At 42.4% G+C, this 116,188-nt stretch overlaps 7 protein-coding genes, 4 non-coding genes and 3 pseudogenes across 12 annotated transcripts; 11 read left to right on the forward strand and 3 right to left on the reverse strand.

The window, feature by feature from the left end:
• Positions 1–4,836: 4,836 nt before the first annotated feature.
• Positions 4,837–5,497, reverse strand: LOC145499524 (uncharacterized). Its single transcript, XM_081479041.1, has one exon. It carries the CDS (start codon positions 5,495–5,497, stop codon positions 4,838–4,840), a length of 660 nt encoding a protein of 219 aa, XP_081335167.1. The 3' UTR covers position 4,837.
• Positions 5,498–13,156: 7,659 nt separating this feature from the next.
• On the reverse strand, positions 13,157–14,253 carry LOC145499907 (uncharacterized). The gene has a single exon (XM_081479425.1). It carries the CDS (start codon positions 14,075–14,077, stop codon positions 13,256–13,258), a length of 822 nt encoding a protein of 273 aa, XP_081335551.1. The 5' UTR covers positions 14,078–14,253; the 3' UTR covers positions 13,157–13,255.
• A 1,441-nt stretch (positions 14,254–15,694) lies between these two features.
• On the forward strand, positions 15,695–15,766 carry Trnam-cau (transfer RNA methionine (anticodon CAU)). The gene has a single exon. It is a non-coding gene; the product is annotated as a tRNA-Met (tRNA).
• Positions 15,767–16,224: 458 nt separating this feature from the next.
• Trnah-gug (transfer RNA histidin (anticodon GUG)) lies at positions 16,225–16,296 on the forward strand. The gene has a single exon. It is a non-coding gene; the product is annotated as a tRNA-His (tRNA).
• A 1,837-nt stretch (positions 16,297–18,133) lies between these two features.
• LOC145499711 (uncharacterized) lies at positions 18,134–27,557 on the reverse strand (annotated as a pseudogene).
• Positions 27,558–33,958: 6,401 nt separating this feature from the next.
• On the forward strand, positions 33,959–34,031 carry Trnam-cau (transfer RNA methionine (anticodon CAU)). Its single transcript has one exon. It is a non-coding gene; the product is annotated as a tRNA-Met (tRNA).
• Positions 34,032–38,135: 4,104 nt separating this feature from the next.
• On the forward strand, positions 38,136–39,678 carry LOC145499796 (uncharacterized protein F54H12.2-like). Its single transcript, XM_081479319.1, has one exon. The coding sequence runs from the start codon at positions 38,594–38,596 to the stop codon at positions 39,326–39,328; it is 735 nt and encodes a 244-aa protein (XP_081335445.1). The 5' UTR covers positions 38,136–38,593; the 3' UTR covers positions 39,329–39,678.
• Positions 39,679–39,931: 253 nt separating this feature from the next.
• On the forward strand, positions 39,932–40,711 carry LOC145499892 (uncharacterized; annotated as a pseudogene).
• A 6,792-nt stretch (positions 40,712–47,503) lies between these two features.
• On the forward strand, positions 47,504–47,575 carry Trnah-gug (transfer RNA histidin (anticodon GUG)). Its single transcript has one exon. It is a non-coding gene; the product is annotated as a tRNA-His (tRNA).
• A 1,777-nt stretch (positions 47,576–49,352) lies between these two features.
• Positions 49,353–55,333, forward strand: LOC145500972 (uncharacterized). The gene has a single exon (XM_081480547.1). The coding sequence runs from the start codon at positions 49,353–49,355 to the stop codon at positions 51,678–51,680; it is 2,328 nt and encodes a 775-aa protein (XP_081336673.1). The 3' UTR covers positions 51,681–55,333.
• Positions 55,334–84,947: 29,614 nt separating this feature from the next.
• LOC145501288 (uncharacterized) lies at positions 84,948–88,530 on the forward strand (annotated as a pseudogene). The gene is made up of 2 exons (XR_014051219.1): positions 84,948–86,479; positions 86,699–88,530. The product of XR_014051219.1 is annotated as an uncharacterized LOC145501288 (transcript).
• A 5,667-nt stretch (positions 88,531–94,197) lies between these two features.
• LOC145501289 (uncharacterized) lies at positions 94,198–101,547 on the forward strand. The gene has a single exon (XM_081480775.1). The coding sequence runs from the start codon at positions 96,074–96,076 to the stop codon at positions 96,821–96,823; it is 750 nt and encodes a 249-aa protein (XP_081336901.1). The 5' UTR covers positions 94,198–96,073; the 3' UTR covers positions 96,824–101,547.
• Positions 97,752–98,282, forward strand: LOC145501442 (uncharacterized). The gene has a single exon (XM_081480919.1). The coding sequence runs from the start codon at positions 97,752–97,754 to the stop codon at positions 98,280–98,282; it is 531 nt and encodes a 176-aa protein (XP_081337045.1).
• LOC145501444 (uncharacterized) lies at positions 101,199–112,942 on the forward strand. The gene is made up of 3 exons (XM_081480920.1): positions 101,199–101,331; positions 101,689–101,858; positions 102,673–112,942. Exons 1-3 carry the CDS (start codon positions 101,199–101,201, stop codon positions 103,078–103,080), a joined length of 711 nt encoding a protein of 236 aa, XP_081337046.1. The 3' UTR covers positions 103,081–112,942.
• The last annotated feature ends 3,246 nt before the right edge of the window (positions 112,943–116,188 follow it).

The raw sequence follows: 116,188 nt of genomic DNA on the forward strand, positions 1-116,188 counted from the left end.
CCTCCTCCTCTGACTCTGACTCTGAGCCTGATGAAGGGTTGGTAGCAGAGTTAGAACGCATGTTAGCGGAACCCGAGGATCCTGTAAAACGGAGACTTGAAAAGATCAGGAAAAATAGGAAGGAAGCAGAAGAAAACAGAGTAAGACGAATGCAAGACGGAAAACAGAAAAAATGATAACTGAAATAGCTGCTGAGCTTGATAAGATGTCGTTTATGTTACACGACATGGGTAGATGGTTTCAACAATTTGAACGCGAGGATAAGGTAGAGCAGGCTACTCAGTTTGAATATTCGCGCAATGTATACATTACCGCCGAACTGATGAATCAGTTGGAACACTATTTATAGGACAAAAGAGACTTTTTTGAAAAAACAACAAAGCGTGTGTAACTATAATTACAACAACAACAATAAAAGGTTTTACAATTTCCAACGTTTCTTGGTCTGCATGATTTTCTTAACAATGCGTTCTGTCATGGTTTTACGTCCGGGTAATTTGTCGATGGCCTGGATCATCTTGGTGTCGGCATCCCATTTGTCCTGTAAGTTCTTGGCCCTGGAATAGTCAATGTCGTGTTGTTTGGCTAGTCGGTCCAGACGGTTGATCCCGGGGTCTCCACGCGCCAGACGTTTCTTCAGTTTGGTACCAGGTCCCATGTACTGATAACCGGGCCAATGAAACTCGATCCCAGTCTTGGCCAACCATTTTTGGATGTCGATCCCATACCCTCGTTGACGTCGACGTCGGGTACTTCTCCTCGGGGGTGGAGGTGCCTTTTTCCTCTTCTTAATCCGAGTCATAGTCCAGTCCCCTTCTCCAGGGGTCTTCGAAATCTTCCCACCCTGCTTGTAACTTTTCTGCGGCTGACGGTTTGGCCTTCTTGTACTTCTTTGACTTGCCTTTGGGACTGTAACCACCGTCGTCGTAGTCGATACCGAGTGATTTCAGTACACGTCTGGCTCTATCGGAGATAGGTCCTTTTTTCTTGGACGATAGGGGAGTTTTACCTAGCGTGACCTGTTCGAATGGACTGAAGGGTTTCGGGGTTTTTTTCTCCTTTTTAAAACCTGACGTGGAGGGTATGGGGGTTTTCAGCTCCTTTTTCAGTCCTGTCGTAGAAAGGGGTTGTGGCGGGATGATCACGGGGGCTGCGGCTGGTTGGTTGACTCCCTTGAGGATCTGTTTCAACAGAGTTTCGACGGGTGCGTCGACCATGCCTTCGGGTTCTGTCGTTCCCTGGTACGAGATGGGACCGCTTTTACCCGTTCGTATACGTTTCACCAGTTTCCCTTCCTCGGAGGCGATGGGTTTGGTCATCTTGACGGCCATGCTGTCGGGGATGCGTTTGTCGTTCAGGATGAGATGTTCTTCGGCGGCCAGACGACCGGCTTTGTTCAACAAGGCATTCTGGCTGATCTTACCCTTGTAATAATCTTGCAGACGATTGAATTCTTGAACGGGCACCATCATGACTTCATTCATACCTTCTGACTCAAGGTCGTGTCAGGAAACTCGGACAATTCTCTCAAGGCCGTCTCGTAACAGTCTTGCCAGTACCGTATGGATTCGTCTTTCTTTTCCAACTTGAGTTTGAGACTTCGAACGGTTTGCTTGCCTTTACCGCACTCCCTGCACAACTCGATGCACCCACCGGGCGGCGTGGTATCTCGTTTCGTTTGACAGGTTTGGCAGAAGTCACCGAACTTTAAAGCCATGTATTCTTGATACAGGTCGTGGTACCTCTTGTTCAAGAACTCGTACGAGTCTTTCCATCGGGCTTCGCGACGATTGGCATCTTGCAACAACTGCACGAGTTTAGGAATGGTATTGTTGGACTCGTCTTCTCTCGGTGGGAAATTGGGTATGACGTCGACCCCCTCCAGCGGGTAACCGTCCTCGCTGCGTCCTTTCACCGTACACATGCTTTGAAACAGCCGTGCAATCCGCTCCAGAACCCCGCTCCGTTTTGGGTGAGGAGATGTTCTCTTCGACGCTTGAGGGAGTTTTTGCGTCTACCCACTTCGCGCAAAACGTTTTTGTCTTTTCAGTTTCCCATAAGTCGTTGCGTTGATGGGGATCCTATTTTTCAGCAAATTGAGAACCATCTCGCTGATGGCGTTGATCTGATCTTTGTCGGCGAATTGCAACATCCGTTGACGTTTGTTCCGATTGGCTTCTTTCAGGACGCGCGTCAAGAAATGACGTTGTCGTCGTAACCGCTTCATCGTGGCCTCATGCGCGCGAGCGGATTGGCGTACTCCTTTTATCGCCTTTTACTTGCCGCTCTCTTGTAGATAGGACCCCACATGCCAAACGTTGGAAGATATCTCTTGAAAATTGTCGTTTGGCTCTTCGGTATTTTTTGTAACCTTGGGCTAGTTGTTTAAACCTTCCTTTCAGAATCGCGGCTTCCGCCGGAGATAGACCTCCACCTCTTTGTTTTCTATTCCTCCTACGAACCCTCATGGTGACGAGTGAGGTGGAGTACGTCGAGCCTCGTCCTTTTATTTTCACATGATGGAGCATCGGAACTCTTCGCCCTTGTGTGGAATTTTTTCACCTCGTCTCATTCGTTCCTGCATCCTTCTGGTATGCGCCCGTTCTTGTTTGGCTCTCAGGCTTTCTATGCCTTTGGTGATACTCCAAGCCGCCTTGGGTAAACCCGCCACCACACTGACAACCCCTTCTCCCCTTTGGTACCGTCTTCTTTTAGTGGTTTTAGCGGTTTTACGCCTTCTCGAAGATGTTTTCTTTCTCCTTGACCTCTTGGGCATGTTGGTTCTGAATGAAGAGGTTGGCCGCGATGTCATTTTTTATAGCGGCACGTGACGAAATCGTTTGGCGTAGTCTCGAACGTATCGGTCGTACGTGGGAGATGTAAAATCCATCACCACATCGTCCAACGTTTGCATCTTGGTCAAAAACCCATCCAATTCCTCCACGCCACCCAAAGCGTAGTTCCTGAGTTCAGTCAACGTCTTTTCGTACGTCGTGTAAGCGAATTGGGCCATGTCCATCTTGAACGAATACTTCTTGAAATCGTTCCATCCTTTCAGTAAGGTGGCGAAAGCCGTCAATCCTACCACCGTGTACCCATCTTTCCACACGGATCCCAAGACGATACTCACGGCCACCGTCAGTAAGGCCAGTCCGTTGAGAATGGCGTTGCACAATTTGTAGTAACTGAACATCTGCCTTCGACACCACCAATACTTGTGGTAGAAAGCGTACAAGACGTCCAAACGTTTCAGGGAATCCAAATCCACCACGGTGTTGAAAGGTTCATCCAATAAACAGACCGAAGTACTCATGACTCTTCTCTAACCAGTGCCAAACGTAGTCTGACTTTCTGTCGGGACGTTCGATCCTTTTAGCTTGTTGCTTGTATTCCCAGATCTCGTCCTTGAAGGCGGTTTCTACGGATTGGTTCAGGATGTCCTGGACTTGTCGGTAACTATCGCAGTCGTCCGCGATACGTTTCATGTCTTCGTGATCCATGCTGGTCGCATCCCAGTAAGAGCGAGAGCATCGGCATAGATGCAAAAAGTAGGGGAACCACTCGACTTCACTCCTCAACATCTTGATTCGAATGGTTTTTCATCGACGAGGGGGTCGTCTTTTCTTAAGTCTCACAAGTCTTCGGATCCCGCGACCCACGCCCACTCCCACACCACCAATGGTAGCGGCGGTTCCAGCTCGGATGCCTGTTTTCACGGCGCGGCCGCCCAACGCTTTGGCCAATCCCAAGGCGGCCCCCTTGCCAATGGGTAACATCGCAGACAGGGCATTCGCAAGAGCACCGCCCCATTGCTTTCTCCTTTTTGGTCGACGACGGCGTCTTCTCATGGTTGTTCTCAGTTACGTACACTGGTCGAATTGCGTGTGACGGTAGGACGTTGTCCGTTTTTATAGGTAGTCGTGATCGTGTTAGTGGTCGTGATGCCCGCAATGCGACGACCCGCGGCCGTCTGTTGTTGTTGGTGCAAAATCTCTTCCAATTGTTGCTGCATCTGGGCTTCGTTGAGAACACGGTCTCCTCGCCTCCTTCTTCTTCTTCCTCCGCGACCCGATCGAATCGACGAAGGCGGTGTGGAGTCACTACCACTTCCTCCTCCACCTCCACCTTCACCTCCACCTCCGCCTCCGCCTCCGCCTCTGCCTCTGCCTCTTCCACCGCTACCACTAGCGCTACTTCGTCTGCGGCTTCCGGAATCACTGGAGGACGTCGGTGTATTTTGACGTGGGACGCGTCTCGGTCGTTTCCCTCCTCGAACGGCTCGTGCCAAAGGGGTGGCGGAAGTTATTTGGGGTGCCCCGACACCTGCCGTGACATTGGCGCGCGACACGGATCCAGCACTGCCGACACCCACCGTGACGTTGGTCTGCGGTGCACCCGAGCCAGCGGTGCCCACTCCGACGGGCGAGACATTGGGCAGGGGCGGTGTCGCCAGTGACGATCGCGGTGAAGGAGGCGTGTTCAGACTCGCACCCACACCCGCGGCAGGCGGAATCGGAGTACTCGTCCGAGCCGGTGTCCCCCAAGGCGAGTAATCTTCCAGAGCCGAGAAGTTGAAATCGTCACTACCATAAGAGCTCATTTTTATCCATGTACCTTTCTCTTTCTATCTTCTTCTCGGCGAGTTCTCGTTGTTTATGAACCAAATAATCGAAACCTTCACCATTATATGCGTTTATGATGGATCGTACTTGACGGTAACTCTCGCATTCGGTGACCTGTCTCATCGGTTCGTAGTCCAGCTCATGGGGATTCATGATATACTTTAGCCTGTTTTTACACAGGTGAATGAATAGCGGAAACCACTCGACCTCGCTCCTCAACATGATGATGTCGCAAACTGATGGCATCGTACGAATCCCTCGTCTTTTAACACTCGGCTGATGACGTGTTGATCGTCCTGACTGGCCGGATGAAGATCCAATAGCATGTAACCGTAAGGGCGATCAGTGACCTTTCGAAACGTGTCCAACACCTCCTGCCATTGCGTGGGAAACGATTGCAGAAGTAAATTTCGTATCCCCAATTGATCCTGAGGGTTCTTGAAGGCCGCGATGTAATGCGCGTTGCGGGAAATGGTCTTGGCGAATTTTCCGTTGGGGAATAGATCCTGACACAAGTAAATCACCGTGATGTTCCGATGATGCGAGTGTTTGGTGAAGAGATCCAACACGCGCTTGTCGTTGCCACCCTCGTCCATCAGATCGTCCAAGACCAACACACCCCCTCCAGGAAACCATCTGGGTAACTGTTCGCTGTCGGGGATGCCTTCGTGAAACTTGACCCCGCCCTTCTTGAGCTTTTGGAAACCGTCTTGCCACGATCTGTAGCAGTAATGAATACTCTTGGGCGGTTCTCGGAACAAGTCGCCGTTCTCCAAGAGCAGTTTGGTGGTGAACACCGTCTTGCCGCAGCCGGACGGACCCGCTATCAACAAACTAGACGGAGTGTGAAATTGAAACGCTTTGCGTCGTTCCATGATCTCGAAAAAATGGTCCAGGGTCTCGAGACGCTCGGTGTTTTATCTGAACAACTTGGACAAGGGGGTCTTGACGGCCGGGATGCGTTTCAACAGACCCAATAGGGTGACCTTACGATTGAAACAGATGGGTTTTTTCTTGGCCCGACTCCTGATCTTGGCCATGGCCCTCTTGGCAGCGGCTCTCTTGGGACGTCCTTTTTTCTTGACAGGTGCCGATCTCTTTTTTCGAGGTTTTTTCTTGCCGAATTTACTCAAGTCTCCGAACTTGTCTTCCTACCAATGCCTCTTTTTCATTCTTCTTTTTCTGTCTTCCTTCTCGGAAAGCTTCGGCATGGCAGGGGCGGCTCTCTTGCGTTTCCTACACGTGGTCACAGTCGCCGGTAATGCACCGGTGTCAAGGACAGACGGCGGTTGAAAAGACACTTGTCTTCTGGCGGGTTGAAGTATTTTCAGATTGAGTTGTCGTTTTGGCGGTTGGTTTTTCTTGAAATGAGCCTCACTGGGTTGAGGCGTCTTTCCACCCGCTTTTCCATAGCGTTTTTCTAACCTGGCTATCACGTCGTCCAAATGTCTATGCCCTTGAAACTGAAGAGCCATGACTACCACACAACCTCTTTTTCAAAAATGAACCTCTTTTATTTCGAACAGCTTACTTTATAACAAATGACGCACTCCTCAGGAGGAACCGCTCGTGTCCTGGTGACACGGGGTTTTACAAATCTTGCGCCAGGCCAACTCGTCCACGATCAAACGTTCTAACATGTGTCCTACTTTACGATCGTTCTCCACAAACTCGTTTTTCTTAAAACGATTCAAGAACTCGTTCATGTCCCGACCTTCGGCTCGGTCGATCAGGAACATCAGGGCGTAACCGCCGCAACTCTGGCTGAACAGGGACTGCAGACTCTTGCCGTTGTGAATCTGGTACTTGAAATGACGATCCAACCATTCTTGGATCGGTTCGGCGGTTCTGTACGCGTCCAACAGCAGACCGTAACTGTCCAGTATCTCGCACTTGTTCTTGTCGGCCCACAAAGCGATCCAATGCACGCCCGGTTTATCGTGAGGGTCCGTGTTCACGATGTAAGCGGTCGGTCCTTCTTGAGGGACTGTCCTGGGAAGCCGATCGCAAGGGACCGTGCCGTAAAAGACACAGCGTAGGGACGGATTCGTCCGTGCCAAATGATCCAATTGTATATTATTCAAGGCTACTTTCTCCATTTTTTCTTCTTCTCATTGGTACACGTCGTAGATGACGACTCGGTTCTCGTTGATCTCCAGCAAGTTCTCGAATTCGCCGTACAAGATAGTCAGGTTTTCTCCCGGATTGGCTCCAAAATCGATCACCAGATGCAGTTCACCTTCTTGCTTGGGATTCAACACTGGACTGTCCAAACATCCATTGGCCGTGTTGTCAAATACAAACATGTTGCATCTCTTGCCGTCCCCCCAGTCCACTTTCCGGACCATGTTTCCTTTTCCCCTGCACAACGCTCCTGAGGTTTGGAGGAATCTGTAGTAACCTCTCTGATCTTTACTGTCCCCATCGTGATCGAGTTCCAAGGTCTCGTAGGGGTACTCTTCACCTCTCACCAATTGTTTGATGGAAGCCAGATTGAATTTTCCAAAATTGAACGGACTCTCGGTGATGGTTCCGTTGAAGGCCGCTTGTTTCATCAACAACACCACTAGTCTATTAGGTAGCTTACTGTGGAAAGGATTGCTGCACTCAAAATGACGATTGTCGTTGGGATGCGAGTAAGTGCGAATTTCACCTCTCACCGTGGGGTAAGTGGCCACTCTTCCACCTTTCAGACTGGTCATGATCTCTCGGTACACCGAGGGAGTCACTCTCACTTGAGACAGGAACAATCTCACTTTCACGTCGGCTTCAGTCAGTCTCAGAGTACTGGCACCATGCCATCGGACGGTCCACAGGGCTGGGGTATTGAAGTACATGTCGATCTGGATCTGCACGCCAGGTAACAGTAATTTGCTGAGATGAAACACTTCCAGGAAAGGTTTGAACCTCAAAGTCACGGCTTCTCCATCTAGAAACTGGGATCGTCCCAGGACTAGGTTCTTGAGATCTTGAGGTAAAGCAGTATATTCAGCATGAGGAGTACCAAAATCCAACGCATTGGCAGTCAATTCATCGGCATCTCCGTCGTCGGGTACACCGAGACAGTTGTACCAACCACTGGGTGTCAGGATCGATTCACCGTCGTCTCGGTCGTGGTTCAACAGGGTCTCGATGTAGGCTTTGAGGTGGTAAGTGTCCGTCTGGGGGCTGATGAGAGTCCCATTCAATCTCACATTGATCTGTTTGAAGAGGGTGTGGGCCAGATTGTTGGCGAGTCCCATGACATCCGCCGTCAGCAGATTCGTGTTGCCTGTTTTCTTGACCGTCAATTCCACTTCGAAGAAACTCTCGTTCAAGTCGATAAAGTCTTCTTGAGGATCGACTTGGAAGGTCACGGGGTTGATCCCTGTATTGAACGGGTTGATTCTCACCAACCGTCGAGACGACATGCTGACATCCGTGGGAGGGGTATTGAACATGTTCAGACGAGGGTTACGAACCCCCGCCGACCGGGCATGAGCCACGAGGTCCGTCATCGTCTACGTCGTCGTCGTCTTCGTCTCCTTCTCAGGGCCGACTGCACCCAACGATAGTTTGGGCGTTTTGATTGGGACTGGAAGATCGATCCACCTTTATACGTTCGTCGTATTGGGATAAGTCTCACACGCCTTGAGTAAATGGGATTCATACTCCAAATAGATCTTTTCTCACTTTTTTCGCCAACGCCCGTTTGATCTCTTGCGTCGCTTTACGTTTCACGGCTCGTGTCGCTCCTCTCTTGACCCCGGCGAGTCCACCTCTCCAATTGGGCTTTCCTCCCTTGCCGCCCGAATTTAAACCTTTCAGACCCTCCGTGGCCGTCTCGGTGATAAAGTCTCGGAGAATGCCGGGACCTCGTTTCTTGACACCTCTCCAAGCCATGCCGAATCCGTCTCCGGATTGCCTCATTTTATCGGGATGAAATCGTACCAACGTTCCACCGATCATTCTTTCTTAAAGTGTAACGTCACGATCGTATTGCCAGCTCCAAAGGTCGTCAGTTCTCCAGTTGTCTCAGCCACTTGCACTTCTATTATGTCAATGAGGTCTTTGCGCACGGGAATATATTGAATGTGGTAAGGCTCGAAATACTGGACACCCGCACCTCTTCGGATCAAGTTGACCTCTCTCAGTAAATCCGTGACCTGATTTCCCACCACGCCACTTCTAGCCACGTCCGAGTAGACGAACAAAGATCGCGAACTGTTTCCCACCACCACCTCGAACGCGTCGTTCAAGTTCAGAAAACGCCAATTGCAATAGCTGCTGAGTTTTAAAAAGTCTCCATGTCCATTTTTATCCGCGACGACATTCCAAAAGGCAGGTAATCCGTATCGTTATGCACGTCCCCGACGACGCTAATGTCCGTAACGACATCGCCGAAAAATTCGATCTGCATGTTAGGTCCCAGATCATAATTGCCAGCGTCGTTCTTTCCGAGCCATCCCATTTTACAAGCCAGTTCAACATTGACGTGGAACGCAGGGATAGCCGTGAGCGGACGTAAGATGTTTTCGTTGTCCGTGACCAGGTCTTCCCCGTCCCACTTGAACTTGACGTAGGTTCTTTTCCCATCATTCGTGACATATTTGGCTCCAAATTTAGGTCCGTTGTATTTGAAGACGCGTTGTCGATCGAAATAGGCGATCATGGATTTCATGAGTCCAATACCGTCCACGTTGTAGAACACCTTCTTGAGGTCCTCCGTATCGAAGTAAGCTTCTCCATACATGTAGTGGCTAGTCGATTCTATGCGTCTCCATGAGGAAAAGGACAAGATGACTTTATCCGTAGAATCGGTGAAGGAAGGCAGCGTCACGTGCGCATCCGGCATGGCGATGCTACTCAACCCCACTTTCCAGCCTCCGTCTCCATTCAGGCGTAAGGGGTGCGGTAACCTGATCTTGAAATGGTTCGGTTTGTTGTCCGGGAACTCGCTCTTACTGCTGTGACTGGGCAAGCTGACGTAAAAATCACTCATCCTCTCTTGAAATGGAACGTGATCGAGGTCACGCCCGACGCAAAGTCCACCAGTCGCCCGTCGTTCTCAGATACCTGCGTCTCGACAATGTCCAAAAAGGTCGTGCGCACCGGTAGATATAGAATGTGTCTCGGTTGAAGGTCGACCACATCCGGATCGTAACGCACCTGTTTCAACATGTCCGTGACTTGATTCCCCGTTACCATACTCTGTCCCACATTCGAATACACGAACAGGGAACGACGCTCGTGACCGAACGCTTCCTCGTAACTGCGATCCAGGTCCGTGAACACCCAATTGATGAAACAACTCAAATGTAAGGTGTCCGGGTCGATCTTGTAAAATGTCTCGTCCCCGTCATTCTGTCCTATGATCAAGTCCGTGGCCGTGGGTACGACTTCCGTGGGAAATTCTTTCCTCAGGTGGGGTCCCAAGACGTAACCCGGTTGTCCGTTCTGTAATCTTCCCATCTTCACCCATTTCATCTTCTTGGCCAATTCGATGCCGATTTTCATTTGCGGGTAGACGCGTTTACCATTGATCAGGAGGCTGAGGCACGTTCTCGAGTTGTCCAGGACGCATTCTCCATGCTCGGCCCGATGCATGACCGTGTACAGCAATTTGGTGGGATCGTCTGGTTTGCTCTTTTTCTTGTACATGGTCACGTCGGCATCCGTTCTAGATCTCAACCTACGCAGGTATCGATCTCGTATCGCGTTCAGTAACTCGGTACCAGTCCTAGGCGTGAATTCCAAATCGCTTTCTCACGTCACTCCAGAGACCCGAGTGTATAGGTTTATAGATGCGTTCACCATATCGATCCACCAGATTTCAAACAGAAGAGAATCTTTCAAGTCCATCTTACGCGTTGCGGACGGAAACGAGAGGTCGCTGATACCCACTTTCCATCCCGACTCTCTCAACTGCAACGGGTTCGGCAGACGGTTCTTGAAACTGTGGGCCTTGTTGTCCGGGAACTCACTCGTGCTGGCATTGCTCATCAGTTGCACGTAAAAGTCGTCGACAGACTCATTCATCCTTAAAGTGTAATGTCACGACGTCACGCCCGAGGTAAAGTCCACCAGTCTTCCGTCGTTCTCGGCCAATTGCACCTCCACTATATCCAAGACGTTGCTGCGCACAGGTTTATATTGAATCTGAGTCGGTTCGTACGTCGTCTTGAGCGAGTCGTGGGGGACTTCTCTCAAGAGATCCGTCACGCGATTCCCCGTGATGGTGCTACGACCCACATTCGAATACAGGTACATGGGACTCCGAGGCGGAGGGAGGTGCGGATGAACGACGACTCCGCGCTGATAGGTCTTGGCGTATTCCTCGTCCAAGTAACTGAAGCGCCAGTTGCAATAGGGACTGAGCTGTAACGTCCCGTGGCTGTCCAAATTCCAAAATTCACGAGATCGATTGCTGTCATGGTTGGTCCAGTCTTTCTTGAAATCAGACGGGACTTTGTCGTTGGGAAAGATCTTGATCATATTCACGTTCAAGTGAACGGAGTAATACGATTCCTCGCGAATCAAACCCAACTTCTTGACCAGTTTAGTACCAAAATACACTCTGGGACGTTTTCTGTCTCCGGACTCGTCGAGGAACGTGTCGGTGTTATCGATAATCAAATCGTTCCCCTCCCATCGGAACACGGGGTAGTATTTTTTCCTGTTCGGTGCTCGTAGACTTTCACCCTCATGATCCATGTAATGATACAGGCGTTCGTGAAAACGATGGTGAGGTATTGCATGAGAGATCTGCCACTCGTCACTTTGTGTCGGTTACGGTTCAGTTCCTTTCCGCTGACGTAAACTGTCACGGGGTATCGATAAGGACTCCACGTAATCCCGTCGTCTAGCAACCTGAACGTTTCAATGGTCCAGTCCAGGCCAAACACGTAGTCGTCGTCGTCAAAGTCGTGCGCTTGAGGGACTGGTACTTGATGCGGTCGTGACGGAGGAATCGGGTAAGACACGCTCGCCAATCCCACTTTCCATTCCTTGTTGGATTCAAACAGGAGCAGATACGGCAGACGGTTCTTGAAACTGTGGGCCTTGTTTTCCGTGAACTCACTCGTGCTGGCATTGCTCATCAACTGCACGTAAAAGTCTTTCATTTTTTCGTCTTGGGCTTTTGGGTCACGTACAAGCCTTTTTTATCCACCCAACTGTCGTACTTGACTGGCCAACCTTTCCATCGCACCAAGACTTTATCCCCTTTTCGTTTGACGATCTTGTCGATGCGAAACAGATCGTCGTCTTTCACGTCCACCTTTTGCAAATCTTGCGCGTAAAACGTGCCCTCGACCGCCGTGCCGTCCCATTCTTCCACCTTGTACGTGGTGACCTTCCCAGGACGCACTCGGCGTATCACAAACACCTCTTCGGTCCAACCGGGTAAATACCCTTTCTTGAATTGACGGAACTTCTTGTTCAGTCTCACACGATCCCCGACTTTGAGTTGCGGTTTCTTCAATTTCCCTTTTTTCTTTTTTCCGTAGAGTCTCCCACACGTCCTCGCTATTGGCTAAAGTCACTTGATCGGGAGCCATCTTGATACTGCGATGATACGATCGATTGTACCCTCGGACCAGATCTTGTAACACGGGCACATACGTCATCGTATTCTTCACGGTGAAGTACCGGTACAAACGTTCTTTCAGGGTCCGATTGAACCGTTCCACTACACTGGATTTCGTATCCCCGCGCGTCGAAAAATGATGAATGCCTTTCTGCTTCATGAAATCCTGAAACGTCTTGTTGTAGAATTCCTTCCCGTCGTCCGTCTGGAGATTGATGGGTTTTCTACCTCCTTTCAGGATCTTTGCCATGGCCTCCGTCACCACTTTACCCGTCTTGCTCTTCAAGGGCTGGACCCAGGCGTGCTTGGAAAACACGTCCACTACTGTCAAGAGGTAACGATACCCTCGATTGTACCTCGAAATATTGATCACCTTGATCAGGTCGGCCGTCCACTGCTCGTCGATGCCGAACACCACCACCGGGACCGTGGGAAACCGACGACGTCTGGGTTTGTGCAACGTGTACCCCAAATCCCGTTGCAGGACCTCGCGAGCACGTCGTACCGAGATCTTATTGGCCTGGGCGAATCGCGTCAGACCGCCCAGACTACCGGGTCTGGAAGGATCCCGATACCGTCCCAGTAACGTTCCAGTCGAAAGCGGCTTTTGCTTCTTCTTTTGACCTTTCTTCATAGTCGATAAAGTTTGTACACGCACTGTCTCCACAACTCGAAACGTTGCTCCCGTACCTCGAGATACTTCTTAAATGAATCGGGTTGCCGTTTCAACCACAAGATATAAACAACAAAACGCATCACGTTGGGTTCGACGTCGGTATAGTCAACACCTCCAAGGGCGAATCGCTGAAATTGTAGGGGATGGGTTCACCCTTACTGTATCGCTCGTAGACACTAGTGCACTTGGAACACAAGGTCGTCCAACACCATCGATCGGCTATGGTCGTACACATTCTCGAGATCAACCAACTCAAAGCATGAGACATAATGATTTGAACCCAATTCTTTATTCACACTTTCTTATATGTACAAAAAACGTCGTGCCTGATTGGTTCTTACGTAAAAATCGACTCTGATTGGATAACACGAAAAAGAAGGCGAAAAAGACTTAGTCCGAATCTGAAAAGTAATGAGCATAGTCCGTGTTCTTACAATCTTGACCGTACTCATTATCACAGTCTTCCTCATAGGTATCCATGGCATAATATTTACAATTTCTCCAATCACATTTACCGGGTCTCCACTTCAGGGCTTCCTCCTCGTCCCCCTTCACATAGAATGCTTGACGCATACTCTCTCTACACTCACCACACAGGTCATCCTCCTCCGCTTCAAGGGCACGGAAGAAAAACCGATCCTTCCACAGATCACGCTGACGCATGATATCGTAGATCAACTCTTCCAACTTCAGACACGTTTCCTTGTGAGCGCACCTGTTGAAAGTCAGTATCTCCTCCACCCTGGGACTCTGGTCTGACTCCCTCACCCGTCGTGACAGGTCGCGAGCGAACCGCAAGGGTTCAAACAGATCACGGATGACATCGCTCATCATGTACGTGAGGTTATTCGTGACGATCAAACAGGCACGCTCGGCATCCAGGGTGGGATCCCGACAATGAATGAATTTGAATTGACCGCTACCACTTCTGTACATCACGCGACACCACTCACCACAGAACAAAAACACGTGTTTGTTCTTCTTCATCATCTCCAAAATCGTACCACCCCAGTCAGGACGACGTCTCATCAAGAGCTCAAAAGACCACAGACTATCGGGTATTTGACCTAACGGTTCGAAGAGATTGTCAAAAATGTACATGTCCACTCTGACATCCGGAATGGCATCGAGATCTCTTAAAGTGTGTACCTTCTGATCCACGATCTGCTCCACGAGGTCCCGAATCTGGTTCGAGTTGCTATAGTAAGTCATCTTGAAACCCACCCTCAGACAAACTCGTTAAACTTCTTTCCTTTTCGATCCGCTCGCTTCGTGATCTCCAAGCCCGACAAATGAGGATAGCAACTACGGTCGCACCAGTCAATCAAGTGCCTCTGGAGCCTATAGTACAAAGGAGAGACAAGACGTAACTCCAATTCAGTTATCCTCCCGTGTAACGGTCTTTCGCCTTCTTTTTCGATTGTATCCAAAACGTCAGAAGCTCGATTCAACTGCTGTCTCAGATCTTCAAGGATCTCTTCAAAGTCCTTGTCAGTCAAAATCCTACAGGTCATCACCGCGTCAAGAGCAAGTCGAGAATGATTCGCTGCGTCCAACGGGCTCCTTTTATACCCGCGCCGTGGATCCACTTTCACTCCGTACTTTCCCGGATCACGTGCCCACTTCAGATCCCGCCAATCGGAACGAAGACCGTCACATGATCCCATCACACCACACGTCACTGATTGGTCGTCAAAAACGTCCATAAAGTCGAACCACGCATTCCATCACGAGTCACTTTTCAGCAGAAGTCGTCATGGATTCACACGTCGAACCCGTCAGGAAAAAGAAAAAATCATCCAAAAAGAAACTGGAACTGCTCTTACCCAAGAGAGTGGAAGGAGAAGTAGGAGGTAAACAACTACAATCCACTTTAGATAGATGGTTATTCAAAAAACCTCGTGCCAGACTCCGTTTCAACGAACGCGTCCTCTTCAAAGAAATCACCCCGGACTCGGTCAGTTGGACCACCGTCCCTCTCAAAGGCTTCTCGCGACCCTGGAGCGCCTTTTCGATCCAACGTCAAGAATGTAAATGCCAAATGAAAAGTAACCATGACAAGCGAAGGCAAAGACTGACCCCCAAGAACGTGCGAAAAACCACCCACATCCTAGAAACCATGCGACGTGAAAACACCTTGTTGGGATACTAACGCGTTCTCTACCTTCACAGACTCAAAGCTACCTGCCATTCAAGGCGGATGCATGACCGTGATCAGAGAGTCACCTCCTCGAACCATGCAAGTCCTGGAAGCCATGGGACTCGACAAATTCAAGAAAGACGACCTCGTAGAAGTATCACCTGAAGTGGATGACCAAGGAGAATTCACCGAAGTCCAAGTGTTGGAGGAATTCGACCCCGATCAGTTCCTGAACCAACTGAAACCCCAAGATTCCATCTGCCCACGTTGCATGGTACCCCTGACATACGGAAGCGTGCGAACCCCAGACGGTGGTACCTGGGAATATTACCGATGCCCCTCTTCCAGATTCTACACCAAGTGTTATGTGACCTGTGGCGTCAAAGAGGTGGGCACTTACCTGAGACGCGTCGAAGAACAGACCCACCCCTGCTACAGGAACATCGACCCAGCCCGTTTCCGATGTCTATGCAGCAAATCCCTGGTCTTAGCCACCTCCCACTCTCAGTCCAACCCAGACAGGCTCTATCTCAAGTGTCCCAAGCGTACCTGCAAGTTCTTTCAATGGATCGACAAATACCCGCGAGGAGTCGCCGAAGCCATACTGATCAATGGACAGGACCCAAACTAAGAAAAAGACAGACACAGTTTTTTGTAAAAAACACTCCGATTTTTTTATTTCTAATAAAGGCAGGGTGGCGCAGTGGAAGCGCGTTGGGCTCATAACCCAGAGGTCCGAGGATCGAAACCTCGCCCCGCCCATTTTTAATTCACATTTCTTTTTACACGTTTGGTAATCTATCGTTCGCGTCGATCATGGCTCGCATCGTTACTTGATCACAATGGTTGAAAGTACTATAATCGTTTATTGATTGATATCCCGAAGAAAAAGAGGGCGCCGGTCAATAGGACCGTGCACACGTCCCACCCTGTAATAAGTGGAATGACCAATAAAAAGTTGTTTTTGTTCTATTTTCAGACTCCATGTCTCGATTTCCTAACCCTCAATGTCTATGGTGCAAGGAAGGATACACTTTCAAACACAGTATCAGAGACTACTTCCTGACACCCTGTTGCGACCAATTCTTTCACGGAACCTGTAAAGCCCTCCACACTGAGCGGTTGAAACCCTCCGAAAGACTCTGCCCTCATTGCAAAGCCGTGAATTTCGGACTGCCTCCCGATGACAATCCCAAAACCAAGTCCTAAAGAGGTAAGCGCTTCGATGGTCTAATGGTTAAGACGTTGAGTTGTGGCCTCAAAGACCCAGGTTCGATTCCTGGTCGGGGCATTAAATTTTTTCTTTTTTCTTTTTAGAGACCCCTGGCCTGTAAAATCTGTTTGGACGAACCCCACCCCGACGAAAAAATCACGCAACAAACCATGTACATTCTCTCTTTAAAGGATCTTTATTAGTGTTACAGGCATGAATAAAAATGTTTTTTCACTCCTCTGATTCTGGTGGTGGTGGTGATTTTTTTACAATTTGTTTGATAAATGCTCGGTACGCCAACTCGTCTCGGTCCTCCCAACTGCTCTTCCACGCTTCCCATCCGTCCTCAAATCCATCCGACAACTTCTCCAAACACACAGGGTCTTTAAACGAGATGGACTGGTCATCAAACATCTTCTCAGACAGCATTCTTCTGAACCTCATCACCTCATCCGCCAGCTTCACCACCTCTTTCCTCAGAACGACATCCATAGCGTGAGAAACGGCGCATTTCATTATCTTTCCAAGAATACCGTCATGAACAGCATCCATCACCCTCGCGGCAAGTTCTTCTATCTTCTCTTCAGAAACACTATTCACCTTCGTCTCGCTCTCCTCTTAAGACATCTTCTAGTCGCCTAGCTCAAAACAACAATACTCACTCGACACTCACGCAAACCCTTTTATTCCCATCCGAACCTCGATTTCATGCACGTGACAGCCTCGATCTCATGGATTGGCTATCGCCTTATTTGGACATGCACGTCACAACCTCGATTTCAGGTTGACCCATCTGCGCATGCGTAGCAGTTTTTAACCCCCGACGGCCATCTTGGATTTACAAATTTAAGAGAATGTATGGGAAAATAGTGGTCACGTGGTAGAATCCCTGCCTCCTGATTGGTTAGGGCCCAGGTAAGCGTGCTTTACTACTCTCTACTCACTTGTCTTTAAATCGTCTGTCATTGTTGCAATTGTAAACAGCACAGTGATCTCTGCCTTTCATTTAACTAGAAAACTATCCTTTGGTTTGCTTCTTTATCCGACAACCGAGAACTTTAAATTTCATGCGAAGGCACTGCCCCCAAACGGTCCCAGTATACAAACATGGGCACAAAACATGGCAGCAACTGTGAAATGGACTATCCAAAGATCAATGGCACTAAACATTGCTGATAGTGGTCTTTCTTACAACAACCTTCACAAACTTTACACAACATTTCGTAAAAGGGCCCTGGTCACCATCCTATCCAATCCACTGACAACTTCATGAGCGAAGACACTGTGAGTAAAACAGACAAAGAGGATACTGGGTGCCATCGTAAAACATAGCGAGGAAATCAACCATGAAGAATAGGACAAAATGCTAGTAAAAGTATCACATAAAGAAACTCTACCTTTTACAATTATTTACAAGCCTCGTGATCTCCATACATCCTGAACCAACACCGACAGTGCACGTGTTCTGTAAGCAATTTAGTTCATTTCAAACTTCCTCTTCATGCACTTTGACAAAAACATAACAAGTCTACCCAGAGTTTGCGTGAAACCCTGCAGAGATGATGTTTTAGCAGCAAAGAAAACAAAACGCCTGTTCGGAGCCGCCCACTTGCACGGGCACACAAAGCAGTCAGAGGTAGTCAAAACAGTTCATCAGCAACTGCTGATCTTATAAAATCTGGATTATTGAACGCATGTCTACGCACGTGGGAATAACACAACTCGCAAAGGCTTTTACAAGAAAACAAGTTCAGTGAACCTTTCTTTTTATTGTTTTAATATAATATTATTGAGAGGAAATGTCACAAAAAATAAAAAAATTCTACAGAAGGAAATTTGCACTTTGTGCAAATTGTTGTTTTTCCAAGTTTACAAGAAATTGGCCTTGTAAAATTTTTTTAAAATTGTTGTGCATTTTCCTTTTCAGATGCCAAAATCTATTGTTTAAAAAAAACTCGGGGTCAACGAGTTAATTTTGTAGTTATTAGTGACATACGCGAAAAATCAGGTCTGGAAAATCCTTTTGGAATGTTGCCATGGTAACTGCTGAAAACAAAATAACAGCTGTTTTAGGTCAAGTATAAATTATATAATCCAAACCTACAAAAATATTACAGTGGCCCTGGTCTGCCTTTTTTCTATTCTTACAAAGTTATGAGCCGTCAAAAACCTGAAAACCGGTACAAGCCACCTTAACTGGATTCTTTCAGTTACAAAGCAAAATCTGAGAATTGCTGGTTTCTTTGCATTGATACCTTTTCTAACATACCTTTGTAATAAAAGACTAAAACCATCAATACACTACCTCCAATTATGAAGAAAAATAGCATAGACATTAGATGGGAAGTCTATAGAAAGAAAAGTATTTCCTTCAATATCATAAAGGCCTGGCTATAGTAGGAAACATTGTTGCGGAAACAGTGTTTCTTTTTATTTTCCCGGGTTGGCTAAATTAGTGGGAAACAAACAAAGTGTTTTGCTGTCCCAGTGGCTAAACGAGGACATATTGCCTCGGAAAACAAATGAGCTACACATGCATGCAATGATAAACTGAGTTCCAAGGAAGTCTGGAGAAGGATGTTTACATTTTCTCATCCCCAGGGCTACACACAATGCATGTAAATGTAAACATGGTGTTCGACCTTTCAAGATAGCATCAGCAGAAAAAAGGCAAAGAAATAGCTGTTTTGTGTATAATAATAGCTTGTTTGAACAACGAAGGTGAAGGAGTCTGAAAGAAAGGCCCAGATAGAGATTGGCTAAGAGTGGAGAGAGGGTCCTATCCAGATATTGTAGCAGAACTGGCAGCTTAAGACCTCCCATCATTTAAACATTGTATGCATATGGACGTCAACTCCTTTCATTGCCTTGTTGACGTGATAAGCCATAGGATTGTCAAAAGAAACACAAGATTGCAATCCCCAATATCACCCTTAGAAAGACTAGCCCTAACTTCGAGATTCCTAGCGACGGGCAAGACATTTCATTTCACTGAGTTCCAGTTTTGAGTGAGCAGAACTGCCATCTTGAAGTGTGTGAGGTCATATTATCTGAGTTGGGAGCCTTGTGTCTACAATTCCCGTCCACAGTAGAGGAATGGAAAGCAAGAGAAAACAAATTTATAGAAAGGTGGATCGGAAGGAATATTGATAATAAACACCTCAATGGTGTGATATTTCTAGATTTGAAAAGCTTTTGACACCCTGGACTATTCTATTCTATTAGAAAAGCTTAAACTCTATGGGGTCGATTGTCTTTCTCTAAAATGGTTTTAGGTCCTACTTATCTGACCAAAAGCAGCAAACCTTTGATAGAGCTCAATCTGATTTCTGTAATGTGATATGTGGTATTCCACAGGGCTCTATCTTAGGACCTCTCCTGTTTACTGTTTACATAAATGATCTTCCCTCATGTAACTTGTTTTCAAAACCCAGAATGTATGCAGATGATACGACTCTTACCTCATCTGTGGAGGACCCATATGCCCTTGAACACAAAACAAATTATGACATGAATTTAATCCAGTCATGGCTGACAGCAAACAAATTAACTCTAAATGTCAAGAAAACTAAGTACATGCTCATAGGGAGTAAATTCCATAATACACCACTAGACAGGGTAATCAAACATAAAACTCTTGGAGTTCACATTGATGAATCTCTCAATTGGCACCCACACAAATGCTACCTCAAAGAAAATTTCCACTGGTCTTGCAATCTTAAAGCGTGTGAGCACTACTATACCATTTGATACTAGAATGAACATGTATAATGCACTTGTTATGCCTTATTTCAATTACTGGAGCACTGTATAGGGCAATATCGGCAAGGGGCTATCAGACAAAATTCAAAAACTGCAAAATAGGGCTGCCAGAATTCTCACCTTTTCAAATTACGAAGTTCGCTCAAGTATTTTGTTGGATGACCTTGGCTTGGAAAGTTTAGAAAAAAAGACTTAAACAACTGGCTATGATTTATGTATAAAATCCATAATGAATCTTTCCCCATCATCCTGAGGCGTATTTTTACCAACACCTCAAATGTACACGCACTCAATCTTAGAAACCCTGAGATAAATTGCTATGTCCCCAATCCAAGAATGGAATATACAAAAGGTAGTCTGTACTACAGAGGATCAATCTGTTCTGCAGAACAAGATTCCATTGAAAATCAGACACCTATCTAATTTAAAACTGTTTAAAATCTCACTGAATGGGAAAGATTATTTTTAGTGCACTGTAAATTAGAGAAACTTTTTATTACATCGGTTTTTACTGTAGGCTAGTTAAATAGTTCATTAGTTAATGTAATGTAATGTTAGTTAATCCATTCCTGTTAATATAGTTAATTTATTCTTTGTAATTTTTTACACGACTCCTAGGAAGACCATTATTATAAGATTTTTGTGTTTAAATAAAGATTGATTGACTGATTGAAGCATGTTGTCATGCAGGCGTGTGGACAGGGCTCACTCTTTTAAAACTACAAAGGGAGTCACTCCATGATATTAATGGACCAAGCTATGAAATAATCTGGTGTAATGTTGGGGTCAACAGGTGAGTCTCAGACGGAGGAGTATGGAATCGAACTGGTCTCTGCAATGCACTGGAAAATGGGGAAATTAATCTCCCACTGCCCGACCCCTTACCAAACAGAACAGAAGACTGCCCCTATGTGATTGTAGGGGACGATGCTTTTACACTGAAGCCGCTTTTGATGAAGCCTTATCCTCAGCAAGACTTGGACCTTGAAAGACAGATTTGTAACTATCGTTTCTCACAAGCTCAAAGAATAGTGGAAAATGTTTTTGGCCTTCCTGCCAAATGTTGGCAAATTTTTTGTGCTCCAATTTCCCTTCAGCCAAAGAAAGTTGAGATTGTCGCCATGGCCACTGTCACCCTTCACAACTAGCTGATCAAAGGACCATCAAAAGATGTTTATGTTCCACCTTGTGTTATTGACACCATCAATCCGTCCACCAGTGAAATTGTTCCAGATTCCTGGAGAGATGATGGTACTCCCTCCAAAAACTTGTTGTCTTTGGCAATGCTGAGGCATGGCAACAATCCATCCAACCATGTGGAAAGAGTGAGGGATGAGTTCAAAGAATATTTTAACTGTGAAGGTTAAGTTGGCTGGCAATGTGACAAATGCATGCAACACTTTCTTGGACATTCGGGAAGTAAATTATTTCAAAATCTGTTTCAAGAAGTTTGTATTGACACCTGGAAATCCTTGACACGCTTTTCTGCTAGTAGCAACTGACAAAACATGAGTGTGTGTCACTGTACAGAATGAAATTTGTACAGAAATTTGAATTGGAGCATTTGAAAAGATTGAAAGATATGTTACTGCCTTGAACTAGAAAACATTACTGTAAACCTCAGGAAACTATATGGCCTTTTTTATTTGATTCTGACAGGTCAATTGTGCACTGACCATTGACAAAAAACTTCAGGACACATCACAAAACCTCACAATGATAAACTGCTTACTGTTGCTGTTTGTTTCTTATTTTCTCGCTTTTAATTGACTTTTTCCTTGCTACACAATATGCCATAAATATTTCGGGTGTTTGTGGTGTTCTGAGTTTTACAGTGATGTAAATACTGTTATTATAACTGCATTAAACAGCATGCAAGTTGTTAAGTTTGCTTATGGAAAGTCTGAAATTTATAACATTCACCTCCCTGTTTCTATAATGGCAGAAATCAAAGGCCCCTGTGAGGCAGCTCATTGATGAATGTTTCCTTGTGTTTTTGGTTCGCAACGAGTCTTCGTGCGAAACCTGAGTTTGATTGGCATGAAAAATGAACCTGTAGGTAGAAGTCATATGAATGGTTTCACATTTAGACTTGTATTGACACATAGGCAAAAGGCAACGCGGAAATGACTTATTGGATGAATGTAGAAAAGGTAGTAGAATAAAAAGGGAAGAGTGAAAAACAGGAAAACAAACATCTCTTGGTCAAATGTGATGCATAGGTTCCGATGTCCAAATATGGTTGCTTATTGACACCCTTTAGGTGGCTGAATTCGTTCTCTGGTAAAATCATTTTTAATAAATAATTATTTATTACACATATGAAATAGATTTCAAGAGAGTGCAACAGCAAAAATCAAGATGAACACTCCTTTTATTAGGAACATTTTCTTTCTTAGTAACACATTGAAATACTGACCACCATAATGTAGCACATAAAAGCTAAGAGGAGACATTTCAGCCAACAGTCTCCTACACATGCAGGTTATCAATTTTTTGCTGAGTTATAAATAACATAATCTCTACAGCTGCAGAACACACATGTAGTAGAAGTACAGCAAGATAACCATTTTAAGAATTGAATGAGAATTCAACAGGTATAAGCTGGAAAAGTTAGGATAGCTTATACTTGAAATAAACATCGCAAGATTTGTATTTAATTAATAGAGACAGATTAACACATTCTATTTTTGCGTTTCTTTATGATGGGGTCTAGTAGTTTCATTTAATTACAGTCCTAATACGAAGGACTGATGTTACTCTACATGTACATGTACATGTTCATGTATATGAATATTATATGGAGCTGCTAATTTTAAGTTGAAGTTGTATTTCTCTATTCCACTGCAAAGCTATAGGTTCATTTCTGAGTTCAGTTTTGACACATGTAGTGACTTCAGGTGGATTTCACTTGTTGACATTCTTGACTTTAATCAACGCACAAGGATGAAGTTCCAAAGTGTTTCCAACTGTGCAATTATAAGTGCAGTTTGGAGAGCCATTTCATATGCTTGTAACCATGTCTTTTGCAAAGAATGAGTTTCAACAGCTCAAGTGGCAGCTAACACGAGCGTTGAAAGCAACTCTGTAAGCAGGAGTATTTTAAATCCATCTGTAATTCTCAGATTAATTCCATGTGTTGTTGAAGCCAGTTTCTATGAAGTCTTTTGATATTATTTTTGGCAGCTGGTAAACGTGTATAGCACCAGTAATGGTGTTGTTAATATTAACATCTGCTTACTGTCACTTGCATATTATACTGTAGTTGTTATTGCAGTGTTCATCTGGGTTATATGCATCTGCACAATAGTACAACTTGCTTCACCTGCAATACACAATAAAGACAATAGGCACATATTTTAAAAGGGTATGAAAATTAATGCAGAAAAATGATACATGTATATCTTTAATTTGCAGCCCTTTCCCCTCACCTCCTCCCCAACCCCCGATAAAAATAAGCTACTTACCTAAATGTGGTGTCCAAGTGATATTTCTTGTTTTTCTGGAAAGGGTTTAAGAAAGGAAAAGCCAATTATAAATGGTATGCTTTCCTCGAGAAACATTGGAGCTAAATAATCTCTTTGACCTGAAAAATTTATTCTTATGTAAAGAATCTGCAAATTCTGGTAGAGGTACATGTAATTTTGAATCTCTATGAGGACTAGGAATTTAAGAACATGAAAAGCACAGGAAATCCAAACCATTCTTTGTTTCTGCCAATAAATGTTGTGACTGTTTTCTATATGTGATTCAAATAGTTGCTTGTTACATTTAGATATTTATTTGGTATGTGAAGTTTCATATTTAGCTAAATTAAATATAATTATAATGATCTCATATGATACACATGGTGAATTTTTTTAACCAAATATTCAGACAGCATTGAAATATAAATAGGCTTATGATCACTGTAGTAAGACTCCAGGGTACCTGCTGATTGTACACATTGTGGTACATTGGTATAAACATGATCTATCTATGTATGGTAGTCAGTGGTATACTGGTTAATCAACTGAGTATATCCTTTGTCTGTTATAAGATATTTTGTTAGAGCTTTTTGTTCTGTATTTGCCTGCATTAGATCAATATTGAAATCCCCAAGCAGTACAGTTGGAATTGTAGGTTCTATTAATACCAAGTTGTGAAGATGAGTAAGAGCATCAATTAACTGTGAAATTGTAACTTTAGTTTTCGAGCGGTAGATACCAATGACATAAATATTTGGAATTGGTTGGCTTAAAACCGTAACAGTAATTTCCAAATTATTAAAGTTACATCTGTATGGAATTTTAGTACAATTCAAATCATTCTTAATGTACACAGCAGTTCCATAGCAAGTTCTTATGCTAGACTGACTAAAGTCATTTCTGTAAAGAGTAAATTCACGAAGCTGATATGTATCATCTCTATCTGACAAGCAAAGTTTTGATTTAACAAAAATGTTGACATCAGCTTTTTGAATGTTGTAATCACTTCGCACATCATCTATGTGGAGGTGGAGAGATATAACATTCTGAAACAAGATTGTTTTTGTTTGGGGTGAATTGTCAGTCTGTAACACTGGTAAAGGCACAAGGCTTGCTTGTGTTCTTAGTCTGCTCATTTCACTTTTAACCTTCTCAGTAACCTTTATTTTGTTTTCATTCAAATTAAGAATATGCAGTGAAGAGCTGTTACGTACATGGCTCAAGCCAACATAATGAATGTGCTCTCTTGTGGACGCTGGAAAATCAACAGCTGCCTCATTTAATGTGTCGCCTTGACAACGGTGAATAGTCTTGGCAGCGGCGGGTCTAAGTGGAAATTGGCGCCGGAGAATTTGGACTTGACTTTTTTTATTGACTCAAAATTGTCTTGTTACTTCCAATACTGGTGTCCAATTTCTATCTATAGTTGCATCGTACAAATGTGCATTTTCTCTGCGCTGGTTTCTGCCTATGTCAGGATGTGGAAAAGAGACCCAGATAATACTTGATCTGGTGGAATTTTCAACTCTGTAGTCTATGTTTTCTATGACACACTCTGCACCATTGGTGAGTCCATCAGTCACATCAATATTAGTTGTCAAGTCATATTTTGCTGCAGTTGCTACCGACACTAGCGAATATAAACCCATTGTCTTTGTTGGATCATCTGGGATTTTGTTTTTCATTTGTTTCTTGAGATCATCAGAAATGTCCCCAACTATAATGTCTACAGCCTTAATCTGAGCTTTATCAGCTTTAGAGAGGGTATACAGAGCATTGTTGTGAGCATCTACTGATGCATTTGTAGTAAATAAATGTGCCATGTTCATAGGATAATTATCTTGTTCAGGCCATACATTCAGAAGTCGTTGTTTCAAAATGGATATATCATCTTCAGAGTGATTTCCCTCTCTCAAGCGATTGAGTAGCTGAGCAAATTCTTTGTCATCTTTTTGTCTCATTATTTCTGTCAATTCAAAGAGGGTGAAGTACTCTGTCCAAATGTTAGTTGCAAATTCGTCATAGCCAGATTGGGAATTTTCAAAGATCCACTTATCAAAAACTGGCTTAAGCTGGAAAAGATCTCCAACAGTTACCAAGCTTATTCCAACAAACGGTTCATAAGTTCCCATAATTTGTTGCAACCTTAAGTTCAAAAAGTTGAACATACCACTTCCAACCATAGAAACCTCATCGATAAATAACACCCTAAGTTTGTTTAGTTTTGCTCTAATGGTATTCAGTCTGTCACTGTCCAGTGAACAATACTCGAATCCTCTATTTGCAGGTATCTTAAAAGCAGCATGTAGTGTATTGCCTTTTATATTGAATGCTGCTTTACCAGTAAGGGCAGTCTTGATAACTTTCACATCATGGAGGGCCACGAGTTTATCAGTCAATGACTGTAAAGTGTTTTTACCCTCATTAAATAAAGTTACTTACTTACTTACTTACTTATCATCTGGATTTTCCCCAGCGATGCTATTTAGAAATCTGATCGGAGCTTCGTACAATGCATTTGTAACAGTACTTTTGCCAACTCCAGCACCTCCACTTAAGAATAATCTTAGAGGATCATCTTTTGTTTTAATTGAATGTAAGACGTGATAAAAAAACTGTCTTTGTTTTTCATTCAAAGAGTGGACAAGTCTTCGATAATCGTCATCAGACATGTGCTTTACAACAAGTTCTTCCTGATCATTACTTCTGGGGAAAATTCCAATATCATCAAGCAAATCATACTGGCTATGCTGCTTGTTTTTGCCCGGGTCAAAGCAACCAAATAGTTCACTAGGCTTGTCTTTAACAGTACAGTCCTGCTGATTGATATGCTCTGCATTTGGAGCAACATTGTCAAAGTTGTCACATTCAGCATTATTCATATCCTCCATTGCTTTATCTAGTATTTGTGAATGGTATTCATACTGATGCCTATTACTGATAACTTCATCCTTAACCTGCTCAAATCTCTCTTGGTAAGTTTGACAGTCTTTAATCAAATCTATGCTTTCCTTCCGCCATGGTGTATAAAGCATAAGTTGCTCTCTGTAATGTTTTTCTGGTTCCTTATCTTTATGGTACCTGACATATTGGATAATTTTAGCCTTCTTTTGTTTTACTAGTTTCATGCCCCCTTTCAGTTTGTATTCATTTAGTTTACATTGTGGGTCGGTAACATTAGTGTCAATTGGGTCATCATCAGTGTTTTCCTCAAAATTAGTCTCTGGAAGAAAGTCACCAGAAGGTGTGAGTGATGACTCACTAGAATTTGTGTCATTTTGTGTGTCCTTAACACACTCAAACCAAGCAACAAAGTCAGCCAGGCAAAATTTTTCTAATTGTTTTGGTCTCCGTTGATACCACTTTATTATATTGTCAGATTCTATGTCGTGAACTATCAGGCAACTCTTTCAGCTTTTCCAGTTTCTTTATTAAGAATGTTCTTTCATCTGGAGGTGAGGTACTTATGAACTGAACATCACAAGATGAACGTCTTAGAGGTACTTGTAATACAAGAAAAACTGCTTCTTGAGCACTGATTTCAACTGCATTGAGAAATTTGTTTCCAATATGTCTAACTCTATTTGCAATGTCTTTATTACCTGCCTTTGCTTCTTCGGATGCTTTTTCTAAGAGTCTGCTCATACCTCACTGGCCTTTTGTAATGTAAGACAGTAAGTATGTAGCACATGCATAAGGATCTAACACATATTGTATGTCCATGTTTGCTTGCCAGGCTTGGAGTAAGTGAGTATTGTAATTGTTGATCCTTATTTCTGATGGTGATCTTTTAAGAAATAATGTGTCACGCTTTATTGTGTTCCTGATAGCTAAGAGATAACTTTCTTCAGTTAATCCCAACTTTTTCAGGAAATCTTCAAAGCTTATATTTTCACCATATTTCATGCTGTCAAGGACCTGTTTAATTTTATCAGAATTTTCTTTTATAAGTTTGCTCTCCTTCTCATCATGATAGGATTCCTCAAGTGGTTTCAGTATAATTGTCCTGGGCATTGGTGGCAATGGAAAGTTAAATTGACATACGTTATTCCCTGATCTCTTGCAAGTTTTGGCATGTCTGTGCATTTGCAAATTGACAAGATTTTCCATTTCACTTGAACTGTTTGGCTTGTGGCAGATGATAAATTTATCAACAAATGCAACAACCTCTTCATTGGAATCTTTTTCATATCATGGTGCATCCTTTATCCAAAACATTCCATGAATATGTGGGCTTCCTCTTTGCTGAAATTCTACTCTGTAAAAATAATCAGCTATTTCTCCTATAAGTGCAACACTGCTCTTTAAAACATCATGAATAAACAACTGTACCATGTGGTCAAAGTTCCTAGCACAGGTCACAGGATCTTTTTGAATAAGATCTGATTTTTGCTCCCAAGTCATTTGTTGGATTTCATCATCAGTGTACTCCTTCTTCTCAACAATTCTACCTAAGGTTTTGAGAAGATGAGTCCACCTTGTTTCAGCAGCTGAAAAGGAGCAAAACCATGTTGGGTTGCCAAGTTGACGAATCATTGCAAACAGGTCTTTTTTGCACTTTTCAAAATAAGGTGGTGACCCTTGAACACTTTTTAAAACTCTGAAACCTTCATCTAGGTGGACAAGCTTACTGAGATAATCTTCAGATTTCAAGTCTCCAGCAGTGAAACATTTCCCTTTCGTCTTACACTTTCTGAGTGAAATACAAGCACTATCTTGAATTTGCTTGATTTGCAGCTTTTTCAGCTTATAAAAGATATTAGGGACAGACATGGCAGCTCTCCTATCCTGACTTCTTAATTCCCACTTTACAATTGTACTGTATTATACAGGGACCTTTCTTTCATTGTTGTCAGGCCTTCGTTTTCCACAAAATATTGAAGGAAATGAAAGGTATTCTGAGTCCTTGTCCAAGAATATCCCTAATGGTTTGTTTCTTTCACCTGGTGCAAAACTAATAATTTTGTCTGAACTTTCTACTAAGTTGGATTCTTGCAGTAATGTATCTGTAACTCCTGAACGACGTTCCTCATCTTCACACCAATCATCATTATCAACTATTTTGTCCTGACTATCAACTCCAGTGTTAGCAATGCTGTTATTACTTACATCTTCCATTTTTTCCTTTGAAAGGGCTTCATCAATAGGATTTAGGACACTAGGGTTTTCCACAAATTCTTGCCAATCCTCATTGTTAGTAGAATTAATGTCATTTAGCCATGTATTTTGAACTTCTATACCTTCTCCTTTGAACAAGTCACTTGTGTCTACAAGATATTTGGCTGCATCTAATACTCTCTTAGGTCTAACATTCTGGAACTGATAATGATGTTTATAACTGAGACACCTTTTAAGTTTTATAGGAATAGTTCGTGATTCACTAAGTGGCCTTGGGAGACAATGTACAGTGGAATTGACATCACTTGGGACATTTACAATGTTTCCATGAATGGACAACTGGCCACCTCTAGGTAGTTCACGGATTTGCATAAAAGGTATACATGGTGATATAAGTCGTTCTTCTAATGATGTCAAATTTAATACATCAGGCTTGTCAGGAAAACCCATTTTATTGGCTTTAGAACAGCTCGGTAACTTTCCTTTCTTTAGATTTGAATTACAAGTTATGCATATCCATTCGATGTCGTTAACACTTTTAAAACCAGTAAGACAGGACTTAACCACATCTTGTGAGCATGACTTGTATTTATTTGCATCAGATTTCACTACAGAGGTCTTGTACCACAACTGATCACAACAAGTGCATACATATTCTGGGCCATGTGCAATGTTCTTGTGAAAGAAATTTATCACAGAAATTGCATTAGTATCTCTGTTTTTTTGTGCTTGCAACTCGTCACTGCCAAATGTTACTTGTGATACATTTGGGAGATCATGAAAAAGTGTTTCATTAGCTACATTGGCTGTATGGAAACAAGTAGTATAGGGGGGTGGTTTGAGACCCAACCAATCAGAGCGCGTTATTTGGGTCACGTGACACGTCTGGACCAATCAGCGTGCAGGATTTTCGGCTCAGGTCGGGTTTGGATGCGAGTCCGTGAGGGTCTGGGGACCGGAAGTGACAACAGACCACGTGATCAGTTTTCAAAATGTTTTATTTTTACAATCCAGATTGTGTCCAGGTTAATCCGCTGGTGTAGGGTGCATCTGGGTAGTATTCGGGTGACCAAAATCGTGTCATACGAATGTTCGTGACGGTGACTTCGTTTCTGTCAAAAGCGTACCTTCGTCCTTCCCGTTCGTAGTCGGCAATATGAGTGAAATGTTCTCGGTGCACGACTTCTTGCAGGCAGGGATACACGGCGCCTGGAATGAGTCTGTTGACCAATCGGTAAAATGTTTTTCTGACTTCTGGGGTGGGTTCGTTGGGGGTGTTGACGGAGGCATGAATGAACATGGGGTTTCTGCCATCGGGCGAAGTGGAGATGAACCAATCCAGTTGGACCCAGAAGATGTACCACACAGGATCAATGGGAAAAGGCAGACTGTCCCAGGAGCTGGTCCCTTCTTGGTGAAGGGTGTGAGCCATGGCGCTGGCTCGTGTATCACTGATGGCGTTTCGGGCGCGTTCCAAGGGCGTGAGACCTACGAGTTCGTGAGGTGGCACCCAAATCGGGTGATTGTTGGGACTGGCCGCCAACTGTTCGTTGGCTCGGAGATCGTCGTTGTCATCAACGCTGATGGTGTCGTTACTGTCTTCGAGGCAGGGACGTCGACAATGACCACATTGGAAGCTTTGTTCGTTGGCCTTTTTGAAGCATCGTTTGTGTAGAAATTTTCTGCAACAGGGCATGACGCGACAACGTGTGACGGATTGGATATCTAATTCCAATAAACAGATGAAACAGGCATCTTTGAACGGGGAGAGTTCGGTTCCCATACCTTGTAATCGTAGACTTTGTCGGGAAGCCATGATGGAAAATTACAGCATGTGCTCTGGCTCGCTTCTTTTAAATAGGAGCAAGTCATGTGATTTTTTGTGTACCCGGTAGAGGGGGGATGGGGGTATCCCCCTCTGGTGACGTCATGAGAAAGAAGGGTGTTGATTGGTGGAGGTGTGGATTAAAATAGGAGGGCGCGCGATTCTTGGTTTTGTTTTTTCAAAATGCCGATTACGCGAGGTTTCCTGACTATTGTGGCGGAGGTGGATATGACGGAGCAGCTGAGTGATGAGTGGGAACGCGTGCAATCTAAGAGGCGACGCGCTAGGACTGCGGAGGCACAGGAGTTGTTGAAGAGAAAGTTGAGGTTAATCCTGAGGGTGATCCTGAGGTTTCAGAAGTGTCGAGGGGAATTGATCCGTATTGACGAAGAGTATGGGAACAGTGTGGAGACAGAAGGCCAAAGAAAAAATGGAAGTGCGACTGTCGGACATGGAGCGATTATTTGCTAACTTCAGTAAATTTTGAAAGAGACAATTTGTAAAAAAACTTTTTATTGAACAATGTTTGTCAACCAAAACCAGAAAGCGTGACATTCTGTCACTGGACAATGATGGATGCTCTCGTCTTGATGAAATCCGCAGCTAGGTAATAAACGTTCATTTGAAATGATGTGTCTGAGTTTGTCGTATTTGGGACAACCCAATGTTTCCAGATCGATCGAGGGAATGTTCAGTGTCTTTAACAAATGTTTTTCCACGTGTCCTCCCTTGTACCCCACCACGGTTCTCTGCCCTTGTTTGTACCTGGAGTAGAGGGTCAGGATCAGGTCTTTGAGTTCTTCGGGTTTGTGGTAGTATTCAGCCTTGAGGGGTTGATAACTCAATCCGTGGATCTTCTTTATCACAAAGTGCACGGTTCGTTTGTCTTTGTCGCTCAACTCTTTGTAAGGGATGGGGATGCTGAAAGCGTGTCTTCCATTCTCTTGGTTCCAAGCGTAATAACCCAGTTCTCTGACTTGAAAGGTCTTGTTGATGAAAAAACCTTCTAAATCCAAAATGAAGCAAAGTTTGTGCTGTAACCCTTCCATGTTTGAAACTGAATGACTGTGTTTTTTATGCACTGTCTTTTATGGGTGGAGGCAAACCTCTTCGTTCCAGGTACAAACGTTCTTTGGGGGTGAATTCGTCGTAGAGGTACTGGTCGTGAAATTGTTGGGGCGTGTTCTCTCGGAGTAGTCGGTCTAGGTTGAACTTGGTCCGCGGGCTCAAATCAGGTCGATCCCAGTTCCCTTCGAAGGGACCCAGAGCCTCTACACTGGGTTGAAGGGAGTGGGGTTCCAACCAAACTTTTCGACCCTCTTCTAACCAGAATCTGACCTTGCTTTGGGGGTATTCATCGGCCCATTGAAAGAGGTCGCATTGGCGCTTGGCACACCTGAAGTAAAACTTGCCCAGGTTCTTTTCTGATCGGGACATGCTCATGATGAGAGGTCTTTGGCAATAGCATTTCATTTTTTCCACGGGTAGTTGGACATAGTAGTCGTTCAGCATACGTTGGCCGGAAGTCACATAACATTGGATGTTGTCAACGCCTGCACAGGCAAAACATTCGGGCACAGGACATTTGTAATAGGACCATCGTCCGTAGGCCGTGGTGGTCTCTCGCTTCTTTAATTCTTGCTTGGGGTGTCTAGGGCAAGGAAGGGTGTGGGGTGGTGAAGGGTTCCTGTAGGGTATTTTCCATTCTTGTTTCATACCATCGAGGAAAGCATCGGGATCGAATTCGTTTGGCTTGACGTCATCTTTAACTTCCCAGAAGGTGTGGATGGCGGGGAGTTTGTCTGCATCTGAGAAACAGAGGACAAGTTATTTTCTTTTTCTAACCGTTCAAGTATACGCATACGTCTAGGACCGAAAGGGCGTCGTTGGTGTTGAAGTTTGAGGATGAGTTTTTCTTGTCGTTTTAAAGCGAAGTCACTGTTTCTTAAGGGATAATCGTCTTCACAGGTTAATTCTAGTTCTTGCATGGAGTGGTGAGTTTTATCCTGAATGAGTTTGACCGTGACTTTAGCATGGAAATGAACTCGTTTACCTGGTTCCTGTTTGAGTTTCTTGTTCTTCTTCTTTTTGTCTGTTTTCTTTCTCTTCTTGGTACTAAGGGGATAGTTGGCGGGCGAATGAGGATTGAGACTATAATCTACCAAACCTTTACCCTCTTCCTCCTGGTCTGGTAACCTATAGCGCGTGGGGGATTCCTCTGGACTGGCTGGCGGTGGCTCCATTTGCTTCCGATGCCTAATCGTGACTGATTCGAAATCAAAGGCTGTCCTTGTATTTATAGGGTTCTACTTTAGACCAATCAAGAGTCAGTACTTTCCCATAACGTGGTCCGTACTTTTCCCATCACGTGCGCAGTACGTTTCCATCACGAAAGTAATTTTACTTGATTGACGGCTCTAGGTGTATAAAAAACGCACTTTGCTGTTGGGAGTTCACTTGACACGATGGATTGCAGCGAAGAGACTCCCCTGGTTGAAGACAAGACCACCTTGAAGAGGAGGAAAACGAAGCCACCTACCAAGCAGCAAATCCCTGTTGTGAATATGGAGGTGGAAGAGAAGACAGACGAAGAAGACCCTGATGCTTTGATTTTATTGATCAAAAAGACCATCATGTTAGAGGAAGCCGTTGAAACAGGGAAGAAGATGGATAGGTACCGAGGCGTCTTGTCTGGGGGCATTTTGAAAGTGGCAGAGAAGATGGATGCCGCGGGAAGTCGCGTGGATTTGCTTAAGTTGGTGGATGCCATGCGAGTAGGTTGGAAAGAGTGGAAGACCAGTGGGGAGGAGAAAGCGACCCTTGACACCTTCATGAGAGCAATGGACAACGAACAATGGTTCACCTCGTGATTCAGTACTTTTACTTTGGGTGGTGTGTTGCGCTATCGACCAATGAACGTCTGGCGTTTTTTTACTATAAAACATTGCGTTGCGGTTCTTTTCTCATTTGATTCGAGATGTTGACCGTGTTGTACAGTAACAGCAATGAGATCGTTGAATTGATCGAGTCGGTGTGCGGCTTTCAGGTCTCGCCTTTGGGTTGCGTCGATGAAGAGGAAGGGGTCCATGATATGTTGGTGTTTGACATTTTGTTTTACGGCAAACCCGAGCACGAGTGGACCATTCCTGAACTCCTCTGTCGACGTCCTGAATGGGGATGGCAGATTCTACCTTTACTGAAATCTCAAGTGTGTCGAACCTTTCTATTCACCATCGATTGGTACTCCATGGTCTACATCAAGGAATTGGATGTCATCCGTTTTGTGCCAGCTATCGTTCTGCCGGTCCGAATGAAGAACCGATTCTGTCTGATGGCCACGTCTTGTTTGACCTTCATGATGAGACAGAAGATCAAGAAGATGGTGGAGCCCCTGACTTATGCCCGAGATATCTCTGTGAGACTGAGCGACAAACTGAACCGCCCGATTTCATTGGGGACTCCCGCGTATTTCAGAGAACTGACTGAAAAGATGGAGGACTTGCTAGTGGAACTGATGACGGAGAGAGACCTTGTAAATAGTTTTAATCACTGTTTGATGAACGAGGATGACTAAATGGTGTAGTGGTCAGCGCGTTGGGCTCATAACCCAAAGGTCCCAGGTTCGAATCCTGGTTTAGTCCTTTTTTGTATAAAAAACAGTGATGTGAAAATAAAAAATCATTTTTGTCAGTATGGCTAGTGCGTGGTATAGTCTGTGCGAGCGCTGCGAGCTTTTATATACCCAGTATGAAAGGAAAGATCCCATTCCCTCGTTGATGGCATTTGACCCCGAACAGGTGTTTTTGGAGACGCATGTCGAAGAGAACGTCTGGCGTTTCGTGGTCTTCATATTGTGGTTGAAACGACAACCCATGTCAATCCAGTGGTACTCTATCATAAGACGAGAACACCCCGAGCTGATTAGACAAGCTCTGTGCCGATTGTCGACATTATGAGTAAGAAAAAGAAGGTGGATCGGTATGCCAATTTGGTGCGGACCTACGAGGATCCCAGCGTCCCTGGAAGTCTGGGTGGTGTGACACGTTTCGCCAAAGCCCGAGGCTTACCCATTGGAGCAGTACGCAAGCGGTTGGAAGCCAGTTTGGGATACATGCTTCACAAACCCACCCGTCGTCGTTTTCGTACGGTACTGGTCATGGTCTACGGTATTGACGAACAATGGGTGGCGGATCTCATCGAAGTGGGTAACATTGCCAAATCGAATCGAGGGTACAAGTACCTGTTGACGGTGTTGGACGTGTTGTCCAAGTACGCTCGGGTGGAACCGATCAAGTCCAAGACTGGCAAGGACATGACGGCAGCCTTCCAGAAAATTTTGAAACGCAGTGGTGGTAGGATACCTTGCAAGTTGCAAACCGACGACGGAAAGAATTTTACAACAGGACCTTTCAAGCCTTGATGACGCGAAAAGACATTCGTCATTTTTCCACCAGCGGCGATACCAAAGCCAGTGTGATCGAACGATTCAATCGCACTTTGAAGAAACACATGTACCGATATTTTACGATCAAGAACACGTTCAGTTATTTACCCGTCTTGAAGGATTTGGTGTTGGGATACAATCGTTCCTACCACCGCAGTATCAAGATGGTGCCCGAGAAAGTCGACCTGGGGAACGAAGAGCAAGTGTGGAAGACGCTGTACGCAGATCGACTGCAACCCAAACGCGTGCCGCCCGAGTTGAAAGTGGGGGATCGGGTGCGATTGAATAAGAAATATTGCCTGTTCAAGAAAAGGTATTTACCCGGTTGGACCGAAGAAGTGTTTGTGGTGGCTCGTGTGGTGCCGGGTGTGATTCCTACCTATAAGATCAAGGAGTGGGACGGAACGCCTCTGAGTGGCACGTTTTACGCTCAGGATTTGCAGAAAGTGACGGTGAAGAGTGACGATCTGTTTCGCGTGGAAAAGATTGTCAAACGCAAAGGGAATAAAGTCTTGGTTCAGTGGAAAGGTTGGCCAAACAAATACGACACGTGGATTGAGAAAGGAGCATTGGTCAAGGCGAGATGAAAGAGTTTTATGTGCAATTGATCAGCAGTTCCAGTACCACGGAATTCCCCTCCAATCAAGCACACAGTTTCAAGAACCGTTTGCCTTACCAGATCCAATTGAAAGAGGAAGGATGGAAAGTGGGTTTGAGTGCTTTCTCTTACCCACCCCCACCCTTGCGACCTCATCAATCACGACCTCACAGACCCCACCTCTTCGAAGATGATGACAAGCTATTGGAATTCAATTGGACCATGGAAACCTTCCAACTTAGTTCCAACGGTATCTGGTATCCATCGGTATACCGCGTTAGCTTTTACATCAATGGCGCTGACCTTCACAAGGACCAGGTCAAAGTCACGAGTGGGAAATCGCTCATGCGATACTTGGTGAATCGTTACCAAGACCGTCTGACTAAGTACATGGAACGTGGTAATGAAACTCTATGCGCTCCGGACGGAAAGAAGTACTACTCTGTGTTTTGTTGGGAAGGGGATTCTTCGATTATCGACAACACCGATACGTTCCTCAATCAAAAACCAAGTGAAAATAGATTGCGTCCTAAAATCTGGTTTGGTCCTGAAATGGTCAAAAAGATGAAATGGGTGGAAAAGACTGGACTTACCGATTACAAATTGACGAGTCACGTGGTGAAACTCTTCAAAGACGACAGTGCCCAACGATTTCAAACTCGATTGGCAGGATCAACACAACGCGCACTCCACGAATTTCTGGAACATCAGGGACGATGGCTCCTTACAGCTCAGTTCTTATTGCAATTGGCGTTTCGACTATCTGGACGAGCTCTATGAGCAGAGCTATGGTGGTAGCGTGACCGTCAGTGAGACGCTTCGACCACCCATGTATGTCTATTGCAACGTGGTGCAAAGTACTGTCATGGGGAATCAAGTCACAGATCTCTTGAGAGAAGTGCCGCACGATCAGAACACGATGACCTTTGAACCCGCCCACATCCAATATCTACCGGTGCGCAGCGACGTGTTTGACATTATCGAGACGCAGGTGGCTGAGAACGACGGAGCGTTGATGAAATTTCCTTCGGGAGTGATGACTGTCACCTTGCATTTTAAACATGACGGATTTTTACGTGAGTCTACCGAGCCACAGTAGCAAGACCGAATATCCCGAGAACAAATCCAATCATTTCAAGATTCGTCTCCCTCATCCTTTGAAAATGGAAGGCGCCAATTGGAAAGTGGGACTCAGCAGTATCTCGTTACCAGACCCCAAGAGTCAAGTCCCTCCCTTGTTGCAAGGGGACGACGTGATGTTTGAAGGGTATTGGTATGTGAAAGACACCGTGCAATTGAGCAACCAGAACAATGCCGATGGGGCGGATTTCAAGCCCGAACACCTTCATGCGGACGATTTGTCCAATCTGACTGGTGTGGAATTCATGAAGACCGTCAAGACTTTTTTTGACACCAGCGTGATAGAAAAGAGGCTTCGAGCGGGTTACCTCTTTGCGGATTAAACCACCAAGAAAAGTAATCTCTTGAATTTCCAATTCGAAGACGACGATTTTGTCTTCGACAACACAAATATCAACATGAGGCTCTTCCGAGGTAAATATTACCCCCAATTCTATGTCAACCTGGAACTGGGTATCGACATGGGATGGTTTAAGATGAATGGCAACAAGGTGGACTTGGGTCCGAATCTGTCCATGGAACTGAACAACAAAGACATGAAAGTGCCAGCGGCCATCGACATCAGCCCAACAACAGGCAAACCATATTGGAAATTGACGCCCGACGGAAAGAGAGTTTACTTGACCGCAACCTTTAACTGGCGGTTCATCAACCTCAACACCTCATTCAAGAACGTGACGGGCTCCACCTCGCGTTCTTTGATGATTTATTCGGATGTGGGGACCAGCGGGGCGGTAGGGAATCAAGTCACCGATCTGTTACGAGAAGTGAATTACCGGAGAGAAGGCAAAGGCTTCCAGTATTTTGAACCCCTCCATGTTCAATATATTCCGGTACGCAAAGATTACATCGACATTATCGAGACACAAGTCGCGGAGACCACTGGTGAATTGACGAAATTCAGAGCAGGGAACACCATCGTCACGCTACACTTCAAACAAGAATGAGAGGCGGTGCTTTGACGCGTTTCAAACCCGATGGTCAAATGGGACGAGGTTTCTTGCGAGACTTTTCGGGATCCAGTTTACGAGAAGGATGGCAAGGTTTAAAAAAGGGTGGACCCCTGGGATTGCCTAACATTGCAGGTGGTATTCGAGGCGTGAAGGCTGGTGGGAGACGAGCCATTAAACGTAAAGCTTTGAGCGAAATCAACCGAGTAGCCAAACGTAAGTTGGACGACATTTTTGGAAAATGAATATGAATCCGATTTATTCGAGACGCATTCGACGCATTCCTCCCATCGTCAGTGAGTTGACACGAGGCAGAAAACTACAAAAGGGAGGAGCCTTCTTACCCAACCGCAGATGAGGTCTAGACCCCACTTGGGTATGGAGCGCTCTCAAGAGAAGACATCGACGAGGACCTAAACGATGACCATGACGGACATTGTCCCTCTCCCTGGTTCGGCGGGGGTCAAGAACCCCATGTTGAATTTGTTTCGGGTACTGCCCACGGATCTGAGTATCTCGAGTTATCGGATGGTACCCGTTCATCCTTTCACCACGGGCATCAACCCCATCGATTTTCAGATCGATCCCCAAGATTACATTGATTTGTCTCGCAGTTACTTCGAACTGGAATGGAAATTGTAGAAAGCAGCGGGAGGTGATGCCGTGGCCGCTGAAAACACCTTTTTGGTCAACAACATTGCTCACTCCCTCTTCAAACAGATCAGTGTGCGACTCAATGGTACGCTCATCAGTCCTCAGACGGACACGTACCATTACAAAGCGTACATCGAAACCTTACTGAATTTTGACAGAGACGATGGAGACACCATCTTGAGACCTCAAGGCTGGTTCAATTTTGTCGATGTGCCTGATACTTTGACAGCCACTCAACTGAATCTGGTACACAATGATTTCAAAGCGCTGTCCCCTGAAAGACAAGCCCTGGTGCGTGAACTCAGAGCCCAAGCCGTTGGCACTGATAGTCAGACGTGCGTTTACAGCTTCGTACCCCACATCGAAGTGTTTCACCTCAGCAAACTCTTGATACCCAATGTGCAGATTGGGATCCAAATGTACTTCAATTCACCGGATGTGTGGAGTTGGCAAATGGATGGTGCTGTGGCCTTCCGTATTGATTCACGAGACATCAAAGTGAAATTGTATCTTTGCCAAGTCAGACTCAACCCGTCCGTCTACCGAGAATTGATGAATGATATGGGTAGTGGAAGAAACGTGGTGAGCTATCCCACGGTCAGAAGCGAGATCCGGACCTACAACATCACGCAAAACGAGTTACACTATGAAATCACCAACCCGTTCCAGAACCGGTTACCCAACATGCTAGTGGTGGGATTGGTGGCTTCTACAGCCTTCAACGGTGCAGCAGACGAGTATCCCTTCACCTTCCAGCAATTTAATCTGACCAGCATCAAACAATTGGTGAGAGGAGAAGCCTATCCCTATGAAGTCTTGGAATTGCTCCACACCAATGGAAGTAGAGACATGAGAGGCTATAGACAATTTCTACAAGCCACTGGAAGTTTGTGCAAGAGCAAAGGAAACATGGTGAGAGCCAAAGATTGGGGACGAGGTAAAGGATGCACGTTGTTTGTATTTGAGAACGCCGCCAACGGTTGCCTCAACAGTCCAGTGTTGAACCCCAAGCTGAGCGGTGAGTTGCGGTTGGTGTTCGACTTTGGAGCCGATCAGGGTGCCAACATCACGGCCATCCTCTACGCCGAATTTGAAAATCTCTTGGAGATCAATAGCAACAAGACCGTGCAATACGACGTGTACCAAGTGTAATGGAAAAAGTCAGTTTGAACAATGTGCAGTTGGACGTGTTGGCCAGGAGTCAACCCAGTTTGAAACCCTATTTTTACAGTACGGTGCCTTGCGATCGTTTACCCGAGAAACCCCACAAGAAGGGACCCATGGGTTACATTGTCAACACGGACCCTCAAGGCCAACCGGGTCGGCATTGGATTGCGCTATGGACGTGTCAGGACGCTTGTGAGATCATGGACAGTTACGCCCTGCCCTTGGACACCTACCTGACCACAGAACCTTTACAGAGGTGGTTGGATCAACATTGGAAGTTCAACATCCACAACGGCAAGAGTCTGCAATCGCTGTACAGTCAGAGTTGCGGCGATTACGCGTTGATGTTTTTGATCGATCGATCCAAAGGACATGACATGAACACGTTTCTACGTTGTTTCAGTCCACACGATTATGTACAAAATGATCATAAAGTGGGACAAATGTTGAAAAAATTGATACACAAAGAGCTGAATTGGGAGCAAGTCTGTCGATGTGATTACGAGCAAGACACTTGTACCTCTCATTGCGGTGTAAGACGTTTATTGTAATTAAAAGTTTGAAAAAATGTGAAGTCAAGGTGTCAAGACAAGTGCGTGTTAACTCCCGCGCCCAGGAAAGGTAATCCTGTCTATCTGGACCTCACGCTTTTCCGTAAGGTACCCCAGGCGGTTTATATATGAAACGCACTCCTTTTGTCTCATCCATATGGGACTCGACCATGGAACGATGTCAAGTGTTTCGATTCAACCGCCTTCCAGCATGATGGTAGTGGGTCCGTCGCGATCAGGTAAAACGGTGTTCACCACCCAATTATTGATGGACAATCTCGAACTGTTCGAGACCCCGCCCAAACGCATTTATTACTGTTACGGTTCCTGGCAAGACGGATTCAAACCCATGAAAGAGTATGGAGTGAAATTCCATCATGGCATTCCCGACTCGGATCTCTTACCCATCTGGTTTCCTAAGGGTGGCTTACTGGTGCTGGACGATTTGATGGAAGAAGGAGGGAACGACAAACGGGTCTTGGATCTCTTCACCAAAGATTCCCACCATCGCAACATCACGGTGATCTATTTATCGCAAGACATGTTTCCACCTGGTAAATTTTCCAAGAGCATCTCTAGAAATGCCCATTACATCGTGGGATTCAAGAACCCTCGAGATCAACTGGGGATGCGAAATTTGTTGTTACAAGCCTTTCCGTCTCGATGGCAGGATGTGCAAGAGACCTTTCGAAAGGTGACAGACCGTCTGTTTGGGTATCTCTTGTTGGATTTACATCCCAAAAGCCACGACGATGAGCGGATTCTCAGTCATCTACTAAAAGAAGAGGGCTGCATGCGAATGCATCAGTTGAAGTGAAGATGCTGCGCAGTGAAGTTGAGTGGTTCCCGCGATTCCTAGCTATTTGCGAATCGCAATTGAAATACATGCATGAGCGAAATGTCGAGTGCGAACCCATGAGACAAATCTTACAGTGCAGCGGTAAACGCGACGTGCAAGTTGTTTTAAGCGCATATACCCAAGAGAATTTCACCGATCACATTCAATATAAACTGCTGTTGGCCCAAAGACTGGTGGCTCGAGAAAAGAAATACACCGACCTTTTACAATGGGCACATCTCCAGCTGGCGTGGGCACCTCGCCCAGTCTCATCGCTCAAGCCTTACCTTCCCCTCTTTCACCGCTGGAAGACATCGACTTGAACTACACTTACAACGATGACTTTTTGAGTCAGTACATTCAAAGTTTGAGTCCGGGGGTGGGTACATCCACTAGGTCACCCCTACGGAATACACCCCCCGCTGGCGCAGGCACCGCAGGACCAGTGGCTACCAGTACGCCACTACGCAGTCCCTGCCCCACAGGGAGTGTAGCAGGCGTCGGGGCGAGTCCTCCCCCAGCCCGAGCGGGTCCTTCGGGTCTGGACACGCGTTGAGACGTACCCGGTCGAGCTCCTACACCGCCTGGACAAGGGTACCTGGCTAGCACAACCACAGGTAGAGCCACCGTGGGATACAAGACACCAGCCAGACGAGGTCGAGGTGGCAAGCAACCCAGACGGGGTCGAGGTAGAGGTGGCAGAGGTGGTAGAGCCGGTGAAGGAGGCGGTGGTGGTGGTGGAGACGACGATGACGATGATGATGAAAGCAGTGCCGTTTCCACCCCCAGATCAAGACAGTTTACAATGTCAATTGCAAATGTTATTGAACGATCAACGACAAACGGCTTGAGGACGTTGTATCGCGGGTATCACCACCACCAACACCATCACGACCACCTACAAAGACGGAGAAAGACCCCAAGTGACTCGCAATTCGAGTAGTGTTTCGAACTGAATAGCCATGACGATCGATGTGAGTTTACTCAACGGGCCTTACAGAAACAGTGTGGAAGCGGAATCCTTGTCGCGATTGGATGGATTGTACAAATATCATCGACAATGGTGGTATCGGAAACAAATGTTTTACCATTTCAAAACGTGGTTCTGTTTTCTCAATGGACTGGCTTTACTCATGATGGCCTTGAGCATGATCATCGGCGTGCTTTGGGAACAACATGTAGTCGTGGCCATCTTGACCGCTTTAGGCACCTTGGTCAAGGGTTGGAATGATTTCAAGAATTTTTCCATGAAGATGGACATGAGTCGTTTCGCGTTCACCACGCATGAAAAGACCTTGATCGAATTGAGAACCTATGTGCGCAGCTTTCCCTTGGACGAGTTCGAAAGCTTCCTCATCAAATTGCAAACCATGGACGATACCATCACAGATTTGACCCAACCCATCAAGGACGCCTACGTCAAACGGTATGACCTGAAATTTCGTTACATTCCTTACCAAAAAGAGCATAAATTAGACGACCAAAGTCCATGAGGGTTCATTGTTCACCATGAAACAGAAGGGAGGTAACCTACCCGCGTCCCTGCTCACCACCGCAGGGCTCGCGCTCGCCATGAGAAGACGACGTTGAAAGAAGAAACAGGAGGGTGGTGTCCTATCTTTGGCTGCACTCGTGCCGGCCGGCATCGCCCTAGGTAAAGCCGTGGGCTTGGGGGCGGCTTCCGGAGCAGCCAGTTATGGCGCCAAAAGAGCCTTGCAAGCCGTCGGTAAGAAGAGAAAGAAACGACAAGGTGGAGGAAACGTCTTTGCCAGTGCTGCCAAAATGGGCTACACTTTGGGAAAATGCAAGGATTACCAACGCATGGGTTTGACCGGCGCGGCTCAAAGCACCTATCGCCATCGCAAACAACCTTGGCTCTATAAAAAGCGATGAGTAAAAACCTTAAGTCATTCAATACCATGAATGCGGAATTGGAAGCACTCTACCGATCCTTGATCAACAGCCCTCAGACTTCAAGACGAGTACAACAGGAAACACAGTGTACTTAACACCGGTGAGTTACCCTCCACGGTCACAACGTGCAGGAAACGCAAGAGAGCTCCCGCCATGCCTACCCTTTCAGCGAAAGAAGATAGGAAAAGAAGAATGAAAAAGAGGCATTGGTACGAAGACAAGTTCGGAGATTTGAGAAAATTCAAAAACAATGGCAAGACGACGACGTCCGCTCTCCATGCTCTCCTGGCGCAAGATACTGCAATGAGGTGGCGACATCTTCAGAGCAGTTGGCCCTATAGGTGGTATAGCCAAGTTCATAGACAAGCAGGTTCAAAAGCACCGACCCAAGTTGGAACGTGCCATTCGGAAAATACCCTTTCAATCTGCCCTCAAACCCGTCAAGAAAAAACGCAAGACCCCGTTCCGTGTTCCAGCGGGTGTCAAAGTGGTGGAGTCAATTCAGGGCATAAAAGACTTTACCCCTTACTACCGACTCAGAAAGAGACGATGAATCGATTACGACAACGCCTGTTCTTGACCAGTATTCTCCAAGAAGCCAATCGTTTCAAACGTCGAGATGTTGGAACACGTCAACGCCGACCAGATCAACACGGTCAGTGAAATGGTCTTAAATCTGTCGAAAAAGAGAATTCCCGTGGGGCCTCAGACGCTTCGAAAACTTCAACGCCATAAGAACGTGTTGCGCGAAGTGGGGAAGCGCAGAAATTCACTGAAGAGGAGGCGTCAACATCTGTTGGCTCAGACAGGGAGTGGATTCTGGCGAGGTTTGAATGAGTGTTACGAACATGTCGGGTTGAGACGCTGACAGTTACCCCTTGCAGGGCATCGACGTGGTGCCTGAACGCGTGAGCGAGAACTGAAAACTAGTCGACATCAAAGACAACATGACCAAGCTCATTGGATTGTTACAAGAAGCCAATCACAGAGAAGAACAACTCAAGTTAGTTCAAGAGCGTCAGTGTCAAAAATACAGAGCTCTCGAACAGGAATATTTGGCTTTAAAATACGGTCACGGGTGTGACAATTGCATACGAGTCCAAGACGACGTGGAAGACGTGATCATTCCCTGCCAGACCTGTGCCAAACCCAACGAGACCATCCAGAGTCTGCAATTGAAATTGGAAAAAGCCCGTCAAGAAGCAAGTTACTGGCAAGACTGTTTTGAAACCGCGTTGCAGTATGACGGAAGAGGTCATGATGGTGCCGGTCAGTGAATTCAAACGTTTGCAAGATTACTACAAAGGACAGATTTCCCAAAGCGCCCTGTTGAACAAAGCAGGGCGATTGGCGGCCGAAAAACAATTGATCTTGGGGAATCCCACCATTCCTGACGGGATGGCCGTCAAGATGGTCAAACCCTTGGCACGTGAACAGACTCTATTGACCAAACGAATTCGGACAGGAGGTGCCCCACGGGCTGGCGTGGGTGCCCCTGCACCGGATGAAGAAGCCCTGGACAGTCCCTTGGAAAACTCGTTGAAACAGGTCATCCAAGGTCAAACTCCCGCCAGGATCAAGCAAGAGGTGTCGACACCCGCGGGTCCGTCGGGCATCAAAAAGGAACCCAAATCTAGTCGAACACCACGACGGCTCTTACCCGAAACACCCAAGACTGTGAAAAAGCCTGCTTCCAGTGCTAAACCGAGTCGCATACCGCGACCCATATCCAGTGGTAAGAAGCCTAAATCGGGTGGTTTGAAACAAAGCGTGTCGAGCGGAGCCAAGAAAGGCTTTTTAAAGAGCATTGGTCTGGATCCCCAATCAATTGACGACGACCTCGACGACGAAGAGGGTGGTTACAGTCCCAAGAAAGTCACCAAGAAATACAAGAAGCGCAAACCCACAGCAGCCGAATGCCTGAAGCCTTGGGAAGAGTGGAAAAACACCAGTCGACGACGTCTCGGTTATGACAAGAACTAGAGCCAACAAGACCAGGACTCGCAAAAAGCAATGCGGTTATGGCTTCGACATTCAGAAACTGTTGGGCAAGATGGGAATCGAATTTCATTGGCCGGGCTATCAGTACATGGGACCGGGCACCAAACTGAAAAAACGACTGGCCCGAGGAGATCCTGGGATCAATCATTTGGACCGAATATCCAAACAACATGACATCGATTACAGTCGGGCCAAGAATCTGCAGGACAAGTGGAAGGCCGACGCCAAGATGATCAAGGCCATTGACAGGTTACCCGGTAGGAAGACCATGACGGAAAGGGTGGTGAAACGAATCATGCAAGCCAAGAAACGTTTGAAACTGTAACTTTATCGAATCATGTTGATTAAAAGATACATGTGTTTTGACTTATGGTTTCTTCTTCTTTTCGGCACGATTATAAGCCAGTCTGAAATTATTGCAGATCCCTCTCTCCACACGCTCATAAAAATAACTGCGGTTGGCAAGGGCCACTATGTTGGACATACGCTCCTTCCCAAACATAGAGGCAAAGCCTCGACACTCTGGGCAATGGGGGCAGCGACAGGTCTTGACCACACAAGCCCGACTGACCACTTCCTCATCCTTGACGGCACACTCTAGCAAGTGATCCAAATAATGGTGAAAGGCATCCCCTTTCTGATCCCTCTCCACGTGCAGATCGTAGTGGGAACGCATCTCGGAGAGGTTGTTGTAGGTCAGTCCCAGGGACAAGGAGCAGCCACATCCTCCCACTCGCAGAACATCCTTTTCTCCAGAGGCACCCAAAATACCAGACCCGTCAAAAAGACGTGATGACTGACGTGGCGTAGGGCGTTGAACCCGGGCACGTTGGCGGCCACGCATAGCCAATGGATCTCCTTCTGGGTCATAGGAATGCACGAGACCACCTGATGTTTCAGGAAACACAGATCGATGAGATCCATATCCTTCTCAGTGAAGTGATCCTTCTGAACTATGTGATTATGGGCGCAGGTCTCAATGCGACATTTGGGACACACCAACTGCCTCCCATTGGGTGGTCGCACTAGACAGGAGTTGTGCACCCCCTCTTTACAACATTCCAACAGGAAGAGCTTTTCACCGTCTTTCATCTCGGAACTGGAACACACCACACATTTGATCGAATGATCGACAGGATTAAAGGCAGCCATTTCGTTCTGCAAAAAACATTTTTTAATAACCATTTAACGACCTTTTACAAGCGGGACATGTGTCCATTCCCCTCGTGGGAAGACGCCCTATGAACCGGGATAAATAATGGATTTAATATGATCGCAGCGCTTGATGGCTACATCTAATTCAAACGCTAAAAAGACAGTTCTCTCTCGACCTTCTAAATTCACATATGTCCCAAACCATCTCCTACATCCATGCGGGCATGGAACAAGTAAACGTTTGCTATACACCCAACCTAGTCCCCATTTCGTTTTTAAGGCATGGAACTGTCTAATTTCATCACATAGTTCCTTTCTTTTACCACTCTTCTCCTCATCCAAATATTCTTGTCTCATTTTTAAGTTCAAAATTTTCAAACCAACGTGCCACGGCAATAAATCCCAGTAACTCTCAATGTCTTGACTCAATTTAACTTTAGTCTTCACATCCATTTTCTAAGGAAAAAAGAGGGTCAAATTTTGTTTAATTTCATGCAAGTACACTTGTTGCAAACAATTACCCACCAACACCGATCGACCGTTATAATAAACAAACACTTTTTCGTGATAGATGACGTCAGAGTTGACACGCCCATTCTTCCAATTCATTCCATTACAAATATGACACCGAAAAGGTTGGCATCGCACGTGACCTAGGTCCCATTCACGTTTGACGCGATGATAGATTCGAATCATTTCACACAACTTTTTTTGTCGGTCCGACACCATGTCCAATCGTTCCTGTCGCAGCCTCAAATCGAGAATGTACATTTGAATTTCGGGTGGTAAATAATCCCATTGGCTTGTCATTCTAGAACAAAAACAAAATAACCTCTCTCATTCAACATAGCGCACTTGGCAGTCGTCACATTACTTGCCGCTTGTTTCAAAGACTAACCTAACATCACCTTATGATCGCGATAATGACCATACACTCTCGAATGAAAAGCAATACATAAATTACAATGGTGAGGCTCACACCTCAAATGACCTATACTCCATTTCTCTTTCAAATAATGGTATAATCTCATTTCTTCACATAATCCCTTTCGTGGCACCGTCAAGACATCCAATCGTTCCTGTCGCAGCCTCAAATCGAGAATGTACGTTTGAATTTCGGGTGGTAGATAATCCCAATGACTGATCATAGCTAAAAAACAAACGTTTATAGCCTTTAAGAGCACGGTTCACATTCATTTGCAACTCTTTCAAATGCATATCCCCCAAAAAGCCCAACTTCTCTTCCAGGAACAAACAGTCAATGTCACGCAGCACCGCACCAATAAAACGAGACAGATTCCGCAAGTCACTGCATAATAAACTCGCGCAATTTTCTTTCTCGTGCTCCTTCCACTCATTCACCCACTGCACCAAAGTAGTCATCTTTCGATTGCATCGATTCAACGTATCCATTGCTAACTCACCTCCTCTATTTCTTTAAATGGCAAACTTCAATCACAACAATACCAATCACAGTCAGCGCAAATATGTCCACCTCCAAAGTAATCTTCACCAACGGTAAACTCACTTCAAGCTTCATCAGTCGAGTCACCACCGTCAAGGCGCACCATTTTTATACACGCCGAATCAAGACACGTGATGTGACGTCACCAGAGGGGGATGGGGGTATCCCCCCACTCCTACGTCATTAAAAAAATGCGGGAACCATCACCCTATAAAACGTTGATCCCTCCCACTCATGCTTCGATGGTCTAGTGGTTAAGACGTCGCGTTGTGGCCGCGAAGACTCAGGTTCGATTCCTGGTCGGGGCAAAAAAATTTTCACGTGTTCAAAAAGTACTTTTTTCCCATTGCTTGACTCACACGATTAAAACCAAGTCGACTTTGATCCTCCCTTCAGTCTCATCATGTTTCGCTTCCAGCGAGATGATTTCGACCTGGACGATGAAGAAGACAACGCCCTCTTAGCTCAACATTTGGATGACATTGAACAAGGCTTTGATTTTCTCTTAACACCTCACTTGGATCGACGCGTTCGCCATTTAGGCGTCAGACACCGAAATTACGTGGGATGGTTAATGCAACGCGGTGGTGCTGCACCTCTCTCCACCAACCAAAGACAAATCTTACCACGTCAAATAGAACAAGCCCTCCAACGCGCCATACGAGACCAAATCATCCAAAATCCTGAAGTCGATCGCAACGATCACTTCCTAATCAACATCAATTCCAACCGATTGAGACACTCTTATCACTCAGCTCGCATGCGTGTCCGAGAATGGATGAACAATGATCTCAGAGCCCAAGAAATCATGCAACAAATTTCCAAGATGTTAAACTCCAACGAACAGTTCCGATTGGATGACACCTTCTCGTTACACATTTCACATATCCGAGATCCCGGCCGAGGTAGCGGTAAACAGCGACTTCGCAAAGCCAGCTTAGCACTGGACAAGCTACTCGATCTCAAAAAGTGCGTCATCCAAATCAACAACGACGATGAACTCTGTTGTGCACGGGCTCTGGTCACCATGCAAGCCTACTGCGATGTAGGTAGTCGACATCCCCACTACGTCACCCTACGACGAGGTAAACCCGCTCAAGCCAGAAAGGTTAAGGCACTCCATCAGGCTGCGGGTGTCCCCGAAGGACCTTGCAGTCTCGCCGAACTCCACACCTTCCAACGCCATCTCACCGCTTATCAGATCCTGGTGCTTTCCCTGGATCATAATTATCAAATCATTTTCAAAGGCCCGCCACGTGAGAAACAACTCATCCTCATCAAAGTGGGTGAACATTACCACGGTTGTAATTCTATTTCCACCTTCTTAGGACAAAGTAACTTTTGCATCGAGTGTGAGAAAAGCTACCAGACCGATGACATCAATCATCATCCCTGCCACGGAAAGAAATGTCCCGCTTGTTGTCAAACCCAGTGCGAAGATCATCGTCGCGCCAGCGACACCATACACACCTGCCCTCGTTGTCACCGCGCCTTCTTTGGAGAACAGTGCTTGACCAATCATCACACTTACTCCAAGACGGACGGCACCAAAGCCAACGTCACCAAAAAAATCAAAAACGTCTGCAGTTCCCTACGCAAGTGTCCTCGGTGCAACAGATTACTCAGACCTCGCGAAATGGAAATGCGTCACGTGTGCGGCACCGCCGAATGTCCCTCCTGCAAGGAGTATCACAATCTCTACCGACACCAATGCTTCATACAGAATCCCACCAAGTTAGAAGAAAAGCAAACATTACTGAAATCCAGAAAACGCAAAGCTGACGGTTCGCAGAGCGTACACACCAAAGACCATCTCTTCGTCTACTGGGACAGCGAAACCATGCAAGACACGGGTGTCCACATCCCCAACCTAGTGTGCGCCGCCTCCTCCAACTGTGAGGAACTCTTTCATTTTGAAGGCACCACCTGCATTCGAGATTTCTTGGATTGGCTGAGAGCTTTAGCACAGGATTGTACCCTCACCGTCCTAGCCCACAATTCCCAAGGGTTCGATTCTTACTTGATACTGAATGAACTCTACCACAATACGTAGTGCCCGAGCAAGTGGTCAACGGCGCCAAGATTATGTCTTTGTCCATCAATGCAGGAGACATTGTTTTCAAGGATTCTCTCTGCTTCTTTCAAATGCCTCTGGCTAATTTTCCCAAAGCCTTCAGACTGATTGAACAAAAGAAAGGTTTCTTCCCCCACTTCTTCAACACCCCCGACCATCAGGATTACGTGGGACCTCTACCCGACAAAGAACATTACGACCCCCAAGGCATGTCCACCGAACGCACACAAGAGTTCGAACGCTGGTATGCCCAACAACTCGCCGAGCCCGACTTGATCTTCGATTTCCAAGCAGAACTCGTGGCCTACTGCGAATCCGACGTGCTCCTCCTCAAAGGGGCCTGCGAAGTGTTCTGCCAAGAATTCGAAGCCATCAGCGGCTTCAAACCTCTCCAACGCTGTCTCACCATCGCCTCCGCCTGCAATCTCCTCTACCGCACCAAACACGTGCCAGAACGTACCATCGCTTCGGAACCCATCAGTGGATGGCATAGACAAGGCAAACTGCATTCCCTCACGTCCCTGGAATGGTTGACCTACTTGAACCGAAAACCCGATCACCACATTCGACACGCCCTCAATGGAGGGGAACACGTGATCCTACGCGGAGACAAAACCTTCTTCGTGGATGGGTACGACGACGTCACCCGTACCGTGTACGAATTTCACGGTTGCTTCTGGCACGGGTGTCCCAAGTGTTACCCAGACCGCGACCGCACGCGTCACAAAATGTGCGATCAGACCATGCGCGATGTTTACGAAGCCACCAAACTCAAAGAAGAGAGTCTCTTGGCCGCGGGCTACAATGTCGTGGTCATGTGGCAATGCGAATGGGAACAACTCAAGCAAGACGATGAATATCTGTGGAGCTTGGTCCAATCCTTTGACCTGGTCCCCAGACTCAAACCCAGAGACGCGTTCTACGGTGGACGTACCAACGCCATCAAACTTTACCATCAAGTGGAACACGGAGAAAAGGTGCATTACCTGGATTTCACCTCCCTCTACCCCTGGACCAACAAAAACTGTCCCTACCCCGTGGGTCATCCTGCCATCATCAGTCAACCCGAAGGCACCGACATCTCCAGTTACTTTGGTCTGGTCAAATGCAAGATCCTACCACCCTTTGGGTTGTATCATCCCGTCTTACCCCACCGCAGTGGGGGTAAACTCACCTTTCCACTTTGCAGAACTTGTGTGGAAACCGAGCAACCCAAACCGTTGACCGAACGCAGTCATCGCTGCGTCCACAATGAGCAAGAGCGATGTCTGGTGGGTACGTGGCCCACCCCCGAATTGCAAGAAGCCCTTCATCAAGGGTACGTTATCCAATACGTCTACGAAATTTGGCACTTCCCGCACAATTCCAACGACTTGTTCTCTTCCTACGTGAACACCTTCCTCAAGGTCAAGCAAGAAGCCAGCAGCTGGCCCGATTGGGTGGGTGACGATGTGGTCAAACGTCAGCAGTACCTCGACGACTACCTAGCCAAAGAAGGCATTCAACTCGAAGCGGACAAAATTCAAAAAAATCCCGGTCGGCGGTCTCTGGCCAAAATGATGCTCAACAGCTTCTGGGGCAAGTACGGGCAACAAGGGAACAAGAGTCAAGTTGAAGCCATTTCGTCCCCCGCCAGGCTTCATGCCCTGCTGACCGATGACAGTCGAGAAATTCAAACCCTTCGTGTCATGAACGACGAGATGATCGAATTGGTCTACAAACACGTCCAAGACGAAGAAGCTGTTCAAGTCAACATCAACATTTTCGTGGCCTGCTTCACCACCTGCTGGGCCAGACTCAAACTCTATCGAGAAGGACTCAGTCAACTCCAACCCCAACAAGTCCTGTACTTCGACACAGACTCCATCATCTTCTCGCATCGAGAAGGGCAACCCATGCCACCCTTAGGCGATCATCTCGGTCAATTCACCAGCGAATTGAAACCAGGTACTCACATCGTGGAGTTTGCGGCCGCTGGCCCCAAGAATTACGGTTACCAAACCAACGACGGTAAAGTTGAATGCAAGGTACGCGGTTTCACACTCAACACACGTGGGCAAGCCCAATTGAACTTTGACCTGTTAAAAGAAAACGTCATCAACGAAGTCACCAAACCCCGCGAAGAACCACGGGAAATCAGCGTACACAATCCACACAAGATTAAACGCAATGTCCAAACCAAAACATTAGAAACGATCGAAGAAACCAAACGATACAAAGTCGTCTTCGACAAACGCGTCGTGGATCCCGACACTTTCCTCTTGTATCCTTACGGATACACCCGAGCCAACATCGACGACACCGACATGGACAATGTCAATCATTTACTAGAATTGTAAATAAAATTTGAAAACTGATCACGTGGTCTGTCGTCACTTCCGGTCCCCAGACCCTCACGGACTCGCGTCCAAACCCGTGCGGCCAACTTTTGGCCGAGCTTGCCCCAGACCTCGCTAAAAAGCATTAGTGCAACCGCTGACCTGAGCCGAAAATCCTGCACGCTGATTGGTCCAGACGCGTCACGTGACCCAAATAACGCGCTCTGATTGGTTGGGTCTCAAACTGCCCCCCTATACTACTGAAACATGACACTGTTTTGAGCTTTTCTTTGGAATTTCTATTGATTTGTTTAATGTATTCTGGGTTATTGGCCTTCTTTTTCTTAAAAGACTGTTTATTTGTTTCCCTTACAAGCTCTGGCTTATCTGCTTTTCATTTTCGAACACACTGCTTATTAATTTCTCTTACAAGCTCTGGCTTATCTACTTTTCGTTTTTGAACAGACTGATTATTGATTTCTCTTACAAGCTCTGGGTTATCTGCTTTACCTTTTCTAACCGAGTGCTTATTAATCTTCCTTACAAGCTCTGGGTCATCCACTTTTAGTTTTCAAACAGATTCCTTGTTAATTTCCCTTACACGCTCTGGGTTGATCATTCTTCGTTTTCTAACCGACTGCTTGTTAATTTCCCTTACATGCTCTGGGTTAGCTGCTTTTCGTTTTCTGAAGGAATTTCGCTTAATTTCCGTTACATGTTCCAGGTTCAATTTCTGTTTTTGGTGACCTTGGTTTTTCTTGTCCTTATTTGTTTCACTATTATTGTATCTTCTTCGCATCTCACTTGTGGAAACATAATGAATTTCATCTACATGCCCAATGTAAATTCTTAGGCTGTCAGCTGTCACATTTACTGGTTCAACAACAGTAACAGGAGAAAAGGCTGGATTTGACTCAGGGATATGAATTGATAAGTTAAGGCAGTTAGCAACCGCTTGAATTATGATAGCATCAGCCCATGTTCCCTCATTTGACATTCTTTGTAAATAATCTTGCCAAGAATGCTCAGTGTTGCTCTCTATAAATTGTTCAGGGTTATGCACTAAATACTGAACACCAACACTGCGCACATAAAAATGATTATTGGGATTGCCATAAAGTTGATGCGATACAGCTCTAAAAAAGCAATCACCACCTCCTCCAACATCAACTGCAGGTTCTGCCTAAGTAAAACAATCTTGTTTCTAATAGAGATGAAGAATTCATACGTGATGAACTATACAAGAGGTTACAAGTCTGTTCTGAAGGCCCTGGATATAATTCTGCTAGATAAATGATAAGTTTTAACGTGGAGCTGCCTTAATTCTCAGTAAATATTGTTTTCAGTATAAATACAAAATGAAGGTGACTTTTTATGCTTCAGTGTCCTCAGTCGAAAAACAACCAAATGAAGCTTCCATCCAATAAAATACTTCTTCGGGAAAACCGTGAATTTTGATCTTCTGCATTGGTCAAAGAAGTGATTACGAGCATATTTGCACAGCATAACCTTGAACATAGATGATGGAGGCACATAATTCTTAATGTATAATTTGACCACATTTCTTGTCTTTATCCTCTTAAAAAGTCTAGTCACCACACTGAAAGAAATTCTAGAGGGCTCTCTTCCTCGTCTCATTTGTAAATGAGAGACTACCACTGCTCTTGAATTTCGTGGCTGAATTTTGTTATTGTCGAGTACATTTGAAACTGACGATCACCACTGCATTGACAATTAAACTTACTTGATGCCTGAAGTAGAATTCCATTTTGGAGTTCAGGTTTTCTTATACATGTGTCGATATACTGCTTGGGTACCATAACAGATTCGCTCTGCTCCTTGGTATTTTCATGTTTCAGCGATTCCTCATCTGACAGGTCATGTATTTCACAGTTGTTCAGCATTTGGTCTTTGACATTTGTTATTTGATATACATTATTTGGCTTTTGTATAGCATTTGTTTGATAAGTATTTGAAAGTTCTCTCTCAATCTCGCTTTCCACAATTGTGGCATTCAAGTCCCAGCAAGAGGGGAACTTGACGTAAGCTTCTTTGAAGCTACACCTCTCCTGGCCTTGTGAATTACCCCGGCCAGTTGAGGGCTCCGATAATACTTTTGTCCCTGAATATACTAGAGACTTGTTATCAGCATTTTCAGTACAAAAAACATCCGTAGCACCGATGATAGAAATCGCCAACAGACAGAAGTCAACTCCGTAAAAACAACACCCAACAATAACTTAACTTCCAGATGACACGGCATTCATTTCATTCCTCCTCCGGGTGACAATAAAATATTTTAAACGTTTCCGTCGATTCGTCCACGGACCACGGTTGATAGACATCGTAGCTTTTGAGATTTTGTTGCAAGTATCGTCGCTTTCAGCATTTTGATGTCGATTTCTCGCAGTTAGTGTTCCTTAGCGTAACAAATTCCCTTTTTTCAACCCACGAAGGAATTCCTGTTTACAAATCAAACGAAAAACCATCTTCGACCTCCATACCGCGTTACGCCATGTTTTTGGACAAAAATTTACGTCTTTCTAGTTCCCCCATAAAACAAGCCAAACATGTGACAAGTGGTGTTTGGGACAAAAACAATACTTACAAGGGGAGGTAGGAGAAAAATGTTTAATCCAACTCTAATGAATAAATTAATCAGAATCAAGTGAGTGAGTGAGTGAGGGAGTGAGTGCCATTGGACTGCCTTCTAAGCTCATGGAAGACTAAAGTCATCCATAAGCAAAAATTATGGGGTTAATATAGTTTATAAATACAAATGTATAGAAGAGTTCACAAAACTCGCCAAATTAAAAGCCATAGAAAATTTCATGTACTATTATACAACATGTCGAGATGCAAAGGACAATGAAAAGAATCAGAGTTAACTTTATCTTATTGAAGTTGCTTGTATCATTCTGTTGACTAAAACAGCAGTTGACTAATGTGTTAAAAATTGAACTCCACAAAAATGTTGAAAGTTTTCATATTGGGACAGCAACTACAAAATCTTAACATAACACTGTGAATTCTTTTTCTTAAAGGTCAGACAATAAATGTGATATGCACAGAAAATTTTCAATCAGTAGTAATGTCATTGTGTAGCTGATTGTGTAAGCAATTTATTGTTCTGACTTTCACTCAATGTACCGATTTTTTTGGAAGATAGTCATATGTCCTTAAATTATTATCTGTGACATCAAACATTTGGCAAATTATGGTATTTCTGCACTGATCATGTTTTATTTTGGGCATTTCTAAAAACTGTTGTCTACACAAGTTGGTTAAGAAATATGCAATTGCATAATAATTGCACAAATTATGTTACATGTAAGTATATAATAAATTTTATAAATAAGTAGGGTCTACAATGCCTCTGAGGAGTCTAATGACTGATTGTATAAGTTGTGGTTAACCCCTGATGCCTGAATGAAATTGCCCGCGACCCACCCCTAATTCCGTGGCGTTTTCTGGAATATTTCTGAGCAAGCGAAAGCACAAAAATAAACCATATGTGCAGTAACCACAGACACAAGATCAGGTTTCAAGACATCGTTTATTAAAAGTTGAATAAATGAAGGGTCAAAGTACTAAAAAATAGCAAAAAGAAATCAACCTAATGTGTAAAACTGATGAGAAAACAAGAAATTATATCATTTCTTTACCATGCGACAAAATGTCCCACAGAAGCTGAGAAAATTCACTTCGAAAGAAAGATGAAAGTCATAAATCAAAAAGACGACAAAAACAAGCGAGTTATTTTGAGAACAGTCGTATTTCCACTGTGTTAAATCAGTGGCCATTTAGTTCTTTTCTCAGCAGTTCTGTAGCAGCTGAATAAGACTCCAAAAAATATTTGAACAAAGTGAATAAACTAAATAAACAAAGCGCCTGGGGGTTGCCGTAAATTAAATATGCAGAAATCCAGCATGCAAGTTACTGTTCACTTTTAAAACCTAAAATTCCCAAATACAGGGAACCAAATGAAAGAAATGCAAAAGGAAGTTCAATAACAATAAATTTTCATTCAAGCTGAGACAAAGAAACCTATTTAAAAGCAAAAAATTGTTCAAAATTTCGCAGACGTGCTTTGCTGCATGACAGCATGTTCAAATTATTCTTCACGCTAACGCGAAAGCTTGAACTTTTGCCGACCGCTTTTGCAGTCATTTTAGTGCCTGTGGCTTTACCAATCGTTCCAAAAGTTGAATTCTACTTCGAAGTAATAATGTATGTTACCATTTTTGTTTCTGAAGTCTGAAAAGCCGCTTTAAACCTGCGATCTGTCGTCGAAACTTACTTGAAAGTGCTCCAATCTTCCTGTTTTCTCGGCGGTTGTAGGAAGAAAAACTTCTTCACCAGAAAGTTTTGAGGACTCTGTACTCCTTGATCCTCCATTCTGAGGCCAACTGAACATTGATTTGTATTTTTACTTTCTATTTTAAAGCCCAAAGCAGTAATTTATCCGTGTTAGGAATGAAAACAAGACCTTGGAAGTTTTTTGGATTTTGCCCGCAACGCGCCATGATTACCTGCACTTTTCGAGCGTGCCATTTTAAGAAGAAAAACCGTCTTTCTACGACCCCTAAAGTCCTCTGAACATATGCTCACAAAGTCCATTCTGATTGGTTTATTTGTCCTCAAGAACGATAGAACAATAGGAGAACCAAAAAATCTTCAAGGAGGGTAGGAAAGGCAATTGTCCCGATGTGCTTTTTTTGGGTGGTTACGGGCGGCACAGGGAAATGGAGGAGTTTTTTGCACGGGCAGTTATGGGCAGCACAGCCGTCAATGGGTTAATGAGTCACATTTTACCCTGGGAAATTTAGATTTACAGACACAGAAAAAAAAACCCAGGTACACTATTCATGTATCATCTTTAGCACATGAATCTACTTTAACCAGGTAAATAACAACCCTAAGCAAACTTTGCAAAGGAACATTTTCACTGTGGAAGCCAATTTTACCTTCAGAAAAAAGGGCTTGGTGTAAACGCAGCTACATTTGTGCTAAAACTAAAGCATAAATTCATTCACTTTATTCATTAATTTTACAATTAAACATAACCTGCATGGGTGGATTCTCATGCATCTGAATTTTGTCAGCTTGATTTCGTAAATGTTATTTATAGTTGGATTAAAATGTACATTATCATGGAGGAAGACTGAGAAAAATTGAAAATTGTTTCCATGTACAAATAAAATTGAAACTGTTATAATTACAGTTATTCTCTTACATACAAAAAACTGAGTATTTTTTATCCAAACGTATCAGTATCAGCAATTAGGCATATCGAAATCTGCAAAACACAATATTAAAAGGAGTCATGTAGAACAATGTAATGCTATCCTAATGTTTACAAGGTGGAAAACTGACCAGGGAAGTATTGTTCAGCCGCCCTAGCAACTGGAGCTCCATATATTGGTTGTATGAGCTCAACTCTATGTGACCATCGATAATTTGGTCTGAGCCATGAAATTCAGCCTCAAACAGGATGTCATTAATTTTTTTCTTTCTTAGCATTCTTTCTCGTGGACTCAAGTGAGCTAGTGTTCTGGCCACCACCATCCCAAGCGTGTCTTCTTTGGAGAGTTCTGCTGCTGTTGTTGGTGCTTAATTCACTTCTTTCAATATTCCCACAACTCTATTGAGGGGTGTCATTCTCTTTCGGTCAGTCTTCTTTGGTCTTCTTCGTTGGAAACATGGTGGCCTAGAATTCATTTTCATCTTCCGTTACCTTTATTTTCGTTGTGTCAAATCCCTTTGTAGCATTGTGCACAATAGTAAACTTCAGCATCTTGTACCACTTCCAAGAGGAGTGGTAGACATCGCTTGTTGGTTGACTGGACTTCTTTTTTCTTTCCAGGGCTTGTTCCCTCATTAATTGCAACCTGACAATTTTCCACTTACTCTTGTAATCCTCCTGGCTGATATCATACCTGTCAAACATCAGTATATTAATTTGTGAGTACGCCACCTCCTTACTGTCCCTGTTCATGTAGACACCGTGGAAATACAAAGATACAAAAGATACAAAACTAACAGTGCACACTGTAAACTTAGCTTTTAAACTCTGCTCATTTGTTGGATAGTTCTCAGTTAACATTATATATTGTGCCAAAGCCAAACTGAACTTGCACACAGTGTGAAATTGTTGTTGTTTCGCGAGAGTCTATGCTCACAAGTGGTGAGTCAGTGGCAATTTATGTTATGTTGTGCGCTGAGGCTAAAACTAGGCAGGTTTTGTGGCTGTACCAGTGTTCTGAGGACATCAACTTCTCAGGTTTGTTGAGCTGGTGGGCTTGAAACATATGAATTGGCATGTCAACAGCACTTCGATCAAATTTGTCAGGACGATGAGAAAACATGCTCGTGTTCGTCCACTTGTTCGATTGGGGGCACTCGCATAAGTAACATGGTCATCCTGTTCCCACTCAGTATTACCCAATTATAGACTAAGTTGGCCGAAGCAGTGCTTCGTATAAATCTGGAACATGTTGGTGTAAAAAGTGTAGGACTCAAGCCCTAAAAGGGTTCAAAATCTGGCCTCAACTCGAGGAACAATTCACTGAGGTATGTTTTATTATAAAATATCCAATTTGAATTATACCGTGCTTCGGGAAGCTCGAGGCTGGCAAAAATAAAATATTCAATTTTCATGTTTATTACTCATGCACAGTATGGCACACGAGTTAAGGACTGGGTTCCATTTCTCCGTTCTGGTGTCAAATTTGTGCATGCAAATTTATGCATGCATACATTTACCACAATCTTTGGAGCTCTGTCCGCCATATTGGATTCTTCAAGAGGGTGCTGTTTTTTCACAAACATTGTGCTTTTTCCGCAATTTGATACGGTGTGAAAGTAACTATCAGTACTTAAGTTCATTGTTAAGATTCTGAACTGGCATGTAAGCACATATGAACAGCAAGAAAATGTTTCTGGAGAGGTAAGCCATTGTTTATGTTGATCGTCATCTGACAATATAACAAGTCTCAAATTTATAAGGGTTTTGGAGGTTCAAGGACATATTATGAAGAATCATTTACTAAGAACGTGCTCTGTATACTTCATCCTAGTCAAAAATTGCTTCCTGGTTGTGTAAATGGACAGGTAATAGGCCATGTTTGATATACCATACATCAATATTCTAGCATGTCTCTGAGGATTTCAGGACAAAATTTTCAAGCTTCTTTTGTCCCTCAAATACCAAAAGATACTTGGTTACAAAGAAGTTATTTTAAAAGAAAAATAAATGCTATAACTTGATGTTTCGGCATTATCTTGTCGCCATTATCAAATGCAGATTAAATTCGTTCAGTTCAGTTATAGTTATATCCTAGCTCAGGTGTTACGAAGGAATCCACTGAAAGACTGAGTAACAAGTGGTCTAAAACTTTTTACCAAGATTATTGAAAACTTCTGTGCCACTCTTTTAAATATCTTCTCCAAAGAAATCATTTCTAACAACACCAAATGTAGAAAAGAAATTTTGAAGTAATATATGAAACACTTGAAAGTACTGGTGAAATGAAACTGATGATGAAATTTTACCAGTGTTTTACCTGACAATTCCTCTGAACTTTGAAATTTACCTGCTCGAGTTCCCATGAGAAAGTGTTTTTGGTGTTATTTCAGACAACTGTTTATATCTTTAGCTTTTAGAAAATGCAAAAAGGACTGTAATATACTTAGAGTTATTCTGGCACAAGGTTTGTGTCCATAAAAACTGAAATTGCTCTTCTTGGTTAGTCTAGTACACCTTGTATTTTGTATCAATTATTGAAACATTACATTTTTAGCAATACGTGTAAGGATATATACATAATATTTTAATTCTCGGAAATATGGCATTGCATGATATAACTTACAAAAAACACCAGGTGCCTACTGAGGAGTACTGTTATTTTATCAAGTTTAAAGTATACTTTAAAATCAAATTACAAACATAATAAAAATAAGGCAAAGTTAATATTTGTTACAATGGCCCAATACTGGAATATATTCCTAACAACCAACATAAACAAGTCTAACATTTGAACAAAAAATGCCTAACGAGATTTAGTTCAGGATTGCTATGAAAAAAGACATTTCATCCAGTTCACAATTCTGACTGTTTGTTAATTCCCTATCTATAATTTTTTGACTCGGCTTGCTTTGTTATTCGCCTGACGATATCCTTGTAATAAAGATGGCATATTGCGTTATAGCATTTATCTTCTCTCCTGCATCTTAATTATCTATATCTTAGATCTATGATGCACTTTTTTCAAATTAGCATTTCTCCTGTATTATTTCTATTTGTCAGATGGCAAACGTTTTCAAATTGCTTGTCTGACTATGTATGCATTGCGTATCTATTTTATATCACTTGTGTTCTCTTGCGCATGAGCATCGGCTACCTGGAGCCTCTTGTTATTGTTTCTTTGTTTCTTGTCATAATTTTGAATTGTTGCAGTTCTTTATTTTGCTTTTAGTGCCTCTTAAGTGTGAAAATTGTTTTAAACTAGTTGCAAAGCGATTGGAGTTTTAGAGAGAGAAAAAAAACCCACAACAGGTACATATGAAGACATGGAATACAAAGCTGTTAAAAGGGTAATTAAAAATACATGCACATGTTATTGTAAGACAACAAAAATAAAATCTGGGTTATAACAATTTCCAGTCAAAACCCCATAAATGAATTTCATTTTCAGTTATAAATAGGCTATCCTCTCTGTATTTACACGACAATCTTCTGATTATAAGGCCACCCAGATACTTTATGAGCACATTACCTTAGAGCCTGAGACTTTGTATAACTTTCTAAATATTTGTTCACATATAACTATTATACCTGGATTTCCCAATAGAAAACTTCTTCTATTGTACATTGTTTGGAAGGACATGTTAATGTCCGCCCTATGTAACTGAGAACCGAGGTGGTCCTCAGGCAGGCTGGATGGAGGTTGGATGGCTGTTCAAGCTTGCAAAATGTTCTACTGAGGGAAGTGGGGTGGTGTAATTGTGATGAAAATACTATCCAAGCTACTTTTGGACCAAAAAAAATACACTTATATAACAAGAGAAGAAAATCATAAAGGGCTCAAAAAGATATATCTTGAACATTCAGGGTGCAAAAATAAATAAAATTCATGCTCAACTTGAATCACCCACCCGTCCCTCATCAACCCCTGAAAGTTCAAAGGTCGCCCCTAAGAATATGGCGTAGCTGTTTACGGGCAATTTTCCATTCGCGTAGCTGTTTACAAGTAATTTTTTTTGTGTGGCGTAGCTGTTTACCAGCAAGTTCTTAGTATGTGGCGTGGCTGTTTACCCGTCAGCAAGTTCTTTGCATGATGCATGGCTGTTTACCAGCAAGTTCTTTGTGTGTGGCGTAGCTGTTTACCGGAACAAAACGTGAGTATTTCTTCTTCATTTTAATTTGACTACAAAATGCAAACACGCTGCATCAAAGTGGGGATCAATACTCACGTAGCACCTTACTCAAGTCAATATAGCTGACTTCGATCGTGAGCATGATCGCACGATTGTGTGACTTTGAGATAACCTTGGAACGTTTTTGAACAAACCTGAGCAAAATAATACCTAGCGTAAACCGCCAGTTTAGACTATACCGGACATTTGGGGGAAGGTAAAGAATCTGATCCCACTGCCACGTCGGCCGACGTGTGGGCCAACGCGTCAGGTGACAGTTGGCAGATGCTTGATTGACAGTCGGCAGACAGTCGGGTGACTGTTGGTTGACTGTCGAGTGACACGTCGGCCACTTTTAACCTTATAACATGCAAGATGACTACATTTTTTCTGTTTACGATCAATAGTGGCACATGTTGCGAATTATCCTGTAAGTGGTTTGGAAATACAAGGTTCTAGCTAGCGCTCGACAATTCATTTTTTGTTATCGCTCTTCTGAGTATATTTACTCAATTGCACTTGTAGGTTCCTTGCATACCATCTGTGAAGAAATTTTCACTCTAGTCAAACTGCATGGAATACAAAAGAAATGTGATGTGAATGACAGAAAAACTAAAATATAAGTCAATTTGAATTTCTTACTTGAAGTATCTTAAAATAAGCTTACAAATATCAAACTTCTGTCAGATACTGACACAGGCAGAATTTCAATATGTGTGTACAAAATAAATCAATAAAGAAACAATGAAAAAAACTTAACAAGAACTTAAGCCTACCTTGGAATCCACGAGGAGAGAAAGCGAGTGGAAACTATCAAATTCCATTGCCAAGAAAAAAGCTAAGAGCTTAATTTTCCCCATATGCTAAATTCACATGATCCCACTTTCAAGTTTTCTTCCCGGGTTCTTGTATCAATTCTTTGACCTTGCTGACCATGCTCTTGTGACTGATACATGATCACAGTCATAAATACCTCTACCAGCTTTTATCTACGTGTGAGCAAAACCCAATAGGCAAAAAACATATTTATGAAAGAAAAACACAAGAAATCAAAATGGCCAACTTCAATCTTCAAGGTGCTCAACATACTCATACGTATGTTGCTTTGAATGCAAAATAAAAGACTGTTGAGAGTAGACAGTTAAAATTATTAGCCTTACCTGTTAGAGCGATGATTCAAATTACAAAGAACTAGAGAGAAAACCATGGACTTACTTTGAGGGTGAAACTAGTTTCAATTACTTCACTTGTCTTCATTTTTTTTTCTCGGAGATTAATTGACAAGGACTCAAGCCCACTTAACCTGTTTGTGTAAATGTCAACACTGCTATATTCTGTTACTAGTAGGTTTCAGATTTAAGTTGGAGGAATTCTTCTGTCAGTTCGTAGACTCTCACAGTGCATCACGTTTTATGTGGTTTTCTTCTCTTGCGGAGATTACTACAATGCTGGTCAATGTCACACACTATAAAGACTATTTTATTGGGAGAGTGGAGTAAAATTCTTGCACTTTAGTTAGAGATGCTCTTAAGCAACCTCTTAAATAAAGCAATTCGTTGTAAAGCACCAGTGAATTGTTTACAAATTTAAATGAAACTTGTAGGATGTAGGATCAATACATTGAAGAACATTGGAACTCATCGTCATCTATCAGCAAATATTTCCCTGAGAAGCATTGTTGGGCCCCAGAGGATCTTCGCACAAATTTTATTGTTTTAAGGAAATGCAAAACAAGTTTGACAGCCTCGTGAAATCTTATGAAATATTTGTTAATTAACAAACTGAGACCATGTTGTTGAAGACCTAAATGTAATAACTGACCTTAAATGTAATAAACTCCTAAATGTAATAACATTTGGCCTTAAATGTAATAAACTCCAAAGTGTGACAACATTTGGACTTAAATGAAACAACGTTACACAAACATCATCATTGACGTAACCACCTCGTTGTTTAGTAAAATAATCACGTGACACTACACACAATCCCTGTAAGCGGGAATCCTTATTCCAGCCTTTAACTTCCTTCTCATACAAACAAATTTCGATAGGTTGGTAATAGCGTGACGTTTTTGTTTCTAAATCTACTTGTTAACCAATATAGTTCCGCAGAAAATATTTTCAAGACGCCAGCGATTTATCAGTCCGTTCTTGAATCACAACCTGATCAGTCCAAACAACAATTCCAGACAAAACTATCACAGTGGCACCGGATGCCGTGATGACAACGTCACCAGGACACGACGCAAGGTGCATTTGAAATAGCTGTTGTCGTTTCATGGTTTAAATGCCTTTTATATCTCGATTTGGCTCTCTTGTGAGACCACACACAGCGAGTCTGGATAGTTCGATCCTTCAATCTGTCTCCTTTTTTTATATACGTAACTGTGTCTGGAAAAAAAGGTCTCAGAGTCCGATATTTTGGTCGTTTACAATTTTCCCAGTAGGATGATGTGAATCTGCTTTTTCTTTAAAAGTATCAATTGTATTATGCCCCATGGGGTAATATTTCGCAAATGACGAAGCATTTCCAAACTGTAGGTTTGAAAAACTGTTTAACAAAGAATTCCTGCTTTAATGATTGCGTTTGATTAACATAATTGGACACTGCATCCAAACTCGACAAACATTTTGCCTGTCTTGAAATGCAAAATGAAGAGCGCTATCCAAGGACCAAAAGTGCGAGTTAATTAGTTTCCGATATCAGGAGATAAGATGTTATCCCTGTTATCCTTATCACCACTTATCAGTAATCCTTGTTTTACTAAAATGAACAAGTCGGATAATACAGCAAATTGAGTTTGATCAAACACTTACATACTCAACAAATGTTCCACAGTTGCAATTATAATTAACATAAAATAACATTGTGAAAATATTATTAAAGAAAATTACTTCCATAATTTAAAAAAGAACACCAACTCGCCGATCGCAGGCCGCTCGCCGGTTATCTTCAAAGATCACAAATGTACATTGGATGTCCAGACACTTAATTGATATCTGTCTGAAAAAGCGCACGTGCTGAATACCGTCATTTTGCTTCAATTAGCTAAGAGTAATGAGTCTTTCTATTTGATTCAACATGGGTTATACCGCTTTCGCTATAGCAGTTGCATTGGCATTATTTTTGCATAGTTCCGTGGCCTTAGATGATCGTGTAAATTCACAAGGAAACAGGAAGCCTTCTGTGTTACCAGACGACATTTATGAAGCCCTGATTAATCTTGCTGAAGGTAAAGCCCTGCCACCAGTGAAAGAAAGGACAACGGCAATGCGCACAGCTGCTGTTCGATTCTGGAGAGCCAAGGGTAGGATATTAGTCAAAGAAGAAAAAGGGAAAAAAGAGCTCTATTTTGATGGACATCGAATGTTAAGATCTTCAGAGGTGAACGAAATAGTTGCAAGAGAATTTGACCGAACCAAAGGATCTGGCGCAGCGAAGTTAGCTTACGGTCTCAGGGACAACTTTGTTGGACTAAGCCGTGATAAAATACAAAATATTCTAAACACCGACAAAAGTCACTATCGTCGGAATGCCAAGTTTATGAATAAGGCAACACTGAAACCAGTTAGAGCTAGAGATGTTGACATGAGACACCAAATAGATCTAATGGATATGGGAAGCAAAGGATCTGTCAATTTGAATGGGAAGTTGTATAGATACGTGCTCACAGTGATTGACATTTTTAGTCGTTTCGTTTGGCTTCGTCCTCTAACAAACAAATCAAGCAAGGACGTTGCAAAAGAACTGGAAAGTATCTATATGGAGCATGGAGCACCACGTATAGATCAAAGCGATCAAGGAGGAGAGTTCAAAAAAGCCGTGAAAAAGCTTTGTGAGCGCATGGATATTAAATTGATTTACAGTCGCCCTCGGCACCCCCAGTCGCAAGGCAAGGTTGAACGTTGTCACAGGTCACTGAGATCTAAGATAGAGTACGACCTTAGTAAAATGGGTCAGGACGGTGTCAACTGGGCAAAACAAATTCCTCTTTACCAAAGGATTCTAAATAACGACCCCAAAGAAGTAATTGCTCACAAAACACCATTTGAAATTTATTTTGCATGGAAATGTAATAATCTCCGAGAAAGCGGCTTAGAAGAGGAATGTCTCAATAGCCCTGGAAAAATTCGCCCAACAGAAAATGACCGGAAACTACATTCCCGGCAAGCTTCTAAAGTGCAAAAGCAGGCACAAAAAGCGACCAAGAGGTGTGATAAGCGTGCGCAGCGAACACAGCTTCGCCTGAATCCGCCCTCTGTTTACAGCGTTGGAGAAACAGTTTATTTGCGTCTAAGAGGAAGATCATTTAATAAGCGACATATAACTGAGGCTCGTGTAGAAGAAAGAAACATTCAGTTACATACCTATAAGGTTTCATATACTTCACCACTAACGGGAAAGAAAGAAAAGAAATGGGTCCCTGTAGATGATGTCACTAGCCTTACCCTACAGCGCGAAAAACAAAAACAAAAAGTAGCAAAGCTGTCAAAAAGGAAAAAAACTCAGCACTATAAAAAGTATCACATAGCTATGAGAAAAGACGACTATGTCGAGGCTATTGAAGATCAAGGCTATAAAATAGCATATAACCCACCACGAGATGGTAACTGCCAATTCAGTGCACTTTCACACCAGCTTCAGAAGCTAGGGATTTTCAGATCTGCCGAAACTATGAGGGAAGAAATAGTTGATTACTTAGAAAGCAACCCCTATGATAACGAAGGTTTTCCTCTTTTGGAGCATTTGGCAGATAATGAGTTTGCTTCCTGGAGCAACTATACAAATCATATGTCACAAGATGGGGCCTATGGGGATCAGCTAACACTGTATGCGGCCGCGAACTTATATAACATTGACGTTCAAATAGTATCTTCCCTGGGAGCTGGTGGGCAACATGTGTTCAGCCCGTCAGCAAGTATTGCAACGGCCACTGTGTACCTTGGACATTTTGCAGAAAATCAAGGGGAACATTTTGTGGCCTTGGAACCAGTTATGAGCGACCACGACAATGGTGAGGAGGTACTAGAAGACATCACGGAGGAATATGCGAGTAGAACTGAAGGAAACATTGACATGGGTGATACGGTTAATGATGATGACTGTGATGAAGAAATTGAACAACAAGAGGGTGCGGATGACTTGGGAGATGTTGTGGTTGAAGTTGAGGAAAGTGATCAGCCAAACGAGACAGCCTTGCAGATAATTGAGGGTGGAGAGGAACAAATAGTGCTTCAGTTTGTTCCTGATGAGGATGTTGGCTCATTGGCGTCTGGATCCAATAGAGATTGTTGCATCGAAAACCTGCCCAATGAACTTTTAGAAAAAATCTTCCAAATGGTATTGATATCATCGGCCGCTCTATTTGCCGGTAACGCGTGCCATTCATACCAATCGTTATGTGGAGTCAGTACACGGTTTAGGGCGGTGACGCAAAGGCTAACTCGAATGTTGCCGAGGGTTTATATCTCCGGCAAAGTGCAATCTTTTGTTATAAGTGTCCGTAGCCTTATCAAGAAATATGGTATCTCAAGCGGTCTGATCATGGAATTAAAAAGCATCATTTCCGATCCAAAATGGGCCAATGCCTGGTTGGAGATTAGGAAAGACGGATACGATTGGTGTGTCATCAAAAGAATTTTTTGGAAAAAAAGTAACTCATGGTGACCTTTCAATGAAGCAAAAAAACCGGCTAAAAAAACAAGCTTCAATGAAAAGAAGTCAACAGAACTGTTAATGTTTAAACACTGATGTTGTATCGTTACAAACTTTTTACTTTTTTTGTTAGTGTTAGTTGTGTCTAGAGAAAAGTAACAAATACTGACTTTTTGACAAAGCTGAAGAGGAAAAGAGACAAAAGAGTAACCATTCACAGCAAAGAAATGGACAGAACTGTTAATGTTTAAATGTTGATGTTGTTTCAATACATAATTTGTTTAAAAAATTACCTCCGTTGATGCATGTTAGCTGTTATAAATTTTATATCCTTGATAGCCTTGAGTTCAAAATTAATAAACTAAAATTAATAAAGTCATATATAATTACAATAAGAACTTTGTCCAGTTGAGACCCAGGATATCTCATCATTCGAAAATGAAACCATAAAATATCACTCCAATGCTTGATAGATTTAGCCAAGCCTAAAAGCAGTGCTTCCCGTTTTATTTTTAATTTAAATCTGAACTTAGAGACCATAGACAGATTAAAAATAGGACTTGAGCCCGCGATCCAGTGGAGAACAATTACCTAATCAGCGGTCAAAATAAAAGAATACGTAAGCCCGTGAAATAGTCATGTGATACTGGTCAGCGAATACCTTTTTGACAACTGTCAATTGGCCATAACATGGATGCCCAATATCAAATAGGATATAAGCTGACGATAATCTTAACATTGACATATTTCTGGAGTATGGCCGCCGAGTTCCGCTCTGTAGCCCTTAGATTCGGGCCGCTGCAGAGCTCCGCTATAACTGAGTGCAATGACGTCATCAGTCAGGTGACAAACCCGAAAACATATGTTACTCGTTGCGATAAAAGAACCCTTTTAATGAGATGACAGATGGTGCAACAGATCACGTGGTTTATGCAATAACAGTGAGTTGATTAAAAAGAGTGAAAAACCACCTACACATCAGCGGGTATTACCTAAATGACGAAGGTTGCCGGCGCCACGTATTCCTAGGATGGGTTAAACTACCACATTCACCACCACCACCACCACCACATTCACTATCACCACCTCCACCACACTCACCACCTCTATTGTCAACCATGTATAAAAATAAGGCTTAAACTGCCTTCATTTATTTTGAGTCAAACTAGCAAGGAGTCAGTGGATCAGAAAAATCAAGAGGAAATGTCCCAAAGATCCCATTTCCTACTGAAAGGCAGAATGGGTTCTTTAGTGGAATAGAAATGGGAGAAGCATTGTCACGTGCTCCAATCTCATTGAGAGCATTCTTTCCCCTCCCCTAGTCCTCTTGCCACTCTCTCTCCCCCAAACCAATTTTTTACTCATCCATTCTTTTCTATTTGGTATAAAACCGATTGCCGCCAGTTACTGGGACTGGCTCCCTCTGGAGATTAAGGAATATATCATTCTGTTTGCGGAGAGCCAACGGGCTGTCGAAGAGCGAAATAAAGCCACCAAAAAAAGCTTACATGCCAAAATGGCGCATTACCCCCAAGCAGAGGCAGCCTGGGGGCTAGGTTGCCTGCACTCAAAAAGAGTGAAAAACCGCCTACACATCAGTGGGTATTACCTAAACGACGAAGGTCGCCGGCGCAACGTATTCCTTAGGATGGGATAAACTACCACATTCACCACCGCCACCACCACTACCACTACCACCACCACATTCACTACCACCACCTCCACCACACTCACCACCTCTATCGTCAACTATGTATAAAAATAAGGCTTAAACTGCCTTCATTTATTTTGAGTCAAACTAGCAAGGAGTCAGTGGATCAGAAAAATCAAGAGGAGATGTCCCAAAGATCCCATTTCCTACTGAAAGGCAGAATGGGTTCTTTAGTGGAATAGAAATGGGAGAAGCATTGTCACGTGCTCCAATCTCATTGAGAGCATTCTTTCCCCTCCCCTAGTCCTCTTGCCACTCTCTCTCCCCCCAAACCAATTTTTTACTCATCCATTCTTTTCTATTTGGTATAAAACCGATTGCCGCCAGTTACTGGGACTAGCTCCGTCTGGAGATTAAGGAATATATCATTCTGTTTGCGGAGAGCCAACGGGCCGTCAAAGAGCGAAATAAAGCCACCAAAAAAACCTTACATGCCAAAATGGTGCATTACCACCAAGAAGAGGCAGCCTGGAGGTGAGGTCGCCTGCACTCAAAAAGAGTGAAAAACCACCTACACATCAGCAGGTATTACCTAAATGACGAAGGTTGCCGGCGCCACGTATTCCTAGGATGGGATAAACTACCACATTCACCACCACCACCACATTCACTATCACCACCTCCACCACACTCACCTCTATTGTCAACCACGTATAAAAATAAGGCTTAAACTGCCTACATTCATTCTAAGTCAAACTAGCAAGGAGTCATGTCCCTTTATTGTCGATATTTTCATAGATTATTCTCTTGTGTAGACAGTAGAATTCGTAATGAGAAACATAGTTGTCAAAGCAGTGGATCAGAAAAATCACGAGACAATATCCCAAAGATCCCATTTCCTACTGAAAAGCAGAATGGGCTCCCTAGTGGAATAGAAATGGGAGAAGCGTCGTAGCGTACTCTAATCTCATCGAGAGCATTCTTTCCCCTCCCCTAGTTGTCTTGCCACTCCCTCTCCCCCCAAACCAATTTTCACTCATCCATTTTTTTCTATTTGGTATGAAACAGATCGCCGTCAGCTACTGGGACTGGCTCCCTTCAGAGATTAACAAATATATCATTCTGTTCGCAGAGAGCCAACAGGCCATTGACGAGCGAAATAAAGCCACCAAAAAAAGCTTACATACCGAAATGGCGCATTATCACCAAGTAGAGGCAGCCTGGGGACTAGGTCGCCTGCACTCAAAAGAGTGAGAAGCTGCCTACACATCACTGGGTATTACGTAAACGATGAAGGTCGCCGGCGCCACATATTCCTAGATGGGATAAACTACCACATTCACCACCACCACCACTACCACTACCCCTGCCACCACCACCACATTCACTACCACCACCTCTACCACACTCACCACCTCTATTGTCAACCATGTATAAAAATAGGCTTAAACTGCTTCCACTCATTTTGAGTCAAACTAGCAAGGAGTCATATCCCTTTATTGTCGATATTGTCCCACTATTCTCTTGTGCAGACACTATAATTCATCACGAGAAACATAGTTGTCAAAGCAGTGGATCAGAAAAATCATGAGAAAATGTCCCAAAGATCCCATTTCCTACTAAAAAGCAGAATGGGTTTCCTAGTGGAATAGAAATGGGAGAATTGTCACCTGCTCCAATCTCATTGAGAGTGGCACGGCGGAAAAACCGCTGACTGGCTGAAAATCTTGGAGCATGCTCAAGCGCTCGCCGCTGACAATTTGTGGCTGCAAACGAGTTTCGAAAATGTCTGAATATTTTGCAAGCGGGAGCATCGAACAACAAGAAATATTGTGGATTTTTACCCAGTTAGAACTTCTACTTGTCGCAGAGAATGCGGATTAAGCAAAAGTATGTTGCAAATGTTAGCCCGGTTTTGTTTCCTTCTTTGAGTGTTATTCTTTGTGTTGTGATTTATTTTGTCCGTTGGTGTCGTGTTCATTTTGTGTCGAGCAGAAGCACCTGCTTAGCTTATTTACAATACTCTTCTGCTGCAGCTATTGGAGTACAGATGACTTAACACAATGAACACAGCATAATGGAAAGCTATGTTGAAAGGTAAGCCAAGTTTTCTTTCCTTTACTTCCGTAAATGGTTGATTTTTGCAATTGGCAACATTTTCTAGTTCGTGTGACTTCGGAAACTTTTTGGCTCGATGAGTCTACATTTGAAAAGTTGAAGATTTTGTTCGCTATCATTTGAATTACCCGTCATATCTTGACTTGCCTCTGGGAAGAGACCCGTTAGGTTTTTTTGTCTGCCATGTTCATATAAATAAGTGACGAAAACCGTTGACACTGTACTACAAATGAGCTTAATTTTGTAGATTTCAGGATATAAATCTTACATACAATGAACGTTTTAAAAGCGTAGCCGACTTATGTCCAGTCCGGATATCAGCATACTATTCAAGGTGACACATTTCTTTCTACGTTTGGATATATCCTCTGGCTTGTGTTGTCTACAATTGAAAAGTTCTTGCAGCAGTGCAAGAATCTGATATGACAGATGTACACTAAGGTTTGTTGTTATTGAATGGACTAATTGCGTTGTTTTGAAAGAGTTTTTAAAGGTTATCGTGTAAAATTATTTTTTGACCTGAAGGCAGACTTTTTTGGGTTTAATTAGTCAGATGATGATGAGGTTAATGAAATGTTTTTATTTATTTATTTATTTTTTATTGAGTGAAACCTCAAGAAGTAACAATCCTTTTGTTGTACTTCATGATTATGTTGTACTACATGATTTAAATTTCCCAGTTACAAAGCTAGCAAAATGACTGAGGTATTCACAATATAGGTTGAAAGAAGTTGCGTAGTCTTCAATGCTCTACGCAGTATTGTATAATGTATGAACAGTGCAGATACTAAGTTAATGACATTTCTTCTTGCAATGTAATAAGTATTCAAAGGATGAAGCCAAAGTATAGCTTAATTTAATTTTACATTTTTTCCTCTTTTTTTACACAGTTAGACCTCAGATTTTCACAGCTCTCCTCCTCTCTTTCAATGACTTGATTCTCTGGCTGGGGACAGTGTGACGTGGCCATGTACATCAACATGAAGAAGTTTTTTTCCTGGATGAAATGAATGCCATCTTCCTTGGAGAGGATACTAAATGATATGTTCCTTTCATAAAAAGATTTAGGAATAATAAAAGGGATAATTACGGAACCAAATGCATGGAACAAGTATTTCAGGATTCCCCAGTAATTAATAAAGAAAAATGTTTGAAGACAGAAAAATTATAGCTTGGTAAACAACTTGGTTGGGATTAGACTTCTTAAAAATTTGTAGATCATAATATTTTGGTGTGGAAGGTTATGCGATATTTAGCAGTAATTTATTCTTTGCAATCAAGGTGAATAGTGGCTGTTATTTAAAGGTTAAATAACACCCAATAGCACTTCCATTTACATCAGAAAGGTGGCACTTCAGTCCGCAAATAATCGAATACAACTAATGGGAAGGATAACGTTCCCCAGAAGAATTGTTTACTTCTTGAACGAACTTTGACAGCCAGTAGTTGAGACTGCATGCAGGCATATCTGTAATGGCCGTTTCCAAAGTTTGCACTCTTTCTTCAAAGTCTTTCGTGGTAAAAAGACCGCCGGGTTCCAAAGTACAGGACTTCACTAATCGATGCAGTTTCCATTCCTCGAAAACCTTACACGACCATTTGGCTTTATAAGCTGTTGATTTCGGTACTGCATTATCAACACTTTTCTTCTCATCCTCCACACTTTTCGGCTACCGAAATCTCTCGAACAACTTTCTTGCGATATACATCCTGACTGAAAGACAACTTGTAAATGCTGGCAACCCCAGCAACTTTCACATCTCAGAATAAATTAAATCGCACCATAAATGCAAATTAATTACGCTAGTAAAAAATATCATTGATATTGAAATTATCGAGGAAGGAATGTTAGACAGCAAACCATTCTAATTGGAAGTCTTTGTTTATTTCTTTAAGAGTGATCATGAGAAGTTATTTCCAAAACTCGTGCTTCGTGTTTCATCGGGGTATCCAAACACCTCGAAACAATAAAAGCACTCGGCCTATGGCCTTGTGCTTTCATTTGTTTCTCGGTGTTTGGGTACCCCGATGAAACACTCGCTCTCGTTTTGGAAATAGTACTTCTCATATCTAACAGGCATGAGTGGAATAATTGTTTTATTAAAAAGGCCCCCAAAATATAGAAAACTAGACTTAAATAACAATAAAAATGCTCAAAAAATCATGCATACGCTTTCCATATTTGTAGAGCATGGTATAATGGCTCATAACCCCTGATAGCTAAAACAATGAAAACTCTCAAATTGCATTATCCAGTGATCCAGTTTTTTAATGATGCTCATTGCTTGTGTGTTTGTGTTGGATTTTATTTTTATTTCAGTTTAGTTTTCTATATTTGGGGGGCGTTTTTAATGAAACAATTCTAGTCACGCTTGTTTGGTCTTTTTGTTTGGGAATGGGAGAGGTTAACTTAACAGTAGTTTTTACATGTAGTTAATTTCAGTGAGGTGTTCAGAGGAAGGGGTTTGCTCCAAATGCATGTGTTATGATATGAGCCCTTGTTGCTTCACTGATGTTGATAGAGATTTGAATATCTTCTGGATCTGCTATAGTCTTATTTTCTACAGTAGTGGGTTATCAGCCCTCAGCCTAACACCCAACCTGGAAAGCCACGTGATCACAATTTGTCTGGTCCCTATCCTTCAACCTACCAGAAGTACAAGACTCTAGCTGACATAGCTCATAGGGTCATGGATACAAAAACCATCCCTCCACAATAAGGTGGTGACCCCTTAGGATGGTTGGAAGTTGGGGGAGGGAGTAAACAAAATTTGGTGGCAGGGTCTGCAAGGGTATGGAATTTATCTGGAACACAATATGAAACAGTAGAATTTTATTGCAGTGTAGGCTACTGAACCTTCTCCTTAAAAGTATCTAGGAGAGATGGCATATGGTATTTGCTTCGAACAAGACTTAAACTTACTATTGGGGGAGGAGGGATCCTGCAGTTTTCATGTGTTTTCTCACAATAGTGCTTTTTGCAAAAAGGCATGCTTTCCAATGTGATCAGTGTAAGACACAGACTTTGGACTGCAGGCCAGGTGTTAAAATGCAGACTGTAGACTTCAAGTGTTACTGTGTGTTAACAGTAAACAGACCAACCTTATTCGGGCTAAAAGAAGTGAGAGTTCAGCCTCAATAGTTCTAGGGTTAGATTGAATATCACTCGGGTTAGCTGGGAAGGATCTAGGGGGCTTTGGCTGGTTTGGTCGAACCCCCTAGATTTAAAAAAAAAAAGAAATAAAACATAACATGCAAACTTGGCCTTAGAATAACAGAAATCCCATTTCCAATTCAAGGACCACAATTTCATAAATTTCCAGCGTGAAAGCCACCGGTCCCCCTACAGGGGACTGCCTTTTGGCAGTTTGTATCTCGAAACCCCTTCTCTGTATCCGCCCTAGGGTTAGCCTGAATATTTTCTCCAGTTAGCCTGTATAAGGTTAGCTCTCGATAAAACACGATTCTGTTATAATAATGTCTGCAGTATGTATTTCCCCCTCACTCTGCAGTCTGCAGTGCACAGTCTGCGTTTTACACTGACTGAATTTCGATGTAACTACAAGCCTTCACATAAACGAATGTTCCCCCAGTATAAATTAAAGTGGAACAAGAACCCCTTTTGGCGGATTGCTTTTTTCGTTAACACAATGGAGAAATGTTTGCAATAACGAAGCCCACAGCTAGCTGCGGGGAAAGCTGCGTAGCCAAGGAACAAGAATCGTAGTAAGTGTGAAGTAGCATAACCCATAATATCAAACACAGGCTAACATAAACAAAGAGCAATTTATTTTATCCTTCAAGCTGTATCACATATACAATACAACTTTCTACAATGCCATATTAAACCTCTATAAGCTTACTACAAGTTTTCAGCTCATGGCAGTACATGGCATGCACTGAAGCGGCAAAACAAAGCACAAATGAATAGCACACAAGCGAAACACACAACAAAATTAGGCATTAGTGTGTACTACTTACGAATTCGTCCTCCACGTTTCTTTCTTCAGGCAACGATACAAAAGTCCAAGAACAAATAGCATTTAAAAATTTTCATCAGCACGAAAAAAAAGTCATATTTTATATGTTCTGTAAAATTAAACAAGCTACAAGAAATTGCGGTTCAAAACCTTAAAGAACTTGACACGACCTTAAGAAAAGGAAAAACGGTACCTCGGGTGAATTTGGAAAAGCTGAAAGTTTCCTTTCGGAAGAGCTGTCTTTATCGCCTGAGAAATCTGACAACACCGTTTCGATCCTCTCAGTCACAGTCAAAACATCAGTATGGATCATTGCCCAAAGTAGCTGAGTTGTTTGTAACTGGCTTGAGCGAGCAAGATGTTGCCAAAAGCCATGACAATGACGTGTTCGTTTTTGATTCGTCGTCCGCCATTTTGAAAATGGAAAGGCGGGAAGACGAACCGAAATCTACTGCGCATGAGCAGCGGTTTTTCCGCCGTGCCATCGAGAGTATTCTTTCCCCTCCCCTAGTCCTCTTGCCACTCCCTCTCCTCCAAACCAAGTTTCACTCATCCATTTTTTTCTATTTGGTATGAAACAGAACACCGCCAGAAAAATCACGAGAAAATGTCCCAAAGAGCCCATTTCCTACTGAAAAGCAGAATGGGTTCCCCAGTAGAATAGAAATGGGAGAAGCATTTCGGTTCAAGACCCCCTCCAGTATTTTGGTCGTCGGCCCTTCTGGTTTTGGCATGACTTGTTTTACCGAATTGTTGCTCTGGGATCACTTGAAAGAATTGTTTGTGAACCCTCACCTTACAATTCATTATTGCTACGGGGTGTGGCAAAATGCATTCCAAGACATGGAAGACGCTAGTGTGCAATTTCACGAAGGGATTCTGGAGTCAGGTTTCCGAAGGGTGGAGTTTTGGTGTTAGATGATCTCATGGTGGAGGGAGGTGATGACAGAGTTGCTGGATTTATTCACCGATCATTCTTATAATCAAAACATCACCGTGTTGTACCTGTGCCAAGACATGTTTCCACCAGGGAAATACGCCAAGAGTATTTCCAGGAACGCCCACCACATCGTAGCCTTCAAGAATCCACGAGATTAGTTAGGCATGAGGAATTTACTGCTTCGAGTCTTTCCCACTTGCTGGCAAGACATGATGGACGTGTATCAAAAAGTGAACAAACAACCGTTTGGGTACACAGTCCTGGATTTACATTCCGCCAGTGATGACAGGAAACACGTGTTTAGTCACCTCTTGACGCATGAGGGATACCCGCACTGGCATTGAAGAAAGAGAGAGGATGTTTGATTACGGACCAAAATGGTATATTAAAAAGCACTTCACTCCACTGGGCTCATTTGAAGCACACAATCTTGAGGGAAGGTCGACGAGAATCATGGATGATCGTTCAACAGATATTTTTGACCCCATGGAAGGAAACAATGATGACAATGTAGAAGAGGAAGAGGAGGTGAAAGAGGAACCTGAAGAGGAACAGGAAGACAAGGAGGATAGTAGCAGCTCCGAAAAGGAAGAGGAAGCAGACGAGGATGAACCAGATCCGGGGAGTCCGTTACATCAAAAAGCCGGGGAAGATATCAAAGAAACCTACCTGAAAGAAGTCCAGCAGTTCCTGAATAAGGGAAAATCCCGAAACTATGCCCAAATGCTACTTTTAATGCTCTATTACCTGTAAGTAGAAGAAGGTTACGGAAGACTTACTTAGAGCGTCTAAAATGGACTCACCGTATTAAGCTCGATGCAATACACCGTAAAGTCATGAAGACTCTTCAACGCTTTATTGAAGACGACAAGGATTTTGATGAAGCAGCTGAGTCAGCAGTGGAAAAACGGAAATTCCTGCTAAACAGAGTCACGAAGAAGTTACTCCCTGACGAGTCGGATGATGACGAAGAAGCAGAAGAAGTGATCCAGGCCTCAGTGTGATACACTGAATTAGCCATGTGACTCTTATAGAAGAGAAGGATTCTAGGGTCTTACTCATTATTTGTAAGATGCCACACAAGATGAATTGCTCCGATCAACTACTGGAGAATGACCAGAAGGTGGTTTGCAGAAAGGCCTACCATAAAAAATATGCCAAGAACAGGGAGTGCATCCTGGCCCAACAAAAACGATGGCTTACAGGGAACATTGAGATTCTCAAAAACGGTTGCAAAAATGGTATGAAAACAACAAGGAACGGCTCGTCAGCAGCCAGAGAGTTCTGTTCAAAACAAAGAGGAACACATCACAAATTACCAAAGACAATACTGCAAAAACAACAGGGAACGGTTAAATGGTTGTTGGAGAGGTTATCACGCCAAGAATAAGGAACAGATCAGGTAAAGACTTCGTGAGCAAAGACAAAGAAAACTAGGCCAGAATATTGTGCGTTTTGGGGCCTGGGACCAAGAATCTGGGAAACTGGAAACGAGTCTAGTTCCCAACACTGTGTAATACTGACAGTCAAGACTTAAAATTATAATCAATTCTCCCTTTGGAGTTATTATTCAATAAATATTATAAAGACTCAGCCCCTGTTTTGTTTATAACAATTTAATGACATTACTGTGCCCGCACTCCAGTGCACCCCAAGCCATTTTGCTAGCACTGGTTTAGCCATATTTCTTTCATAAAAAAACCCACCCGCCCACTCAAATCGACTGCACGTTGTGCCAAACCACGAGCTGTTCTAAGCTGCCGTCAGCTCGTCACATGCTCCAATCTCATCGAGAGCATTTTTTCCCCTCCCCTAGTCCTCTTGCCACTCTCCCACCCCCAAACCAATATTTCACTGATCCATTCTTTTCTATTTGGTATAAAACAGATCGCCGCCAGCTACTGAGACTGGCTCCCTTTGGAGATTAAAAAACATATCATTCCGTTGGCAGAGAGCCAACTAGCCATTGACGAGCGAAATAAAGCCACCAAAAAAAGCTTACATGCTGAAATGGCGCAGTACCACCGAGTAGAGGCAGCCTGGCCTGCTGATTTCTACCGGAAGTTGCGGGGCATCTGGGTTAAAAATTGGGGGGAACTAGCTCCAGTCTCCATTATAAAAAAACACGCGTGGAAAAAATGGCGTCGATTTGTTTTCATTGTTTGCTATGTTGTCCGCCAGGGAAAAATAACCTTTTTTCTCTTACTGAAGCTTGAACTTTGGGCTTTAAATAGACTTTCTTATAATTTTAAAAGAGTAAAGCAGGTATACTACTCCCCAGTTGAAGATAAATCGTTTAAATCACCAGCTCTGACAGAAGTTCGTTCGCGGCCCGGCGTCCTTGTTTCCAGATCAGTTAAGCCAACAACTTTGTTTGTGTTTGAGACCGACTGAGGTACACAGAAGCCTTACATTAATAATAAAATTTTTAAAAAGGTCATGCTAACAGTGTGGTTTTGCTTGAGATAGTTAACTGCAATGTCGAACAAGAAGCGTGTGTTTACAATGGATTTTAAACACTCCGAAAGAATTAACCAGACAGGAGTATGAATGTCAAGCAAGAGTTCTGTTAGGATTTCAATTTATTTTAATTTTTGGCTCTGAAACTGTTACTGCCACTGTGAAAGAACTGGTTGCTTACACTGGGTTTATGTCGAGAAGGCTCTTTAAAGATGCTGCCTTGAGTGGACTCCCTTTGACCTTGCACAATTTTAATGACAGCATCATGGAAACCAAACACAAAGAAGCCAAGCAAGGTAACTACATTTACAGTGGTGGGCGAGCAGGTGAAACAGGAAAGATTGACTACCAAAAACGAGTACTCACCCAACAATTCTGTCATGAGTGGGCATCTTTTGAGAACCGAGAGAGGAAAGGGTGCAGCTACTCGTCAGACTCTAAAGTCCACAAAAAGGAAAATGAGGATTTACCAAAACGTCTAAAGAAGAAGAAAATGGTATGAAATATATAAATGAATCTGTATAAATGTGAAAAACAAAATACGTTTTCCCTCCATTCATTTTAAATAACTCCTAGACTACTATATACACTGCATTTAAAAAAGGATGTTTCTCAAGGCTGTGGTCAAAGAAAAATTATCAGGAGCCCAGAAGTTCCTAACCATGGAATCCTGGGTGCCCAACACGTAAGCTTATATGAAAAAAGCATTTTTCCCAGTCACCTAAAGGCCAAAGTTAGTCACCTGTGGCACCCAGGCACTTCTAGTGGACAGCCCTGCTTCTTGTGTATGCTGCTGTTTAGTTGAATATCATGGACACATTCACAATGTTCATAATACCTGTGCTATTTTGTTTAAAACAGCACATTCCTTTTCAAGACACTGAAAGAAAGTCAAGTCAAGATGAACCACCTTATGCTACCTATATATCACCAACTGCTCCTGAAATCGAGGTACATGAAGGCATTATATGAAAGCACTAACATAACAAGTTCATCTGACACACCTAAGAGGTTACCAAAAAATGTCAGGAAATTTTGTTTTGAGTTATTTTTAACAGTAAAATGATGTCTCGTAGTAACTAGAAACAAATGATCGATTTCAATTAACTAAGTTATGTGACAGTGCTAGGAATTAGAGCTCAGGTTAAAATCAGATCATATTAACTTACCTCTGTTAATTATTTCAGATGAAAGACTCAAATAAAGATGCTGACGGTGGTATTTGTGTTCGTCCTTGGCCAAAAATCGACTCCACATTAACCCAACAGATGACTCAAAACTATCTTCAGGCAGCGAAAACGCATTTCCAGTCGTCCAACGTTGTAGAAATTACAGTCGAAACGGCCAGAGTTTGCTTCAACATCCAACAGTGGCATGGTAAATAGCTCAACAAACTTGAACAGTATCAAATCAACAGTTCAAAGTCTTAACATCACAAGAGCCGATCCAAGAGTAACACACAAGTTATTTACCATGAAGTTAAACTCAAGCAAACCACAACAGTCAGGCACATTTGTCATTGAACATCAAAGAGAAAAATCAGCCATCCTTTGAAGAAAATTTGTTATTCATATGCAGACGTACTAGGATTACACATAGATGACAGAAAAATTATTCTGGACACGTACCAAAGACCGCAGACATTTTACAAAAAGAAAGATGAGTCCGGCCTACAGAGTTCAACAACATGGTCAGAATTCCCCGAAGGTTCCGAGACATGTACGTCTGGGTCAAATGAGAAGACTCGACTTGAAATTAACTTTCACCAGCCAAACAAACTCGTGAATACTTTAATTCACTCCAACACATATCTCCAGATGGCAGCCAACGGGGGATTACGAGAAAACTACCATCAGCAGAAGCAAGACATCACGGAGCCTGAGGCATTCTTCCCCATAGCCAAAAACCCCCAAACAGTACGTGCAGCACAGCTCACCGTCTTAGAACTGCTTAAACAGCCAGAGGGAAGTGATGTGTTCATAAATAACATCTTTAACTTAATAAATCCGATGTCTTTAAACTGGCCTGGAGTATTGCACAATTCTCAACAAGCGAAATAAAATAAATGCTGAGCTAAACACAATAAAAGCTGCCAGTGTTCAATCACCATGTGTATTTCATTTCGCGAAACGATCTCGAATGAGTGGACCCCTAAAGCTGTTTGCGAGTCGCGCGCTGATTGGTTGAAATTTGAAGACCTGTCAAACAGAGATCAGCAGGGGGGGCTAGGTCACCTGCACTCAAAGAGTGAAAAACCGCCTACACATCAGCGGGTATTACCTAAACGACGAAGGTCGCCGGCGCCACATATTCCTAGGATGGGATAAACTACCACATTCATCACCACCACCACTACCACTGCCACTACCACCACCTCCACCACACTCACCACCTCTATCGTCAACTATGTATAAAAATAGACTTAAACTGCCTACATTCATTTTGAGTCAAACTAGCAATGAGTCATGTCCCTTTATTGCCAATATTCTCATAGACTATTCTCTTGTGCAGACAGTAGAATTCGTCACGAGAAACATAGTTGTCAAAGCAGTGGATCAGGAAAGTCATGAGAAAATGTCCTAAAGATCCCATTTCTTACTGAAAGGCAGAATGGGTTCTTTAGTGGAATAGGAATGGGAGAAGTGTCATCACGTGCTTCAATCTCATAGAGAGCATTCTTTCCCCTCCCCTAGTCCTCTTGCCACTCTCCCTCCCCAAAACCAATTTTTCACTCATCCATTCTTTTCTAATTGGTATAAAACAGACTGCCGCCAGCTACTGGGACTGGCTCCCTCTGGAGATTAAGGAACATATCATTCTGTTCGTGGAGAGCCAACAAGCCATCGACGAGCGAAATGAAGCCACCAAAAAAAGCTTACACACCGAAATGGCGCATTACCACCAAGTAGAGGCAGCCTGCGAGCTTCGTAACATTCATCACTTTCTTGCTTCTACTTTCGGTCTATTTCGTCAAGTCACTTAATAACCGTTTAAAGAACTCTTATAAAGGTATCAATCAACGAGATAAGCTTCTCATCTACGACAATGTCGGATTAAATGCAAACTTTGCTGTTGGAGTCGGTATGAATGGTTATTTTTCAAGCGCTAGAAGAAGACTTTGCTGTTGTGGGCGATCTTTTGCTGTCTTCAACACCACACTCCACAGACCAACATTGTAGGTTTAATCCCCAACGGCTCAAGTTGTCTGGCGATATTCAACCAAACCCTGGCCCAATTAAATATCCTTGTAAAGAATGCAACAAAAGTGTTCGAAACAACCAGAATGCCATTTTGTGTTCCGAATGTAAACATTGGTTCCACGCCAAATGCCTTCACGTGTCTTTCAAGTACTACCTCGACCAACCTAATCTAGACTGGATATGTCCAATGTGCTCACTGCTGAGACTTAGTGACTCATTCTTCTCTGAAGAAATGGACTCTATTGACCGAATCCCTGAAGCTTCGAACGAAATAAAATATGCAAATCAACAAATGGCTGACATTTGCGATATCAATAACAAAGATGACAGCTCGGAGTTCAATCACTTCATTAGAGGGAGAAAAGAGAAACCAAGCGAGGTTCTTCTTATTCACCTAAATATTAATAGCCTGCAGAACAAATTTGAAGAACTGAAGAGTATCAGCGACGAAGCGAAACCACACATTGTCTTCATTTTGGAAACCAAAATCGACGGGTCGTATCCGAATGACCAATTCAATTTACCAGGATACTACATGCATTGTTGTGACACGAAAAAAAGGAGGTGGCGGGCTTCTGGCTTACTTTCACTCCACTATACCCTCGAAAGAGTTGAAACTGCCTAAGACGTATAAGACGTTTGAAGCCTTAGCTGTTGAGGTCAGACTGGGAAATCTCGATATATTATTCATCGGAATATATCGGCCTCCGAAGGTCAAGCAGGTAAAGCACCAATACTTTGTAGCGGTTGAGGAAGAATTGAACGATATCTGCATGTGGGCCTCCTTAAAGAAGCAGGCGATTGTCATCACAGGTGATCTAAATATGGACAGACTACAACCAGACCGCATAGAGGGAAAAGTCTTGTTAGAGCTTGAGGAAGTGCACGATCAGCAATGTTTGATTACCAAACCAACTAGGGTTACGCCTACGTCTGAGATGTTACTGGATGTGATACTGACAAACAAACCTCAACTTTTCAAGCGATGTGGGGCAATTAATCCTGAGATCAGTGACCACCATCTCATTTATGGAATCATAACACAATCAATATATCAGCACAGGTGTAAGACCGTTTCTTTCAGGAGCCTTAAAAATGTAGACAGACTTGCTTCATAATGACCTCCTGATTGCCCCGTGGTGCATTGGAGAGATTTTTGACTCACCTGACGATCAATATGACTACTTGTCCGCCCTGCTAAATAGTGTCTTAGAGGAACACGCTCCAAGGAAGAAAATTAGAGTAAGGGAGAAGGATGTGCCTTACATGACCAACCAATGGAAAAATGCCATAAGACAAAAACGAAAGCACGCACAAAATTATGCGCGGAACCGTTCCCCTGAAAACTGGGAGCTTAAGAGAAAATGGCGCAACATAGCCACCAGAGAAAGGAGAACAATCAAAAATTATTGGAAACAAAAGTCGCACGAGCTGAAAACTAAGCCTAGAGATTTCTTCAAGACCTTTAACCCATTCCTCCGCTCAAAAGGAAAACAGGTTACAAACATTTCCATAAGAGTTAATGAGAATATCGTTACAGATCAACAATCTGTAGTGGAGGTGATGGGTGATTATTTCTCCACAATGGCAAATGATATTGGTGGTCAACATGTATTAAAATTGACAGAACAAGACTTTGACAATCATCAAAGCGTGAAAGCTATCCGTCGTGCTTTCTATGACTCTCACTTTCAATTCGAAAAGACAAATCACAGCCAAGTCGAGAATGAACTTAGAAAGTTAAACACTAGCAAAGCACCGTGATGGGACAAAATTTTGCCAAAAATCCTCAACTTAACTGCTGGAGCCATTGCAGCCCCGTTGACAGGGCTTTTTAACAATTGCATCAGTACGGGACAGTGGCCACGCGGCTGGAAGATGGGAGTGTGGACCCCAGTCTTTAAAAAGGATGACAGGACTAACTGCACTAATTACCGACCCATAACAGCTCTAAACTCTGTAGCAAAAGTGTTCGAATCTCTGCTCAGTAAGCAAATCAGTGATAAGACTGACTCAGAGATGTATAGCAAAATGTCAGCCTACAGGAAAATGCATTCCTGCGAGACCAATCTCATACGTGTGACAGAGGACTGGAAAAAAGCTATGGACAACAAGGAATGCATGGCAGTCTCGTCAACGGACATGAGCAAGGCTTTCGACTCTCTACATCATGTCTCATGATAAAGAAACTTGAGGCGTACGGGTTCTCTCACACATCTCTAGAGCTTATGCGTTCCTATTTTCAAGAAAGAGAAAATCAAGTCAAAATTAATGGTGTGACTAGTTCCTGGAAAGACCAGTCAAGGGGCTGTCCCCAAGGTTCATCGTTTGGACCGCTGCTCTGGAACCTGTTCCAAAACGATTTATCCCTAAACGTGCATACCAGCAATCTGTTTATGTACACTGACAACCACCAGGTATATTTCAATGGAACACGCATTGAATCTATAGCTTCCTCCCTCAAGAATGAAACAAAAACTGTATCACAATGGTATAAGGCCAATCTTCTCCGAGCTAATCCAAACAAATACCAAATTCTAGCCATGACACCTCAACGGGGTGACAAGAATGCAATGGACACGTGTACCATGACAATTGACAATCAACCAGTTAGACCGACGAGGAACCTGAAGATACTTGGAATAAACATGGATGACGAACTCTCCTTCAGCAATCATGTTAGCGACATATGCAAGGCCAGCCAAAAAGTGGGTGTGTTAGCAAGACTTCGTAATTTCATTTCATGTGAGACTAAGCTCCACTTATATCTAACTGTAATAATCCCTAATTTAACATACTGCCACACAGTTTGGCACTTCTGCAAAGCTTCTGACAGGCGCAAGCTTGAAAGAGCACAAGAACGCGTGCTAAGAATCATCTTTAATTCCAAGACAGACACTTACGATGCTCTTCTAAGTTGTGCAAAGCTACCCTCCCTTCACAATAGATGTCTTCAGGATATCGCGATCCTAATGTTCAAAGTGAAAAACGGCCTTGTACCTGACTACATAATGGCACTTTTTAGAAATTCAAACAAGGGCTATTCTCTTAGAAACGCTGACTTCGATCTGCCTTGTTTCTCTTCAGTTCGTTATGGAAAACACTCCATTAGATATCTTGGTCCTTACCTTTGGTCAAAACTGAGCGCAATTGACAAAAATAGACACCATCGGTAACTTTAGAAAGAATATCAGAAACAAAGACCTCAGTGCTCTAATCAAGGATGTGTGTTCAAACTGTCTTATATGTACTTCTTAATTCTTGAACTACTCACTTAAATATCAATTTTTATTTTCTCTCTTGTATTATACTGTATTTGTAATTTTAGAAACAGTTTTTATATTATTTAGAATTATTTATTCTTACTCATTCCTAGTGTATCCAATTAATTTTAATTCGTATTCTTAACTTTACATTTTAAATCTCAATACATTGTAACATAGTAGTGTCCCCAATTAGCTTCTGTAAGCTAAATACTTACCCTGACACTTATATAAAGTTATTATTATTATTATTATTATTATTATTATTATTATTGTGGAATCCTCCATTGCAATGAAAAAAATGAGCAAGAAGAGCTGGAGCTGAGAGTTGCTGAAATGCAGCAACAGCAGCAATTCCAGACAATGCTGCTTCATCAGCAACATCAACAACAGCAAGAAGCCTTGAATATGGTGATGTTAAACACTGTGAATGAACTTTTAAAACGTATCCCTAAAAACTGACATTGTCTGAAAGTTAATTTTTTTCAGGATTTTTAATGACAAACAGTGTAATACTATGTTATTCAATGAAATTTGACTTGTTACATGTATTTCCACAACAATTTTAAGACCATGATATACCTCCTACTCACCATGATGCAGAGTATAGAACTGGTAATTAGTTCATGTGATAAATATTTCTACACTACTGATACATGTACACATCTACATGTACATCTACAGTATTATATATCTTCAACTCAAAGAATTCCAGAAGCTGAAGTTATTTATCATAATCATGGGAATTACTGGAAACAAGCAAAGCTGTCACAGCAGAACAAAAGCAATTCTTCTAAGGTTTCTTATGGACCTTTTTACCGATGTCACGCAATTCCAAATTTTTTTACTCAAAGGAAAAATATGCCTCACTGCTTGATTTATCATGCCAAATGTAGTAAATATGCAAACTTTCATAAAAATCTGTTGCAAACTCATGAAAATATGGGACCCCAAACTTGCCAATGTTTAAAAAGAAATGCATGCCAGGAGGTGGCTATTAGTTATACGAAAAATACAAAAAATTGTAGTTGATATTGTGTGGCATTTGTAAAAAGGGCCATTATTTATTTACTAGTGCACTGCCCAAAATGTTTAGGAATATGCCTTCCATGTGGCTTTATATTTAACTCTAGTCCTAAATTAACTGTTTAGATATCACAGGAAACCTTAGTAGGAGCAGAGAAAGTAAACAATGAAACCTGCATGAACCATCACTTTACTTTGGGTTTGCTAATTACCAGCAAACCCAAACTGAAAAGTATTCCTTAACAGTGGGTGGCTACAAATCAAAGAAAGCACTGCTGCTGGAGCCATAAAAACAGGTAATGGCATTTCTCAATGGACCACGTGTTGAATACATGGTACCAACTGGGCTAAGTCCAATTTTAAGGTTTTTCTTTAAGGCGGGGGTCTACCTGAAATTGACGCAAAAAAGTGTTTTTTGGTTTCATTCAGAAATGACAAGTTGAACTATTTGACTTTTCATTGGGAATTGCTTTCTTCTATTTTCTTACTATTTCAATAGGAAATAGTCATTTATAAAAAAGCGGTATCTCGTTGCCATGGCAACAGTAGGTCGCATTTTTTGTTTTCCTCTTGTTTACTACCTTGAAACCCCCCCAAATTTCGCTAAAACGGCCAGAAACGTTGCCCGGGTAAGTTTGGTGACCCTTACATGATGTAGCAGATGCACTATGGCCTTATGGGACAGTATACAGTGTATGCAAGGCAAGGATTTCAGCGAACTTTTCATACAGCGAAAATTGTTATGAGAAATGTCTGGAAAAAAGAAACGAAGCCATTACAGGAAAACAAGGAAAAGAAAAGCATTTAGTGGAGTGCACGTTAGTTTGATATCTGGAAAAGAAACTGTTTCGGAAGACAGTGAAATCGGTAAAATGGCTCCTTCGAAACCACGCACTTCTAAAGAGGAATTGTCTGATCAAGAGTCATCTTCTGCTGAGGAGAATGATCAACCAGTAAGCGCATCAAGAAAGAAAATGAAACTTCAGCTAGATGAGTCTTCTGATAGTTCCGAGGAGGAAATCGAAACAGAATGTAACGGTGAAGGATACAGGCTTGTGGATATGGAGGCTCTTTCCTCTTCACTGTCATGTGTACACAAATGTGAAGGAGGTGAGTTGTGGTGATCTTGTAATGTTTTCAAGATCTGCTCTGAGTGTAATAAATGTGTATAATTATGGGTAACATATTTCTTATATAACCTCTGTACATGACAGCTGACAAATAATTTGACTTTGCTTGCATGTGTACACTTTACACATGCTTTTTCACAGTTAACTAACCTTGAAATGGTCTATTATAATTTCTGATATCTGGTTTCTTTCTGTTCAGCACATCTTACACTTGAGGAGAATGCTTCTAGGCGCGCTGGACTGATGTCAAGCCTTTCCTTTAACTGCAGTGATCGCAGTGAAAGCACTCCCTTGGAGACATCTGCCAAGATAACCAATAGGGGAAAATCATTTGATGTTAACCGAAGAGCAGTTTATCATTCCATGGAAACAGGAAGTGGTTATGAAGGCCTCTCCTCTTTCTGTGGAATTATGAACATGCCCTGTATGGCCAAGGCTGCATATTACAAGCAAGTGGAGAAAATTCTTGAAGCACAAGAAGATGAGGCACAACAAGAACTTAGAAATGCAGGCCAAAGGCTTCGAAAACTAATCTTAGAGGAAAACGATGAATCAGATAGCGCTGCTATTCTTGATGCCGCTGTTAGTTTCGATGGCACATGGGCAAAACGGGGATTTACATCCATGACAGGGGTTGTCTTTGCCATTTCAGTAGACACAGGGGAAGTCCTAGACTACCATGTGTTATCCAAAGCTTGTCAAACCTGTGTTAAAAAGGAAACACAATGCAATGGAAATGAGGAAATGCTTGAAGAGTGGCGAAGAGAGCATGTGGCAGCTGGTGAATGTGACATAAACTTCACTGGTAGTTCGCCAGCAATGGAATCCGAAGGTGCTGCAGTTATTTGGAACAGGTCAATTCAACTTCACAAGCTGCGGTACAAATGGATGGTTTCAGACGGAGATAGTAAAGCTTTCAACACCGTGGAAAATGTGTAGGGAGAGCCGAAAGTTGTAAAACTGGACTGTGTAGGCCACGTTCAGAAAAGAATGGAAAAGCATCTCTTGAATATTAAATCTCGGACAAAAGGGAAACTGGCTGATGGTAAACCAGTAGGTGGACGTGGGAGGCTCACTGAGGGCAAAATCAAACAGCTACAAAAATATTATGGTCTGGCAATCCGCCAAAACACGTTGAAACAAGCAAATCCCTCAGACCGAGAGGTCGATGTTGCTGTATATACAATGAAGAAGAACATTGTTGCAATTCTTCACCACAGTGTTGAATTAAACAATCCTACCAAACAACACCACTTCTGTCCTGCTGGGGAGACTTCCTGGTGTAAGTGGCAGCAGGATGTAGCTACAGGCACTGCAACTTACAAGGGAGATGATTGTTTACCGGAGGTGTTTTTGGAGCTCTTACGTGCAACATTTATGACCCTAAGTGACTCAAAGCTCCTCGAAAGATGTGTACGGGGAGCAACCCAGAACCCAAATGAGGCTATAAACTCTTTGGTCTGGGTGCGCTCTCCCAAGCATAAGCATCATGGAGTCAAAATAATTCGTTTTGCCGCCGCATCTGCAGTATGCCACTTTCATGGAGGGGCTCTGAGCAGGAATAGAGTCATGGAGAGACTTGCCATTCCTGGTGGCACACATACCAAACACTCCTTTAGCTTAAAAGACAGGAAACGACTGCAGAAAGCAGATAGGCAAGCAACAGCCAAAGAGAAGAAGCAACACCAAGGGCAACAGCTAGTGCGAGTTCGTCAAGAGGAGGCCTTGCGGGAGATGGAAGGAGTCACATATGAAGCTGGAGGCTTTTGATGATACTTTCCTTTGCTTCAAATAGCAAAATTGTGGCTTTATGACTCTTATTGACCTTACAATTGTACTATAGTTGCTTATTATTGAGTTTCCTAAGTTTAATGTTCTGTTTCTCAAAACGGGCTTTTTTACCCTTTGAGAAAAGATATCTCGAGAAGGGTTAAAGCTATTGACCTGAAATTTTCAGGGCTTGAAGTTCTTTAAGAGTGGCTTGGGATGAGCTAAGGAATTGTCCATAGGGTTATTTCTAAAGAAATTGTTAACAGTACAAGTTGACAATTTTCAGCAAGAAACTTGAGTGACGTGCTGTGGCATGTCAATTTAAAATATTTACAAATCCTTAGCTCATCCCAATAAGCAATCTATATACTGTATGTTATGCCAAGAAAAACTTCATAGCCTAAATTAAACAGCAGAAATGTTTTCTCAAGAGTGCAGTGGTCATTGACCGTATATGTCATGTTTGGACAGGGGCTGCGCTGTCAGTTTTGACCACCCTGTATTATAATCTCAATTTTTGACATCTTTGACTCATAAGCTTTCCAACGATATATAGTTTGCCATACTTTCAAGTCATATCTTGGAAGTTACGGTTATTTAAAAAAAGTCGCCTTTTTTAGGTAAAAGTGCAAAATAGGATGTTATGTCATTAAACATCCACTTCACTGATGACCTCACTTTGCTCATGGAGGAATTGAATGCCTCTTCATCTGCAGTAAGGTGACCTTTTTAAAAGGGGCTTGTATGTAAAGGGTAGCCTGGATCGCCATAAATGCATAAGGGATGGCCTGTTTGGTTAAAGGAGTACTGCTCCAGCTGATGCAGCAGTCCTGACATCCTTAACATTGCTGAGTCATGTCTTTTTCCTTCTGTTAACAAACCCAAATAATTAACATAAGCTTGAAAAAAGCATCTCCTGTTTGGTAAATACCTTGCCATAGTTTGATTTTGACTGTTATTCATGAACAGTCAACTTTACTGCATGGTATTGTACAAAGTGAATTGAAATCGATTCAAACATTTTTAAAAGTAATGCACACTGGGCTCCGAAGACATCGACAAACTCACAATGACGATGTTTGCAGAGAAAACTCATTGAAAGAAGGCTTATCCCTTTAAACAAAAATACAATCTGTTTTTATTATAAATATGTCAATAACTTACTTCGGAAGGTTTCTATTAAACCTTCTAGGTCCCTTTATCTTAACCAACAACCTACACCATACTTGCTTCTCACCTCGATTCTCTTGCACATGAAAGACCAACAGGAATTTTTGGAGCAGGGAAGGAGCATGAGCTAGTTTTCAATGGGTTAAATCTCAGAAAAAGAATTTACATCTACATTCTTTACTCAGGGTTAATCCTTTTGATATTTAATAAAGCGGGCTTTTCTTTTTAAAAAGTGCCAATTTATAATTCTCTGTATTTGACTAAATTGTCAACGCCCCATCCCAGGCAACCCTTTGCAATCAAATGCCCCATGGTGGGGACCTAATATAATTTCTCCTGAACTTTTAAGAGCATTGTAACCATGAACTAATACAGTAGTTAAAGCTACCTAGTTCACAATATACCTATGAGAAAGTTGAGAAATAAAACTTTATTTTGTGAATGGCAACTCAGTCAATTGCAATGGGTAAATTGTCATGCTTGAAAGTTGAATCTGAATTTAGCAAATTTAGAACTCAACAAACAGAGCTGTTTCCTCAGCGGTCGGCATGACTCTGTTGACCACACTCTGGAAATACCCATACCACCCAGAGAAAATTGTACATATAGACTGATAGCAGAGCTCAAAACTTCTACCTTTCCCTTCTAAAAATGCACCCCAATCCCCATCTTTGCCCGGCCCACAATACCAGTAGTTACCACATTTCCCAGATAGCACTTTCTTTGCATTTTCGATAGCGTGATGAGGTAACGAAACCAAAATATACGTACAGTGTATCCATGAATTTACCTACAGGACCAAAGAAACTGGTGATCATACCATTTGGAGCCATAACAAACTAGAACTTTAAGCAGTGCACTCTTTTGTGGCCATTATACCTGACGTGCTGGTTTTCTCTAGGCTGGCGGATTGGTCTAATCATGTCATCAACAAAGCCCCAGCAGTTGCCTAAGGCTGCACCTTTCTGGTAAATGGCTCGCGCAAATTTGTCCAGGTGATGCGGCTGTAATTAAGGCTGGTTGAGATCTTGAATCAGATGGCCTTGATTATTGTCAACATCATCAGTTACTTCTGCTAAAATTAAGCTGATTTTGGGGACCAAGCAACTGAAACAAGGAGCCATGTCACTCAGTTGACATGGATACCATAAATGATCTAATAAAGGCTGGGGGTGTTTATTAAATTTCAAGGGTCCAAGGGGGGGCATTTAAAAGAGAGAGGCATTTATTTTAATAACTGTAACATGGTAACCTAAATACGGTATTATAATAATCTAAATGACAGAGCTTTAGCACACTATTAAGTCTGTCCGCTGATAAGTCTAAACCGTCTACAAATCCATAACGGTATATGGTACATACAAAGTGGCGGAAAAGGGTACTGGTAGTTCTTATAGCTCAATGTCAACATCCGAGTCCTCATTGACCACCATGGTATTTTCATCGCCGGCCTCTTCTATGTCTGAGTTAGTTATTGCTTGAAATGGGTCTGGAAGAGTCGGCTCATCAAGCACGGAAAGTTGTGCCTTCAACTACTCTGCTCCTGCTTCGCATGGTTGGCCCTTCTTGAAACAATGGATCTCTGAATCTTGAGAGCCATCAACGACTAGATTTAATGCGCAGGACTTAAATGATTTTGTAATTACCTCAGTGGGGAGCCATGCCCAGGTGGTCAACACCCATTCTACAATGGTCTTTCCTGGTGGTGGTCACATGTTTCCTGCCTCTGTAAATTCTTGTACACCACTAGCCATCCACTCATTATACTGTTCAGATACTAATAAAATAGAGGGCAAAATTACTGAATGCTGATTGGTCAATGAAGAGGGTATTTTTTCTTAATTTGGGATGTTCAACAGAATTGATACAATTGAAGCAAATTTGCTTCGTCTTGACAAACTCGATTCTTTCATTGACAGGCTTCAACTTGAACGTTTCACAGCGGTAAAGTGGATCAGACCTGGTACACATTAGACACTGGACCCCCTTTTTGCGATCCGTTTTGACTGCAAGGTTACTGTTCTCGCTGTCCCTCTTCTGACCTTCGGTTGTCAGCGTGGTAAATCTGTGATGATTAGCATCATGCCTCTTGGAACTCGGAGGCTTTGTTTCGGCTGAAGAACTTGAGAAGAACGGATGGTTTGCTACATCGGCGCGATCGTTCAAGAAGTTAACAATGTCCCTAAAGGAAGGCATGATTTGCCCTTGATGTTCGAGCTTCTTCAAGTGTTCTCTGAATTTGGCTTGCGCCCACTTAGGTAATCTTAGAATCATTTTTTCAAGGTTGTCAGTGTTCATTTCTCCTAGACAGTTCATAGCTTTCAAGGTATCGTACATAACCTGAGCTGTATCTGCGTAATGCTGCAGGTCTCGTTTATCCTGAGGGGCTATGGCGGGGCCTTTCACCAAGGTGTCAGCACATGCTCGTACTATCTTAAAGGGTTGACCAAAGCGATCTTGAAGAACTCGGAGTGCCTTTGTTAAGCCTCCTGGAACGGACTCGTACCTCTGCACGGCTAATAAAGCGGGGCCTTCGAGAAATTGCAACAGTCGGGCCATTTTTGTCGGTTCGTCTAAGACCTTTGACTCCACCATTTGATGAAACCTCTGACGAAACATCATGTAGTTTTCAGGGGACCCATCGAACTTGACAACTTGGAGAGCCGGTAGACCATGATCAGCATTCATTTTCTCTATGGTAGAGGCGATCATAGCAAGAAGGTTTCCGCTGACAGGCTGTGGAGTAGGCAAAAGGCACTGTGAAGGGGCTGCAACGCTAGGGACGGCAGTATGATTATCACTTTGAACTGCAGCACTTAAACCGGTAGCCAGGAGATAAGGAGGAACCACAGAATCATGACTATGTGCAACACGCGTACTGGTAAGGTCAGCCATATTAGCCGGAGCTGAAGACATTGGAGGGCCAACTGGTAATAAAGACACGCGCGAAGATGTCTCTGGCAATCTAGGAACTTGCAAGGAGGAGGATGAAACCAAGGAAACTTGCGTGGACGTGGCTTGGGACACACCAACATACAGGAATGTCGTGGGAAACGCTGTTGGCTGGGTTGACACGACTGGGCGCGTGTAAACTTGCGTTGACACAGGTGGAGGCACGAACACGGCTGGAAGCGTGGGGGCTTGCGTGGATAGGGCTGGAAATGCATAAGCTTGCATGGACACAGCTGGAAACGTGTAAGCTTGTGTGGAAACAGCAGGAAGCATGTAAACTTGCGTGTTCTTGGGTGGAGACGTGTACACTTGCGCGGAAGCAGCTGGAGTCATGTGAGCTTGCGTGTTGATGACAGAAAACGTGTAGACTTGCGTGGATGTAGGTGGGGTCGTCAATGAAGAGGTGTTAGAGGTTATCCCAAATGCCAATCCTGGTGGAACGCGAGTGTGATGTGATAAAGAATTCGTGTTAAACATAAGCTCCGAATACTCGTTCTCGGCTAATTCGGCTTCTAACTTAGCTACTTCAGTCCTTTCTTTCACTTTTGCGACGTCCTTTTCGACCTCCAGCTTCACCATCTCCAATTCAAGCTGTTTCTGGCTCATTTCCATTTCTAAACGTTTCACTTCTATCTCAATGGATCTTTTTCGTTTTTGTTCAGTTTGTTTCGCAGCTAGCGCAGCCTTGGCCGCTGCCGTTCTTGTGTCGCGAAGTCTTGCACTTGCCTCACTAAGCCTTGAAGAAGCACGACTGCTTGCGGAGCGCAGAGATCTTGTTGGCGATACCATACCAAAATTGGCAAAGTCCTGAGATACTTGTTTGTTAAAATGTGTGGCGGCGGCTGTATATTCCTCGATCTTCAGGTCGTACTGGAGTTTTCTCGTTTCTTGAGTAACATATTGTGTATCAACCTCATGAATTTCGATGCTATCTTCGTCCAGGAGACTTCTATATCATGTAGCATTTACCTGGAAATTACTCCACGCTTTGTCCAGAGTTGCCTGAATGGACTTAACTTTCACTAGATTCGCGTAGTTGACAAGGAGAGCGTCAATTTGTGAGCAGGCTTTAGACATGGCCGAAACATATCCTGCACGCAACTTTCGTAGAGCGTGCAAAGCTTCTTGCATGGCTCCTTCTTGAAGAGAGCTCGACGTTTTCTTTCGTGAACTTGAGCGAGCGGCAGGGACTGTCGTCGCGTTCGCCATACCAACTAACTCATTTTGGAATTTACGATGAAGAGGCAGAGGGCCGACTTCAGACACAACTTAAAGTGAGATTCAATTAGTCCTGACCAGCAAATTTATTTGACTTTCCATAGGAGGAAAGTAAATTCCTAAAGATAAACATAAGACGAATTAATACAAATTACTAACCGAAGACGGCAGAAAACTAGGAGGAAAATACAAAACAGACGATAAACTAAACAGCTTACCAAAATGCTGGCAACGGGGTTCTGAGAACCAAGAAGTTAGAAGTGTACCGGATGATAAACTAGCACTAAATGAACATGAAGGAATAACACAAATATATACGCAATGAAATTTACATACGATGCGAGAAAAAAAGCGTGCAGAATGTGAAAAAATACATTAACATACAGAACAAAAAAGGACACAAAGAAAACACGAAATATGGAAAACACCAAATACAGAAAACACAAAATAGCTGCAACAAATAATGTCAATGAATTTTAAGCAAGGATTGGTACTGTCAATTAATAAGTAAAGTAAGTATTGTAAAAAAAGAAATGCAGCTGACACTTTTAATTAACATTTATCTGCTCTATATATTTCCAGTGTTCTATGAAAAACTCTCAGCTGGTTTATGAATTCCTACAGAATAAGAGGAATCTTTTACCTGCCCATGCATTATTCACAGGATTTGAACTTGAAGAGTATAATTGAAATCTTATTTGCATGGTCTTTACTAAAATACTTTGGTCAGAAAAACATAAAATAGCACAACATTTATTTTCAGTGATCTTAGTGTTTCAAGCACTCTGATTGGTTTGCTATCTCAGGCTAATCAGGATTATTCTTTCCCTTCTGAGTAAATAATGTGTGATCTAAACAAAATGGCTGACATAAACTTACGTTTCGCCAGTGTTTCTAAGTTGTAAATCCTCAGAATACAAGATGCTGTACCAGAAAATACAAAGGCTATGAAATTTGGCCTGAAAGTTTTAGAAGGATATAAAAGACTTTGTATTTTCCACTGGCCGAGGAACAAAATGAGTGGAAAATGTTTTCTAACACACCGCTGGTACCTGGGCCCAAGGGGTTGCTTTTTTGAGTCACGTACTCAGTGTTGTTTGCCAGTTGCTTTCTTGCTGTCTGCCATTCCTGACAAATATTTCAGAGCACAATAGTTTCTGGAGGTTTTATTGCCTATACTGTTTGTTGTTTTGGTGCTGTACCATGAGTGCTAAGACGACTAGGTCAAAGTCTCAGTCAAGCGCAGTGAAGCGGCTCCAAGTGCATAATCAAAGCCCAGAGAAAGAGCACCAGTCTTGTAGTCACAGTTCTCGCCGTTTGCGAAGTCGTAGCCTGGTGCTGCAAGTACATGATCAGACAGATAGAGAGTGGTCATTGGATCGCTCTGACCAACGAGGACCATTGCAGTCTTCCAATGATACCTCAGATTGGGCTAAAGAGTTGCTTTTGCAGCAAAAGGTGTACGGAAAGGAGCTTAAACGATTAAAAGCAGAGCTTGCTTCAAAACCTAATAAGGCGGGAAAGCACAAGGAGACCGATCCTGAATTTAAATTCGAAGGTAATAAAAGAACAATACCAATTAAACAAGAAGGTGCTCAAGAAGATCAAAGCAGCAAAGGATGTGGGAGAGGAACACTTTAGGAACAAGCTTTTGAAGAAGGTGAGCAGTTATTGATAGAACATAACAAACACATTTGCATTGCAGAAAGATATGGCTGGGATACCATAGAATGCTACACCACTGATCCCATCACGAGTGACTCGGATGATCAGAAGAAGACTAAAAAGGCGGTCAAGGAGTGCAAGTTGTTATGGGAGGAAAAACACAAAGTAAAGTCGTTGAAGTCCAAGTGGCCGGTGCCAATGCAGTGTGGAGTGTAGAGGCGTGTGGTTTTGGAGAAACCACCATTGAGTTCAGTGGCAGGAAAAGTGTCGACCATCTCAGTTACGCATGACTCTTGTACTTGTTTCCGCTGTTTTCGCCCCGGACACCTTGCCCATGACTGTCAAGCAGCTACCACAAGCAACGGATCAGGACAATCTCATTCCTCTGGGCTTGCATCAAGTAGTTAATGCTGATACTGAACAGTGTTTGGACTCGATGTTGAATAATTTTCAGGACATGTGTCAATTAATGGAGCAACAGGTTTTGGAGCCAGTATCTTCCGTACAGGTTAAAGGTAGACTTAAGGAGAACATTGTGTTTTAGAAGGACAATGGGATGTCTAAATGGGTACTAAGCATTATAGTTCAGAGGAGTTTTCAGAATCCTCCTAGTGTTGTTCAGAACCAGGACTTTCTGTGCCAAGAACTTAAGAAACTTGTAGCCTCTGGTGTGGTGGTGGAGGTGATGCAGGAAAATGTGTTGGTTGTTAATCCATTGGGCATTGTGTCTCGCTTGACAGGCTCCCTGGTTTCTATGTCACCTGCCATGGGTCCAGTTGTACGTCTTTGGACATGAGCAATGTACAGAGACATTTGCCTAGCCCCTTGTTGGGATCAGCCAATATGTTTGTCTTCTGACAGTCGCTCGGAGGTGCTTTTTTGGCAACAGAACTTTGACAACAGCGGGTATCTGATCTGGGCACCTAGCCCTAAAGTTGAGGTCTTAACATGTTCAGATACTAGCGGTCTAGGTTGGGGAGGCTTTGCCATTCACATTAATGGTAAACCAACTGTGGGAAGCTGGTCAGAGGAAGAGAGTGGCAAGAGCTCTACATTCCGAGAGTTAAGAGCCATACAGTATGTGTTGGAGTTGTACAGTGAAGACCTTTGTGGGAAAGAGGTGTGTCACAGGACTGACAACAGGAACGCAGAGTTCATAATCTCTGTTGGTAATAGATTACCAGACCTTTGTAAGGAGGCCGTGTCAGTTTGCAAACTTTGTTGTGAGTTAAATATTCAGCTATCTGTGGAGTGGGTCAGTAGAAATGATAACAGTACTGCTGATGAGCTTCCAAGAGTGGAGGATGCTACTGACTACATTCTGGATTCCAAGTGCTTTTGTTATATTGATCAGTTATGGGGATCTCATACCGTCAACAGATTTGCCAGCATTAAAACTAAACAGCTGGACAGGTATTGCATTCAATACCGCAACCCTGGTTGTGAGGCTAGTAATGTGTTTACAGTTTCCTGGTCATCGCATAACAATTGGAATTTTCCACCTCCCCTGCTTATTCCAAAGGTTCTGAGACACCTCTGCCGGCCTTGAGTATGGTACACTGCTCCAGAGTGGCCTTCTGCAGTGTGGTGGCCTCTCCTTGTTGACAGGTCTGGACCTTAGAAAGGCTTTGTGAAGGACTGTTTGCGGATTGAATCTCACGAGGGAATCTTCCTCTCAGGGTCTGCAGCCAGCAGTATTTTCACTTCTGGAATTCCATCATTTGCTGTTTAAGCCTTTAGGATTTGTTTTGTGATATGGTGGGAAGCACCTGATGTGCTGTTGTGGCATTGCTCTGCCAAAGGAGTGTACCCCTACGCTGGTCAAGTATGGGGTATACATTTGTAGTGACGAAGTATGTTGTTAGGGAATGTCACTGATGCTGTTATGGCATGTTAGGCTTTTCTAGTGACAGAAGCTGTTAGGGCATGTCTCTATGTCGTTACGGCTATCTTCTCTGCAGTTAGGGCTAGGCTAATGCTGCGGTGGCATTTTCTGTGTTGTTGTTGTTAGGGCATGTTACATATCATTATTAGTATGTGATATCTGTACATGCTGTTCGCAGATGTTTTTGTGCCAAGCATCTTGCTGTTTATTTGTGGAATTGTGATTGATGATGTTTGGGCAGCATGCCTCGTAACTTACTTAGCATTCCTTGAGTTGGGCCTCTGTGAAACAACTAGCTGTCGGCTTACAATTATGTTTTGTTCCTTACACTGTCATGTTATGTGATTTCAGTGCCCAGTGGCAACACTGGCAAGTTGGACCTGTCATTTTGGTACCTGTGGATGGACTGCAACATCCACTGCTGCATCAGCTGGCCAAGGGGTTGCCCTCAGTTCGGCTTCAAGATAAAGCTCCAAAGACAGTCAACAGTTATCTCCATGAGTTTGGGGCGTAGAAGTGTTGGGCAGAGCAGTGCCGTGTGTCAGCTCTATCAGTGGAGCCAGTGGTATTCTCCCTGTATCCAGTTAAGTTGATGCACGAGAACAAGTCAGTTTCTACCATTGACTCTGCTTTGTATGGAGTGAGCTGGGTACAGAAGAAGGTGGGTCACCCACAAGTCACTGAGAACCCTTTCGTGACCCAGGTGGCAGATGCTGCTGCACGCAAGAAAACCCTTACGGCGGATCAAGTGATGCACATTATATTTCGTTTAGAGAAGGGCAGTCTGGCAGATGTACAAGTTGCAGCGATATTTGCCATGGGGTTTTTTGGTTTCTTATGGTGGGATGATTTAAGCAATCCGGCAGTGGATGATCTGTTATTTGCTGATTCACATGTTGCAGTCTGTTTGCTCCAACATAAGAATGACCAATTCCAGGAAAGGTCATGGGTCTTCATTGCAAGAAGTGAAGCAGCCCCTTGCCCAGTGGCAGTGTTTCTTAAGATGGGCAGTCATTCCGAGGGGTCACGGCTGTTTTGCAGGATCCAGAGCACAACGAGAGGCCAGGTGCTTAAGCACCCATGTTGTGTTCTCATGCGAGCAAGCTGGTACAGAAAGCATTGAAGAGTGAGGGGTTGGACCCAAGCTTGTATAGTCTTCACAGCCTCCAGTGAGGGGTGCTTCATCTGCTGCAGCACTTGAGATTCCAAATCACCTACTCCAGAGGCAGGGAGGATGGAGAAGCGCTCGGGCAAAAAACAATCATATCTAGGAATCATTAGACTCCTTGCTGCTAGTTATGAGGAAGATTCATGGCTCAAGTTGAAAACTGTTTGTTAAGTGGCATCTTAATGTGGGAGATCTTTATAGACATTGGAACATTTAAGGATTAAATGATCAAAGATTTAAAGATAAATTAAGGATTTGAGGATCCAGACTTGCTTGCTGCATGGACAATATGCATTGTTAAGAACTTCTGATGTTACACTTTCCATAGTATCGCAGACTAACATAGGCTGGTTGTTTGTGCCTTTGTGATGCTGAGCTCTCTATGCTTTGTAATTTGCGGTGGTCAGCTTAACAAAGGCTCCCAGAGGTGTGTGAGAAATTGTATTTTCCACTGGCTGAGGAACAAAATAAGTGGAAAATGTTCTCTCACACACCACTGGGGCCTAGGCCTCAGGGGTTGTTTTTTGCTCAGTGTTGTTTGTCAGTTGCTTTTTTGCTGTCCGCTATTGCTGGCAAATATTTCAGAGCCCCAGTTCCCACCCAACCCTTCATTTGAGTTGATAGCATACACTCTGTTAGTTAGATATTCTTTTTAAGATTTTCAGCATAGAGTCTTACTAGGCTTATATCTTTTGTTTCATATTACTGTATTTTTGCCTACATTACGTATAATGTTAGGCTGAATTGGTTAGATAAAAGAGTCAATTGGCAGTGGTCAGCTTGACAATGGCCCCCAGAGGTGAGTGAGAAATAAACTTTACCTGGAAAACTGGACACCAATATCCCTTCTTAAGACTGACTACAAAATAGCAACAAAGACTATACCAGGTAGAATTTCCAAAGCTCTTCCCAAACTAATACATGAAGACCAAACCAGATATGTTAGACTGACACATTGGCCAAAACATAAGGCTAGTTAAAGACATAAAGAAAATAACAACCTTAGAAAACATTCCCGCCATGGCAATTTTCATCGATTTTAAAAAAGCCTTTGATTCAGTGGATTGAAATTTCTTCGCTGGATTAAGATGTTCTAAACCAATATCGAAATACAGAGAATACTCAGAATACAAGATGCTGATACAAAGGCTATTAAATTTGGCCTGAAAGTTTTAGAAGGATAGAAAAGACATTCCACTTTCCAGCAGTTTCAGGACATGACATCCTTGGCAATAACAGATTTCATCAATCTAAGCAAACCCGACTGCCATGTCTGCTCTTTGCCCAGCATTGGGAGAAATGAATACTGCAGGGTTCATCAGCTGAGGCATCACCTGCTATTTAAGAAAGCACCTAAACAAATGTTCAGGGAAATGTCTTTGCGCAAGAAAACATCCCATTTTCACCACAGTCCTGTGTGCACAGTATAAATTTCAGGTTGATACTTCACCAACTGCTCTTTCAGATTACATTCCAAGTCAAAATTAAAACTTTGATTAAATGGTGAAATTATTTTGCAAACAGACTTTTGATTTAGATTGCTGATTTGAACAGTGCATTGTTTCCCCCAGACCGTGCCATTGTGGGAATTCTGTGTTGCAATCAGAGATGGCCCCCCAAAAAACGAAAAAAGGGCCTATTTGGCCCTTTCCTTTTATAAGGCTGCAGGCTTAACATAAGCATAGTATTTTAAAAGCCATCCCAGGACTCGAAATTGCGACTGATATGGTCGCAATGCAACTAACATTTAATCCTTGGTGACCAAAAATTCTGGTTTAGTCGCCATGATAGCGACTACATTTCTGTGTTAACGATCAATAATGGTTATTTTCTCACACATTACGTCCTTCGAGAAAACCATATTGAAATATATTCGCTTCTAAAACATTCAACATAAGTCAATTAATCCTTTTGCTTTGCTGTATTGATTCCCTCACATTTGAAAAGTTGAAAATGGCTGACCATGTTTGAAATCACCCTATAATGCATTACAAACCTTTGATCATTGACTACGTCATGTATGCCTAAAGATTGCTCTCTAGTAACGCACAGATCCTTCTTACTAGTATCTGGTGCCCAAACAATTTGCATTTGGCAACTATTTTTAACCAACTATTATTTATTGGCCACTTTCCTAAAAAATTGGCCCCTACAAGAGGGCTCCAGGGACCACTTATGCCATCAAGTAAAATTTTCTGGCTGAAACACTGCAGTGTTAAGGACGGTGCCTACTAAATACAAAAGTTTTTGTGCTAGATTAGGACCATGTGGAAAAAGTAGATCTTTGCAAGGGCTGGGGGACAGACACGATTATTTAGGAATTTATCCATGGTCAAGAAAGTCAACAATCCAACCAGGAACACTGGACAATCCAGAAGCCCTTCCTGTGTACACTATTCCCAGAGTTATTTGAACCATAGGACACAGGGCATGGAATGCCCTAGGAGGCCCTCCCATGAATGGCACATTCCCAGTTATTTGAACGATTGTATAGTAGACAAGGTTGCTGAATACTCAGTGCTTGGTTAGACTCACATACAGACCTCTGAAGTCTCACAATTTTGTCGTGAGACTCACGGTTTTCAGTTCAATCTCATGGTCTCATGACGAGACAGACAAATCTCACGATAAATAGAGGTGCACACTGAAAGGATAAATTTTTGTATAATTTCATTTTTGGCTTGCTTAAGTGAGCTTCTTGTGCCAATTCTGTGCAAATCCATGGTTAAACTTAACAAACTTGTTCAGTTCTTCATTCATTTGTTTGCTAGAAATACAGTCCATGACAGACAGTCCATGACCATATATAGAACACCTGTTCCAAATTAGGTCATCATTACCAGACTCTTGCATTTTGTTCACGTTTTCAGAATGGCGGAAATTGCTGATGAACCTGATGAATATTTATCAGACGAAGAGAGAGGTTCAGTTTCAAACACAAAGGGAAAAGGCAGCAGCAGAGGTGCAGTGAAATATAGAACCAAGTTCAAAACAGAATGGGAAGGTTTGTATCCAGTTAAACATGTTCAAAGCAATCCATATTTGTTTTTTAGTGTGTTCCTTGCAATAAACATGTTCGGTGCAATCACCAAGGATTAAAAGATGTTTAAGTCCACTGTGAGAGAGAATTGCACAAAATGGTCGTTGCACAGTCGAAAACAAGCAAACAAATTTCAGTTTTTCATAGCAGCCAGCCCTACATCAACAGATGTAATAAAAGCATAGGTAATGGTTACAAACTTCTTGATACAACATGATTTACCAATTGCTACAGTCGGCCATCTTGGACCACTCTTTAAAACTATTTTCCCAGCTGCAATTATCAATAAGGCTATGAGATGCCACTGCCATCAATAAATAGTTGAACACTGCAAAAATCACCCATTTAGTCTTGGAATTGATGGATCTAGTGACAGTAATGTCAAGAAAATGAATCCAGTGACGATAAAACTGTTTGATATGGACAAGTTAAAATGTGTGACAAACCACTTCTATGGCATGTGTGTCACAACTGGTCGTGATGCATCCAAAGTAGAAGAAATCTTTAATACTGTCTAGGAGAATTTCAGGGCTGACAGTATCCCTTGGGCCAACACAGTAAGCCTTAGTGTTGACAACACTAACTCCATGATCAGAAAGAACAATTTCTTCGCCTCTCAATGTAGGCAAAGAATCCAGATATTTTTGTTAGTGGTTGCCCCTCTCATCTGGTGCACGTTGCTACCAGTCATTGGAAAGGTGTGTGCAGTGAGCACTTGGAAAGTACAGTGGACTCAAGTCAATTTTTTTTGTGAGTGAAGAGTTTGCTGACCAAAGATTTTCAAGGCTGCGAGACACTTTCACTAATCCTCTAACATAAGTTGCTCTGCTATTTCAACATGCATCAATTCCACTTTTCAACAACTTCAACAAACTGTCGCAATCTGAGGAGCCTATCATTCACATGCTCCATGATTCCACCATACAACTGGCACGGTCTCTGGCCAACAGGATCATTACGCCACAAGTTCTAAGGGATACACCAGTTACAGAACTGAATTTGGATGATCCCAACATTTATAAGAACACTCAATCTTTATGGGGGTTACGACAAAGTTCAAGCTTCAAAAACTTCTCAATGATGGAGACATTAGTGAGAGGCAGCATTCCCAGGAATTTAAAGCAGCCCAAGCCTATTTTAAGGACTCCCTCAGTTACATTTTGATAAAAATTTCCCCTGTCAAATGAACTAATTATTAAAACAGGATCGATTGATGTAGGAAGCAGAATAAATTCAAAGTGGGAGAACATGGAATTTTTCATAAACAGATTTAAAGCTATTTTTCAATAATTGCCTGTTGACAAGCTTTATGACGAGTTTTGTGACTATCAGACACTCCCTGATGAATGTTTTGGGGATGATGTGCTGAAGGAAGCTAAAGTGATTGACAGAGAAGAGGATGGAGGGGTGCTTTTTCATCACAGAGTGGATGTCTTGCGGTGGCATATTGCTCAGATTATCATCCCTGGCACAGCTGCTAAACGATTCAAACATTTGCCAAAAGTAGGACTTGTTTTAGTCTTGCCCCATAGTAATGCTGGAGAGGAACGATTGTTCAGTGTTGTGAGGAAAGACAAGACAGAGAGCAGTGCATCGATGAAGCTGGAGGGTGCACTGCCAAGTTTGCTGGCAATGAAGCTGCAGTATCCAGAGCAAGTGGAGTCCTACAAAAGAACTATTGGACTGTTCCAAAAAGGCAGCTACTGCATATAATGCTGAGCATTGAGTTCAGTTCAGTGCTCACACACTGGCTGGTCTTAAGCTGCGAGTATTGAAGTTGTGAAAATAAAGTTAATTTTTGTGTTGTTAAGGTCCACACATGTTTTAAGTAAATTGTAAGCGGGAAAAAAACACTTTCATTAGAACCTGTGTTTGCCTGGTTTTGTCTGCCAGTTGATCAATCTCTAGATTTTTTTCACATCAGTCTCCAGATTTTCGGTGTTTTGAGGTTGAGAGGTCTCCACATATAGGTTAAGGAATGCTGTTTTATTCATTTGTTGTTCTGTTTTACTACACTTGTTACACTTTGTTCAGGAAAAGAGGGATACCATACCTATGTTTTGCATACCTAGGATTGTAGTGCGAACAGGCAAGAAAAGGATCATGTGCTCAGCATTATGGCAGAATAAAGGCATCAGTTCTCAGTCACGGTTTGCGCATATTAAAAAGTTTAGCCTCAATTTTTCAAATTCGTTTTTTGTAATCTGTGTTAATCTTCACCATCCTGAGACATCCTTGTTCCTTTATGGTTTGTCATTATCTCTTTGGTGTTTTTCTATCTTATTAAACTGTTAATTTCAGGTTTCCTACCATATGAAGGTAATTTTGTATGTGGCCAAAATAACTCAAAATACCATGACTGAGCCCCTTTAAAACGAGACATACCTAGCCTTGTAAATGTCCACTGTGTTGCCCATAAACTAGAACTGGGATTTTCAGTCACGGTTTGCGCATATTGAAAAGTTTAGCCTCAATTTTTCAAATTCATTTTTTGTAATCTGTGTTAATCTTCACCATCCTGAGACATCCTTGTTCCTTTATGGTTTGTCATTATCTCTTTGGTGTTTTTCTATCTTATTAAACTGTTAATTTCAGGTTTCCTACCATATGAAGGTAATTTTGTATATGGCCAAAATAACTCAAAATACCGTGACTGAGCCCCTTTAAAATGAGACATACCTAGCCTTGTAAATGTCCACTGTGTTGCCCATAAACTAGAACTGGGATTACAAGACACACTTAAGGCTATGCCTCTCTTCCAAGCTGTAAGGCATGTAGAAGTACCACAAGTATTCTTGCAAGGCACTGGCTGAATCAGTGAATGAATGAGAAGGCCTACAAGAGCATTAAGGTAGCTCCCTATAGTTTTACAGTCGCACGCGCGCTGAAAATATCGAAACAACTGCCTTTACAAACCCTACTTTTTTCGTGTTTAAAATTCGTATCCCGCTGGAGGCAATGTGATGTAAAAATTTTGGAAGGTTTCACCGAAGGAAATTCATGAAAATCACAAATAAAGCCATAAAAACAGTAAGAAATACATTTGTTTGGGCATTTAAAATTCAAGACTAAATCCCAAAATTTCAACAGAGATGATAGCAAAATACTATTTAATCATTGCTTATTATATGTAACAAGTTTGAGAGGACTAGGTGTGAAAGCGAATGCGAAAACAGCATTCAAAACATAACACTTGCACGTGCAACGCCATAAATGATTACCCTATGGAGACACCTTAAGGCTGATGGATCTAGATGGGTGCCCCATTTGCATCACGCTCTATAGGTACTGCTCTACAAAAATGACAGAATCATTATTCTCCACTTTGGACATGCTTCCCAGGCATGGGAGAGCAGTGCTAAAATGCAAGGACAAGCCACAAACTATGCCAAGAAATTGAAGAGTTTTAAATTTTTGAAGTTCATGCACCTTTTGCTGGACGTAATCAAAGAAGTTAGCCACACATCTCAGCCATACAACGTAAGATTGACACTCTTTGTTGAGCTTTAGATGTTATGAACCTCAGGTCTAGTGAGCATGTCAGATCATTTTGTGCAGGTATTACTGATGACAACATATTCAAAAAAAGTCATTTCAAGAGTGGATGGAAATGCTGCTTCTTATATGACTGTCACATCAAAACTTATGACATCTGCCAAGGAATACTTTTGCAAGAGATTTTCCAATTTCCAGGAGGATCCTGTCCTCCATAGAATAGCAGATCTAAGCAACCTCAGGTTGTGGCCAAGAGAGATAAGGGGCATTTTCCATTTACAAAAAATTTCGGAAAATTTCTATTGGGAATTTGTTTGGGAAAAGCGCGTTTCATTTGTCACAAGTCCCACTCGTTCACAGGCCCCTCTCTGTCATTTCTCTGAATCTCCCGTGAATATTCAAAAATGGAGGGCAATGAGGCCCATCAGATGTTGTTTTTGTGCGAAATGTTAGAAGTCTCTATAGAGGAAGAAAGTTTCATTAATTCAGAAGATGATGCAGTAGATATCTTTTCAGCGGCCTCGACGTTCACAAGATGGAATTTGCAACAAACTGAAGGCTATTTTGAACACGCGTTGCCAGGATATTCACTCGATGAGTTTCAAAGTCATTTTTGAATGGCAAGAGGCACGATGGAAGGTCTGTGTAGAGTCGTCCAAGCTACAGGAAGAGTGCCACAACGGCATTCATTTGGAAGACCAACGTGGCAGGCAGAGCACTCGTAGTAGCCCTGAAAGTTTGTTTGCAAAGAGCTTCCAGAAAACTGACCCTGATCAGCCACCATTTTTGTTGAAACACGAGGGAGCCAAGTGAAGCCTGGCCGCTTAAAACACTGTGGAAGGCATGGAACTGGTGATAAAGACAAGAAATCTGTAAATGAAACACAAATTTTCCATTGAGAAGTTTCCACCGGGAAAACGGGACTACCTACAGGAATTCCATTTATTTCAGAACATTTCCAGTGGAACGAACCAAAAACTCGTGTTCCATTTACATCCCAACCGGAATTTCTGGAATTTTTTGGTAAATGGAAAACACTCACGATTTCCTCATCTTTGGTGAGAACAAGGTATCTGACATAATACACCATTTTCAAGCCCTGTCACAAGGCATAATTTTGATGAGCAAGCTTGTCTGCATAAATGGCTTGGTTTAAAACTGTAGTGTAGCAAAAGCCTCAGCCTAGGGAACTGAGTGTTCAGGACTTTTGGCCTCACATGTTCACAGCCTATGGAAATGAATTTCTCAAGGTAATTAAGCTGTGCTTAATCATTCCAGTGCAAATGGTTTGTGTTGAAAGAGGCAACAGCTACTTAAACAGAATCATGACCCACCACAGAGCTAGCCTTGATGTCCCAACAGGTAGTGCTCTGATGCATATTGCCACAATAAGGTCCAAGCTATGAAGAATAAGATGCGACGAGCAGTTGCACATTGGCTAACATCAGAAGACCAGAGTATATGGACCAAAATAGCAGACACTGTTTACCTATTTGCTTTGAAAAATGTCACTGATATTATGTCTTTTGTATTGTACACAACTGAACATGCTTGCAATTGACTTGCCATGAACTAGCACTAAATGAAGTCATTGCTTAGTCACTGAATTGTTAAAATTGTTCTGGAGTAGTATTAGGCTGAACTTCCATGTTAACTATATAAAGGAAACAGATAACGACAACAGAGTGTTATTCCTTTGTATTTCATTTAATATAGGTTAGTCTTTTCAAGTGTCATTGGAAAAATAAAAGGATTAGGTTTTGTGGGAGGCCAGGGGTGAGACACCAGGAGACGAATGCTTCCTAATGCTCTAGGTGTATTTTTTTTCTAGCCTTGATTCAGACCAATGGCGGGTCCTTGTCGGCCAGTGATTTGTTTTGCTTACTAGGCAACTGCCTAGTATCCAAAAAAGTTAGTGTCAAGTACTGTTGTTCTTGTATTAAAAAAACCAAGACACTAGGCATAGTAGTCCCAGAAGGCCAAGAAATCAGTATCTTGCATCGGCGAGTGGATATCCTGGATCACCCAGTATTAATAAAGGAATGCTGTCTGCACCAGGCAGTAGACTACTTAAGGTCATAGCAAGAATCTTCTCAGTGAAATGTTTGTTCAGCCATAACCACTTTTTTCAAGGATCAGGATTTAGAGGTAAAACTTCCTCAAGAAGTTATGTGATGGTGGCCCTACACATGCTTAGATTTGAATGCCATTCTTCTTCCTCTAATACACCAGTCCACAAATTTATCCACTGTTGCTCATTGCGACCAGGTTTAACCCAGGCTTCTTGGCTTCTACCACAAATGTGTGTTTAGTTTGGCAGCAGCTTTGTTAAATCTACCAAAAGTGCACTATGAGTGGCTTTGAGCTGTTGGTCTGACCATTATTTTAATTCAAGGTCCAAAAATAACACACAAGTACCATTTGTCAATTCCAATGTGGTGTTTTACGTTGAGTTTTGTTGGATACAGATATACATTTCAATGTCGTGTTTCCTGGCATTCTGGAAAACCCCCAAAATGTTAAGCCATCAGGGGGGATGAAAAGGTGCTAAATAATTCAGCAAAGGTTCAAAATAATAGACTATGGCATTCAAAGGCAGAAGAAGCTGACCCTGCCAAGTATAAGCTGACAATCTCTCTGCCAATTTAACTCCAATTGAGGTATATGCCTTATATCTACCTAACACGACCCTAAGTTGCTTAAAGTACTTTCCATTTGATTGTTGTTTTCAAGTATGTCTGAGTATGTCCGAGTATGTCCCAGTATTCAAGGTCAGCTTTTAAGAAAAACATTAAATCTGACAGACTGCATGAGGTGTGACAAATTTAGCATGATTTGTGCTACTTTTATATCTTTTTCACTTTAGACTTAATTAGCCTCAATATTATAACCATTACTATTTTGTTTGTGATCATTATAAATTATTATTATCATTTTTACAACTTTTCATATTTCTATTTATTTTTCTTTTTGTATCTTATTTCATGGTGTACCTGGTAACTAGCTCCTAGCTAAGCATGCTGATGAAGTTAAATAACGGATTGATCAATCAATTCATTGACTGATTGATAATAATAACTTTATTTACATGTCAATGGGATTTAGCATTGCTGCTAATTGGGCACACCTAAAACAAGTTACAATTATCACAACTATGTACAAATTAACTACTTAAACATTGTAATTTATTTACAAGATAAAAGCCTATTTATCAAAATAAGAATATAAAGTGAATAAAGTTACAAATAAACTAAGAATGAAGAAAGTAGTCAAGTTGGACACATGACATTTGCATCCACTGCTCGCATCACAATGTATCCCTTTTCCTAATGTAAGTTTTAAAATTCTTTAAACTGAATGATTCAATATGATTGGGAAGTCTGGCCCATAGTTTTGGACCCAAATACAACACTGAATGTTTTCCAGAAGTCAGTCTCGAATCGTGGGATCACAAAGTCTGCATTTCTCAAATTAAAGTTACTTTTTTGTCTTCATTGATTGATTGAGCATAAGGAAAATCAACCAGTTGATGCCATATCACTTAAACAAGCACCCCAGGAGTTTTGCCTTCCTAGTTAATGTTAATCATGGTCTTAATGGGGAGTCTATCACCACTCTGACTGGACATAATTCCTCCACACCATAACACACCAAGCAAAGCAATGTAGAGTTCCACTCTCAAACCAAAAGAAATGAATGTTTATTTTGCTGACAGTCACATTCTCATTAGCCACCCTATAAAAGAAAAGCATCCAGCACTCAACTTCATCATGCAATTTCTGCAAATCAAACTGGTGTTCTCTTTTTTTGCACTTCTTTCAAGATACATTTAAAGCACGCAATTCTTAAAAGATTGCAAAATCTCTACACTAACTCCTTTTCAAGTCATCTTTTTAATTGAATAGAGAAAACCTTGTAAATTACTCTGCTATCACAACCATTTTGCAAGTAGTCACCAGCATGTTGTTTTTCAATATGTGGTGTTAAATCTTCAGTGACTTCAGACTTCAGTGGCAAGCTGTTCAACTCCAACCGTGAATATGGAATCATCAAATGATCTATGGCTTTAAACATTGTTGGAACTGGACTTAAGTATTATAAACTATGTTGATTATACAAAATATTTGATACAGAAGGCTTGCTGAATGATGCCTCCCTCACAGTCCAATTCAAAACAACCTTGTGCTATGCAAAATGAAGCAAAATTTGAGTGCCATTCTACACCACTTTCAGAGTTTCAAAATCAGGGCAATTTTCTACATCGTGTACCTCTGCAATGAAGTCAGTGATCCCCATGTTTTCTCACATATTTTCTGATAAAAGGAATTCACTACCTCACCAAAGTATATGTTTATAGAAATCTACCTATAACAATTTTTGAGCAGATGTCTTCTAGATCACCACGTAACCCAACTTTCCAGATTTCCTAGAGTGGTACATGTATGTACACCTCCTAGCCCCTTTGAAAAAAAAAATCATTTTGACAAAAGGTGTTTAAGTTAAACACTCCACACACCAGGTTGTCTACCAGGAGTCAAAATATTTTTTGAACAATTTCCAGTCATGCTGACCTGTCAAACATATTAAAGCTCAGTCATGTCTCATTTCTGACTGGTCAAAACCAATGTTACAAATACAAGTTATTACAACCAAACCACAATGCCCTATCAAGCAAAAGATATCACTTTGGACGTATGAATAACAATAGAGTAGTTTATAAGTTGTTAGTTTTAAAAGTATCAGTTCCACAATTTGCATTTCAACAAATTATGACCTCTCTCCATAAAACTTGAACTGCCACTCTAGCAAATCAAAACTTGATATAGTATCGCAATTAGAATTTGAAAATGATGACAAGAGACCTTTGAAACATCATAACACACACTTATTGTTAGCTTTCATTTAAGTGTTCTTGTAAATCAATCCCAATGAGACTGTGCAACAGAGACATTTTATCTTTTGCCCTGCTTTCCTTTTTTACACCAATAGATGTAGGCTCCAATTGTCAATTTCTTATCATTAAAATATATCATACAGGAGGCACACATGGAAATGCAGACATCTCCTCTAGACGACCATGCAGTCTTGATGTGTAAATCTTGAAACAAAATTGAAGAACAGCCGAGGATAACTGGTTCTGTGGTGACAACAAGGGGTGGAACTGGGATCAACAGATTTCTCTTTTGTTGATGGCTCATCATTCTGCAGTTTATGAGAATACTGGCTGTATGCCAAACCAGCTAATGTTAGGAAGAGATGTCAAGTTTCTGGTGGATCTAATAATTGGTGCTCCTCCAGTGAGAGTCACACCACCTGATTACAACAAATATGCCTGGAACCTGAGGGAACAACTTGGAACAGAACATTACCTTGACTATGACCATCTGAATATTGAGAGCCAACAATAGAAACATTTATAGGACCATAGGTCCCATGCCAGTTTCTATCAGGAGGGCGAGAAGGTATGGCTATACAAACACAGTGTTCTCCTTTTCAGGCGGTAACTGGTAAAATTTACCGCCTGTAGCACCACTCATTACCACCTAAAATCCCTTGGAATTCTTGAAAATTCAACAGGTAAAAGAAAAAAAATATAGTTGTTTCACTGACGTAATCGGTATTTTACCTTTGTAAAAGAATAAATAAACATTAAAAGATAAACTGCGCAGGCTATGGTTTGTAAGTACTATCTGTGGCTTTCGAACTTCGAGGCAAGATCTGCGAATTTTTGGCGGGCTTTCTGCCACAATTCCATCGTAGCAGATGTCATTTCTTCGAACGTGCATCGGTAGTTGTTTACGTTCATTTTCACAATGAAGCGACTACAAACGTTGTTCTCATTTCTCTCCGTCAGCAATGGCAAGAAGTCACGAATGGAAACGGTTACAGGTAAAGTAATTTTAGACATTATAAGTATTTGATTTGCAAGCAATGTGGGGAAATCAGTTCCATGAACTTCCCACCTAACTATCGGCTTTAGAAAATTGGTGTTGCTAAATTGACCAACAGTCATGTGTGGTGATTGAAAACTTCATCTTCGTCACAAAATGCTCCACATTCAGGTCAAGTGTTTAAAATATATTTTCAGACAACGTTTTGAGAGAGTCCTTGACAATAAAACCCTTCCAGAGTGTGAATGAAAGCAAATATGCAGCGATTTTGTTTGGTTTTGAGAGACGACCGCTGATTTTGTAGTGACACGTCATGTAAGCACAGCAAGAATACCCAGGAAGTTTTCAGTGACTTTAGGGCAAGAGAATTAAGACAAAGAATAAAACACTTAAAAATGAAAATGCTGTTTGATTTCATTTGACATCTAAAGCCAAAGGTGGAAAATTAGTAAACTGTAAGGCATATTAAATGGAGGTCTTTTCAGAGAAAATGTTTTTATTAGGAAACGACAACATCAGAGATGAAGTGGCTTTGCAACTCGAGAAAGAAACACCTGTCTTGGAAAGACAAGAATGGGGCAAATCTCAATTCCATGTAATACACAGAGCAGACCTAATAAACAAGGCTGCGATTCACCTGATTGCTTTACCGGTTTAAAATGCTCTTTTACCTGTTGTACTGAAAACAAGGGAGAACCTGCAAACAGCAGAGCAAGAAAGGCACAAACCCCATGGAAGGCCCCTGGGAAATAATCAAGCAAGTTACTAACATGGTGTATAAGATGTAGAGGAATCCTAAGGGAAAACCAAAGTTTGTGCAACATGATCGCCTTAAACCATTCCACAAGCAGAACATTTCAAGCCAATCATTTTGGAAGCTGGCCAGAGGGCAGTCTATTAATTTTGGTAACAGTAATTTTATTGAGATGTACTGAATGCTGTTTAAGAATTACAATTGTGTTTGATTAAGACATTTCGAACAGTTTATAGTTACATTAGAGACACCATCAAATGATTACAAGCTTTTAGGGAGAAGTATTCAAGTTAATGCACTCTAATTTGTTATTGTTGTTAAGTATGTAAAATAGTGTTGTTGGTTTTAAATGAGCCTCGATGCAAGGATGCATCCCCTTCATTGGAAGGGAGCAAATGCAACGAAACAGATGTAATGATTGCATGAGCTAAGGTGCCTGAGTAAATAAGTATGAGGATTATATTTAAAATGTAGTGTAAGTTCTAAGATGAACAAATAGTTATATGGCTAATAGTTAATGCAGTCAGTAGCATCTCAGTGTCTTTCTTGTTCAAGTGTATCCACAATGCTTTAGTTGACATTAATTAACTTTTTAAAGAGGTAAGCTCCTGATGATGTGCGTTCCAAAAAGAAAAAGAACAATGATAACAAGAAAAAGTATGAAACAAAGAGCATCAGTTATTTGACTGCCTTAGAAAGGATCTGTAAAGTAAGCTGGCATAGTTTAATCAGAAGTTCATCAAAAGTCTGGAAGTGTATTGATTTTGCCTGGCAAAGGAAAATTACCTCCTAAGTGTTGAACATTTACCTGTTCCCTGGATTGACAAAAGTACTGCTTGACGAATGTTGTTAACTGAAATGGGAAGACCTTTAGTGATTTTAAAGTGAAGCAAGAGGATTGAAGTTTTATTGTTATCTTGGATTGGTTTTAACAAGGCACCAGTCCCACTGGATCTCATCACCACACTGAAGATAAGTCAACTGCGTTACCTAAATCTAAGCCATTGTGTATTATCTGACAGGCTGTTTAATGAGATTGCATCGAAGTGTCAAATCCTGTCAGTATTAATTTCTCAGGACAGTAAAGGTATATCTCAAGAGGCAGTCAAAACTTTGTGCTTCAAAAGTCACAGATACCTGAAATTACTTATATCACAGAAGCTTTGTCATTCTCCTGTGTTTTGGATTTGTTAGAGTACAGTAATAGTACAGTAGAATTGAATATCAGGGGCCACTACTTGCGTGAACATGAAATAGATGCAATTGAAAGGGTTCACCCAACAGCTTCAGTACAGATTGTGGAAATTGATGATTCTAGGCGCATACCATCAGTATTCACTGAAGAAAAAAAAATGTAAACATGCAAAACAAAAAAGATAAGAAAGAAAGCAAATGCCCCCTGGCAAATAAGAAGATCAGAACAAATTAAATTGTTGAAAACAAATTCAGTTGATCTTTGTTTCCAGAAAATGACAAGCCAATCGGAATCGGTTAGAAAAGATGAAGATCCCTCAACATTACCACAAGAATCTCCCAAATCTCTATTTCAAAATTGAAATGATCCCAAGCCAAAAGAGGAGACTCAAAACAGTGGAAATTTAATTCAAACTCCCAACCAGCCAAGTTGGTATAATTTCCCTAACAAACGTTACTGACAGTAATCAATAGTGCTCTGTTCAAAGCACATGGTTTAGTGAGTATCCTTGGCTACAATATGATGAAGAGAAAGGCTCTCTCTTCTATGTTTGTTCAAACCAGTATCAACGGTAACTTGGCAACTTTCAGAAACACTGCACACACATTTACATCCAATGTCTTTTCAAACTGGAAGAAAGCAGTCCTAAAATTCAAGGAACACCAAACTTCACAATGCCATAAACTTGCTGTTGACCGTGAGTTTGTTCTCCCAAAAACTAACTGCAACATTATTGATTAGTCCAACAGCAACTCACAAAAAGTCGGAACAAACTTTGCAGACACTGCAATGCCTTGCACGGCAAAGGATACCCATCCGAGAGAATGATGATCATCAATCTAACTTTATCCACCCACTTAATCTCAGTGTAAAAGTTGATAGTGTTTTAGAAAGTTGGCTGAAGGATGAAGAAGTACCGTACACAATTCACGATATTCAGAATGAAATAATCGCCCTAATGGAAAAAGAGGTAATCATGCAGAGACTTAGTGGGCAAAATAAAAAAAACTTCTTTTCAATAATGTGATGACGTTTTCAACCACTAGACCAGTGAAAACCTGGCTTCGTTCTCAATTGCACCAAGCACGTTTTATTCATTTGTCCATGCTAAACATTCACAAGACAAGACTGGATGGTATTTGCCTGGTATCAGTTGCCAATGCTTTGGTATCACTCAATGAAAATCACAAGATAAATTTTGGGAAATTCACAGTGGCCAATTTCCATTAACTATTGTGTTGAGATATAAGTGAGTGCCATTGCTACACTGAACTACTAATTCATAATGTTGAAATATGCCAGGGCAAAACTTATGGACTTCTTAAAATGCCATTTTACAGTTTTTATGAAATTTAGCTACTACTACCAGAGAAATTTTTAAGCAAGGGATCGCATCATAACATTTCAGACTGAATAGTAAACTACTGCCGTTAACGTTAATTCAATTCCTGTTCACTAGTTATTGAAAAAGGAAGAAAAAGGCATAAAAGTATTCACTAGAGTTTGAATCGTACTTGCTCTATTTAGTGATGAGAATTTACAAAGCTACAACCTTGTGACAAATCTGTCAGAAACTTTTCATGTTTATGTATTTTAAACATTTCTGCAGAGTTTCCTTCCTTTCCACACACGGGGAACTTGTGTAAAAGTGCAGGTCAGTGTACTAAGGCCGTGATACATCATGGAGGGCTGAGAAATATGTACAAGTTCACAAAACCTCCAAAATATTTATGTAAAACCTCTAAAAGTACCAGTCACTTTCTACTTTATCCAGGTTCATTTTTTTTAGAAATACACCATGTAGCAGAGATTGGGAAGGCCGTGCGCCATTCGCATATGGCGCATAAAGCTATGAAATAACACATTATGAAACCACCTACTGGGCCTGCAATGCGCCCTAGCTTGAAACAGCTAGTAAAACATACACTATTTTGTGGAGAGGATTTTCATTTGTGAAATTTTCAGTGTAATGACAAATAAACACGCGAGAAATCGGAATGCCTTTGCTGTTTAATCAACATTCAAAAAGCACTTGTTTTGTTTTAGTTCCCAGACCCCTTACTCGGACTCTGTTCATAAATGAGGTTCTTGCTCAATCCATGTGCTTTCTCTTTTTTAATGATAGAATTGGCTGATTCGAATACATTTTGCAGCTGTAATTAGCCAAATAATATGCCTCCGAAAGCAAAAGTTTCAAAAATAGAAGACTCAGATTGTTGCCGTTTTGCACTACGAATGCCAAGCATGCCACAACGAATTCTGATCCTGAAAACAACAATCAAGAGGAAGCTTCCAAGCCTTCTAGTTCTGAGGAATGGAAATAAATAAACGAAAAAATTTTGGTTAACGTTTCATTAACTATTAGAGAGCTACAGGTGTGTTATCAGGGCTTCAAATAATTTCCCAGCTGGCGCCAGTCAAATTGTCCTGTCAAACCTATTTTTGCTCAGACCTATCCCATTTTTGACTGGACAAACATCAATTACATCTTATCGCTATAAAAGTGCCCCCCTCACCCCCTACACATGATGTTTAAATATGAAACATGTACATTTTCAAAGCATTTATTGTACATGAGCATCGACCTCAATGTAGAAAAAGTGGAACGCATGGTACAGCAAATTCAGTATCCCATTTGTGCGAAAATTTGCAATGATAGCCAGAAATTTTATGACAATTACGAATCATTTATTCAAAGCTCTTGGTCTGGTAGTTAAGTATCCACCTTTGTGCGAAAATTTGCAACGATAGCCGGAAATTTTATGACTATTACAAATCATTTATTCAAAGTTCTTGGTCTGGTAGTTAAGTATCTGCCTTTTTTCTCTCCTTTTTCACAAACACCAGTAATATTGAACCTTTAAATATTTAAAACTTGAAACTCTAAATTTTTCCCTTACCAGTGTAAACAACCTGACAAATTGTCTGGCCATCTAAGGATTTGACCAGACAAAACCTATTTTTCACCAGACAGTCTGTTGACCGGTCATTATTTGAAGCCCTGGTTTATGTACAGTTCATGCATAGCTCAAGTTTTAAATTGTAAATGCAACATTACTTGTCACTCTAAATCTAAAACTGAGCATGTCTCAGTGATGTTGATGTCAGACTACTCAGTGTGTTAAGTTTAATCAGTTCCAGTTCAGAATGCATAGTTTAACCTCAGTAGGTTATATAATGAGTTAGCTATATTCTGCTACTGTACACTTCAACCTGGCTTGAAGTCCAGTAAAACATATGAAACAACAGCAATCAAGAATTACGTATTGTTTGTCAAAATTTTTTAATGCCCCATTTATTTACCCTAATGGCCCTAACTTTTTATAAATGGCCCATAACTTTTTAATGCCATGGGCCATAGGCTTATTTGCCTGTTTTACCTTCCCAATCCCTGATGGAGAATGCTAAAAATTCCATTTCCCAGCCTCTAGATTTAAAAATTTTCTGAGGGAGGATGTCCCCAGACCACCCTACAAACTCGCGCCT

Source organism: Orbicella franksi, chromosome 10 (genome assembly GCF_964199315.1).
Source record: "Orbicella franksi chromosome 10, jaOrbFran1.1, whole genome shotgun sequence".
Lineage (NCBI taxonomy): Eukaryota > Metazoa > Cnidaria > Anthozoa > Scleractinia > Merulinidae > Orbicella > Orbicella franksi.

Excerpts from the sequence above, each read along its gene's own strand:
- LOC145499524 (XM_081479041.1), bottom strand. The coding sequence starts at position 5,497 with ATGGAACGACGCAAAGCGTTTCAATTTCACACTCCGTCTAGTTTGTTG.
- LOC145499907 (XM_081479425.1), bottom strand. The coding sequence starts at position 14,077 with ATGACTTACTATAGCAACTCGAACCAGATTCGGGACCTCGTGGAGCAG.
- LOC145499796 (XM_081479319.1), top strand. The coding sequence starts at position 38,594 with ATGTACTTCAATTCACCGGATGTGTGGAGTTGGCAAATGGATGGTGCT.
- LOC145500972 (XM_081480547.1), top strand. The coding sequence starts at position 49,353 with ATGTCTTTGTCCATCAATGCAGGAGACATTGTTTTCAAGGATTCTCTC.
- LOC145501289 (XM_081480775.1), top strand. The coding sequence starts at position 96,074 with ATGTACAGAGACATTTGCCTAGCCCCTTGTTGGGATCAGCCAATATGT.
- LOC145501442 (XM_081480919.1), top strand. The coding sequence starts at position 97,752 with ATGCACGAGAACAAGTCAGTTTCTACCATTGACTCTGCTTTGTATGGA.
- LOC145501444 (XM_081480920.1), top strand. The coding sequence starts at position 101,199 with ATGGCGGAAATTGCTGATGAACCTGATGAATATTTATCAGACGAAGAG. Across the intron at positions 101,332-101,688 it reads GTTCAAAACAGAATGGGAAG|TTGAACACTGCAAAAATCAC; the intron begins GTTTGTATCCAG and ends ATCAATAAATAG. Across the intron at positions 101,859-102,672 it reads CTGGTCGTGATGCATCCAAA|CTTTATGACGAGTTTTGTGA; the intron begins GTAGAAGAAATC and ends CCTGTTGACAAG.